Genomic DNA, 115886 nt, shown 5'->3' with positions numbered 1-115886 from the left:
AAAGCGATCTGATGCCTCGTATTAAACTTACTCAAAAAAATAAAAATAAATAAATAAATAAACGGCCAATGCCATGGTACAGCAGAAAGTCATGAGTCAAAGCTGTAAATTTGTCACAAGCATTGCTCCCGACTGGCTTCTCCTGCAGTCTGAGTATGGTACAACTGGCCCATATTACTCTCTCTTGAGACGAAACAATTCACTATGAGGCAGAAATAACAAGGACTAGCTTCTTCTCCAGGAGGGGGATTGTGTAGCTGCAGGTTTTAACGGCTTCTCTACACCACCTGTGGACTGGCTTTTGGGTGTAAACTCTTATCTATCTGTAGTCACTGCGCACTCTGGACAGAAAACACAGCCTTGATTATATTAAATGGGATACAGATCTGGTGTCGGTGCCTCTGGGTCAATACCACTGACAAAGGAGAAGGCTAAAAAAGGGTGATTTCAGCTTGCTTCAGCATTCTTGTCCGTCCTGAGAGGCTGCATACACCTAATTTACAGCTGATATGTAGTCCCAGCATCTCTCTCATCACTGTGCTTTTCACTGCCACGCTGTCTTCCTTCCACCTTATTATCCTTTTATTTATCCATTCATTGCCAGATATGTCTTCTGCCCAAAATACAACCACTAATTCTTTTGTTTTTTTTCTGTCAGCAGGGTCAACTCGTATTCATCAGCATAGCCAATTGAAAATGTCTCCTGTCAAGTTTCGTGCTTAAGCATTAATTTCCTTACATTGACATGGATAGAGTGAGGGACTACATTTCTTATTTCACATTAGCCAAGGATGCGATACATAACTAAGATTTTATGTGAAATATTCTTATTTGCTTTCCTGCTGGGAGATGAACAAATGTGAACAAAAACATTGCTTTCACATTTTCTATGTTATGTATGTCAGGGAGCAAGAGAATACTACAGGCAAGCCAACTACAGCCCAACTTCAGCTACAAGCTTCTCAGTGCGATAAGGCAAATAGTGAAGTTATATTTATGGTATTGTAATTTCCATTTTTAGATAATGACATGTTGCTATCAGAAATATAGTGGCTTACTGGGTGTCATGCGACAACTACGTACAGTTTTCCTCTCCTTGGGCATTATTATGAAAAGATTTGTGTCAATGATAAAGCCCAGTTTTCTGAATTATTTCCTGCTGCTAGAAGATGAACTTGCTGGAAGTGCTATAATATTTGATAAATTCTGAAAACATGGAAAACCAACATCATCTTTGAAGAAATGGTTGGAACACGCAGGGAGAAAGACGAGACCAATCAGTCCACGTTCCCATGCTGTTAACAACGATCTCATCAATCTAAACTCAAAAGCAGTTTCATTTTTTTCCCCTTTTTAACAAATATGATGATGATGTGAAAAGAAGTCTGAATAATTTCTCAGTGCATGCTGTGGGAATTAAGTTCATGTCAGCACTAGTGGCATACTGCATTTCCACTTTTCCCCCTGCACTGTGCCTGAAGCTGAGGCAGCAATGGTTTTGAAAAATGTTTCCACCCAACGACTGATTTCCTTTTCAAACCTCTCTTCTCATTGGCATCACATTATATTTATGATGAAAAGTTTGCCCTGTTTAATCCGTGAAATAGTTTAAAAGAGGAAGTGCCTGTTGTTTTTTAGCCATGGTTTCTATGAGGTTGAAGAAAATCTATTTATATTTATTTGCTTATTTCCAATCTCCCAATATACATATATAAAGCTACACACTATTAAATAATTAGAAATTTCAAATGAGGAGATGTTCTCATCATAAACTGGGCAATTACATGTTGAAGTTACAAACAGGCCGTCAATAAACACAGAAGAGAATAATTAAAAAATAATTAAGAGCTTTGTTGGCTTATTAGCTTTCAGTGTCTACGCAGTAACTCTTGGAGTGGTGGGGGTTCGTAAATAAACCTGCTTTTTGATGAATGTAAAGCTTCATTCCAACAATTTATCAGAGCTCACAGTTTTTCTATGGAGGAGGAAACTGCTGCAGTGGATCTACTTCTTGTCTTTACAGTGCGCCATTTCATTTGTGCGATTATAAACACCAATGCATACAAAGATCTTCATATTTGCAGACTGACAGCTGATCCAGCTGTGCTGTCATCAATAGAAAGCAAAATGCTTTAGATGGGGATTGGGAACCCCCCCAAAAAAAGATGCGTCTCTTCTTTTGTGAGAGAGACTGATGAGGACCGGAAAGTTGAGGGCAGCAGAAAGAATTCCACCGACATGATGTTTGGTTCTGCGACTATAAAAGACAAAGTCAAAATAATCCAACCAGCTGCTCAACTGTGACTGAAGCCCTTCTTTGGCCTAATATAAGCAACCCATAGTCTGTTCATAGCTGCCTACCCCAAAACAACCCAGAATCCAGCCTTATCAGCCCAACAAATGTGTTTACAGAAACCGCTGGTTGCGCAACAACTATCCTCTCGAATGCTTCACCCCCTAACCAAAAATAAGGATCAAAGCTGGAACAAAGCTCTGCTAAATTTACCAAAACAGAGCATGGGAGATTTTAACAGCTTAGGGCAATTTATAATTCACAACGTAATATGTAAATTTGATTTCCTAGTTCTTGTACCAGATATATTTGGTGCACAACCAAAACATTTCCGGGAATACATGTTTACTATATTATTCTCTTTTAAAGAGGGTATTTATGTGTACTGTTTAATAACAGCAGTAGTTCATAAGTTCATCACTGTCTTAAGATGAAACCGAAATTTTGCAAAACCCCCCCAAAAAAAAAGTGTTAAAAAAAAAAAGGAGCAGTTAACAGGGAGGGGATTTGTATTTTCCCTGTCGTATTCAATCACCACAAAGTAAGTTTTTTATTTGTCTAACTTTGAATTATTCATGATGGTCGTTATTGTTCAAAGTTTTGAATGAACACTATTATCGCATTATTTAGGAAGTTTTACATTTGAAAACACAGAGTGTTAAGGATGAGACAAGCTGTTTAAAATTATTTGTGAGACAGTACTTTGTGGAAACATTATGTATTTGCAGAGGAGGAAGTGGTGGAGAAGGGTAATTACTGGAGGGAGATGGGAGTTTTGTGAATTATGGCGGTTTGCTCCAGTCTGGGAAATTTAGCTTTTCATGAGCAGAATAAATGTGTGAAGTTGTGAGGGGACAAATGCTCTCTTGGCAAAGAAAGCAATGCTGATGCACCGTGTTTACAAATAGTTTCCGTACAAGTAAGATAATTGCACAGTCCAGCAGTCTTTTTCAGCCTCCCCTTTAACACTATTGCCTTCAAGCTATATCTTCACCAACTCTGACAGAAGGGCCAGAATAAATGTGGATAACCGGTACCCTTTAAGGGGAAGGGTGATGATCGTACACAAACACAAATTAATCTGCATGACCATCATTTCTTCTGAAGTGTCCACAACCCAGGAAGACTTACAAACATGGATCATAGAAGATAAAATTACTTAGATTTAAACTCTTAATGAACCTTCACCACACAGGCATATCGATGTATGAGAATATAATTCAGTGCACTTCTTTTTTAAATGTGAAGCTACATATCTCTGACCAAGTAGAGCATCTTCCATTGGAATGACTTGAGTAAGAAACGTTAGCTGTACACTGTCAATTATAATAAAATTCATTTGGAATAAAATAAAAATGAACTCTGATCCAGGACTGGATTTTATATGTAATGTTATTGAGGACAAAGAACAACGCAGTTGTGCTTTAAAAACTGTCACAAAAATGGGACGTTTTTGTTGAAATAGATCATTTCTGGTTAATTTAGGATTAGCCGGTATTTCTGGCTTCACATCAAGCAGATATGGAGCTACAGTGATAAGTGATTATTTAGAGTCATGTCTTGCCTAACCTGATGAGTATCCATCTAGTTGGTAACGTTATCTGCCTACTGTTTGGTTCTGCTTTGGACTAACCCTGTTCAGGGTTTATTATTTTAAAGGCAGAACACTGTAAGAATGATGAGAGTGAGACAAAACAGGAAAAGGTTAGATTAATGCGATAATTGACTTTTATCGCTCCTGCAGGTTCAGGTTTGCAATGAGTGCGCCCACATTTGTCTACGCAAACCATTTGAATCATTTCTGTAGTGTGTGGTAGCATGTTTGTCTGTATGTACGCGGCTCAAGGTGAAGACCGGCAGGCTGTCCCACAAGGGACCAACACAGACGGCGTGAGGCTCCACAGCAAACACACCACTTTGTCTTCCCTGATCTCTCTTTCTTTCCGTATCTCATTTCCCCAAACTCTGTAAAACAAGACACACAGTGATAAAAAAAACAACGGGGAGAGAAAGATAAATGGTTGGACAAGTGAGAGATATGGATTGGGGAGATAAAATAACTCCTTCATTTGTGTTCGGTCTCAGAGGAATGAATGTAGTGTGCGGGCATCCATTGCAGACGGTTTCCAATCAGCCTATAGTTGCTGCTTTATTTACTTTATTGAACATTTCCCTTTGTAGCTGTGGCTTTATTCCCACCTGAAATTAAGTCCAGCTGAGCTGTTAACTGACAACAAGAGCTGAACTGCATTGTGAGCTCTGTTGGTTGGTTTTGGGTTTGTTTATTTGTTTGTTTGTTTGTTTGTTTGACCGCCCAGTCTTTTCACCCATTTGAGAAAAATGTTGTTTTCATTTTCCCCACAAAGTATCTCATTGTGTTTCTGTGGTTTCTGGAATTTCCCATTAAATAATGTATCTGAAATTGCAGTTTCACAAGACACCAAGGATGCACATATGGAACTGCATTAAAAAAACATTTATTTAAAAGAAATCAAAGAAATAAGCAGATTGAAGGTGATTGTAGGAACGGAAAGCAGCAACTGGAACTGAAGTGTAACTGAAGAATATGGAGTCTGTAATGAGGGCACAGTGAAATGAAGGAAAATGCAACTACAAATTTGCTGTGGTTAACAACACAGTGGTCGATAGGCCTCATCATGTTCCCCTTCCAAAGCAAAAAGAGGAGATGGAAGACAGGCTGCTTGACGTGGAGTGCTGGACTCCGTGCACGCATGTGTGTATGTGTGGTGGACGACTGCTGCAAATGAAGGCAGAATGAAAAGGGAAAGCATAAAAGGGAGTGTAGGGAGTGGACCTTTCAACTAAAAAGGTCATCCAAATAGCTCCAATTTTCAGGCTAATCAGAGCGGGATGGGACAGACACTAATCGTCTGGTCAGAAGGTTGTGAAAGGTCACTAAAAGGTTGTCGAGGTCATGGCAGCCTGGTACAGATCACCTGTCCATCATCTCTCTGAATGACCTATCCTTGCAGAGTGAGCAAGAGAGCAACACAGTGAGGAGTTATTAATGTCTCTCTGTCTCTGGATTGTGTTTAGGAGATACTAACACAGCATTTACTCAAAATAGATACAGCTCTCCTGCTCAAAACAGAAATTAGCCTCGAAATGGCAGATTATAAAAAGGGAGGCAAGTAATTTATAGTAGAGATTCAAGGATGCTGGAAAGAGGAATGGAAGGGCACGAAACAAAAAGGCTGGACTCAGATAAGCTGGGAAAAAAGAAACTGAGCTGGGCACATAATCTCATATTTATATATTTATTTAATTATATTTAGTAGTATACTAAATATAATTCTCTGGAAAAGGTGAATATGAGCTGCCTATTAGGCATTGTAGGAAAGATGAAGGACCAAATGTGAGACAGACAAACGGCTGACATTGATTGAAATGTGACTGAAAGAGGATCTCTGATGACCTGTTTCACCTCGATAACACAGGAAGTGCTTCATGGCTTTGTGAGCAAAAAGTCAAATTTCTTTCTCAGAACACAGAAGAACTTTAGTGTGATCAGGACGTCTCACTGACTTTCATATTTACTGGTATTTACAAAAGATTTTGATTATACTCGCCATCAACCAGTTTTAATCACAGAATCCAATCCCCAAACAATGGTTGGTTACTTGCCAGAGTTACCAGCGAGTAGATAAAAAGCAACATTTGGCGGATGAGTGACTGAAGCGGCAGATGGCGTGTGACCTGTGCCGACATCAGAATCAGGAAAAAGACCACAATTGGCCAGATGATTTCACACCCAGGAGTCAAACCTGGTTTGGAGACAATTTATTCACTTTCCATGTTGCATAACTGCACATTTCATCTCGATAAAAAACAGGAGTCGACAGGAGGTGCCGTAGTTATGAATAAATGGATGAGATGATCTGTTTGTTTTTATATGAGAGGCACTTGTTTGACTGGCTGATGCTCAGCTGTCAGGTACCAAGAAAAGGATGTTTAAGAACCCCTCCAGGTATCTTTTAAAACACTGAAAAATACTCCTTTTTGAAGAACAATTAGTGTTGGTTTTACAACAGAAAGAACTGACTTTGTTCCATCTCCCTCATTGAAATGTAGTATCTACCAATATGTAAAAATTCATCATTTAAAAAAGTGTAACCGCTGATGTTTCACTGAAAGCACAGCAGCACACAGGGCAGCTGTATGGAGGCATACACGTTGGGAGACAAGGTTGTTTTCAAAAATCGGATTTTAAGATGAGCAGAGAGCAATCTTCCCGCTTCAGATGATGAATGTGAAAACAGCTTTCTAACGTAAACATCATTCTGCAGTCAAACTCAAACAACCAAGTTAACTAACAATAAACAGAGCGTCCTTTTGAGGGGGAGAAGAATTAAAAGTACTCTCACTTTGATGCATTGCCACAGACTACGAAGACAGGTAGCTTTTATTTCCCTGTCATGCCACACATTTGGCCCATTTCACAAGCGAACTCATCAACTGCATTTTATAAAAAAAAACAAAAGAGACAGATGATTCATCATCATTCATGAAACCCAAACAGAGAATGCATATCTAAATCTTGCTTGATCTTTTTTTTTTTCTTTCTCTGGCAAGTAAATGACTAACTTTGGTTATTTATAAGCAAGTAAATATAACCAATCGGAAATTAGACAAAATTGATGCAGCAGCAACACTGATTTTTATTCCACTCATTTTTCTTTCTGTTCGACATGCCAGCATTGACCAACAATGCAGGCTGAACACCACCAGCCGGTGCGAGGATTTGGCGTGGCAAAGACGAGGAATGAGTTCCAAAGGTCTGGTGAGCTCACTTCTTCCTTTCTATCGCCACACCTCCATATATTGTTTTCCATCCTCAAACTTCAAACCCAACCTACACTGAATCTAATGACATCAGAACATTTATCAGATTTTATGCAGCTCAATCAACGGGGAAGTACTGTGGTCATGCAACAATCACAGTCACCTGGTTTTTGGAATGAGTTTATCGTCTGTATTTGTAGCTTCAACTGTTCTTCAACCCTACAAGTCCAACTCAGAGGAAAACAGACCAAACAGAAGGGACGCCACTTTTGTATGATTGACAAGCTGCACTCCTTCTCGACAAATATGGCTTTTTTGGTGGCATAATAATAATAATAATAATAATAATGGCGACGGGCAAATTGCAAACTAAAACTTTCAAAATGTTCACAAACTGATGGGTGATGTCACGTTGGGCTTGTATTTCACCTCATAGCTGAATTATACAACACAGTTACAGTATCTCCACACTAATATAATATTGAACCAACTAACGATCTTCAAAAAACACTCTGCTCCACGATCTCACAACTAAAGACAGCTTTCCAGACACCTAATAAAATTAGCTTGACAGTGATCATACATAATACTGAGAATCAATACTGGACTTTCTGAATAAAGTCTGACCTCCAAGACTGATTATGAGACATTAGATATTTCATTACTTAAGTAAATTTTCGGGTCTGTCATCATCTTAATTTCATACAGATATGCAGATTCATTCTAAAAGGACCCAAGTGCCCATTACTTTCAAGTATAAAATTGATGTATTAAGCCACGTATCCGAAGCCCATTCAAATCATGTTCCCCTCTCCCTTTGCTGATGATGCTGCTGAACTTGTCTAACATTATAACCTGCACACATGAGAGTTGGAATTCATACAGTCAGTCTTTTTTATGGCCTTATAATGCTGAAAATTATTCTCAAGATGTATTACCATTATTATTATTATTATTATTATTATTATTATGGAGCAACACATTTTATGAGGCCACTCTCATAATTGACAAACGTTTTTGTCTGACTGTAACATGGTCAAAAGAAACAAATCCTGGATCTCTGCTTTGTTTTATACAAGCTTAGCTTAAAACCCTCCTCACACATGAATCAGATGTTTCAACCTGCCATTTGCAATAGTTTTAAATTTAAAATGTTCAAAAAAAACAAAACAAAACAAAAAAAAAAAACTACATATTATCAGCGCAACAGAACAAACAGAGCCTGAGGCTTAATGAGACAAGAGAATTGACTGAAGCACAGGAGAATTGAATGCAACACAACACAGAAAAATTATACACAGTAATCCCCTTGTACACTTATAAATACTTGCTTATGCGATATTGCAAGCTTAAAATCTGAAAAGCAGTGCACCTCCTGACCTACACTACAGATTAATTTTCCACCAAATTTGAGAGTTTTTTCATTAAGTGCAATCAATTCATTCTGCCTTCCCAAATAAAAACTAAACTCCGTCATGCTCCACAACAGCAAATGCTATTCTTTGTTGATTAGAGGGTTGTTTTACCTCTCATTGATATGGCTCGAGGGCAGCAATTTAAACCTACACAAAAGTCAAATTAAGTCTGATGGCACAGACTGACAGAAGCACTGCTGAAGTGTTAAGTGTGGAAATAAAAGTCATAATTTGCATTTGGGTGCATTACGGTTGTGCCAGTTCAAGTTAGTAAAGATTGTGCTTTTAAAACCTGTAACAGTGTCTCTGAACTGTAATGTTTGTAAATCACACTTCAGTATGTGAAAATTTTTATTAATTATGGCTTAAGTGCTCTTCAAGTAGTTTATTTTATTGATGGAAAATGAAGCACAACAAACATTGCCTGACGCTTTCATAGTGATTTCTGAGGTCAGTGAAAGAGCAAAAATGGAACTGGGCTGGAAAGATGCAGGTAAACAGATGAGTGAGGTTGTATTAAGGTGAGCGCGCTGAGGTTAAGTATTTACATATTAGTCATATTTATCCTGTTAACTGCCTTCATTTTGCATATTTATGTGCTAATCATAGCTAATTAACAATAAAATAAACTCCCCGTAAAAGGACTTACATTCTGTGAAAAAGCTGGCAGTGTCATGTTAGTAGTAGATGGAACTTTTTACTCAATGCAACAACCCTTCCCTCGAGAGAGGAAACGTCAGAGGATCAGTAAAGTCAGTTTGATATAGTCACACTTTCAGTGTGTCAATAAAGTGATGGATTCTCACATCCACTCCAATTCAGTGACAGTGGTAGCTTAAGTTATGTTAGGCTTCTGTAGTGACATCGGCTGAAGGAATTTTCTTCTGCCATGTTTGAAAGTAAATTAGCCTGAAGCATGGCACTTTCTCATATTCACTTTGTTGTTACTTCTGCTGCTCTCTGAGCTGCCGTGTCTTGCTTCAAGAAAATCACAAGTCCTGGTGACCTGAGGTGACCATGAAAATTGATGTTCATGGATAATTGACTCGCTTGCCATTTTTTATTTTCCCATCGGATGAATGTTCTGTAAGAAACAGAGAAGCGATCATGTGTGCTTATGTTTTCATGCCAGTACACTATAAATGGTTAAATCTACTTCAGAGAGGCTTATGCTTCCTGTAAAATATTGGTTCCATTTTGTCTTACATATGTTTTAATCTTCAACAAAGCAGTGTTTGTGTTGTTATATGAGACAGACTCAGTACAGTGGAGACATCACCCACTGTAATTGTATAAATGGATTGGTTTTACCTCGGCCCTAAAATGAAAAGGTGCTTCATCATGGATCAAAGTCCTGTCTGCAGTGTCAAAGGAGGCGCTTTACTTTAACAGACAGTAAGTGACCTGCTGCTGAACACCGTGCAGACTCAAGCCAGATCTCACCGGAGTTCTCAGACCAACACGCTCCACAGAAATGGGTGAAGGTAGCCAGGATCACAAGTCAAAAGTAATTCTTCTTCTTATGTTGCTTCACATCGGCCTGGTGTCTAAGACGGCAACACTTTGAAAATAATTTCAGCAGATGACAACATGCTAGTAATGTGTGTTCAGTCTGTTCCACTGCCAACAAAATGTTCCCTGCCTAAATGATTTAAATAAACTTAACTTAGAGGCAGCCACCTCTTTTTCCTGGTGCTGTCAACTAAGACAAAGCTGCATTGCATTTCAGTTAAATCACTTACTTTATAGTCTTGTTTTTCTTTGTGTTTGTATGCGTCTTGCTGAATCTGAGAGACATGGGGTATACTGGGGAATACTTTCTGCTACTGAAACTTCAGATGCTCTCTGTCACAGGGACCGCATTTAATGGTCACGTCAGATCAGATACTAAATTCATGACTGGGTGAGCAAGAGCATTAAAGGCACACTTTCATGCACCAATACAGTTTGTTTTTTCCCAATATTTCAGCCATCTTTGCTTCCAAATTTTCTGTCAACAAGACAGAATGGATGGTCTGAAAAAGGAGTTAGGACATAACACTCATGGTATCTTTTACAAATAAGGCTACTTGATATGAGAAATTATCTCATTGGCATTATTTTGGCCAGCTGTTCTGGCCAATCAACAATCCACAATATTGAGTAATGTTGGGAGTCCCTCTGTGCTGTGCAGGATATGATTTGTTGTCGGAGATGTCTGTGTCGCCACACATTGAACATGTCCTGGACAGAAAGTTCAGGATGCACAACAATGACAGCACGTCTTCCATTACGACTGATAAAAATAAATATAACACAACCTACCTCAAAACACACCCACTCCATAAAGCAGCCAAGTTCACAAAAATAGCCCAACACAAATGAACAAACACAAAAGCCTGCAGCCAAAAATCCCATCGCACATCCGTGTGTCTTATTCACGGTTACAGAGAAATGGGAAAAACTGCGTAGGTGAGGTATAAAAAGGTTTAAGGGAGAGAAAGCGTACTGAGGCTTTAAAAACTTTTACCTATTGCAACGTAGCACAGTAAAAACCTCTACACAAAGAGAGACTGGACAACACGAAAGGCCTGACAAAAACTAAATAGAAAATTAAAGAGAACGGTGCCTCTTCTGACCAAATCAAAACAATGCCTCTAGGGAGAGAAAACCTCCCCAGAGACAGCTAAATATATCAGCAGACGATAGAAGCAAGGCAAAAAAAAACCATTTGTGAAACACTTGAAAGCTGTTATTGTTTCTCTCATCAGCATTCGCCTGTTTGTTTCCATTTTCAAGACTCCCCATTTGACTGTAATGATTCTGTTTGACTGTTCAGTTACACATTAAAAACACACACACACAAACGCACAACCGGTAACATGTTCTCAAGCAAGGTACCAATACAATTCAAAGTGAGCTGTGGGTAATAGGCTTAGTTCATTTCCTTGCAAGTTCAATTGAATTTAAAGTCACAAATGAAAGCTGGAGAAAAAGAAGAGATGATTGAGAGACAGCACACCACGCACTGGAAAAAAATGAAATTATAACCAATTTTAAAGATAAAGGAGAACTGTATCATTGGACTTTTATTGAAAATTCAATAAACCTTCGTTCTGAACAAACAACAGAGAAAAACAGAGCAGCACTTCCACCTGTGTAAAGATACTATGACCAAGTTCTTTATCAACAAAAACAAAAAAATGACCCTGAATAAAATATGTCAGCGCTGACGGTTGAAGAGCAGAGCCACTACTCATACACAAGTTCACCAGAAAAAGGAGAGAACTTTTATCAAAACTTCCTATGAGATGCTCCCAAGTTCTGCATGAAGGTCTTTAAATAGATGGTCTGCAGTGTTTGGCTCTGGACGTGGACAGTCAGACTCTTGTCCACCCACATCTGTTTGCTGCGGGCCAGTGTTGCTGAGAGGAGAGCTGTCATCTCAGTCTCAGGTCATGTGGACTCAGGCCCCAGGTTTTCTTTCATGACCTTTGCTGCATTCATCCTTCGCTCAGTTCTGAGTGGTCAGTTTGACTTTGCTGCTGCTGGCAAACACAAACACACAACGCAGCAGGGCTCACCGAGGAGCAGTACCCGGTGTCCACAACACAACACAACACCTCCACACAGCCGACCTCCATCTATTTCAGTTCCACATCAGAAGCAATCCACGCCTTTACAAATATTCCTGACACGACCATTCACAGACAGTGGGCACGTGCTAGGTGGTGTAAACGAGAAACAGATTATGTAGTCCGTAACTGTCAGATGATTAATTGCCAAAAATACTCTGAAAAGGCAACTAAAGGGAGTCGAAGCTGTACCATGAAGAAATTTAAAGCAAAGCAGCTGCTCGCATTCTTATTTCAGCACTAATAGTTGAGACTGGTAGTGCTAAGTGTGTACGTCCCTTTCAGAGGACTACAATGGTTTTCAAACTAAAACCAGCCGAAAGCTCTCATTTTTGGAGCTTGGAAATTGCGATTTAGTGTGAACAGGGAGCAAAACATCACCGAACAGATGAACTTTAAAAGAAAAAAAAAAAAATTTAAATAAAATTGAAGTTACTGATGATAATTTAAAAAACATTTCGAAAAACATCTTTTCACTTAGTCATTATGCTTATCAAGTGGGAATCCAGAAAAAAATGCCAATTTTATCAATTTTAAAATAGGATATTTTAATGTTGCAGATGGAGGACGTGGGTGGTAACTACGTACATTTCCTATGCATGGATTTGCAAAATAACTATTAGGTGAAGGCTCCTTACTGAAATGAGGTGAGGCATAAATAGAAAATGGAATAAAATGGAGAGTAAAGTGTGAATATCTACAAATTGTGCTTCACTACAAATTTGAATAAATTATGTAGCACAAGCCTACGCTACTTTCTCAAAAATGTTTGCTTTTTTTTTTTTTCTTAGATGAAGGCAATATCTCCAAGGCTTTCACCTTAGCCATTAGATTCTTTAATAGTATTTAATACCACAATACATATTGATAAAACTTTTCCTTACAAGATGAATTTTTCTTTCTACGTTGTTATTGTGTAATGTGCTGATCATTTGCTGTTTTTTAAAGCTTGCACTGTCAAACTTGCAGCTCCCCAACACGTTTTTGGCAACGACATGCTTTATTCAATTATAACCACGGGAATAAAGCAATTCTGAACTGAAGAATGAGACAGAGAGAAGAAATATGGGAAACGAGTCAACACAAGGCTTTGGTGATACTGTTCATGCAACACTGGGGTCCATAAAGCACAGGGAATTATTGCAATGAAATTGAATTTAGGGCGATAAAAAGAAGCGATAGAGAGACTTCTTGAGCATAAGTGGGAAAATTAGAGAGTGCAAGAATTGATTCGAGGAGGATTTTAATTTAGGAACCTATAACTGATTCATCACCATGTAGGCTTCTTCCCTGTCATGCCAATAAAGCACATCCTGTTTGACAGAGAAAGAGAGAGAGAGAGAGAGAGAGAGATGTTCAGGCTTTCATCAGTCACATCTCACCACGGGAGGGGGATTGAAGCGGCTGCCTCGGAGCTCTCCGGTAACAGAGACAGTGGACGACACCGACTCACAGCACATTTCGACAGGAGGAGGATGATGGAGACATGAAGGAACTTTCCTCCGACAGCAGATTTCTCTCAGATCTGGACATCAGATAAAGTCAGAATGGGTGTTACTGAACCATGAGCAGCATCACAGGAACATCCGTCTGAATGCCGTTTGCTGCGGGACAAGCTGTTTAATCCGCCTCTCTGCCAAACAGCTGCGGACCAGACAACTTCTCCTGCCGCCCGCCGGTGGCGGAGCTTCCGTTTTCCTCAAATTTATCAAACACCACCCGACCCCTTCCTCCTCCTCCTCCTCCTCCTCCACCTCCAGCCGTCTTTACCCGACAAAACAACAGCCACAGAGGAGACAAGACTCCAACCTGCCTGCCGGCGGCCAAAGGGGATCAGATTAGGAGTTCAGTGAGCGGCAGCATCAGGACCGGACTCTCAGCAGGATGCTACTCCAGCACAGACGCTCCTAGACGGTCCGATCAGCCGCTGCCAACATGTTCAGGCGAGGTAAGAGAGGAGCGTCACAGTTTGGTGCTGATGGTGGGGAGCGCCTGTCTGGGCTGGTTATTGCTGCGTGTGTGTGAGTTGGTACAAATTCTTGGAGAGCTTTTTTTTTTTTTTTTTTTTTTTATTAGTCTATTAAAGGATTTGGGCTAAATGGAGTCACAGAGGAGCCCGTCGGAGCTGCCTCAACAACTTCCCAGCCCGCCCTGATCCGCCCCGTCGGCTGGGACCGAGGAGGGAATTAAATATTTATCCACTTCATGTAAAAATCATTCTTAAAATAGCGAAGCGCTGCCGCACTGCAGTTTGGAGGACTTGGCTGCTCGCGGACGGAACCGGTGCCGTTTCCTGCCGCGCGCGCGAGGGAGAGAGGGAGACAGGAGCGAGAAGAAAGCGCGTGACAGTGAGGCTGTTTTGAAGGGAAAAGTTGAAATTACCGCCTTTTTTGTTTTAAAACTTTAATCCGGACTCTGTCGGCGCTGAATAATAATAACAATAATAAAAGGTTAGCGGAGGCGCGCCCTGTTTTGCGGTGAGGAACACGGTGACCTTTTCTGACAGGACAGCTCCCGTCCGTCACCCCTCATCCTGATGGAGAACCTGGAAGTGCACGCAGATTTTAAAGCCAAGTATTTGTGGAGCTGTGACTCACCCCCTCACCACCCCCCCCCCCCCCCCCCCCCCCCGCTTTAAAACAGAAAACATTCAAACTGGAAGTCCGTCATTTGTCATTTTAATGCAGCCAAACGACACTCACACGTCCACGCATATCAGGATCCATTAGCTGACTGGGCACCCATTAAGGGCGGCCTCCTCATTAAGGGGGGTCCTCATTAACGGGGGGCCTCATTAAGGGGGGGCCTCATTAAGGGGAGGCCTGACGGAGGGCTGATCAGTGCTGTCAGTGTGTATGACAGCAAAAAGTGAGACTGAGACAGAGAGCTGGCTAGAGGCAGAGACAAGGTGTAATTTTAATCTGCCTTTATTTCAGAAGGAGAGCACTCACCCACAAAGACACACAAAGACACACACACACACACACACATACACACACTCTGGCAATGGCTGCTGCACTGCTTTGTGTCTCCTCCTGCAAATATGTGACTGTCAGTAACACGAGTAACATTTGGAGTAAGTGTGCAGTCGGCCTGAGATACAGCTATCTGCGTCTGTCACCTTCAGCAGCAGATTCTCTCCGCTGCGGTGGGATGAAAACAAAGGAGGGGAAGTGTTTTAGTGTAATGAAAACTCCTCTCTTTTTTCTCCTTGTCCACCTCTTGTTCTTTTTCTATCGCTCTGCTTGGCCAGCTCCTGCTGCCAGCCTCAGTCTGAGAGGAGAGAGGCCTGGCAGGCTGATTGGCTGCTAGCTGCCTGGTTTGGGAGCCAGCCGAAGCTTTGTTTCCAAGCTTGTTTGAAGCTGGATTTGTTTCCCCTACTTGCCTTTGTCTCCTGCTTTTTGGTCGTCTCTCTATTTATCTACAGCTTTCTTCTTCTTTTTTTTTTTTTTTAACTGCCACATAAAACACACAACACACAGACACCGTGTGAACAAAAACATGCCTGGCCTTGAAATTACTTATTTCAATATAAGTTAATTTCTGAAGAACAACACAAGTAAAAATAATTTCTATTATTCAGTTAAATTCGGATTTTCACATGCCTGTAACTGATAATGTATTGATTAATTTGCTTAGTATATTGTTCTTTTTTTTTTTTTGCACAATGTAAGAAAATTGTAACATATCCATTAGAAATGGCAGCTATAATACTTACAGCCCCAAAATTCAAATCTCACTATTATACTTATCGATCCAACAATTCAAAAACCAAAGCTATTCAGTTCCCTATAAGCAGCAATGGGTTAGGGTTAGGTTGGGTTTGGGTTAACCCAAATATTTCAAATTTTAGCGAGAAAAAAATTTGCAAAATTGTAAATTCAAATATCTGTGATTAATCATTTCAGATCCATCCATCCATCCATCTTCTCTCGCTTTTTCCATTTCTGGGTTGTGGGGCTGCTGGAACCAATCCCAGCCAATGTTCTGGGCGAGGGGCAGAGTACACCCTGGACAGGCCGCCAACACAAAAAGACGAACAATCACTCACACTCAGACAATTTAGAGTCACCAATTAACCCAAGCACGATGTCTTCGGTTGGCGGGGGGAAGCCCACACAGATGTGGGGAGAACATGAAAACTAACCATACAGAAAGGCCCCAGGCCTTATTTTGGGGGGCGACAGCGCTAACCGCTAACCGCTACACCGCCATGCTGCCCGTTTCAGATCCTTTTTCTGCATTTTCTGACACGTTCCAATTCAAATATGCTTCTCTGGATTTTGCCAAAGATAAGAGCTACTCATCTACGTCTCAAATTACAAATTTAATATAGCCTTTTCCTTCATTCATCTTCGACTGCTTATCTATTTCCAGGTTGCTGGAGCCCATCCCAGCTAACACTGGGTGAGGGCGGGGTCACCCTGGACATGGTCACCAGTCCATCACAGGGACAGCACACAGAGACAGACAGAGACCAACAACCACTCAGACCCACGGACAGTTTAGAGCCACTAATTAACTCAAACATGATGTCTTTGCACAGTAGGAGGAACTACACACAGAAAGGACCCAAGCCAGGGAACCAAACCAACAACCTTGTTGTTGTGAGGCAACAGCGCTAACCACTATGCTGTTGTGCTGCCCCATATAGCCTTTTCTCCACGTCGAATACACAATTAAACTCATGAATTGCAATTAAGTCCACCAAAGGAGCTGATCAGCAGTCAGGATGTGTAGGGGACTTTAAAGGTAAATATCTTAACAAGGTTTTAGGGCGGATCAGGCAAGCAAGTGAAATGCAATTGATCGCTACTAACAACTTTCTTATCATCATTTTACTTCCAGTCCAGGCAGCACAATCTGACGCCAATGTGGCATACAATTTCAGAATGAAAATTTCAGCGAAATTGATGCCATCATTTTGAGGCACTCTGGGGAGAATGCTGGGAGTATTTGTGAATCAACAAACCACTATCTTTTAGAATTGCATGTGTTGGTAGTTTTAAGAAATATCTGTGATTCAAAACCTTAAATATGAGTCAAACATTTGAAGAATTTGCTGCACTTGGACATTTGTGGTGGTGCTTGAACAGGGTTGTGAAATAAATACAGTGGTTTTGTGAACATTGGTTGGGGCATTTTGAGCCACAGTGATGACAACATAATACATAGTTCGGACCAGAAAAAAGCTGTGGTGTGTCAAGAATATCATGTCATTTCAAATTGTGGAAAAGAAAAACCTGCTTTTAAACATTGGCAGTATCTATTATATGCACTTGATAGATATTGTAGTGATATTCCACTACATTCCGCTATTCTGCTTTTTTATGTATGTGCACCTTCCTCCACTAATCAACACCGTCTTTAATCTTATATTTATTTACCTTTTGGCAAATTGGCCATTAGGAGCCCCTGATTGCATTGAAACACATGGGTATAAAGAAAATTATCACTTGATTACGTTTACACAGATTCACACACACGTTTTATCAAATTCAAATGAGGTTTTTTTTTCTCCCTATGATTTTTAATCAGATTTATCCACAGTGGGTGAGACATAATGATATCCTCTGGAAGTGTAAGTCACACTGAATCCAAGAATATGATATGTCATCTCTGTGCTGAGATTTGACTGAGTTATGTCTCAGAGAGGCAGTACAAAGGAGCACAAAGCGTGCTTTTGATGAGATCGTGTGACATTTTAGGAGAATAATGCCACTCTTGAAAAATTACGGCTTCTTCTTCTTGAGTGGTGAACTTGAACTTCTGAAGGCACAACACAGTCTCTTCTCCTCTTATCTTTATGACCTAATATGATTTCATCCTCCTGCTTTCGCTCTTGGTTCCTCTAAAGAATGAACAGTAATCCACAAAAATATGCAATATCTGAACTGGTGGAATGTTCTGTTATATTACTTTCAGCCGTCATAATCTATAACTAACTTCAACTTTGTACTGCAAAACCACTGATCAAAATAAATATACGATGATAAATCTGCCCTGTTCACTCAGACAGTTGCCCCGGCCTTGCTCGGGTGCCAATGACTTTCATTGTTCTGACCTGATTGTGAAACTTTCCAGCAGTTGCATGGAGGTCCCGCTCAACTTAAGCTGGAACAAATGAGAAGTCCCCGTTCGACCCCAACATTTTTGGTACATACGTTGACCTGTATGCAATTCAAAGTCATTCATGCTAATTAGGTTGAAATAATTCATCACATCCAACCTGCCTTTTCAAAGGACGCACTTCATTTCATCTATTTTTTAAAATGCGCACAGTCATCAAATACAGTGTATGCTAATACACTGTATTTGTTGGCTTTGTGACAGAGACTAATGTCACATCCTTTCTCCGTCTGATGTGACAGTTGCATTGGCACACATCCATTCTGCCTGTCGGCCATTCTCAAGTCTGCAGTCAAACAATTAGAGGTTTCAGCCACTCTTTTGCATTGCTGTGTATGTGTGTGTGTGTTTGTGTTTACAAGCATCTATGATAGCTTTGGTGGATGATAATACCATATGGATTTGTGACAAAATGTTTATTCGGGTCGTGAAGCACCAAATGGTGGGGTAATTGAGTGCTGAGATTGATCCAAATTTGCTCTTGCAGTACTGACATCCTGAGGCAGTGGCCAGATTTTACCGATTATGGAGAGGGACACAATGCACGGAATGTGAAGCTTCTTGCAGAGTCTGTAGATATTTCATATTAGAGAACTAAATCATCTCGAGATGTGATGACTGGAATCAAATTCATATGATAATCAATTACGTTTTCAATGCAGGTCCCAGTGGAGAACAGGATGAAACGCTTCACTACACACACTCACACTGCCACACACAGTGAGCGTCCATCCAATGGCTGTGCATATCAATGACCTTTGCAACTGCTTCCCCTGCCTGATCTCAAGGTCACTCACAGGCTCCTTTCTTCAGCCGCTTCTGAGCAAGCTGAGGGCTGGCAGCTGACTTTCTGCTAAGTTGCCCAACAATTTTCTGGAATGTGCATAGCATTTACTATCAACTGTGTATAAACGTGTTAAGATAATTACAAGGGCAATAGCTCTACAAGCGTCGAGCTTCTAAACTGGTGAACTCTCACAAACACAATTCAAAAGACAGAAAAAAGAAAGAAGGACTTAATGAGCAATGATTGTTTTGATGCTAAATAAACAAACACAGAGTGCTACAATTTATGCTGCACAGAGCATGAAATGGCCCTGCAGTGGTTTATTCCGACTCTCTTGCCAAACAAAGCCCTATAACACATTTATCTTTATGTACAAACATACTGTTTTGCACATTCAATTTTTTTCCCAGGTTATGGGGCAAGTTAATGGAGTTGGCCATATCAAAGGAAAAATGACTCTGCAGCATTTTCACATTGTTCATTTTGCTGTGCTAGTCTTGTGGCTTTTAACACTCTTTTTCAGTTTGAACAAAGTGGAAATGGTTTATACTTCAGTTCCTTCTAATTAGACTCCCAACACTTGTTTAATTGCGGCTGCAGTAAAGTTAACTTGTTGCTGAGGTGTACGTAAATACGGCGCACTAATTTGCTTATGGATCTCTGCAGTTCACCTTGAGAGCCTGCTGCACACACAGCAAGAAGGCCCCGTGTGAATAAAGTGCCCAATCAAATCAGACATTACTTCCCATCAGGAGTCCCGTGGAGGCCCATGATTGGAGGTTCACTTAGCAACAAGAGGGCTAGTTGTGCACGTTCTGTGCATGTGAGAAACAGAAGAGAAAGTACGATGGATGAGTATGTGTGAATACATGTGAGATAAAGAAAAGTGTGCGTGTGCATGTCAGGAAATGTTGTAGCTGCCAGTGCTGGAGGAGAAGAAGAGTTGTACCAAACAGACGCTGATGCAGACATGCAGGAAGACAAGGACGCTACGGAGAAATTATAAGATAGAGACAGGAAGATGACGCAGGAAGAAAATAAGTGATTATTTGGAAACAGACTTCACCTGGAAGATAAGAGAAAGAGGCGGTGGGAGCAGACTGCAGCTCTGTTTTGTGCGTGTGTGTGTCTGTGTGTGTTAGATTTTCACTCTCACTCTCGTCCAGGAACTTCTGTGTTTTCTGTCACAGTTTGACAAACCAGTCATTTGCAGTAGCTTCCAAGCAAATGAGCCACAATTATTTATGCTAATGCTGCCATGTTTTATCTGATGACCTATAAATTCAGAATCTACACAACAGAGAGAGAGAGAGAGCGAGATGAGAAGATGGATATTATTCTCGCAGCACTGAGGCCAGAGCAGCGTTAACGCTTGAGGCAGGGGGAAGCATCTATTTCTGTTCAGTCCTAGATGTCAACAATACACCTACCAAAATATATAACAGGTGGCTTCTTGTTTGTTTCACACACAGACACACACACATATATGTATACATAAATGGGAATGTAAAAAATAACATTTTGTGACGATATGTTGAGTCATATGTTTGAGCTAGTTCTTAACAAACAGCCGTATCTCCATCGGGCTGTGAGGCTGGTTTGCCAGATTGGTGAGCACAATCTTTGCACTGATACGACGACACCAAAACCCTCTATGGTGACAAGAATCAGAATCAGGGAGTCTCTCCTCCCAGCTTTTGTTTACCAAGAAATATCTCCAACATATAACTCCCCAGATACTGTAGCACATATTTTTACATTAGTTGTTCTGTCATGAATTTGTTAAACAGCCTCGGTGTGATATGTCCGTTACTGAGCTTTAGAGTTGATGTAAACATGCTGTGCATTTAGACATGCCGATTTACGTACCGTGTCCTCAGGAACAAAGCTGTTTTCGAAAATGAGTAATTATTTCACCTAACACCATTAACATCAACCTCAACCAGATGACCCTAACATTAAAGTCATACATTTATTTATCTTCGCTGAGGCATTAGAGGCAAACTGAAGGGCGCGTTATCGATGAACGCACAACACACAACACATTTCTGAACACATCAAGAAGGAAAAAATGAATAAATTCAAATCCTTTGTGTCTAACTCCCATGCAGGCTATATCTCCTCTATCCACCCCTCTTCCCTCAAATCTCCTCTCCTCCCATGTCTTCTACTCTGTACTGGTTCGCTCTGTACCTGTTGAATAATTGATAGCTGTTTTGGTTTCCGATAAGGCGTTTTGGGTTCCAGCACTCTCAGCAGTAAAGACTTGCTGCTTTCCCCATGGCAGATCACACGGCTCAGTCCATCCTTTCACCTTCCTCTCTCTTGCTGTTCTTCACTCCACCTCCTGCCTTTATTCAAATCTTCTCTTCTCCTAATCCACACACCAATTATTCTTATACGTGCCATCCACATTCTCTCAAATATATTTACACACATGTAGTCTGTTGTAGCCAACAGCTCCTATCCAGGCTTCTCCTCTAGATAAGCTCTGCATATCCATCTTCTTCTGATTACAAACAGCCCTGCAAACATAAATAAATGGATTATGCTAGCTATTACTATGGCAACAGAACTTGCAGAGACAGAAAAACAAGTAATAAATAAGTAGGATAAGGTATTTAAGATGCCTACACTTCGTGTGACACTGCAGCAGTCCTGCCATCCTGTTACGCAGGATCAGAGTTTCTCAATGGGTTTATGGAGAGGAAGGGAAAACAGAAAAGCTCCATTAGGAAGGATTTCTTGTTGTAAGTGGCAGAGTCATCATTGTAAACACATCTAGAGAGGATGGTTGACAGGAGGCAGTTAACCTCTTGCACCCCCTCTTTTATATTTCTGTTTGTTAGTTTCAACTTGAGGCTGTCTTTCTGTGGAGACAAGAAGGTATCAGTATCTGTAGACTGTCCTCATGAGGAATGAGGGATGAGATCAGGGCACCACGAAGGGCTCTGGGGAAAAAAACCTGACAACATTTGCTGTGCTGGCAGATTTTGCGTTGGCAGGTGCAAGGACACATTGCAGAAGATTCATTTTTGAACATGAAACCTATTTGCAACATCTGTCTCACATTTGTGAGACAGCAAATATACTTTGGAAAAAAAAAACATAATTGCACTTAAATTATGTTTTGCAGACAAAGTTTTTATTTTGTCTTAAACAGTTTGTGTTTCAGTGACTGACTGCCCTGTCCAGGACGGTCAGATCACAAGGGGCTTTGTGTGTTTTGTCATTCAGTTCAGACGACTCATCGGTGTCTAGCTGTTTTATTTTTCACACATTGACTCACACTCACGCCTGCAACTCATTATTTCCTCCACTCAGTGTGCACTGTAAATGTCTTGTATCGAAATTCAGGTCCCCACACCCCTTTCACAGTGAACAAATGCTCAGCCTCGTGATCCATTCATATTGATGCAGAGTTTGTACTTTAGTTACTTCACAGTTAAGTCATTTTTCATTCATTATTAATGTTGTTTTGTGTACCCCCTGGAACAAATCTCAAATGGAGCACTTGACTATCCAAAATTGTATTGTTGTGTTAATATGCATGTCCAGAAACCACCTTACAACCTTTTTTTTGTTGTTTGTGTAAATTTGTTCCCTTGGCTTCTGAGGGTCCTGCTGCTCTATCTCACCTTTTCTGGTAATTCTGTGTAGTAAAGTGTTTAGAGCCGGCGTTGGCTGTTATCCACCATGTGGTAAATTGAAGGAGATGGGTTAAAGAGGGAGAAGAGTTCATCAAACCCTGGACAACAAGTCAATTCGTCCTGATTTACCACATCAATCCCCATCTGTCCCCGCAGTCTTCCTATACACACACGCGCACCAAAACATTGTGTGTCTGCACATATATAATCACTCAAACAGACACACTCGCAGACTCTCACTGCCTCTCTCTCTGTGCTGCAGCACAGACAGACAGGAGTAGCAGATCTTACATAACTGCATCACTGCATTAACGAGCCCATCTGCCTCTAACAGGTGATTACGCTTACAGTTGCAGCTCTGCTATAACGATACACTCTTAACACAAGAAAGATACAAACACCTGAACCGTCCCCATAAAGAGACTGACCAGTGACAACAGACTAAATCTGTTTGGCCACGTCATTGTTTTTCTCGATTAGACACACTAATTTTCAAGCCTCCATGAGTCTGTAGCCAAACAAGATTTGTTGGAAACTTTAGCTTAAAAGTGAAACTCAAGGTGAAATGCCAATGGACGTCACGGTAGATAGCCTTTTGTTTCGTCCTTGTCCTTTCATTGCTTCTATCTTGGGCCAGTCGGAAACAATGAATTCCATTAATTGATTGTCTTCTGACAGAAAATCTGCCAAGATGTTCTATAATTTAATCATTTTAATTTTAGTTGAAAGTCATATTGACTCTAGTACGTCAAATATGTTTTAGTGTTCATAATTGTTAAATAGCTCTAACAAAGATTTTCATTATCGATTAAATAATTACTTTTTTGATCAAGGAAATTATGAGTCTTCTTGTATCAGAACAACAGACAAAAAAAAAAAAACACAAAAAAACCCAAAGATGTTGACTTGATTCTCATGGAGGTCAATAAATAAATAAATAAAGATCAGATAATCTCATTTTGAGATGCTAGACCGATTAAAATATTTAGTGTTTCTGCTTAAAATCTGATTATCTGATGATTAAATTAGTTGCTGATTCATTTATTTGACCAATCACTGCTGCATGAGGTTTTTGGGTTTTTTTAGGGGGCGGTGCTCTGGCAGCTTTCTGCAACACTGTGATAACACCCATGTCTGTTACTCTTATTATACCAATAATAACAGTAACATTAGCATGGAAGATGTTGTGTGTCCAGACTTCTGTAAGCAGAAGTCCATAATAGTGGCTGTCCAGCTTCTCTGCAGTTTACGGCTTCCTTTCAGTTGGTAAATATAAAGTTGTTTTGGGGCAAATGGCCCGTAATGTTCCAGACTATTGTCTGTAGGAGGCATATCACAGGAAATTTAGACGCATCCTGATGACTTGGCACGATGTATTTTCGTAATCCACAACCTATCAGTGCTGTTTGTTTGTGTCGTCTAATAGAGCAATTGTCCGTGACACATCTCACCACAGAAAAATACTGATGCACGAAATGGCTGAAATTAGAAGAAGTTTCTACTTTGTTTGAGTCTGTTCGATGTATGACAAGAGGAAGTAAAGTTGGGGCGATGAGCGAGAACGGGTGACGAGGGAAGGGTTACAAAGTGTTGTTTGTCCGCTGCCACAGCTTGTTTGTGTCTTCAGTCTGAGTCTCATAACACAGAGGCACTTGTGTGTGGGAATAAGCGCGGTGTGCGTGCATGTGTGTGTGCACTGTGTGTGTGTGTGTGTGGGCGTCACACTCAGTGTTACATAACAAGTAGATGCTCAGCTGGGGACACTGTACAGATGAATCCCAGGACGCACTTTTATTTGATTTAGCATGGAGGTTTTCTCAAATGCAACTAAAAAAGCAATCAAAGGCCAACTTTTACAGAGCCAGAAAAGTTATGAAGGTGTAGTCTCTGTAATATTCAAATAAATTAATGCATACATCAGTGCACAACCCTGCTACAATTTTCATGACATTACATTTATATTTTATGCTTCACTGATGCTCTTTTCCAGAATGAGTGGGTCAGAATACATCAGATGGGCTTTTACATATTTACTATTAAGCTTTGTTTGTCCTGGTCTTATTGTCCTTATCCTTACATATTATAAACAATGACATTTTGTTACTCTTGCTAATCATTGCTTGAAATACTAGTTGGTTAAATCATTTATAAATATTTTATTGACTGGCAGCAACATCAGACAGCAGCACCCTTCCCTCCCAGTAAACATGTTGTTAAACCAGCCAGGATGTTGTGGCAGCATTTGAAACTGGATTGTGGAAATCATGTTCTGTGTAAAAGGACAAACCAGCCACTCAGCCAGAACAATACAGAACCACAGGTATATTCCTAGTGTTTATACTAAAGCAAAAAGAATTTTTACTCTTCTCATATAACACAATACATCACTATTGTAATGTTTCGCACTGCTGCTTCATTGCAGAACTTAGCTCCTCTCTGCTTACCTCTCTCTCACAAACACATTAACAACCCCCCCCTTACTTACACATACACACACACACACACACACATCATCTTTGTCAGAATTTAAATTTCCATTTAATCAAGAGGGAAAGTATTAATTCATTCATTCATATTCTACTGCTTAGGGGTGCTGGAGCAAATCCTAGCTCACACAGGATGAGGGCGGAGTACACCCTTGTCAGTCCATTGCAGGGCCAACACAAAGACACAGACAGAGATAAATAGCCACTCACACTCGGACCTACGAACAATTTAGAGTCACCAATTAACCCAAACATGATGTCTTTGGACGGTGGGAGGAAACCGGAGTACCTAGAGGAAAGCCCACGCAGGCGTGGGGAGAACATGCAAACTGCACACAGAAAGGCCGCAGGGCTGGGAAACAAACCCACAACCTTCTCGTTTGGAGACAGTGCTAACCACTATACTGCCGTGCTGCCCAAAAGGGAAATTAAACATTAGGAAAATCATTTGTTTGTGATCAACAGAATGAATAAAGCTGGAGATACGCATTAAGAACTAACATATGAAGGGGATGCATTCAAAAATGCCAGCCCAGCCCCCACGCTCACTGCTCCATGTTCAGCAAATGAGGAATGATTTGTAAGCGGTAGTGCCTGTAATAACACATAGGTAATTTGCCTTTTATGTAGCAAGCTTTCATTTTATATCAGTAATCTTTCAAATGTTGGATCGTGGCTGGAAATGAACCATCTCACTTATGGCACATTCACAGTTGTCCAGCATATTTGCTTTTGAATTATGGAGAGATTATTACAGGTTGATATCAAAAGAATGGACTAAACTCTTCACCCAGAGCTACAAGGTGTGCTGAGAGAAATAAATATATTTAGTGAGTTTTAAATAAGCATCAATATGGTATAATCGTTGATGGAGCAGGTTCATGGGTGTGCTGCTGTCCCATGTAAGTGATGTTTATAGGGGACTTGTCCCTGCAGTATCTGTGTTGGATGGTGTCAACACAGCTAATTCTCGGGGTTAGACTCTGTTAGAGGATGATTACTGCAACACGGAGGCCAGTGCATGCTCAGTTCACAGCTGAACAGAGCACTTTGGCGGTGAGAGGGCGAAGACATCTTCAGTGCAACCGGCGAACTCCCCCTCCCTCTTTAACCAATACTGCATTAATCTTCTTAAGCTGTCAACATGGCCTAAAACTGACAATGCACAAGTGTGCGGAGGAAAAAAAACTCCCACCAAGTAGACAACAGCCTGTGACTAATAGTCACTTTAACACAGCTCGCCATGCGCAGGATGGTCTTGTAGCATCATCATCATCAGTTCAGTTACTGCTTTGAGAAAAGGTGCTTAACTCAGATAGATCTACTCAGTCATCAGCTGGCCCTTCCCTCTGCCTCACATGTGTGACCTCCACATGAACCAGATAGCATGGACGGGGAGAGCAAAAACTTTCCAGAGATGCAGGTCTCAGCTAATGATTGGTGTGCATGAAGATGCCATTTGAAGTAAACGCTCTAACGCTGCGAGGATGTGTGAAGCATCATGGCGAGACAGAATATTGAGCTTCAAAGGAGAATTTTTACACCTTTTCCTGCACCTGTTATTTAGTGATATAATGACTTAACAGATAATCATAACACAACAGATGCACACCGAATAATACAGCGACTACCAAAAAGCCTGTGACCTGTGTTGTTGTTATGATTACTACAGTGCTACTGCCCCACTAAGGATCTGGCAGCTACACTGCAGCACAGCTGTCATGAAGATGGGCTGCCTGCCCAACTACACCAGCTGTGCCAGCCCAACCATCACTTAATCACCCTGGGAGGGAAGGAGGGAAGAAGGGACGATAAGACGTGAGGTTAAAAAAAGAAAGAGCAAGTGGTAAGGTTGAGGATGTTGGTGTCAGAAGAGGAGGAAAACAGCAGAAAGAACAGGAAGGAAAAAAAAAAGAATTTGGGGGACGACAAGCAATGAAGTGGTGAAGGAGAGAGGGGACGCTGCTGATGTTCCAACAGGAAGGGCAAGGTGATGGATTTGAGAAGCAAAGAATGTAAAGCAGAGGGGAATGGATTTGTGAGAGAAAAAACACAAAGGTGTGAGGTGGGAGAAAATGTGGAGCAAAATGTGAACACCGGGAAAAATCTAGGCAGATTTGGGGCAGGCTGGGGTGTTGGAGAAGAGATTTGTGGAAACGTAATGGCAGCCTGAGTGATAACAGGAGGAGAAGAAAGGTGAGAGAGTGATTTGTACCTGGAGGTAGAGAGCTGAGGTGAAGGAAAATAGCCCACACTGAAGAATGATGAAAAGGATGGAGGGCACGGTGTGAAAGAGATGGAGCGGGAAGAAGGAGGAGATGATGTCAAACATGTTTTAGGTCCGTTTCTCAGCCGGCAAGATCAATACCCCTGCAATGAGTCTTGTAATAGCAACAGCCATATGCAACCACACAAAATGCAGGATAGTACATTTAGCAGGCAGGAAGCAGACTCTCAGTACCTGCTCTCGTACAGCCACAGAGCCTTGAGGTTACACTGCAACATTTATTAATGAACTGGAGCAAATGCCACAATAAACCTTAAACTGAGGATGAATCAGTTGACCTTTTAAACAAAACAAACCTCATTACTGTGCAACTCTCTCTTTCCGTCTGCTACCTATTGACCTAACTATTCATCATATTCCTCTCGTTCTTTTCTCTCCCTCCCTTCTCTCAGAATATGTGACGAACACCATTTCACCCAACGACTCTTAAAGCAAGTCATCTGTCCCCAGGGCAGATTTGTGTTGCACTGCTCAAGATTTAGGTCGACTGAGAGGAGTGTGTTTGTCTTTATTGTCAGGACAGGTTATGCCTCATCATTACACTGACTGAGGATGAAGCCACCCTAAAGGCACAATCACTGATACATGATCATTAAACAGATATTAAACCATAATCATTCATTAAAACAGATTTTATTGTGTCCCTTAGGTTAAAGTGAGTCTTTAGCTGAAGCTAATCAGTCAGCTGCAATTGATCTGAACACATTCAATCCTGGAGAGCTTCCGGTTTGGACTGAACAGTATCAATGACACTCACATTCAACGACTCAGAACCTGCAGAAACTAACTGATATAGTGTAGCCTCCAAGGGCCAGCTGTGTCTGGGGCTAAAAAAGACAATCAAATATAGACAGAGCTCCTCTTTGTGTCAAAAAATTGAAAAATATTCTGTTTTTACTCACTATTACAAAACGCAGGAATGAAGAATCTAATTTATTTGAAGAGCAAAACAATTAAATATCATAAAGAATGTAATTGCACTGAATAATAGATTTCCATATTTAATCATGAATGCTAAAAGATGTGTAACATTATTAAATGTGATGCCAATTCAGAAAGCCAGAGCTCCTCCCCACCTCTCGGTGATGAAGTGTTTTGGTCTGCCCGCACATACCTGCCCCGTCTCTTCCAATCTGTCTCCCCTGCTAGTCTGAGGGACCTCACATACTTCGCTTGGCAACAGATCAAGACAGCTACATCTTCTCCAAATGTCATTTCGCAAGCATTTCCCCAGACATGCTCATGGAAGAGGCTTTTCATGTTAGTCACACGTGCAAGCGTGCTGTTGGTTTACACAACGTGTGGGAGTTAAGTCTGCCTCCGAAGGTGCTATATTTTTGTCTAGATGAGCCCAAGCAATAACCAGCTACATCTCATGTGTATATCATCAGTGTGCTAAACACATTTCATATGTTTCCATGGTCAAGAGAGAGGCAGGGTGTTGGGTAGATAATGCACTGCGTTGTGAAAACGGTGGAGGCAGAGTTAGCAGTTGTTAATTCCCCCTTAATCATCCTGAGATGTGAGCAGAGAAGATGATAATAATGTCTAACACACCTCATAAGTCTGCTCCTGCTGCAGCCAGTTTTTTTCCTTTGGATGCTTGTTTGGGAGTTAGTAATGATAAAATACATTATTCCCCACCTTTAGTCTGGCCTTGTTTATACCTTAACACTCCCCCTGACATCCCAATTTCTCCTTCCACCTACAATCCCTCCACATTAACCCAGGAGCCTCCTGTAGTTCCACAAGCTTACCTTAAAGAGTTAGCATGGTAATACTTTTGGAGTCTGAGTCACTCAGGCAGGCCAGAGCAGAGTTAAGCCCTTGCTCTGCTCACATCAAAAGGGACAGGTCATCTACAGGAGGCAGTGGGGGGGGGGGGGGGGGGGGGGCAGAAAGCGGGGAGGCTGTCATATATTCCCTTTATCATGGGGAATTTTACGGTTCAGTCCTGTGATTCTGAGAGGAATTTTATGGGCTGACCAAAGATGGGCAGCTCCAATTCAAAAGTCGAGCTGTCTCATCACTTCCCAAGGCGTGTGTGCAGGATATGTGATTGTGTGTGTGTGTGTGTGTGTGTGCACGCACATGTAGATGGGTTTGTCAGTTTGGCCACAATTGTGCCAACCTTACCTTTCTTTAACTTTAAAGGCATATTTCATCATCCTGACAGCTTATTGTTTATCAATCCTGCTCTGAACAAGCTGATGCATGTGCTGCTGCTGCCTTTCTGTCAGACTTGCATTTTTAATTTGATACTTCTCCACTGGGGCAGAGAAAAAAGAAAAAAGAAAAAAAAAATCAATTAATCGGTATATTCTGGGGAACAAAGTTTGTGTTGGAGACTGTTTGTCATTTCGTGAATGTCAGCTTTATCATTAGCATCCTTGGCGAAGACATCAGCACAATTACATTTGATGAACTGATGTTGTACGGACAGATTATCAGACCATTTAAACAAGGCAGATGTTTTTATAGCCTGACAGAGATATTATCACAAGATGACGCAAGCATCGTTATGTGTCATTCATACAGACTGGAGTAAACACACCAATTACATTTCATTAATGAAACATGTTCTCTGGAGATTATTCATTTTCTGTTTTAATTATGAGATGGTCTCACTACACGATAAGCTTCTTATCTGACTGTGAGTATCAGTTTGTTGCTAAATGAGCCACTGATATCCAAACCACAAGTACACATGTGCGTGCCTATACAAATGTGTGTGAACTCACAGAAGCACAGACTGATGTCGCACATGCACAACATTTTCAGTAGAAATTATGTTTTTATGCTAATACTTAACCTTGGTTTAAAGGCCTCAAAAACCTACTTTCTCACTGAGCTTCTTACTACGAGTGAGTCTCACATCAACACATTATTTTCTAGTTCTGTTTCTCACTCTTTTTGTCCTGCGTTTTCTCTGCTGGGGAAAATTGGGTCAGGCCCAGCGGAAAAAATGCACATATTCCACATTTACACCCAATAAATGTATGCCACATTTGATTCAAACTCTAATTAGTGCTGTATGTCACCAGCCAGTTACAATCAAACCTCATCAAATCACATCCTGCCCAGCTGGAGATTGACTGATAGTTCCCTTTTACGTGTCGAAAATAACCAAGTAGTATTTTATTCCGAGCTTCAACTGTGACAACTTCTCATTTAGTGATATACATTCAATGTCACGGAGAACTACACAAACTTTGGGTGAGCTTTTCAGGAGCTTTTATGCATTGCGGGGGTAACGTATAATCAGGCTGGTCAGGATTATTTTCTTCATGGCATCATCTGCTGGTTATTGTTTAGAGTATTCTTGCCTTTATTGGGACAATGAAGTGAAAAAAATGGGGAAATTAAATGGCCAGTGTGGTTTCCCATCGTAAATTTTGATGACGTCTGGTGTATTTGCATGGAACTGATTCACTTTATCAATTATTAAAATAGCTACAAAGCTAATCTGTTAGTTTTGATCTACTCATCCAATGAGGTTGACCTGAGAGAATTCACATTTTTGTTGTTGTGTTATTTTGTAGAAACCATGACAATCTTGCTGATATGCTTATAACAGTAAGCACAGTTTATGTTTCTTGTGTGACCAGTGATGCATTAAAATAAGCTTAGTCTACTGTGGTGCTAATTGCTCAAAGTACTTAGAGTAAGAGTAAGAGCATCATCATACTAAATATTAAAAGTGAAAAGCATTTTCAGGAAACAGCAGTAGATTTTGGTGGTTTTCTTTTATAGAACACACTGGACTAAAACAAACAAACAAACAAACAAAAAAAAAAGTATGATATTATTTTTAGTCTTCAGGCTCCGCTGCAGATACGCTACTGGTGTCAGTCCCTCTCTCACGTTCACACAGACACACAACATGAGCATTGGCCACATTGAGTGTAGTTTTTTCCAATGAGTATGTTTATTGACTGTGCCACTGTGGTATCTGAGAACCAATCAATTCTCCTTCATCTGCGAGGAAGCTAGAAAGGCACTGAGCCAGTCTAAGAAGAGATATGCATTATGGACAGACCAATTAATACAAGGAGAGACAACTCAAGATGAGGATGAGACACTGAGGCAAAAGACTGAAATGTGGGCAGATGACTTCCCAGAGAGACTAAACAACTCAGTCTGATGGGGTTGAACAAATAAGAGATGGAAAAAGCAAATGTGAATTGAATGATTGATGCAAATGAGCAATGTTAAAGTCAAGAGAGTGCTGGAGCAGAGAGTGGATTGTAGTGATCTAAATTTGGTCCAATAACCATCACTCCTCCAGTGCTACGATGAAGGGGATGCTGCTGTTTTAGAATATATAAGCACAGCTGTCGCCTACAGCTAAAGCAGACCGATTACAGCTTAACTCTGTAACATCTGCTGCTCCTGGGCTGGGTAGAGCAGGCCTCGGGACAATACCGTAGAGACAGGAATTAAAAAAAAAAAAGAGGGTAGGTGCAGGGCAGGAGTCCTCGCCGCTGTGTCACGGTGTCCATCCTATCTGTGTCATTTCTTCTTGTGATCTATGTTGGTGTCCTGCTTTCCAGAAGCTTTAAACCCACAGGCACTTTCATGCTCGTCTCCCCAGAGAGGGAAGGGTGGAATGAAGGGAGCAGGAGACAGAGAAGGACACACAGGGAGAGACCGAGATGTGTAAAACACTGACAGATGGGAAAGCGATTTTACACGAGGGTCTGAAACATCACCCTGAGAACTGGTTGGGCATGAGTGTGCATTCATGAATACGTCTGCACATGGATGTGCATATGTGCGTCTTTGTGTGAAAACGAATTTGGCCTCATTAGGAGCTTGTTTGGGCAGGACAGGCCAACGCTACCGTGAGAAGGAGGATCAAGGGGAGCAAAGAGGAAGCTTGAAGTGCAGCTGGGATTGAAGTCAGATTGAAGGATAGTTTTTGCAAAGACTGCAAGAGAAAGACATCAAAGAAATGTAAGAAATACAAAGTTAATGGGCTCATTCATATGTGCTGTGACATTCGTGTAGCGTTGGCTAAACAAAACCTTTTCAGTAAATGAAAAAGCCATCGGCTTCCAGAGTAAATTATTTCATGTTCTTATCATGATTGTGCACCCACATTACATACAAAAATAATTTTGCTATATTGTAAATGGAGGGCAGCACAGCAGCATAGAGGGTTGCTGTGCCTGGGTTCTGTGCAGAGTTTGCATGTTCTCCCCATGCTCGTGTGGGTTTCCTCCCACGGTCCAAAAAATAACGTCATTAAAATCCCTCATTTAAATATATTAATATAAAAAATCCCATATATATAAAAGAAATACATAAAACAGTGAGTCTTGATGTCTGATGAAAAGAGAGATGACATTATGTCATATATAAGTTATCATTTCACTGAGCAGCGTCCAGGTCCTGTCAAAATCTACAACAGCGTAACCCCTCAATATTATGAATGTTTCCAAACGTCTTCCTAGAAATCCTCCAATCAGACTGACAGGAACTTAGTTAATACTGCAGTAGAGCAAAGAATTCATCCTGCGAGGACCTTGGATGTCCTCAGCAAATTTCATGCAACTCTGAAGATTTGGTTCTCATATCTTGTGTAAATGAGGAAGTTGGCAATTTGACCTGAGTGCAATACAAGAGGAAAAGTTGGTGGAAGCAGCAGTTCATGCAGTTAATGGAATAAAGTTTAGATATGTAAAAAACTGTGAATTACAGCAGGGGGTAACACAGCAGGAACGAGCATAGTTGAAAATGGAAAAATCCAAATCACAGCGGACTATAAATAACATCAAGGTCGGTCTTTTGGGGAAATGTCCTGTTTTTGAGCAGCGTTAGGTGGACAGATGATCTGACTTATGCACACCTTCATCCTCTGATGAAAGAAGGAAAATAAGTTGCTGATGATTCGTCAGTAACAAAATATGAATTGAATACAAGTCACACTGCCCACAAGGGATTTTTATAGAACTTAAGAGATCTGAGAGTTATTTTTACTGCCTTTTGCTTTTTTCTGCTTCAAAATAATTGGATGCAAAACAAAAAAAAACATGCTAATGTGAGAGTTTCATTTGTGCCACGCTTTATTTGCGATATAAGCCTCTGAAAAATGATGCTGTTGGGTTGTCTTCACACACCTGCTGTAGCACGCACGGCCGAAGTGAACAAGGTCATGTGTCCATAAAACACAGATGAACTGATCCCTCCAACAGCAGTTCATTGTGATGTGTAATCTGGGCCACGGATCGTGACCTACTGCACATAATGACAAGACTTGTATGAAACAGCAGAAGCCCCCTCAGGTCGGCCATGTCTATTGCTCACCCACTCACTATGTAGCTTAATGGGGTGAATGAAATTAGCATGTTTATGAAGGTCAATGGCAAAATTCTGCAGCAAGTCAGCTAAAGAACAGTCAAACCTTTGCTGTCACTTGACCAATGTAGTACAAATGGAAATGGGAGAGCTCAGCAATAATTGTATGGCCATTATTACTTTTATCTATATCAGAGGTGACTGAACTACGCTTTGGTTTTGCTGTTTACACTACATTAATAAGCAAGCACTTGAAAATTGCCCCTTAAAGGGACAACTCAAGTCTAAAACAAGTCTAAAAATACTGATTGCATTGTGTTTGCTACAACTTATCTTCTGTCCATTGTGCACATTATCATACTTCATACACACATACTGAGTGCAGTAAAAATAAAATTTCAGGTCTACTAATCTGTCACAGAGTGTAAGTAGACAGCGAATTAAAAACCACAGCAAGAGAAGAGAGAAAAGAGGAATTTGGAGCAGAATTGATGAGGTGTAAAAAGGAAATGGGGCTGCGGTGGCTTTGATGTTTTTGCACAGCATCCCTGACAGCCATGCTGCAGTGGGACAGAGAAATGTTGCCATTATTTAAGCTATGAATGTGTATGTCTGCAGAGAGTCTTATGCTGCTAATGTGTAGGAACACAGGAAGCAACCATGTAAGAGACTTCAGTGCGGAGCTTCGGTCTATCTAGAGGTTTCTGTTGAGAGACTGTGATCGAGGCTCACAAATATCAAAAGATATGTGAGAGTATTCTGCATGTTCTTTGTTTACACGATTTTACCAGACAGTCGTTTCCTCATACTTACTGTAACTCACCACTAAACTTCTCTTGTGTGGATTTTCTTGTTTTATGATTTTATTTTTCTCTGCCTCGTCTTCTCAGTCCCCCTGCAACCCTCTTCTGTTTTTTTCCAAGTAAAGAGTGCAGTATGAAAATGCTCCCTAAAAATAAGAAGCGACACAAAGTGCTGCATTGGAAACTGTAAGTCAAAGGGGAAAGTGTTTTAGCAGCAAAACTAACAAGATTCACAGCTCTATATATAGAGCTTAACTACTGATTGCCAAAGGGGAGCTTTTTCTCACTACTTCATAGGCTTTGGCTGTTGGGTAGCTCAAGATACAGCAAATTTAAACCTTTAAGTGTCTTTTGTTATGTTCTCCGGACATTTTGAGGGATTTTCGTTCCATTATCAGCATTGCCTGACATCTTTGACTCCGGCCGAGCTCCACCACAGGTTATTTGTACATCAAGGAAACAGTTCAATGTGGGGTCATGGTCCTGTCTTAAAGAGAGAGGCGCCGTTTATCAGAAGTAGAGGGGATCAAATGAATGCAAAGATGCAAATATACCAGATCTCTCTCTCACACACACACACACACTACATACATACAGACCAACCTAGGGAGGTCAAAGCGGACGTGCTGCTGATTACAGGGAAAAGATTTCATAACACTGTCCAGGGCCAGAGTATACAGAATTAGACACAGTCTGTTGGGTTTCTGTTCTGTGATAAGGTCTGAGGAGACGGAGGAGCGGGAAACAGAATCCTCCATTTTCTTTTCGATGTTTGGGAAGATGGTCTGACAAAGACGTGACTTCATTGTGTTGCTTATGTCAGTAAAAAGTTTGGGATTGCCAGGTTTTATGGTTTTATGGAAGCAGAGGCTGCTCTTGAATCGCAGCTGCATATATCACGAGATGACAGAAGCGTGTGACCCGTCACTTATTTTTCTGCACCATTGCATTTGGGGCCAATGTTGAAAATCAAAGAGCTTGTTTTCGTCAATTCGATTCGAAACACTTTCCACAGGGCAATTCAGTGTTGGTTCATTTCAAGGTAATGTGTCAATGTCGCAGTTGAGCTCACAGATGCTTCACAGAGAAGACGACTCAAAGATGTCATAGCTGACAAAAGGGCTCGTAGAACAGCAATGAATTAAGATACATGTAAAAGAGACATTTCAGCATTTTTATTTCAAAAGATTTGCAAGTATTTTGATGCATGCAATTTGTTATTAGAGGCCATGAGCTGTAAGTTGATGGGCAAAAACAGCAATTTTATCCACTCACAACTGAGTCTACAACACAGTAAAGTGGTCTGATCTGGTCTCAGTACTTTATATATTTCTTGACAACATTTCCTGGAAATGCCAGTTTCAGCCTACAAGGTTGTGACAACTATTCATTTGCCTCAGCATATTTCTGCAATGCCTCTGTCCATCCACCTCCTATTCTGAGAAGATGATTTGGTCATCATCATCATCATCCATCATAATTTCAACAATTTGTCTTTTTGTAAAAATGTATTTAGGTTTATTTACAACATTAAAGACAGAGCTGCTGGTCATTGTTCTGCGAGTGGAGGAAGGTTGCAGAATTTTAACAGCTGCCAGCATTGTTGGTGTCTGCTGTTGTGTAGAGAGCACGAGTGTGTGTGTGTGTGTGTGTGCACGTGCACATTTTATTTCATACTCTTCTATTTCAGCCCCTCCATCTGACATGAGAGGCTTTGTAGATAGAAGACGAAGAAATGTCTGCAATGTGACAGACATGTTGAGAAAAATACAGAGAGAGCGGGGGTGACAGAGGCAGACAGCAGACAGGGCTGAAGTGAGTAAATGATGTACACTCAGACCTGGTCAAACAGCATTTACAAGAAACTTTTTATACTTTGCCACGACTTTCTGAGAAGCCAAATTGTGAGGTGTTGCCACTCAGCGGAAAAAGCTTTTCTGAGGCATTTCAGCAGACTCTTCCATGACTGACTGCTTACCTGATTTGAACCAACAGTTTAAAATCCTGCACATCTGGCGAGGTTAAACCCAATACTAATATTTACATGCAAAAGTGATTTGTGCCACATCGTTCAGCATTTTAAGTAAAAAAAGCTCTCTGTGAGAAGTGACATCATGCCTATAATCCTATAAAGACACTAGCAGGAAGAGGCGTAACATGAAAACCCTCAGCAAATATTGTTCTGCTGTCATATTCATTAGAGGCTAATCCCATTTGTGAGGATCGACACCCCAGGATCATAATCTCACAATTATTTCTCTGTTTGTAAAACACAAGTATTCCAGTGTTTAATTCAAATGTTTTTGTTTTGTAATAGAACAGAATGGACATTTTACTTTAGATGTTAGTGCCCTGCCTTAATGAACAACAGCACTTCTCCAATACAGAAAGAGTGGCCATTTAATGCCTTTATGCAAGATGCTTTCTCATCATCTTTTAGCCCCCGTCGCCTGGAGGTTCACATTAAATCATTTTCCTTTATGCCTCAGACAAAAGCCAACACACACACACACACACACACACAACCTCAGACACCATCTAATCCTCCTTTATTGTCCCAATCCACATCTCCCTTCACCAGGCCACAGGAGGAAGCCATTTATGCAAAGCAGGAGATACACAAACAAACGCATTTGTACATACAGGATGTTCCTATCTACACACATGTGCACGCACGCACGCACGCACACACACACACACACACACACACACGCACACAATGGGCACATGCGCTCTTTCTCTCCGATTGTGTCCCAGATGAAGAGGTGCCAATTATTACAGCAGTTTTACAGCAGTTTCACAGAAACACAGTTTTTGGTGCCGCCGCCGTATGCAGATTTAAAACTTGTCTAAAATAAATGCCTTCCCATCAAAAAATGATTTTTCCTTTTCTACTTCCCCCTATTGTTGCCATTCACACGCACACCACAATCAGACACACTCCGGCATGCCAGTACAACAGCACTGACAGACTCTAAGAGGTGGCAACAATAAAAATCTGTGCAAACTGAAAATGATAAGGCAGTTGTGGCAGGACATCACAGCACAGCAGCACGTTAATTTCTTAGCAGCCTGCAGAGACACGTGGAAACGTTTGGAGACTGTATGTAAATAGAATAAGCATGTACACAGGTGTGTCATGTGACTTGAAAGGAAAGCTATTCATAGTCTCTAATTTATTAAAACAGGATGAAAGAGTCTGTGGTGACACAAGATCTTTCAAAGTTGAAAACGCAGCAGTTAAATGAGAGGTGACAATGTGCAGTGAAGTACAATGAGAATTAATGTTAGTGTCAGAAATTTCAATTTTAAATGCTTCTTATGATTGCAATCTTAAAATGAACTTTTTATTCCCCCAAAGACGATGAATAGCTACACCGAACTAAACATCAGGGACATCTTCCTGACTTTGAGCTGCAGACACATTTTAATTATCACAGGCTTTTCACTGTAACACATCTGTTGCTTTTTATCACCATGTGTGCAGGTTCTGCTTAACACTTTGATTGATATTTAATAAGGGAACTCCATAAGAGATAATGGTGTTTGCTTGGATTCACCTCATCAGTGTACTTGATGAAAACACTTAACATCCTTAATGTGCAGCACATTCAGTGCACAGCCACATACCGCCACCACTTTGAGATGTACACCAGAACCCTGTCAGCTGTGACAGCCTTGTATGCCCCCCCCCCACCATCACCGAATCACACTCTGGAAATCCTCTCCATTACTGCTGACAAATGGAATTCGTGTCAAGATTTCCTCAACACCAAAACAGACAGTCTTCCAACCAAGCACTTTTTTCCTTCATCTTCTCCGGCCACTGTCAGACTCCTCTCTGACAAAAAACTTCTCCTGTTCTCAAATCTAGGATATCTCAGCCACTGAGACTGCTTGCAGTGGACGTGAGAGGATGCCCAATAGAGTCGTGATCTGAACCACCTGAGTCACCGTCCTGTTCCCAGAACTGTGCGGAAGAAAGTGCAGAAGCAGAAGTGGCAAGAAACGGCAAATTCAGCCTTGATACTGCATCCAAAACTTTAGCATTCCTACATAGCCCCAAGCAGTCACAATCACGAAAATACTGATCCTTTTCCAAAAGCTGTTGAACACGTTGTTCACTCAAAGCTATAAAACACACCTTGACTACATCCACCTCTACACACTTTTACAAATTCAGTTAATCCACTTTCAGAATTAAATACAGCACAGAAATTGATCTCGTATAGTAAATAACAACAGTTTGCTGTTTTCAACACGTTTAGAAACAGTTTTTGTGTGTGTGTGTTTGATGGGAATCACATGGGCACTGAGCCAGATGTAAGCTACTTGAAATTGAAGGATTTTCGTGGTAAACACTTAATTTTGGGCTAAATAAATCCTTTGTCTGCTAAGGGAGAAAAACAAGTTTCAGACTGGAACAATATGCCTGCAGCCGTGTTTGGCAGTGGCTGGTTGAAGCGTGGGAGGTGTTAAATCTCTGGCTAAACTTTTCCATGGTGAGGACTGCTGAAAAACACTAAAACATTTAGAGCTCATAAATATCTTAATTTCTCCACTGCCTCTTCAAAGCTTTAACTGAGGCAATGGCACATGTAAGAGATGGCTTACTAGCTGATGGTGGCACATTAATAAAAGTCAGCTGTCCGTTAAGACCTTCTGCAGGAGCAATATTCTGCATCGAAATCATGCCACAAAGGATCACCTGGCGGAAAAAGGATGGGCGAACTTTCTACAAGCTAAACAGATGTAATGCAAATAAATTCTCCGAATTTGGTAATGATAATGATAGATCTAGCACCTTATGCAAAAGCTCAAAGTGGAAAACACAAATGAGGAAACATTGATCAAGGAAGCTCAGTATTTAGTGCAGCCATGATGGAAAAATAGCAAAACAAGTTTGCAGCACAGATGGAGGACACTCAACTCTGTTTGTCTGTGCCTCTCTGGGTCATCAGCACAGATATATCTGACTTTTTTTGGTCACCTCACACTTCATGCTCACACTTCTTTCACACCCATGACCAAATGTTTCCAGACACTTAAGTTATAGTGATGTTGTGTAACAAAATATACCCTTTCATGTTGTGGTCCGTCACAGTAGCCACTTAGGTACACAAAATTGTCAAAAAGCATGTTGTGTCTTCCGAAGAGGGCTTAAACAAAGTGACACCGTCTGAAAAGATGGTTTTACAATAGTAGGTGTTTAAAAAAGGAAGGTTGTCGTGCCTTATTCAGAGCTTCTACATGTAAAAAAAGCCCCTTAAAATACTGCGACCTGACCCAGAGTTTATGATTTTAAAAACTGAGAAGTTCTGAAGACCCAGACATGTCAGAGCTCATCACTCTTGCAGTTGTGGTTCACAGTGCATGGCAGTTTTTTATCAACACAGCAGAGAGACCAAGAATGGAAGCTAGAAGACACAATGCCCAAATGTATTCAATCTGTCACTGTCATTTTCTGCACTAACTTGAAACTGGAGTTCCGACCAGACCGAAGAAAGCTGTCTCAGAATTCCTAAAGACTTGTGTAGAAATCAGCCCTCAACTATTAAAATTAGATTTCAATGAACTATAGTCATTTCTTTGTGTTTGTGTTTGATTTTATTGTTAGTAATAGATCCTGCTGGTCCCGTGCTGGAAACTAATAACTTGAGCACGTCACCCCACTAATGTCAGCTTCAGTCTCTCCTGATGGCTCTTGAAATGTTTTTCAATAAGTTACTGCTAATATGATATTTAATGGAACGTCTCCTGCTGCTGCTGCCATTAAGACTAAAACAAGCATTTACGTCCGCAAAGGAAGCTTTCAAATTTTCATTTAAAATATGGCACGTGATGGAGCAGCCCAGTGAACTGGAGGCAAAAACCTGCAAACCTCCAACTTTTCTAGCTGGTGACCAACTTTACTGGGAGGAAACGTTTACGCTCTGGGCTCCACCAAATCGCACTGCAGTTCTCATTATTTTTGGCTGACAATTTCAATGAAACAACATTAAAAGGACACATCGGTTGCTCCACAGCTTTATTACTGACAAAGTGGCTGCTCAACTGGTTTTTCTTGCAGGATTGAAACATATTTGCTGTCATGTAAACCACGGGTGCCTCCCACTCACCCAGGACTGACATGTTAAAGATTACAATTTTAAAATGCATCATTGGGTCACTCTACCAGATGGTATTTCTGCTGTGATGGTTGTTTCTTGCGGTTTTGCCTGAGCACAGTGGGGTGCGTTAGGACTCAAGATGTGAGTCACTTCAGATGAATGCAAGAAAGACTTTGAGATCTCAAACAACCAGAGACTGAGTCCTAAGAGCCACTTAGCAACTTCTCCTTCATTCACCACAAGATGTTTCTGCACATCAAACTCTCCTTTCAAATTCCCTTCAAAGGGTTGTGTCAATGGAGGGCTGAAAGATTTAACAGTTGCACATACAGCACATACAGGAATACATTCACAGTCAGAGAAAAATAAAATTTGCAAAACATAAGATGTCAAAGTGCCTTCATCAGCATCCTACAGTTGTCTGGAAATGGCCACTGCTGCTTGTGGTGTATCAAGTTTATCATCATGGCCATGAATGCCATATTGACTTTGTGCTTTTAATGATTTATCTGAACTGTTCTTTTTCCAAGGTGGAATGATTATGCAACGTACATCAATGATTTTTAAAACAAGAATTGGGTGCTAAAAAAGGGAAATCACTATTAAAGAAGTGAACTAAAGTGTATTCAAGCCTCAAAAATGATAATGCATAGACTATAGATACAATTTTAACTCAATACTAAATTCATGAGAAGTACATAAAAACAGACAGTTTCTCTCTCACTGCCACATCAGTGAAAAGTTTGATTGCAGGAGATGCTGACAGACTCTACTTTACCCCAAAATGTTGATCTCCTTCCCAGAATACTAAGAATAAGAAATCCTTGCTGAATACAAACCCACTTCTGCGAATAAAAAGTGCTGTTACATTTTGTTTTCGTGCCCTCCTGCAGAGCTGGATGACCGAACAAATGGAAAGCAGAAGTGTGTACCTGTTGACAAGATTTTGAAATCATGCATTGTGCATAATGTTCAAAATAAAGGTTTCCTGACACCTGCGGGCACAACATTTGTCATGCAGTCATGACTTGTGATATAATTCTAAAAAAGAGAGAGATAGAGAGAGAGGAAAAGGTAGCTCTTCTTCTCTTCTGTATTTCCATGTATTTGTTCTCCTACATTCTCATCTCTAATAACAGGTGATTTATCAGCAGTTAGCTCAGTCGGCTCGGTGTGATAATGATTTAAGCGAGAATCACAGACGGAGACCACTGAGCACGCTCCCTCAAATCTGAGGCTTAAAACTTCCAGGCAGTATTTCAGTACAGGGGTATATGATTATTCAACGCTGCCTTTTGACACAACACCAACCGCGTGCACCAAAATAATCCCGAATTCATTATGCATATTCTACTTATGACAGCGGAGCCATAATTACTCATCAATATGGCAGCAGAATGTTCTGTATGAATCATGTGTGTTTTGTAACTAGCTCTCCTTGTCAAGTCTTTCATGAACATACATTGTGATATATACTTTTTTTTTGTCAGTGCGAGGGAGTACAGTTGACACCTGCTCTTTTTACTTTATACATATACATATACGGGTCCACGCAGCGTGCTGTACGAGCCGCGGCACTCTGCTGCTCTCCTGTTGTTGCTCACCGAGGGGGGATTTTCAGAGCCTGTCCTTCCTTTCAAAACACCCACATAAGTAGCCAACATGTACTGCATTTGTAAATGGTACACACAGTAATTTATTGTTTAATCTATTTCTAAAGTCCTCCTCCACTCTAAAATCTCTTTTGCTTGTTGTTACATCACTTCAGCGTTGGGTTTAGAAAGCGCTTCGTATTCATCTGCTCATGGTGGGGACGTTCCTTTGTGTTTGCCTTGCATTTAAACAGACAAATAATCCATATAACATCTTACAGTTACAAATTTTCATCTTACATGCGTGAAATATGGAAATGTGAGTTTTTCAATGCAAATAGAGCCTGTCAGACAAACCTTGTGTCCAGGAATCATCAAAGAATTAGAAGCAAGAGTGAATTTAATTTTTCCCACAAATTATTTTTTAGAGTTTGGTTTGGTTGATTTCTATAAACTTTAGTGCCTTAAAACCAAGTCTGCAGGGACCCAATAACTGTGTGTCCTGAGATATAGAAATGCTTTAAAGTGATTAAAAGGTATGATGCTGCATAATGAGAGTTAGAATAAGAGACCTCAGATTGACTGCAAATCTCCATCAATGTGATGCCGAACTAAAAACTCAGTTTTATTTAACCTTTTAGTTTTGGCACAAACACAACGCAACACTTTCAGCTACTTAAGTTCTACGATTTACTGCACAGTAGAAGAAGAAACTTGTCCCTCCAAGTATTTGCATAAAAAGTGAAACAACTGTCCTGTATTTGGGACATTTTGAGTAAATGTGTGTGTTATCTATGAGGGAAACCTTCACACAGGATTTGATAGTGGCTCAGCTGGATCAGCAGTTACCATGAATCAGTGACCTTCTGGTTTCTTATCTGGTCTGGGGTCGTTGTCTCGTGTTTGTGTTTGTTCGCTTGCTTGCTTGCTTGTTTGTTTGTTTGTCTGTTTAACTCTAAAGCGCAGAAGAAAACAGGCCGAAAATAACCTGTAAAAACAATCGTATGCAATGAAAATTATTTATCCCCGACCAAAATATTCCTCCAGTGCTGCAGTCAACATGTTTTTGTTGCTTAACTAGCAGTTTGTAGCCGTGTGCTTCCAACAAGGTGCTGCAGTCTTTTCTCTTCCCTGTGTCAATGTCGAGCTCCACAAGGACGCTGCCTTTACTACTCCTGGTGCTGCTGTACTGACCTTTTGAAGTCTATTTTCATCCAACAGTTATCTCATGCTTGTGTTTATTGCACCCTTTATGACCGCCGGTCACAAATAGTTGGACATTTCGGATGATTTATGTTCATTTTTTGCCAGCTTTGGATTTATGAACTAAATACCTGACAGATCTTCAAGCTTGTGCTGAGAAATTCTCTAGAACAACTGCGATAAGTGATTAATAGCTTAATTATCTTAATACCTGATTGAAGCCAAATTAATGCGAAACTGGCATCACCATTTGAGCTGCTTTATCTTTTCCCCTAATATTAGCATGCTAAAGAAGATGATTCAATATTTTCCCTCTGCGGATAAATAAAGTATGTATCTAGTGACATGCGGTGAATATTGCACCACGTTTGCATTTTCATTGTGAGCATGTTAGCAAAGAGACACCACTGTACCTCAGGACAGGCTCTCATATCTGCCATTTTATGGGCTAAACTGTTCATTTAAGACTCAAAGTAATAATCAGAAGACTCATCAATCATGAAACTTATCATTATCTTCAACCTTTGATGACACATTTGACACAAATGTGTGTCTGTCTATCATAAATTTACAATTGCACACTCCTGCCTCATTTTGGTGGCAATGCTTCTATTTACATGAATGTGGCACCTTGCTGACCGCAGCTTTTCATGCCCATCTTTTTTTATCACATCACCCCATCTTCCCCCCCCCCCCCCCCCCCCCCCCCCCCCGCCTGCTATTATATACTGTATGTGTCACTGTTGCCCCTCAGCTCTCAGGTAGACTCATTATATTGCAAGGGCAGCTGGTAATTAGTGATATTTTAACAAGCTACTGAATTGCTTCCAGCTCACCCCTCCTTACAGCTCTCTTCTTCTAACACCCTCTCCCTCCCCCGCCCTCCCCTCCTCCCCCAGGTACCGACTTTGTCTTGTCCCAGCCTCTCTTTCGTGTCCCAATTTCACACTGGCGCTGAAATAAGATATCAGATAAACATGGCAGATGGACGAGCTGTAGTGGCTGATCCTCGGTACTCCGCTTCCTCTTGTGATTGTTCCATTATCATGCTACCTTTTGTGCATAAGCAATTAAAAGCAGAGGAGGGAATTTTCATCACATCTGCCTTATCATATCATATCACAGTTTCCTTTGTCTGGTCTCGGTCATCTACACTGTTTGTTTGCTGTCCTGCCACCTTTCTTTTTCCATCTGATCTAATCTTATCACCCTGCACTGTTCCAGTATTTGGCTTCATCATGTCTCCCCTGACTAATTCCTTCCCCCCTTCTTCCCTGTTACTCGTCTATCTCTCTGCTTGCCATGCTGCTCACACAGACCCGTCTAATTACAGTGGGGGAAAAAAGAAAAAAAAAAAAAAACAGAAAGGGAGAGAGAACGACAAAGACAACGCATCCCTCTTTCCACTCATTTAAGCCTCCCCTTGCTTGCTCACCCAGTGCTTTCCATTCTTATATTCTGTTTTCCTCTCTCTACCTCTCATGTTCACACACAGAGCCAAATACGAATACATTTGGAGTTGTGCACATGCATAGATGGCTCGATGGATAGATACTTTATTAATCACAGATGTGAGCTGTTGTCATCAGCAGATTTGATTGAGAGTGCGTTTTGTTTAAACAAAAAAGGAAAGAGAAAGAACTGATGGGCGCATCGCCTGTTTGTGTGTTTGTGGGTTTGTGGTGTCCTCTGAAAATCTCAGAAATGTCACCTAGCCTTTGCAAAGTTCAGGAAAATTGACAGCTTACAAAATACAACAAAATCCCTTAAAAAGATAGATACAAATGCACTCTCACTCCTCCTAACACTCACGCGGGGAGACACACACACCTACACAACCACTGAGGTGTTCTTGAGAAACACACAATGCACCTGTAACAGCTCTGAGGATCCAGATCTGTTCTGACTCTCTTCTCTGACCTTCCTGTTTAGAGAAGGCATTGAAAAGTGAACAGAATCTCCCAACAGAACGAATAAACTCTCACTTTTAAAACTCCACAACAGCAGGGGTTACTAAAACTCAAGTGCACAGCTAATTCACGTTTGATGACAGATCTAGATGTGTGTCCAACCTGTTGTTATTGCCTTTCCAGCTTAACAAACTGAGCCCGCTTAGCTCGATTAGCTTGGCCTTTGTCTCACTTGGGAGACCTCGATTAATTTGGGCTGCTTTGCCAGGGGCTGGTTGCTGTGCCATTTGGTGATCAAATCACACCGGTGCTTTTATAACCCCTGTTCTTCTCATTGCTGCTGTTACGCTTCATTTAGCCCAATGGGCAGCCATTTTTGTGTTTCTTGGCCTGCATTTGCTGTGAACAGACAACTCATAACAACGCCGCTCATTGGCTTTCACCTGGGAGGACGGGCGGTGTAAGTGAAACCAGCAACCTGCTGGGGGACGGGGACGGGGTGGCAGCAAGGGAGAAAAACTAGTTGTTTTTTATTTTTTTCCTCCTCTCTTCCTCACTTTGAACATTGATGAGCTAATTGTGGGCTTGTTATAAGAAAATACAAGTTATTTTGTGGCAGTCTGGCACAAAATCAGCAGGTTATGTATTTACTTTTTCATAATTTTTTGTCTCTTTTCATTTGATTGTGTGAAACATGCACTGAGTGGAGGACCGTGTTTACTTGCAGCCCAAAACACCATCTTTTGACAAACCAGTGTACCCCAGTTTAATAAGAAAGTTTTATATTTTTGGAGGAATATTTTATTTTCTTTCTTTTATTATTATAAGTAGATGTGATGACAGTTTGTGAAGGATCGTTTCCTGTTGACAGATTTTCGCTCCAGCTGTAGTGAGAAAGAGTCTTTGGACTGTACAAAAACAGTGTTATACAAACCCTGTGCTGAGTATGTTCATGCCAGACAACGCAAGGATCACATTAGGCTGCCTTTTCTTACGCTAAGTTAAGATGCATCTCTCCTTCATCCAGCTCCGCAATTGATGTGTGAAATTAATATTGATCTTCATGTCTTATTATAAGAAAAAAGAAATAGTACTGAGGATACCAATGGGCAAAAATGATTAGCTGCATCTTCAAGCAAAGATCATAAAATGCTACCTTCCCAATAGTGGTCATTGGAAAGAAAAAAAATCTGTAGGAAAAAAAAATGTTTCCTTCAAACGTCATAAAGATGTGTAAAAAGAAAAAAAAAAATCAAGTTATTTTCCTGGTTGGACATCTGGATTAGCCACATGTGTAAGAGGAGGAGGCATTTCATCGTGTGTGTTTCATCTTGAGAAATGATATAAGAAAATGTTTTATTTATGGTTTTGGCTGTCTCTGGCATTACTGTCATTACTGGTGGCACGTAGCTTTGGGGAGAGTATGTGTGGAAGAGTGTTGTGTGTGTGTGTTTTTTAGGATTACTTTGGGCTGGCAGAAGTGCTGAAGATGAAGGTTAGAGTTGAGCTAATGGTCGTTAAAGGCCTCAATGTTTATCTTGTCCTTGTCAACGTGAAATATAACCTCTCTCTGTCTCTCTTCCTCTCTCTCTGTGGCAGTCGTTGTGTGTTATTGCTGTGAGTCTCGGTCTTCTGCTCACCTCTGAAAGTTGGATTCAAGTGTAGCCACCGCAGCGGATCATTGGGAAATTTAATTACCCGTCTGAAAGCTCTTTCAATCAGACAGATTACCCGCTCAGTGTGCGTGTCTGCGTGTTTATGTGGGTGTGCAACGGTGTGTGTGTGTGTGTATGTATGTGTTTTCATGTGTATACAACCGGTGTGTATGCGTGTGTTAGTACAGGCTGCCCACTGAGCACCACTTCTGGGAACCCAGGCATCAAGTAGAGAGAAACAAGTTGGGTGTTTTTGTCTATGTTGAAAAAAGTGCTTTTTTTCTCTCACGCAAGTGGGGCTAACATTAATGGAGGGTGTATTTGATCGATTTCCGTCATGCAGAGACAGATTTCTCACAAACAAAATCAAAAGAAAACTAAACCTTTGATATTCCAACCCCAAGACTCCCTTCTGTTGAATAATAATGCTCACAAAAGCAGTCGAATCGGTACCTTAGGAAAATAACAGCCTGAATGCTTTTTAAAGTACAGCTGGATGGCAAGTCAAACAAAAACCAACTTATCATGGAGGTCTAAGTGACAGATCATTTGTATGGTATAGCTGCTTAATAGGCTCCTCCTCCCTGGCTTTCTTTCTGCTGAGGTCTCATCCCTTCGTCATACGGACTGAATTCATCATGTTCTCCTTTCTGCTTTTTAGACTGAAGCAGATAAATCCTTCGTATTACTCTCAAGCACGCAGACTGTTCAGCAGGTGCTGGTATGATGATCGTACAGTGTTACAGACAGCTCGGGGCCTAGGGAAAGGATTAGTGTTATATTTTCCTTCCATGCCTCAAATCTGCAGCCAGACGTATGACCAGCGTGTTGAAATGAATAACATGCACCTATGTTATTTCACTAAAGTAAGAAGGTGCACCCCTCACACGTTTCAGAGCCTGTGTACACATACAGTGTATATAAACTAAATGTGAGACAGACTAAAACTGTGCAAGATGTAATTTTACAATGTTAAGGTTGTTTGCCAATGTCACTTATTCTAACATCAGCAAATCCCCTTTTTTCCCCACACAGGCATCTGCAAAACCAGAACCAAAAGGATATTTATATACATTTGTTTATTTATGCTGCTTTTTTTTGTTCTGTTGTGAGCACTACAAATGAATTGTTATTAATACTGTCACTATAAATAGCCATGTGTAATGACAGCTGCTCTGGCATTGTTGTTGAACTTCCCTGATGCAACCCAGTCAGTACATAAACAGGGTCTTTGCTGTTCTTTTCTTTCAGCCAACAGCAACGACACCAAGCTTTGATTCAGGACTCGTTGAGATCGATTCATGGATAACGATAGGATGGAAATCTGAGCTTGTATTTGGTACAGTGCCTAAAGTGAAAGCTAAAAGTACAAATCAAAAATCGAAACTACCAAAACTAAATGATGTAACAACAACTACAACGATTATAATACATTAACTGAATTAGTATAATTTAGTTTAGGTTTTGGTGGTTGTCCTTCCTAGAAGACAGCTTAGTTTCCACAAATGTCCCAAATGAGACACAAAGCCATCCAGTTACAGGACAGGAGGAAACTACCTGTGATATTATTACAGTGCGGGGGAGGTCAAGGTGGAAGGGAGGGCCCAAAGTGACTATACGAAGAAATGTCTCCATGCAATCAAACACTCCTCTAAATTAAATGAATAAAAAGCACACCAATCAATACCAAATAAGTTAACCTATCTTACTTAACCACATTATAAAAGTTATTCTTCTTCTACAGTCATTTGTAGCAGTGTCAGGAGGCACAGCCAAATCTTCTCTCAGGGACGCAGACAAGTTAATTTCATCAGTCAATTTGAAGGACTTATTGGGTCAACACAACCCACCACAGCCGCCTTGGCATCGAATCTGTCAAACATGGGGCCATTAAACTGGGCTGAGATTCTTAGATTTGGCATCTGAAATCCTGCACATAATTCATTTTCATGTTAATTCAGTCATTCAGCGGATTGTTCTGGCCTGTATGGACTCTTCTTTGTCACCTTTCTGTGCACTATGAATTCTCTTTGTAATTCTGCACGAAGAGAAGCAAAACCTCTATAGCCACGCTGTCGCCAAGGTTTTACCTCAGTAATGGAAGCAGCATTATCCCCCACACATCAGTTCCTGGTGAGTTTAGAGACCGTTTTTGTGACTATACTGATAACATTTAGCTACATGATTTAACCTTCTCCTTCCTATCAGACCTCTTAATCCTGCCGGCGCCAGTTTGCAGCCACAAATCCACAGGAACGATGGTCCTGGGCTTAAGTCAAAGACAAAAGGTGACCAGGTTTTTAGATGATCAGACGGAGCACAGGCCTTTGGGAAGCACATCTGCTGAATTTGGGGAAGTTAGAAAAAAGTTTAATCCTTTTCAAAAGAAAACTTCTGTCATGAACAATTTTTTCAGAGCTGCTAATTCTTGAATTTCCTATATTATTATTATTATTATTATTATTATTATTATTATTATTATTATACTAACTATTATGAGCGTGGGGAGGAGAACTAGCGGAAGGAACTTAATTTTTCTCCACATCTCTTACTGAGAGGGTTTTCTTCTCATTAAACTGATAAACCGTAACGTGAGAGAAGTTGATTAAATTTTATGATCCAGAAATAATGTACTGCTGAATAGAGTTCATCTCAATCCAAACATCTTACAAGAACACTTAAACTAACTGAATGTTCTACATGGTTCCTGTTCTCCATTAAATGTTTTTAAATTCATTTCTTTTCTTCTTTTTTTTTTGTATCAGTTTTTTTCTTTTTTGGGGGGGTGGATATATCCTGTTAAGTTAAAGCTTCAAATGCCTGATTTTGGTGCATTATGTTTGAACTTATAAACCCTCTTTGACAAAAAAAAATAACAGGACAGAGTACAGGGTGATATTACCCATTTGTTAGCGGCACACTTACAGCTTTTTTTCCCATAATGACACATCAGAGAATCAATTTTAAAGGACAGCAACATCAAATGTAATTGACGGGTGAGGCGTTCTCGGGTGTGACATCCATTTGAGGATTGATCAGTGTGTCAAAATGTACTCTGAGTACATTTTAGGTTACTGACCGATTGATATTTAACGATTTTCAGTAATGCAACGGAGGATCAATATCTTCTGAGCTTTGGTTTCCAGATTAAAGGATTTATATCAAGTCAAATGGATTGACAACGTTGAGACATTAGCTGGTGCTTTTATGTCTCCGTCCTGTCTTATGTCTATGTCTGAAGTCACCGAATGTCCAACTATAGTAGCTTGTAATGAGTGGGGTCCAGGGTAGGGGTCCAATTTGACACAAGGGTACTTTAACAAAACACATTTTGATGTAGATTGTTGGAATTATTGCTGTGAATCTGTGACGTCTGGAAACAAACAAACAGAAATAAAAAAAAAAAAAAACGTATTCTTGTGAAGGGATTCAGAACAAACATGTTGTGGGACAGTAACAGATTACAGCTCCATGCATCACTGGGTGGACCTCAAACAGATGAAATTCAGGAATATCAAATCTCTTTGCTGTGCTTGACTAATCTACTGTTTGCCAGATGCTTTGCATCCTTCTGTTGCCAGGGGCACACTCAGAAACAGTGCAGATCAAAGAGTACGCTAATGTACAATGTTGCAACAAGGTTTCAAACAAGATTGCTCAAGACTTCACATTTGGACTCATTTAATAAAATACCATCAGCTGGTGTCAGAGTCAGAGTGAGAGTCGGAGAGACATTCATCCTCAAAGTGCAATATCCACTCGAGATGTCTGAGCTGGTTAGATATACAGAAAGATGGCTGCAGAAAACAGTGGGTGCAGGATAAAAATAGAGCAGACGTGACATCTAAAAGTAAAGTGCGAATGGGTTGGACATATTTTTAAGTTAAGAGCTGGAAGTCCTTCAGATTGAAACAGTTTTATGCGCCACATTATGAAGACAAAACACTAATTTGTACTTTGAATTTTTCTACTTTTTTATTAACGAAATACATTTTAAAGACTAGTAAAAAGTGTTCATATTTAAGGGAGGAAATGATAAGCAGAAGGCTCTCAAAGTTAACGAGGTTCATCGTTAATAATTTGATGCCAAATTTAGACTCTCCTCATGTACCCTTTCTGGAGAGCTCCAAAACTCCTGGAGGTACACTTACCCCAGTTTGGGAATAGTGCTACTACAGTCACTGTGCTTTTCAGTGTGCAGGGGGGAAAACCCTTAAAAGATTCAGGGACCTCATTTCAGATCTTTACTCCCAAACAATTCATGTCAAAACTATGATTTGTGCTGCTTATTTTGTAATTGGGTAAAAAAAAAAATAGCCATTTTCTTTTTACTTAATCTTTTCTCAAAGCCCCTGCTGACTGAGCTGCTGTTTCATTTTGATTAATTCACAATGGTTATAAGTTGAAAAACTCACTTTGACAAAGAATGATCTAGTGGGTGTAGGTTAATACTTCATGTTCATTTGGTGTCATGGTGAGGCAAAAAAATGTTTTTTCTGTAAGTTGAGCACATGGAAATGGAGAAAAGAACATTACTCATTCATTCAAATTACCAATTCACTTTCTCAGCCCAGCTATTCTCACTGAGTGGATTCAAACCAAAAGGGCATGACACAAAACAAAATCAGGGTCTGAAAATACTTTTTTGGAGCGATCATCCAGTGCCCTCACAGATAACATCAAAAATATTTTTTAAAGAATAAAACAAGTCCATTATTGGAGCCGTTCGACAGTGAAGTGAGACGAAGATGCCGAGGCATGTAAACACATTTCAAGTGAGAGCTGTGGGTTAGACAGAGGAGGGAGGGATATTGTGCAGTTTCTGTTGTTCAGAACATGCATTGTTGCATAATGCACGAGTGGACACCAACTGCCTCTATGGCTCAACTACCAGCAGTGCAGATCTGGTCTTTCAGCTTGAACTAGTATTCAAATGAATGTTAAGTGTGTTTTTTTTTGTTGTTGTTGTTTTTTTTTTTTTAATGCTCACTCCATGTCAAAGATGCTGTCATGCATTTCAACCAATTTCCATTAAACATGTCACGAGCCTGAGTGCAGCAATTCTTCAGCTTACGCTTATACAATAGCATATTTGAATAGTTTCCCATGATAACGTCCATATTCATATCCCCACTCGAATTTTCATGTTTCCATAATTAAGACTTTACAGTACCGCGCTCCCTTGTCAATATTCATGCCGTAGGCCGCTGCCTGCAGCACTGCAGTACCATAGTAAGTACTGTTAGTCTAGTGAGAGGAAAGTTGTACAGAAGCAATGGCACACTGTAATAAGATGCATATATTTGTGTTTGTATGCACAACTTCTTTATGAGCGTGTTGTAATTATGCGTATGTTCCACCACTCTTGTCAGCATTCATCTCCCATCATGTTTGACCCACAAGCATCAGTCTGCATTTATCTGCGTTTGTTCCTGTTGTTCATTTTTATGAAGTACAGTCAGGATCAGTCATAGTTCAGTGATGGAGTTAGATGCTCAGCACAGATGAGTCACATCACTGCTGGTTTCTGTCTGTCACTGTTTGCTTCTTCAGCTCAGCTGCACACTTACATAGTTAGCTGCTTCTCTGCTCTTTCATATCACAGCAGGTAACATTTTTCACATCCTTATTTTTGGCTCAAATATAAATGTAAAAAACGTCTGGAGTTAGTTAGTTTTAAATTAAATACTTGACACATGACATGACACATCAGCCTCGGCTCTCGTTTATGTGCAAATTACGATTTTAGCAACACAGCTAATATTTGCTAATGGAGAAAAGTTTTTGGTAAATAAGGGCATAAATCAAAGAAAATTCAGTTTCTGTTACCTAGGAAAGAAAATCTAATTCAAAACCACTTGTGCAACTGTAACGTCACTAATAACAACAGATACAAACTTGTCAACATTACGAAGTGCTCAATATGTCCAAAGATCAACTTTTCACAATATTGTTTTAATCAATAGTGATGTTGTTAGCTGCTTTCAAAGATCTCCACTTACTCTTAGACATTACAGATTAAGAAGAGTGGTGTCAATGTTAGAGGGCCAAAAAGAAAACAATAGAAGGTTAGTGATGAGACTGTATAGATACGCACAATTGTTTTTACTACGACTGTGTTGGTGAATTATAATGAAAGCTATGCTTCTTGTTCTATAAGTGTCAGAAACATTATTTTTTTTCCCAGAGAGAAATGCTCATTGAGCTACAGATGCCAGTGGAGCAAACATTTTTTTTACAGTGCACAAGTCTTGTCGGAGAAAGTAGCGCATCTGGCACAAAGACACAGTTCATCTAGTGTAACCTGGACATTGTCTCTGAACTGTTGTGATAGGCTGAGAGTTCAGCATCACCATTATAGAGCACATGTTTCTTAAATCCCCACAGCGATGGACAATTATCATGTTCTCTTTCCATATCACTGGATGTAGGTCAGAACTTTTGATTTTGCTGGTAGTGTATGTGCTTCATCACGTGTAATGACTTCAATGCTCATTCAAGCATTTTTCTCTCAAGGCAACATGCCACCAACTTCCACATCCAGAAAGAGTCATAATCTAATCCTGTGTTTATTTGACTCCTGCATGCTGGCCTGACACTCTGAGGCTGACCTACTTGACATCATGTTTAATATATGTTTCGCCACATTTTTTTCTATCCTTTTTATTTTCTCCTCACTGGGTCAACACTCAGACTCCATCTCCTCGCTGCTTTGCTTATAACTCGTCTGCTTCATGCTATCAGCCTTATCCTGTTTGTCTTCACTTCTTGCCTCCACACTGCATGACCATTCAATAACCAATGACATGCTTCATTAGGTGTTCATGGCTGTGTGGAGGAACATCTCCTGTATTTCCAGGCGTCGTTAGTTCTGACCTCTACTATTGTGACCATTCACCCCTGTGAGAAACTGATTGTATGACAAAATGATTTGCTGCATTATATATTATGCTTTCAAATATGTTCTAATGCTCCCAAAGTCCCTGCAGAAATAAGTCATTGTATTAAAACAGCACAAATATGGAAAAAAATGCAGTAGACTTCACATGCTGTTCAGAAAGTTGTCAAGGAAAAACTCTGACATTTGTTCTTCAACATATACAGTAGAAGGACAGAGTGTCTCCATAAGTCTTCATCAGGACAGAGTGTGCCTTAGCAACACCATTCTGCTTCACCATAATGGAGATTTTCTATTGCCAGGCAAGTTGACTTATTTATTAAGTCGTATCTAATATTTCATCACGTCAGTTAATCTTACTTCACTAATACCCACATGCGTCAAACTATTATATCCAAATGTATTTTAAGCTTAAGGCTTTATTAATGCTTTTTATTTATTTATTTATCTATCTGTATTCTCTCTCTCTCTCCCTCTGCTAAACGGACACCACAATAAAAACAAAAGTGCACATATCCCTGAGCTTGCAGTCATTTCCATATTCTTATGTAGCAGACCTGCAGCTAGTGCAGGTCAAAGCTCAAGGAACATGATGTGGTCAACCTTTGACTGCACTGAGACCAAATTCTCCTCCCGGCAGGTAAATTAAAGAGCTATTACAAATTTGAAGCAGAAAAACATGTGTACTGATGTGCGTCTGTGTGTAAAAGTGATGAATATCTTGTGTGTTTGTGTGAAAATAGCAAGGGAAGCGACTGGAGATTATTTGCCTTGGCATTTTAAAGTATTCAAAAAATTTCTCTGCTGTGATGACGGCTTCATTTAGTGTCATATTTGTTCCTGTGTGTATGTGTGTGTGTTACATCCTGCACTTCTGAGAGGTCCTCTCTCCACCTTCTTCATTTTAATCTGGCTCTAATTTCTGTCTCTACCTCACTCAAGGTAGAAAACATCCCACACTAAATCCTATTTTTCTCTATCCTTGATAACCTCTGACCTTGGCTAAGCCGGAGAAAAGCCTTCTGGGAAATGAAACATGAAGTTAGTTATTTGATGCCTTTTTTACAGATCCCTGCGCACTAACATTAATAAGGACCTAGAAACAGACACACACACGGACAAGAACTAAGCACTAACGCCGGATTGACTATAAGACTGACTGTTTAACACAAAGCTGATCCTGTGACACACCGCTCTTTAACACCACCGGTCAATCGTACGTATTGATGTCAGTCTTCAGCTGATGACTTTGATAATGGAAGGCCTGAGTGAAGAAGAGTTTGGGGAGGCGGGGCCTTCATCCCAGTGGGAACAGTTATTCTGAGAGGGGATAGATGGTGTGTCACATTGTGCTGTGTTGGGCAGAAATACAACAGCTTTAGTAATGGCAACTGACCTTTCCAGTAATGCTTCACCCATTGCCGCCACGCTCTGTTTTCTGCACAACATCCAAAACCTCTAAAGTCTGGAAAAATGTAATGAAATGCAGAAATGATACTCCCAGATGCAAATTTGGAACTGCAGACAGAATTTGTACAAATGCAACTTCCATTCTAGTTCACCTGAGCTCCACACGGAAAAAAACAATAGTGTGCATCTTGACAAACTGATGAATTATCAAACATTTCATGCAGTGCTCCTCTTCACTGGTGGCTGACCTTATTTTTGTCAACAGCTCATAATGGGATTGGTCCAGACTGCACGGGGTGTTTATATCCATCATGAGTGTGGCCTGCTCTCATGTGGCGAGTTATATTTTTCATGACATCTGGTCAGGACAGCAGGAACGTCTCTCCCTCTCCTCCTCAGGCTGTCCATGCTTTGAACATCTTTTATCAAAGTGCTGACTGTGAAGGCAATATTTAAACAAAAAAAAAAAAAAGGACAATCTCCAGAGTGTGTGTTCAATGTTACGATGGAGGTAAGGAGGGAGTTTACATTAGACCGGTCCTGGACAATATATCATATCTGACAATTCAACTAGTGGTGCAACTGCACCACAGGAAAACACTACATGTGAGGTAATGATCAAGTAGAAGCTCTTTGTCTAGCTGCCAACCTAAAGCCTTGAAATGGTCGTATGCTGTTATGCCATTATGCCATTTAAAAGTCATATAACTGACTGTTTCTACAGATGTCTCTTCTTAATGTTCAATGTTCATGGTCAAAAGTTTCTCCAGCTAATGTAAGGATTTACATAATACGGTGTCTCAGTGCTGAGGATGGCCCTGTTTCAGAAATCTTTATTGCGATCTGAAATTATTTGAATGTGACATTCAAACAATCATGAACACTCAAATTTAGTCCGTGATTAACTGTGAACTGTGCAGCATCAGAATGTAAATCAGCGTAGCATCAAGACCGAAGTCTTGATTTTCTGGTTTCCAGCTGTGGTGGAAAGATATTCACTATCTGCCCCCCCCTCCCTCTCCCTGTCTCTCTCCCTCTCTCACACACACACACACACACACACACACACACACACACACACACACACACACACACACACACACACACACACACACACACACACACACACACATCCAGTGGTGATGTCCTGCTTAAAAAGGAAATCACACCATGAGCGCTGTCAGCCTTGAAATGACACATCAGTGTGATCACTGTTGTTGTTATGTAGACTTGGTATTGACACCCTTTTTACTTGTTCTTCCATCCAGGCTGTAATTGGCTTTGATCATTAACATTTCATCAATTCCCTTGATTTCCATCAACAGTCAGCAAACCGAACACCGCTGCATTAATAGTCATGTCCGTCAGTCTCCTCTCAAGGTAACAATATTGGCAGGAGCTTGAAGACCAAAATGCTTAGGTATCGTATTATTTTACTGTGGCCCAAATTTACTCTCTGGATATTTTCATTCAATGTCAGTCAACATTAAGTGGCAGATGAATGTTAGAAAAATTCACACTCATGACCAACAAGGCACAAATCCACTGTTGTACATTTTGTCCCAGAGAAGCTTGATTTGACATTTTTTTGAATCCTATAAACAAGAGCTAAAATTACTGGTTTATTTAAATGAACATAAAATCATTCACAAGCCATTTTTATAATTGATTAATATGATATATTTCATATAATATAACTGATTCATTATCAAACAGGTCACAATATGAGTGAATATCTCAGTAATCCAGTTTTTGGTCATGAAAATCACACTTTTTTGTAGGAATTCCTGGACGACACGGGCACTGGAGTAATTGGCAGTTTCATATATTGTGAGAGAAGCTATGTGAATAAAAGTACTCAGTGCATATTACTAATTCTCTTGAACCGTCAAACTTAATTTTTTAGCTCATCAAGCTCTCTCTTTATTAGCAGAGATCAATGCTAGTGTTCAGTCTGTTGTCTCTATTGCATCTGTTCTTCTGCTGAAGTTTACATTTAACTACTGTGAAATATTTTTGTTCCAGTTTCAATTAATCGGTCACTTTTTAAAATATTATAATTAAAATAATACATATAATTTATTCCTTTAATTTACATTGAATCCCAGCTTTCCCTGTGAGCCATCTTTTAATTTAACTCTCAGTTGTTGAGAGGCGGACTTTGTGACTGTGTCTGTTTCATCGCTGACTATCCTCCTGCGATGAGAGATGTCACAGCAGTGTATACAGAGACACACCGATAGTTGTGGCTGTATGAACCTCCACGGCCACACAAAACCGTTACAAGTAATGACAACTGCTTTGGTGCTGTTAGACAACCATTCACATAATAAATAAGACTGCACCTCTTTGCTGTTGTTGCCACGAACAGGTCTGTTGAGGCGTGGAGCAGACATGAGCATCAATATGAAAAGAGATTATTTTGGTGATCACCACCAAATATCCAAGTAATAGAGTGATATTGGAATTACTCACGTTACATAGTTAAGCATAAGACACACACGACTTGAACAGGGTTAAGACATCCAGTTGTATTTGTGCCTGCACCTGTCATGCTCTGGCAGCATATATGAGATGGGCGGTGTAACTGTAACATCCCCAGTTGGGATGGAGAACATATGGTTTCAATACCATGATGTTTTGTAACACTTCACTGCTAAAATGCAAAAGAAAAACAGCAGACAAGCATTAGTAAAACCATATGGACAAAATAAAACATATGCACATTTAGAATCCATCGACTCATTCCTCAAGTCAGTGTTTACAGAGCTGGAGACGATGGCCAGCCGGCTGCATTTTCCTAAACCGCTCATCACAGAACACGATGCGTTTTAATTATATCTTGATCTTATAACCGTCAAGGAACTGCAAATCATGTCACAGTAAAAGTAAACCCCGCTTCATAACAATCTTTACAAGACACAGAAATTATAGCCATCCTGGAAGAGGGTCCATTTATCAGGAATTGCTTGTGTCGGATTTCCTGTGTAAACTGCTAATTGTATCAAAGCTAATGCTGTCTGTTTGCTCCTCTGTCCATCTCTCCATTTTCCTCATGTTAATGCCATGCTTTTTTTTTTTTTCTCTCAATTTTTTTGTGTTGTGCTTGTCTCATTTCTTTCCTCCCCTCCTGGCTTCAGTGGCACGCCAAATAGATAATCAATGCCCTCCTGTGACTTTCTTCCCCTGCATGCGAGATAATGGTTGGAGTTGCCCGTGTGCTCAACACACCTCATTAAACAGTGCAGCCCAAGCCCCTCGTCAACAGTATGACTAACGCACCTGACAGTCATGGCAATGACACACATATTTCAGCCCAACTGTCACTGAAGGGTGCTGATATTTCCGCCACCCTTGGACTCACTCAACTCAAGCCATGAAATACAGATGACCGTGTTTTCCAGGCTTATTTTGTATTTTTATAAATCTTTTATTTTCAAACATGCATAAATAAAAACATATGTGGTGCTTGGTGGGTTCGATCAGAAGGTGTTGATGTGATGGTGATGAGCATTTCAAAAGTAGATGGTGACTGGACATGAATGCGGGAACTTGAAGTAAGCAGGGAATATAAAGAGAATGGAGAAACAAAGAGATAGAAAATCGAAGATGGTTGTATGAATAGGAAAGAAGGATGGAGAAGCTCAGAGATAGAGATAATCCACAGACTGTTGTCAGTAATTCTGTCTCGGTGTGCACTTGTGTGTGTGTGTGTGTGTGTGTGTGTGTGTGTGTGTGTGTGTGTGTGTGTGTGTGCGCGTGCGTGCATGCATTCACGTGTGATCATGTGTGAGAGACCTCAAACTGTATGAACATTATCCGCTCTGCTTGGAGACTGAAAAACTTGACTTCCAATTGACAAATCAATACATTTATTTATCAGGGAGAGAACGGCAAGTCGAATTTCATCAGCTGTAAATTGGGACTGAGGAAACTTTGTAACCGTCTGTGGTCCTAACGGTTTAATTACAAATTATATTGCACAGTTACACATCAAAACTCCTGACAGCTCAGTACAAACAATGCAGTCAAACACAAACCGACAAAGGTAGACCATGGAAGGACTAATATATATATATAAAATTACAATCCCCCATTATCAGGAATAAAATGTGGTGTAGTTCTTTTGTATTAAAATTCTGTCAGTGCTTCCGCGAGGGAAGAGAACTTTAAAACAGGATGTGTGGGCTTTAAGCCTCATGGCTTCAGAACCTCTCCCTTTCTTGCCCCCCCCCCCCCCCAAAACCTCATATTCCAGCTTCTCACTGATTGGACGAGCTCCTTCACTGGAGATTTTCATTGGCACAGAAGCTCACAGTGCAGTGTCATGCAGTTTGTCTGTGGTGTCAGACAAGGTGCACATCTGTGCCTTTTAATATACAAACTGGTTTGTATACATGCAGACTCACACATGGAGACACACACTGTCTCTCTTCACCCAGTTTTCAACCAAGCACTCCAATGTTATGATATTTCATCTAAATGACTGAAATAGAGTCCTACCTGTGCTCTATTCCCCAACCTAATTATGTGAAGCGGAGATAGAGGCGGCATGCATCAGCTCCATCATCTCGTCAAGTTTGTCATCTTCTTTATCTCGTGTCATTTCTTGCAAGCAATAAAATTTCCTATTCACTGCTATCCCTAAGCACAACAAATGTCCGAGTCAAGACATTGTTTAGGTGCCCAGATCGTTTCACAATAATGTTATGATTCTTTCAGCGGAGCAGAAATTGCTAGAAAAACGTCAAAGGAGACCTCAAGCACACAGAGGTGTGAAATTTCTTTTTGAAGAAATGATCTGATGATCCTACCAGAGCAGAGTCAATCTCTAATTCCGAGCCAGTATTATTGTTCATTATTAAACAGTGTCTGCAGTCGTGTTCGGCATAGACTTGAAGATATCACTACAGCTTTGTATGGTGACACCTTAACAGGGAACATTTCTGGTTGTGATTTCTTCCACCGGGAGAATTAATTGGTCATCACTTTCATCTGCTGAAGAGGAGTAGTGAATATTATTATGTCTGCAAAGAAGTTTATACTTCCTATCCTTGTTCTGAAGTTTTAATGGCTTTTCAAAGCCCCCCCCAAATTAAAATACACTTTGTGTTAATTACTGGACCCCTTCAGACAACCAGACTACCGGCCACAACACCCTCCTCCTCAATCAGCTATGTTTCACTATAATGCATGAGAATGGAAAGAGCTGATTGACCGTGTAAAACAAAACCTTCAGTTGCTCATTTTGTTTAAATTATAATTTGCTTGGCATCATCAATTTGAATCACACTTTACAGAAACAATAACACAATGTCCTCGAACATCACGATATGAAACCACAAAGGTTGGATTTTTTATTTTAATTATTTTTTTTTTATTTATCATTGCAAAGCGGAGCAGCTGTTTCCCCATCTGAACCAAATACCGCATCTCAACATTATGCAATAGGGCATTTTTATTGTTTTCTCATAAACTACTATTTTTAAAACATTTTTAGAGGATTATTCAGCCTTGGCAGAGACACACAGTCTCAGCCAAGCACTTTAGAATTTAAAATAACATTTGGTGTTGGCTTATGTTATGAAGTTATGAAGACATAGCAAAAACGAACTGCAAAATGAACAAGACGCAAACAAGTCATCTGATCAGGATCATGAGCATCCCAAAGCATAATTAAAGTTTGACCTTGATATGTCAAATACAGTGATAAAATGCATGTGCCTCATTTCAGGGGAATCGTGACTTACTCACTGAAAGCAACAAGATTGCGTACAGTAGAGCAACAACTTGGAAAGAGAAATATATGGAAAAAGAAATTATAAATTATTTATGCTCCCAGTTAAGTTGCTCTATTGAATTTTTTCTACTTATTATCTATCACCGGAGTCCTGTGAGGCTTAGAGGAACATGTTTCACTCTGCTGTACATCAGATAGCCAACTAACAGTGCTCCTGTGAGCTACTCTGTTTCTGTACATCACATTAACTTATATAATCTTGTGCTCTGTGATCCTTCACATTAAACACTTACAGTACAAAGGCTGCACAGACTAAACCGGCAGATTCCGGATTATTTTAGCATAGCTGGATAAAAAGATGACAGGCAAACGACAAGAGTCGTAAGAGATGAAGGGCACGATTGAAAGAGTGACGGAAAGCGAGGGGACGCACATACAGATTCATGAAGAGAACGGAAAGAGTCTGATTTAGATTTTTATAGCAGACGAGGCCGAGAGGGGGGAGGGAAAGAGAGCAAGGCTACGTCAGGAAAGATGAATATTTCATCAAACTCTTGAAGACCTGGAACAGAGCGTGAGAGGTGAGGTGGGGAGGGTGAGGGAATAAAAATAGAGAAAAAGAGATGGCTGCTCAAAAGTTCAGGCACAAGCTGAACTTATGTCGTTAGACTTTGTATTTATCATCCAGGAACTACCAGCATTGCTGCATCAAACAAGTTTAGAAAATCGCAAAGTAAGTCCTCAAAACTAAACGTCGTCGTCCTGAGTGTTGTCTTGATGTGAGACTCCCTTCATCTGGACAACAAACAGCCACATCAGTCATGTGGGATTTTCCACAGTTTAACTGTGATACTATATAACACTAACTTTAATATATTGATAGTGACAGTTTTGTGGCTTCCTGTTACACTGTTGATAGCGTTTCATGGGGCTGTGCCACAGATATTAATGTTGGGAATTCTAGCTCTTTGTAGAGAGCCGGCACTTTTGGCTCAACTCAGTAAAGCAACTTGGCTCCTTAGATTTTTATTGAATAGCATACATCATATTACATGTTTATTATTTATATAGCTTTATTTATAGGCCCTGTGATGGACTGGCGACCTGTCCAGGGTGTACCCCGCCTTCACACAATGTGAGCTGGGATTGGCTACAGCACCCCCCACGACAGGCAAACGGATAAACGGTAGAATATGAACGGACGAATGAAATGCTTTATTATATATTTAACACACTAAACTCGGCGCATGATGCTACAAATATTTAATGATTAATTTATTAATTCATTTTAATTAATCAATAAAAGTACGAAAATTCACACCCAACTCTGTGTGTGTGCTGTGTGGTGACAGGTAAGCGGCGTATAAGAGCTCTATGAGGGCTCTTTTTCCTGCAGACAGCTGCCTGCTGCAGCTGGAAACTAGCTGAGCAGTTCATCGGAGGGAAAGACAAGTCGATCAATACAAACAACCCTTCTCACCTTACATATTTCATCCAGTATTTATACTTAAACGCTAATTTCAGAGTAGCCCTTGATTTTAATTGTATAGCTTGATTTAAACCAGTAGTATAAAACTAGTAAGTATCTCAGAAGTTGGAAAGAGTCTAGTGTACAAACTTAAAAATACATTTACAAATAGCTGGTGCCACACCGTAGTGCTCTCTCCTGTCTCTGTGTTATATCGCCTTCATTGCTTGTTTCCTATCGCACTGACTTTCCCCCTGCTCATTCAATCACTTCCTATTTTTCCTTCCCCTCAGCCTTGCACTCTTTTCCTCCTTGCTTGCCATTAAAAATGGTTGCTCTTCTCATCCTATTCAGTCTTACAGGTTTATTTTTGGTCTTGTGCCTGCTAGCACAGCAGCACACAGTAGTTGTCACCCTTATCCACCGCTCACTCTCTCCTTCCTTCCTTTTTCTACTGGCCTAAATAATTCCCTTCCTGGCAATCTTCATCTGCTCTTTCCTCTTTTGATCACTTCTTTTTGGCCTCCTGGTTGGTCAGTTCAATCTTTTTCCACCGTGCTTCTCTCCTGACTCCTCCGTTCGTCTCAGAGTTTTATTTTTGGCAGAGAAAGCGAACGTTTTGACATTAGCCTCTGCGTTGGGGTTCATCAGTAGTGGGGTGCAACGACTCACCCTGAGAGGTTGTGCGAGGGTTACTGTGGCTGTGGAACAATAATTACCTCAGCTGTCACTCACTCAGACGTACGTGCGCACAGATACACACACACACACACACACACACACACACACACACACACACACCTCTGAAAACGGTAGGACATAAATTGAATCTTATACTCTATATGGGAATATAGTAATAATGCAGCATACGCCTGGGAGCCTGTGTGTTTACATTCTAGTGGCAACAAATAGAGGTGTAGAAACACAACTTAAAGGGGAATTATCTTGTGTTTAGTGTACATGTGCTCCTGTTTGTGTTTGCGCATGTATCTGCTTGATTTTTTTCTTTTTATAGCAATGCTATAAAAAATGCAGTTTTGTCTGTGCTGACTCACGTGTATAATTCTTGGGGTCACTAAGGTGATCTATTTAGATTCCCATTCTGTACATAATCACGTTGCTTGAGGAAACATCAGACATCAGAAAAATACTGAGCTAATTAGAGCATCTAGATGGTATATATGAAGAATCTTCCTATAAAGCTGCACAAGGATAGCAGTGGGCGTATTACAGTATGAAACAAAATATCTGTAGGCCAGGGATTTTGTATTAACTTAATGGCGCTGAGGATTTTACACAGAGAAACGTCTTTGGGGTATGGCAAGAGTAAATGGAGAAATACACAATGATAATAGAAATCCTACAGTCACATTTAGAAACAGATTGGGGAAATATCCTGTCAGTTTACAGAAAGCTTTACAATGCAAAGAATTCAATTGTTGTTATTCCATTTCCATGTTGAAATTAAATAGAATTTCACTTGTCACCATATGCAAGCTCAAAACAAATCAATAACTCATTTTCATTCAGCCACAATCTCCAGCCGTGACAAGTCACTCCATTTTTTTCCTTCTTGTTCGCATTTTGCTGAGGAATGTACATGTTTTCAATGGAATATGTGCAGCTGGAAAGTGCTTTGTGTGTCAAACAGGGGTCACTGTATATAGCTGTGCTGTCCTGGTTTCATCTTATAAATCTTGTGTTGACCTCATAAACCAAAGGATGCCAATTAGTTACGGGTGCCGAGTGCAGTGTAGCGGAGATAAAATCAGTATGGTTTGGAGTGCAGTTCATGCTGCATGGGCTGAGTAGTGTGGATTCAGGGACAGCAGTGTTTCAGCTGATGTCCTCACAAGCAGTTGCTGTACTTGAGAGGTGGGGGAGAAAGAGAGAGAAAGGCACTGGTAAAGTGGTTAACTGCTGAAAGGATGATGAGATCAGATCAAACTAAACTAAAGTGATCATCATATTAAAGCAACAACAGTTTGTGATCTTTGTTACTACCGTAAATTTACCGAGTAGGATCTTAGCTAAAAGTGAACACAAGCAATGTTTTGGACTCAGACGGAGTGATGAAAAAAAAACTTTCCGTGTTGGCTGCTGGGAAAAACTCCCATCGTTCAGGGCGTTAGACACAGAGTGCTGTGTGATTTGGATCCTACCTGACTCCTGCACAACAGTTACACTAACATGGAAGAGCTCGATGTAGAAAAAAAAAAACTTCTTTCACACATGTTTGTCTCATCATCATCTCTGTCACTGAACTGAATCCACCCCAAACAAGTTTGTTTGTTCAACCCTGAAATTTAAGGAACAAGTCTAAATCTGAGCAATGGAAAAGGAGTGTTTCCACCTCTGACTGCCTCTTTCCTGTCTGTTTCCACAACATGGTCGATTCAGTTTCAAATATCAACACACAAAGCAAAGAGGGGCTGTAGGTGTTTGTTCGGCTATTATTCCCTCCTCTCTCCATGTCTGAACATGCTCAGCGCCATGCTTTGAAGTGTACAATGAATTTACCAGAGGAACACCACAGGAGGTCTGTGAATCACTGCAAGTGGCTTGATGGGGAAGGCAGCTTAGGAGCTTATGGATAGGCAACACAGCTGTTGCAGACAAAACAACATGGACCTGCACCAGTGTACACTCTGCTTACTGCCAAGCACAGGAAAGGACACAGCACCGGTTTCACATAACAAGCGCAAATAATGATGACTGACAATGAATGCACAAAGAAATAAACAAACTGGAGAAAAATAGGCTGAAAACATGACTGTCTTAATGTTTGTTAAGTCTGTTCCTGCTTTTTTTTTATTGTCGTCATTTCACCACTGAAGAGAAAGGAGACAATAAGAACAGATTTATTTTTTTTTTCTCCATAATTGTGTTGATGCTCTCGGTGAGTGAATGATTCACTGTGTTTCCAATGCATTAATTTACCCATTGTTTAGCTAGGTGCCGACACTGTGCTCTGCTGTTTACAGAACAAAATGCCAAAGAGCATAAACAGGTGCTGAACGCTGCACCCCATAATGTTTCTTCCCATTTCCACAGTTTTGTGTTCCTGTGAAAATCTATGGGTGTTTACTTCATTACTCCAGTCTTTTCCCTCCTCCTTCCTTCCCTTTCCTCTCTCCCTGTTTTACATCCCTCTTCCTCTGATCGGACTGTTTTCTGAGGTAGAGAGAGGAGAGAGCGTCTCCAGGAGATTTGAGAAGCCCATGAAGTAAAGCGGCTCTCTTCCAAAGGCAGTTAAGAGGCTCAGGGGAGGATGGCAGTCGCCGTCTTCTTCCAGAACATGTGCCTCAAAGCAGTGACATGGTGTCACAGTGAGAGAGGAGCATGTCACAAAAGAAGAGAGCAAAAAAGCTGAGCGAGGGAGAACAAAAAAGAGACAGAGAAAGAGAAAGACAGAGAGAGAAAGAACTTGGTCAACTTGTCTTCCATTATAGATTAGCTATTATTCATTCAGGCCCAGCCCGCCTCATGTGCTGTATTTTAGGATCCTGAGGAGTGGCTCTGCTGCTCACAGCAAAGTGTAGAGCTGTGCACTTCTCTCTTTAGTCACAACATGATGATGAAGTGCTGCCATGTTAAGTTTAAAAAAGGGCTTTCAGCAACAGAGCAATTTTGCTGTGATGACTGTTTCACTATGGAATGTCTTGACAACGATGCATAAATACTATCATGTAAATAAACATTTTTCTTTTTATTTAATTCTCATTAATTCTTGGTTTTCCTCATATATTTTAATGAATATTATATATTTTGTATCTGGTTGCAGTTATATTGCACACTGAGTTTTTAGTGATGTTATGACAGAAATGTTCTGAACATTTGAAACATTTCACATAGAAACTCCAAAAACTGCAGCCTGACTGAATATTCAGGAAATTTTAAGATCTCGCTACAAAATAACAGCTTTATAAGATGAGAGGAGAGAGTCGGTGAAGTTGCTTTTCATACCATAGTGCAAAAGATTTTTAACTTAAAACTTCAATTCGTCTCATGCTTAGACTTCTATGATGCCCATCCTTCTACTCTTTTCTTTTCTCATCTCCTCTGTGTTTGTCAACAACCTCCTTTACATATAAACACATCCATACAAAGAAATGTAGTGAGTCCTCTGAAAAGTATTCACAAACTGTATGAACTAGTTATTATACAGGCACATTCACGGATGTATTTCTTGCTGTTCTTTCCTCAACTTTGTTACAGTGTGTTCTTCAAATAATCCAATGGGTTTTTAAATTATTGATTTGCCTTCACAAATGCAGTATTATCCTGGTCCAAAGGGAAATACTTAACAGATCAGTTTATCTAGCAAAAAATGGGTACATGGTTTTCAGGAGACAATAACAGAGATTTAATTCCCTACCATAAGTTCTCATGGCTCTCTATGATCTGATCACACCTCTCACATTACAAGATGACCTCTCACTGGAGAACAGGCATTCAGATGACAGAGTGGGGGTCAAATGAAGGACATTATGTTTATCTACAATAACTCTGGCATACCAGAGGATGTAAAATATGTCTGCATCTCTCCCAGATTCATCTAAATTCCTTTTTAGGTTTCAGAAGATGATGCAACATCGAAAGCCTCCTTTTGCCAACAAAATTAGTGTTATGAACAGCCAGCATCACATGTTAAAATGAGGTGGAACACAGTTTGTAATACAACAAACTACAAAAACATACTCAGCTGAAAAGAGTTGGCTTGTATTCTGTTTTCTATTTAGACTTTACCTGGTGGTGTCTCAGTGTCATTGCAAAGATATACTCAAAAAGGAAATGGTCAAGATGTAAACCTGAATATTTAGCTAAAATGTAGGATGTGAATCAGATTTGGGGAAAAAAACCACTGTGTCAGCAGTGCAGTAGGCAGGTAGGGAAGGAATCTGATTACTGACCAAATAATTACATGTAAATGTGCAGAAGAGAGACTGAGTGGAACTGACGTCTCACAGTAACCTGGAAGCAGTCTGTCCTCTCAGCAGGAGGGTGTGATTCAGTGCTCTCTGTCAGTTTGAATATTTATATACAAGTTCCCAAAATCCTCTCATTCTGGATTTCTACTTTATTTCTACTTTTCATTCAAACTGTCTAATGAGGGTCTGATTTACACCTGAGACAGGTGACTGCAGTTAATTACACTGAAGGTAAGAAAACAGGACTAGATTCGAGGACACACACACACACACACAGAGACGTAGGCAGTCGTACTCGTAACACGTAACACGTGAGCATCTACGTGTGCACTAAGCTTGTTCCAAAGCTTCGTTCCCAACCTATTGCTTGTTCCATAACGACAGCCAGACAAAATGCCACTAGAACCCAACAAACAAATAGTTTAACCTCAGGAGACCAAAGGAGAAACAAGAGAAAACACCCTCTCTGCTCCTGAACTCATGTCAGACTTGGTCTCATCACAGGAGTTGTTGCAGAAGAGCCGCTCTTGAATTTGAAGCTGTGGGGGTGTCTTCTGGTCACTTTTTACAAAAGCAAAAGGTTTCTGCTTTCTGGCAGTTCAGGCCAACATGTTCAGCTCTCCTCTTTGTCATCTTTTTTGTTTCCCAGAGGACGTTAAGTTTCCTGGTTTGTTGTTTGTTTTTGTTTTTTTATTTTGCCTATCATGTCTGTTTGTTATTATGATATGATGTGCATTCCAAAAAGTGTGCTCAGTAAATGACTGATTACAGAGCAAAATGGAGGGTGCACAACTACACTAAGCACCACAGGTCATAGCTGACCGAGAAACAGAGTTCAACAAACACTGTAGAGTTTAACAAACCTGAGGCTGTCAGACAAACTTGCTTGTTTACATCTCCAGAAGTTACAAGCTTTATTTCTAATTACTGATCTAATTTCTAACAACGGTGGCTCTGAATTTTCTTACATTCCAACTATTGGTCTGACATATAGAACCCAGCTTTAATATTACAGGTGTAGCTTCCAGTTATCGGTCATTTTTACCAACCAGAGTTTAGGAGTTAGCAGTAGCTAAGCCCAGATAGCTAGTGCTGATAAAATCTGCTCTGCCAACAAAAGTGAGTAAAAACTAATGGCTTATAATAGGAGGCTTAGTTCATTTCTTCAACCAAAGACAAACACTTACTGCTGATTTTTTTGTGGTAGGTCTTCACCATTACTGTAAAGAATTTTTATGTATTGTGAGGACAGTGGCAACAAGGATTAAAAAGTATCAATAAACTGGAATTATCATTTGAGCTGAGCTGATATTGACTTTATGTTTTCAGTTTTTGAATCATTTTGTCAATTTTTATTTTCTATTTTTTTGTTTGGCAATATCTGCTTGTGCATACTTATGTTGGCTTTTGTGAGTGTGTACTTGTGAGTCTGTGTGGTTTGTCTCCCCCTCCCAGCTGAGAGGGTTTGCTGTTAATTACTTAGTTGTTCAGCGTTGTGAGGGCAAACCCAAGGCCTTATGGGATGGGATGTAAATACCAGCTCAACGCAGCAGGATGTTAATGCATGTGCTGCAGTGTGTGTGTGCACACATTTCTCTGTGTGTGTGTGTGTGTGTGTGTCCATGGTTTTATACGCATTTTGCAAAGTCAGAATGTAATCGCTGTGTACGCTTTGTAAAGGCCAACCAGAGGGAGGCAGATAATGCAGTGCACTACAGGTAAGAAATCCCTGTGCAGAGAATGCATTGAGCAGAGAAATCTATGGAGTTAAAGAAGTGGACAAAATGGCTTCAAAATCCAATTTCCCAAACCTGCTCTACATTCAGGAGGGAATGCTTTCACCTGAATGCAGCATAACTTAGATTTTTTTTTTTTTTTTTTGCCGAGGACATTCGACTGGCCTACACTTATAGTATTTATTCCCATTTCTACCTGCTCCTCAGCACATGCATATACTGTACATTCATGAAACAGATGGAGATCAGACGGACGAAAGAATCAAATATGAATATGCTGACTACGAGTTTGTGCGTATGTACGAGTTTTGATGCACAATGAAGAATGTATTAATGTCTGTGTTTCAGTACGTGACAGTTTCTGTGTATGCAAGTGTTAGCAATTGTGTGCTTTGTGTGTGCGTGTGCCTGCATGTGTGTGTTCCCCTAGTGTCAGCTTTGCAAGTGCTCATTTATGGTTTTCCAAACATTTGTTTTTTTAAATCTACTTCACTTCAAAGGGGCACATGGAGAGCTGGGGGCCTTCTTCCATATGGCCTCTAATTGAAGGAGGACAGATAAACAGATAAAGTGACAGAGAGAGAGATGTAGAGTGTGTGTCCATGTGTTGTTTGTGTGTGGATATGAAGGGCGAGGAGAGGTACTGGTGTACAGTTTACCTCAGTGCAGTGAGACACTTTACCATTATGCAAAACCCTGCAGCAGAGAATAATTGTAAGTGTGTTCCGTGTGTATGTGTGTGTCTTAAGGGCTGTCATAAGCTGGCAGTAGAAAGTGGCATTTGTAAAATGTACACACATAAAGACACACAAACTCTTGCTGCTGGCATTGCCCACCAGCTCCCTGCTAGTTGGAGGGAAAATGTCAAGCAGCTCTCTCTCTTTTTCCATCTCCGTCTCACTGGCTCTCACAGACACTTTCATTCAAACAAACATCTACATTAACATTTGTTCTCAATTTTTTTTTTCTGTAGAATTGGATACTGTTTTCAAATGTTCCAGTACAACATCTCCTGTTTCAACATCAAACCTTTTTCAGATATCCTACTTGAGAAGAAATGTAAGAATGTTTTTTTTATTGATCAAAACACCAGGCTACTCAAATAAACTTCTCTTTTGTATTAACACGAAGCAACAGTGCAAGAACTTAATACAATCTACAATCCTCCTTTGTTCATGATTTAATTGAAATTGTCATGCATTGTCATTCTATGTATTATTTAATCGATTAATTGATTTTCTCTATAAATTGTCAATTTTAATTTCCCTGAGCCTGAGGCGACATGGGAAAAAAAAAAAAAAAAAAAATCGCTCGTTTTGTCCAACCAGCTGTATAAAAACCCAGAAATAATCATTTTACCGTCACATGTGATGAGACAAAACCAAAACCAAATAATGTTTGCTATGTTTGTATAGAAAATAGCTCAAATACTAAACCAACTGTCAAAACAGTTGGCAATTAAGTTTCAGTGAAGCAACTAATTGATTAGTCAACTAATCAATCACTAAGCCCCTCCAGAGTGGTTAAATAGACTTTTTTCCATTTGATAAAGAAAACAGTGAGCTTTAAAATGGGATGGTTGTGTCTCATCCATAGCTGTGTGATAGTTAAGTTAAAAAAGATTGTCTAACATAGTCATAGTCATAGTCATAGTCAGTGATTGTCAATAATAAAAAAGAAACTTGATAAGCAGTTGTGAAGGGAAAATATTTACTAATACCAACTACGCCTTGAGAGTTACAGTGTATTGAGGCAGAAAGGTGATTGTGGAGAGCAGGAAAGGGCAGAGGAGGTTAAACCAACTCAAGCTGTGATGCAGGGTTTTGTTGTTTGCCAACTCAAAACAGGTGCCAAACAAGAATGGATTCAGGGATTCAGCAGTGAACACACACACACACACGCCACATTCCCTAGGTTTAGAAAAAAAATGCAACAGTTCACAAATGAGGCATCAGTATGCAGAGTAATACCGTCAGACACAGGTCAACCCCAATTCAGACATGGGGGGAGATGGGGAAGAGGAGGAGGAGCAGAAGGAGAGTGAAGGCAGGGGTCAGAGGAAGGTGGTACAAAATGGATGAAAAATTTAGAGGACTATATAGTCAAGGTGAAGGCAGATTGAGTGGATGGACATATTGAGTTGGGGAGGAAGGAGTTAGAGATATGCATTCATAATTAATTTCCAGGTGATAGATTTGTGCATATGCGGGTGAGTGGCAGAGTTCTGGCGTGCTGTATAATACGTGTGTCCGCCTGCAGTCCATCCAGCCAATAAATTCTTATCGCAGTCATGCTTTTTGGCTAATAAACATGGGTGTAATGTGTTCATTTGTGTGTTGCAGTGATGTGTGTATTTTAATGCGGTGTGTTCATTCATTCGTGCCTGTAAATGCACTTTTTTTTTTTTATTTTGTGTGTGTGGGGGGGGGGGGTCTGTTCTATTTTGTTTTGTTTTTTGCTGTTTTATTTTAGAGGGTGCTCAACTTGAGTGTGTGTACAATGTGTGTGGCCTTGAAGGAGAGTATCAAAACGCTCCTGGAGTTTGTAATGAGTGTTGCTGCCCTGTGCTGAAAAAAGATCAGGGACTCACAGCACTGTGGGAACGATTCTCACTTAGTGACTCGCCTCAGGTGAGGCAGAGAGTGGAGACACACGGTCCCCAGCAAAATGTTTCACTTTAATTCAAAACCCCAAATCATGAAGTTTTTTGTCGAAGAAACCCAGTCCTCGTGTGTGCATGTGTGAGCGTGTGTGAAAAAAGAGATGTCATTTTGTAATTTTTGGAATAAAGAAAAGCAGAAAATAAGGTTACTCTGCATATAGCCTCTTCCTGCAGCACTCCCTGTCAAATTGTTGACAAGTAAGGTTCGGCTGACTCAAACCAGCCATGACCCAACATCAGCCTTCACTTTAAAGAGTCGTTTCACTTTTATCACACAAAATATTTTTGTGTTGAGCCGGGCGGATGGTTTCTTAGTTTTATTCACTGCGGCTTTGATTCATCCATCTCTAAGACCTCAGCCGCTACAGCAGTTGAATCAAACTCAAATCATGTTTCCTTCTCTGATGTATAAAGCACAGAAAAATGACAACAAATGACAGATAGTGTTCCAGTGACCCTGAATAATCCACAGACCTCCCTCTGAACTCTTCATTAGAACTACTTTGGTGGCCATGAACCAAGAGCCACTCCAGTCAACAGCAGTCAACTCAGTTCTGGGCTACCATAGAAACTCAATTGCGCAAAATGGCAAAAATCTGTTAGAAGAGGTTCCCTGTGAAGAATTTTCTTTGGAATTTAAAATAAAAAGTTTTGTTTTATCTTATATCTCATCTCATTATTTTAGAATAAAAGGCTCATTCAGCTCAGCTGATGAAGACATAGTGATTCTAAACTTTAGGTATTTACACACCAAATAAATCTACCATGAATAGTGTCTTTTATTGCTGTCAAGGTCCAAAATCCAACACCCTGGTCCTTTAAGAGCAACTAAAAAAACAGCACGTGGAAGTGGAAACTAAACAGAGGACAGAGTGAGAATATTAACCGTCAAGAAATCTCCAGTAAAGCCTGAATTATGCAAGCTGATGCCGCGCCAGATAATTTCTCGTGTGTACTCATTCAGACGCTCCATCAGTCCGTAGCTAAGCTTTCAGCTCCACTGTGTCCTGATCGTTTCGAATCACTTAAACAAATCAAAACATGCCAAGAGGACTCTTATCCTTGGAGGGGAATCTGCGTTGACATTTGACTTGACATTGCGGAGACTATACAAACATAGAACATAATCATTTCATTTATTAAAATTAGATCATTCAAACTGTTTCTTGCTGCTCTGAGAACAACTTCCTACTGAATTACAACCCTCTAGTACTGCTCTATCTTGTCTATTCTTGTACCCCAGAAAAAACAATGTGCTCGTTTTCAGTCCTGAGAACAGAAGAATCATTTACAAAGAGAACCTAGTTATTTTTAGATATATTACATTTCCAAACTCATCCAAGCCAGTGTGGCTATTTCTATCTGTCCTCTTCTGGGTGATTCAATCTCAGTTGAGAGCAGCATAAAAAAATTGAAAGAACTAAAAATTGTAAATGTTTTCACAGTTTTGCAGTTAAGATCAAAATCAATCAGAGGTGAGCCATAGATAGAGCTGGGACCAAAGAAGTTGGGGAGCAAATATTCTCAATAATGTTTTGGGTTTTTTTTTTCTTTTTGACTTTATTTATCTGCCTTATCTGAACATTTTCAATAAAATTACCCACCAAGCTAAGAAAAGAAAGAAAAAACTGCACACATGGTTAGTTGCTGTGTGAAATCTGTTTACTTGTGTGATTTTGTCATTTTGAGAAAGTTGTCAAAAAGCTCATAAGTCCAACATTTGCACTGCCACCTCATAGCTGTGAATTTAAGCTGAATATTTTGTGATTCAGTGTCAAAGTAAGCATCGTCTGGAACACAAGAAGTATCAAGCTCGACAGCAGAGAAGCCAGTTGTATAACAGGAGCAGTGTTTCAAGTTTATGCTGCCACTGAGTCATCGTTGGAATCCATTGTAAGGGCTGTGAATCCAAACTGCACAGCTGAGGGTCCTCTGCGGAGGAGCAGGCAGAAAATGGATCTGAGTATTTCATAGTGAAGAGTATAACGAGGTATTTCATACTCACGTTACAGTTTCGGTGGAGTATCTCATAAAATATTTAGCTGGACTTTCATGATGGGAAATGACTGATAATTGAAATCAAGAGAAAGTTCAGAAATAAAAAGGGCGCAGAGGAGACAGAAGGATCCGTAAAGCAGGACAAAACATTTTCAGATGATTCTAACCTTCACAGAAGCCAAACAATATGACTAATGGTGGAGTGTAACCAACAACCTTCAGATTAGTTAAATCTGATGACTGATTGAGGGAGTTTAAGTGACATCCGATTTGCGCCTCATCCATCTCTCTTTCGTTGATGGAGGAAAGTTGTGACACCTCCTCCTATTCTCTGCTCATACATCTATCCCCTCCCTTCCACTGCCCTTCTCTTCCTGATTGATGTCTCCTTGATGCCATTTCTCTGTCATTCCACGTGAATGTATTTTCCTCCAGTGGCATGGTGTGAAAAATGTCAATGAGTAAAAAAAGGGGGCTGTAGGGTGAAAGTGTTGCACTTTGCTATGCTAATATCATGCCAATGGTGTTGTGTCAGTTGAAACCTATTGGAGACAGTTCAGCTTGACAGTCTTGATGTAGATGGTGGGGGCTGATCCTGCAATTTCATTCCAGCACACTATACTCTATGTAGTCATTAATCACTTTGTTGCTGTAGGTCTCACATTTGTCAGCTGCAGGATAACTCATTTGGGAATGAAACAGATCTCATCAAGGACTGACACTTCTATAGCGCTTAAAATCATTCTCCATGGGGAGCTTGTTTAATCGAAGAATTGATGCCGATCTCCCCCTCCTGTTTTGGCCAATCAGGCAAAAAAAAAAAAAAAAATGCCTGTTGCCTCACTGTGATTGGCATAGTCAAAGGTGGGTGTGAAGCAACAGTGTTATCGGATAAAACAGCCAGCGACAGATGATCCCTCGGACATTTTGCTCCACTGCAAACACTCACTTCACTTGTCATTCTGGATGTTTGGATTTGCCAACCTTTGTCTCATTCGTCTCCTGCTTCCATCCTCTTTTTCCCTTTTTTCTTTTGAATCCATGCATGCCCAATTTACAAGTGTTATTCTCACGCATGACTGAAAATTTTCACCCCGAGAGCCTTAAAAACAAATACTGTGGAAACAATGTGCAAGAGCACAGTCACTGCTATTAAATATTTTTTAAATAATTACTCCTGGTGTACTTTTTAACAGTCTATGTTAAATTTGATGGCATGATACTTTGGTAGGAATGTAAAGCAACACTAGGGAGGACAGTTGAGGAGGGTTACAAAGAGTGATTCATACCTGCAGTGAAGAAAGCAGGGAATGATTTTGTCCCTGGAAGAGGAAGAGAGGTTTTCCTTGTTGTTGCAGAATTGGACTTACAGCTATTAACGTACAAACCGGCTCGGCCCTTTTCTGCTCTTCCTATTTGTCTTCCCACTGGCTTATTGGACGGGCAAATTTCTGCCGCGAATTGTGTTGATGTATACACATGCATAGATGTTGAAACTTCCCACTCGCACATCACACACCATTTCAGCAAAACACACGTCTTCTGCCAGATCAAGGTCACTCGTCTGAGAAATTCCTCTGATTGTTGTGTATTTGTTCTACTGGGGGTATTTGCCTCTGTGGGGATTCGTGTCACTTTGAATCTACACTTATGTCTGCAAACTTTTGTGTTGCTCCTTGGAATTGAGTACTTTCACTTTTAGTACACTAATTTTAATCACTTTTGGTGCTGATTTTCAACAGAATATTTGCAGAGTTTTCATCCAGATGTTGTTCCCACTCACCTAAATCCAATTTTTGCTTTGTTGATCATCACAATTTACAGTGGAATTTCGTTCAATACTAGAAGTTCAGGTACTCAGAAAAATAGAAAGAAAAATGAAAAGAGAAAATACAAATTGGAAAATCGTTGTGCACCACGGTACCTCTTAATACTTTGAATTCTCTTTGCATTGCAAATGGTATTCTTAAATCCAATATTTTCTCCTGGGACCAGATGCACAGGAATTATTCTGTTTTATGAATGCGTCATTGAGAAATTGGGTGCATGTTCACAAGCCTCATTTGAACTCCCTTGATTAGTCATAAATGTATAAAGAGATTCCTTTAAACTATCATTTTGTGTACAAACAGTGTCGAAGGTTATTAGGCACAGCTGTGGTAAGAACAACAAAGGACAATAAGGCTACAAGCAGCCATCTGAAATTGTGATTGTAAATTTCAAAATAATAAACAGTTTATGCATTGTGTCACAGTTTATAACGAAAATACAACACCATTATTTCCATTCATTAATTGTCATAAGGATTTTGCCGTGTAAACAGTAAATTTTATAGCATAAAGTTTTGGGTTTGTTATATTCCATTTCTGCCCCTTTATTTTGTATTTTCACTACATCTAATTTGACTGGCTCCAAAAAGAAAAACCAAGGTCACATAATACAGGAGGTACACACAGTCACTAAACATTCGATGTTCATAAATACAGAAGTGGCAAAAGAATGCCGTGTATATATTTAGCCCACGTGCTACATTCTCATACTTTTTTGATTTTGAGTATTGACCTACATTACAAATGGATGTTAAAATAATGCGTCCAAGCATACTGGACATTGTGTCTCTGTGTCAAATAAAGAGTGCGTGGTCCTTGGCGTCCTGTTTCCTCGTTAGTCTTTGATGCTTTGGGAGGTGGTGTCAAACCACCTCATCAGAGTCTCAACATGGCCTTTGTTTCCCACTGACATGTGTCACCCTGTTGGTCTGTGTTATCTTTGTGGTTTCAGTCAAGCGGAGAGCAGAAGCAGTAGCTCTGGATGCCTGTCTGCATCTCTTCTCCACTAATGGGCCGGAGTTAAATAGGGAAAGCTGTGACCTGCATCATCTGATTATGCATGTGGAGACTGTGTGTGTGTTATGAGAGGGAGGGCTGGGCAAAGTTTTTTTCTGAGTATAATTAGAGCTTGATTAGTGTTGCGATAAGCTTAGCCTTTCAAATGACCCAATTACTGCATGCAAAGGCAGTAGAGGTTATTTTTGTGTTCCCCCTCTCAGTTTTTCCACCTCTCTGTCCCTTGCATACACACACACACAGGTTCACTCTTATCAGAGTCAATTGTGAGTACTTTTTAATGGGGCAGTATGTTGTGTGCTGAACAGATGTCACAACACCAACCTAGACACTAAGAGGCCGCGGCAGAGAATCAGACCCCTGAGAGTGTAAGACAGTGGAAAAAGACCAAATAGGACTGGCGCCATTTATAAAATAACCAGATACCCTTAAAAATAGCTTTCAAACAGGCTGTCGTAGATTTGTTAAACAGCTGAGGTACCACTTAAAGTGCCTCATGATAATGAGCATTGATTTTTCTTTCAACTCTAAGCACCTTCCTTCCCTGCTGGGCAAAGGTATACAACACTGCTGTGCTGGATCCTTAAGGGCAGTTTAAACAGTCTGCCGTTTATTATGATAGAGAATTAAATGGACTAAAAATTGTGAATTTTGACAGTTTTGCACATTAATAATATTAAGATTTTACACTCGACTCAATGACGTACATGCTTCTGGCTTACTTTGCTCTGCATGGGTAATCCATCAGAATTAGCAATTTCTTGCTATTTGTTTGACACTGCCTGTTTGAAGATGGTTATAAGAACTGTTCTCAAGGATCATCAATATCAGAAATCAGCTGTTGCAAAACTGTTTGAATTGACTCATATTGTGTTCACAAATCCATAGATTAGAAGATGCCAAACTGCCGGTGATTTAGGAAAGCAAAACACTGTTTAATAATGCAAAGACATTAAATCTCTGAACAGTCATATTCATGTTTGAGAAAGACAGGATGGTTCCATATGGTTCAGCCTTTTTTATTAATTGTTTAACTAAATAAGTGGCATCAGGCTGCAAGTATCCCTTATGGCCCTTCTCTAAATTGCTTTTTCAGAGCAATCTTCCAAAATCTCAAAGCTGGAAAGAGTTTCTGTCAGTTATGCTTCAAACATTTTTAACATCATCAATCAGCTGTCAAAGCTGGGGATTAATTTCTGTCAATTTATCAATTAATAGTTTCAAACTTTGAATGAGAACTTTGAAACAGAATTTGCAGTAATTCCATTTCTTACTGCCCACTATGTTACAAGGCCAAGGATCAAGACAGGGATACAGTTTCTTTAACGTCTGCCAGGACTGTCACACTGACTCGACTGCCTGATCTGCCTCTTCATTTACATGTAGGCTTTGTTTGATTTCTCTTGTGTGGGAGTCACAGCAGAGAGCTTTTAAATAAAAGAAACTTTCAAGACTACAAAATAGTAATGCCTGGGCCACAGTGAATCAGCAGTGAGTAGCCGGCAGTATTGACCTGATTTGTCTGCAATATGAAGATGGATGTAATGGTTATGTACTATATTACATGAGAGGGGAGGATTATATAGTGCAGAGATATTTCAGCTGTGTCTTTGAGGCAATGACGCCATTTAAATCTCTCATTAACTCTGCCAGAGATTTATCATCATTTGAATGAGCAACAACTAAATGATCTTTGGGATTATGCTAAGCTAAATCAACCACCAACAAGAGAGGAGCAGCATCTATATTAAGTATCGGAGCTATCCAACCATTCCTCCTGCACCCCTCAGTCTCTGCCCTCTTCTCGCTTTTACACATTCAACTCATTTTTCTGTCTCTCTTCACCCTCTGCTTTGCTCTGGATTTTTAGATTTTTCTGGTTAAATTCGGACACTGTTGCTTAATTTGGGTTAATTGACTGTGTCTGTGTGTGCTCATGCGATGTGCAATTGTGTGTGTGTTTCAGTATTTTGGTGTGACTAAAATTTTTCTCACTGCCAGTGAGTATGTAAGTGTGGTATGTGTAATCAATTTGCAAGTGTTTATCTGAGTCACCTCACAGGTCACAGACTTTGTTGGCAATTCATCAGGAGTCATGGTTGTGTGGCGTGCAGAGCAGACAAACATTCAAACACCTACCTATGTAATGGTCTGCGCATCACAGTAGATCCTTGTCATCCCCGCTATCCTTTTTTAGCAACAGTCTAACTCACTCGCTCGCTCGCTCCCTTTGCCTCACACACTGCCATGCTGAGCTTCTGCTTTTATGTTTTAAGAGCCCCTCTTTCTTTTTGGGTATGATATTGCCTCTTCCTTCCCATCATTGACTCCTCTCCCCTCCTCTATTTCCTTCCCTGATCTGTTACTTTCTCCTTGTGTTTGCAGTTTGAGTGGCAGGTGTCTCCCATAAATGCCAAGTTATATTTGGGTGGCAGTTGTGACAATGGCCTGACAAGTAATGTGCAGTTTCCTTTTCCTGTGTCTGCTGTTGTGACCACATTTTGTCTGTTTGAGGGACGGCACAGAGACTAGGGTGGGAGACGGCTCTTGTAATTGAACCCTGGCTGCGAATGATGAAGCTTTCAGGAAATATCTAACCCAAGAAGCTAAGATGAGAATTTAGACAGACAACCAGCAGGAAACAGATGGAGACACACTGAGAGGAGGGAAGAGAGAGAGAGAGAAAGAGACAGAGGGTTTGATTGAAACAGCATCACTTGCTGAAAAGGACAATTACAGGAAAATGAAAGCCAGGCGTGCATACTAACCCAGAGGACCAAAGGACTCTCTTAAAATATCTGTAGTTGTTTCTTACAACCAATTGAAATCCTCGTACTCCCAATACATAATTTTTCATAGAAAGGAATGACGGTGGTTCAACACCTGCTGAGAGATCGACACCACAAACACACTCTGTCCAGCATTAGAGAGACTAACATTAGCAGTCTCTATATCAGAGGGCCAGTTGGGATGATGGCACGCAGCCAGACTGAGAGCTCAACACTCCATATGTTAGTCCATGATTCAAATGACAACAAAAAGTCACTAATAGGCAGAGTCCGGGCCCAGGCCCGGAGTAACACACAGCAATCACAAGCGAGCGCAAGGACAACAGCAGCTGGTTAACTGCTGTGGCCATTGGAAGTCTTGTGACATGAACTATTTGGAGCATCGCCCTCACAGATATTCAACCAGTCAAATTACATTAACATCATCATACACTGAACATTAACAGAGTGATGTGGCATTACAGAAACAAAGGAAAACCACATTGCAATCATCGGAAAATTAGGGGGGAAAAGAATGATGGCAGTGCCTCATTGCACAACGGAGGTCCACAAAGAAAGGGTTTTCCCAGTTTGTAGTAAAGGAACTTGACAGGTGTCTACAGAGACTTGGCATCTGTCCCATCCAACATCATCAGAATGAACTGGGACTGGAACTGAAAGCTCGGCCAAAACACACATCAGAGTCCGTCCTTACTGATGCACAATTCCTGCGGCCAGGGCCCAAAATCTTGTGAAAAGCTTTCCCAGAAGAGAGGAGGCTGTGACAGCAGCAGATTATCTTTTTAAGTTGTTTTTTCTTTCTTTCTTTTTGGGGGGTGGGGGGGTTAAGCCTATTTTACATACAGGGGAAAAACAACAGTTATTGAGACAGAGAGGGCTACAACAATAGAGCCCTGGCTGCACTAAATCCATATACATACGTACTGTAATATGTTTTACAGACATGTATATGTACACGATAAATTATGTTAATGTATACTGTATATACAGTACATTGTGTTGCTTTTTCCCCTCTTCCCATGGTCAAGTAATTCAGTTAGCAAAGGATATAGCACAAGCAAAAAGCAAACACAACACAATAAAGTGGTCCATGTATAACTCCCCATTGTTGCTCAGTAGAGTGCCTAGATGGGGGGGAAAAAAAAAAAAAAAAATCACTAAAAATATTTAAATTTTAATGTGTTACTTACCAAATGAGCTGTAAAACATCACAGTATTTCACCAGAAATGCTCAAAGCGCGAGACTGGAAACTAACCCTGATTTGTTTTCGAATGTAGCTCCACTACATGGAAAAATCATGAAAAATCACCAGTGAAACAGATTTTTATGTACCTTGATGCTTCTAACTAGGAGTTGCTACAAGTTTGAGGCTTGGCTCAATGCCAGTTTGATGCTTTGGCTAATTGCTGATTTGCAATTAGTTATCTATTTATGTATTCCAGGCTGTGCTGGAGCTGTGGAGTTGAAGGCAGTTACAAATTAGGAGAAGTAAATCTGAGGATGTGCCGAATTGGAGTTAAGACGTTTGAAGACATGTTTTTAACATTTGAAAACAAAGTTGTTTTTTGTTAGTTAAAATCAGAGATCTTTCCTCACAGTTGCTGAAAACAATAAATACAAAACAGTTCAAGCATATCTAGATTTGACTCATACGATTGAACCATTGAATCCCCATCCTCTTTTTCTCCTTTGCAGCCTTATTATTAAAAGCAGACTAATACCGTCAGTCAGCAGAGACATTTCCATATTCTACAAGGCCAATGATAAACAAGTAAAGCATCGAACAATTGAATGCTGGTGGAAGATTTACTGCCCCAGCGTCGGAGCCATATGGCAGTCAGCGGCGTTTCTATCTTGTATCATCACTTTCATCTCTCAGTCTGTAAACTTTAAACACCCATAGTTTGTCGGCAAGTAGAGGTGTGTATAAATCTGCAAGCAGTTCTCTCTGATAGGCTCAAACGTGCACACCCATTCGTTTTCAAACACATATGTACATAATATATTGTACAATGAACAGCAGAAAGACGGAGGACATAATTGGAAGTAATGAAAGGTGAAAAGGGGATGAAGAAGGAAGTCATAAAGTGATGATGAGGAAAGTACAAAAAGGAACAAAAATTTAAAGACTGCAGGGGTAAACAGAAGGGAACAAGGAAGCAGAAGCAATTGGAAATGCAAACGAACACCAGAAGCAATACCACGAGTACGTGTCAAGTAGACTTGTGCTCAAGACTGTTTGAAGGTAAAATAAATTAATGGGACCAGTGGGAACATCCTGCTATTGAATTTAGCATTGTTAACTTACACCAACAACTGAGAACACACACACACTAATTTGGGATTCATTTGAGGTTTGAACAACAAAAAACTCTGATGATGATATTTCTCTTTCATTCTTTGGGGAATCCTTTCTTCTCACAGTGAGGGCGTACTTTACCAAGATTCAGAGGCTTAAAGATACACAACAAAGAACTAAATGTCAGTCAATTTTTTACAATAAAAACAGAGGTTTAAAAAAAAGTTACATTTGAGGAAGAAGATGAAGACACACCTATATACAAATAATCATATGCATGTCAGAGATACACACACACATCCAGCTATACTGCATATATTTACACGCTCAGGCAACATGGCAAATAGCAGCTTTATACCCAATTAACAGACATAGCAGGCAGGGCAGAGTACATAAAGATAAAGCTGTGGAGCTGTGGAAAATATAAACGTGGAGAAAAGAGGCTGAGGGGCGTGAAGCAAAGGGCAACACAGATGGACAGATATAGCAGAGAAGAAAAAAAAAGAGGAGAACAGATACAGAGATAAAATAATTTGTTACCTCAAGGGACGGAAAAGGCAGAAGTGAGAAATGGGTAGTTAATGGATGGAGGAGGAAAGAGAAAAAAGGGGTTACTAAGGTGAGAGCATTTCCAGCATATTCATCAATTATGAATGTGGCTTGATCAGCGATTAATATTAATTATTCAATCCTCTACAATGCAAAGAGTTAGTCTATCAGTACGAACACATGCTGCAGGGTCATATATGGACACAGCAGAGTAAAGTATCACGTCGAGCTGAAGAAAATGTAGAATGTAGAAAATGATGCTCCATTTAATTTCCATTTGATGTGACAGTTTAAATATTTCACTAAGGATGCGACAGCTGCAGTGATTTGACAGCAGTGGCAGATAAAGGATATATTCATCAGCGATGGTATATTTGTTATTGCAAATGATTTTACTCCATCAGCTGGATGAAAATTTTAAATTCACAGAATTTCACACTACATTGATCAAATTAATATATTTTTAATTTATTGTTGTCTACACAATTAAGCAAGACAGGAAAAGCTAAATAAGTTATTCTAACAGTTGATGTTATGCAACTTTTAGTTTTTAATTTTCTTGCTAATTTGCAAATGTAAGCAAGTTGAAGGAAAGAGGACTGTAGATCATTTACTTGTTGGTGGTACCACAGGACTACAGAATAACATGACCGTAGGTGTATGTTTGGCTTGTGTTTATTTATTTATTTATTTATTTATTTTATTGTTTGTTAGGGGGTTTTTGTTGTTTTGTTTTTCACCCTTTCAAAAAATGTCAGCCTTGTCAAATACGACACTGCCCTCACAGTACATCTGGAATGAAATGTCACATACTTAGAGATATATACAGGATGTTACTTCTGTATAGATGGTTACACAAGTGTTAGGAGATATAAGGACACTTGTGTACAACACAGGATAATACTGCTCTGTCCTCTGATGACATTTCAGAACATGTTGTTCTTTACAGAGTGTGGCATCTGTCCATCACATCTGTCCATGTCACTGACTCACCTTAACGTTCACACACAAGATTATTACATTTCAGCACACAATGTCTATATTGTATAATAGGGCTCTCTCTCTCTGCTCTGAAATTACTCCTTGGATCAGCATGTCTCTTTACCCCTTTCTTCCCTTCCCCCACCCCCCAATCCCACAATACATCAAACACCAGAATGATCCAAGGCAAGAAAGAGACAAAGGAGATCTGAAAACAAAAAGTAATATCCACTTCACAGGCATGCTGCAGATGATTCCTGCTTCATTCTCCACCTTCTCCCTCCCTCTATCCTTCTTTCTCCGTTTCCCTTACTGTGGGAATGTATTACAGGTGTTGTGCGTGTTCACTTTTAAGCAGGAGAAACATCGATTTTCTGTCGCCTTTAGAGGATAAGCAGAGGATATAACACTGCGTGCTGTGTGATACAATGTGTGTGCATCTGTGTGTGTGCCCTATCATTGAGATGGGTCCAAGGAACACATGAATAAAAATGTGAATACCTCTGTGACAATCACTCTATCTTCAAAAAAAAAAAAAAAAAAACATGAAACCACAGCACTCTCTGTTCCAAAAAGCATTTGTGTACCTGACTTGTGGTTCAATGTGCCTTTGTGGTAGTGAGGGGTCCTCTTGGTATTTAGGATCTTCAAGGTTTTTGGAATTAAAAAAAAAAAAAAAAAAAAAAGAAGATCCTTTGAATTTGAATTTAGTTTTTTGAAACAACTTAGGTTGATGATAATAGTCAGGGGAGGGCAAGGTTAGGGGTAATCAGTCCATGATATAATATGTGAATTAATTTGAATTTGCAAATGGTGTACGTACGTGTGTGAATTTGTAAGAGATTTGTGTCAGCGTTGTAATTTGTCTGCACTGAACCATGCCTATTGTTGTCCTTGTAAACTGAGAGCTATGAGTGTTTCATTCAAGATGCATCTGATAACAGAAGCTGTGCTGTATGAATTCAATTAATTCTCCTCGTCTTTCCCTCTCCGTCTCTTTTGTTCGCCCCTCTTTTCCCTCCATCTCCTTTTCTCCTCTCCTCTCTCAGGTTACGGTGGGGTGGAGCTATTGTTGGTTCTGTGTGGCCTAGATCTCTCTCTGCCCTGCCCTCGCCACTGCATCTGCTACACTTCACCTAGCACCGTCTCCTGCCAGGCACACAACTTTCATGCCGTGCCCGAAGGCATCCCCGCCCAGAGTGAGCGCGTCTTCCTGCAGAACAACAAGATCCAGAGGCTGCTCCGAGGTCATTTCTCCCCAACCACTACCATGTTGTGGCTTTACTCCAATAATATCTCCTACATACAACCATCCACCTTCCACGGTTTTGACCGCTTGGAGGAGCTTGACCTCGGGGACAACCGGTACTTGAAGGCCATTGCTTCAGACACCTTCCTGGGCCTAGGCAGGCTGCATGCCCTGCACCTACATCACTGTGGCCTGATCAGCCTACCGCCAGGGATTTTTGCAGGCCTCCATAATCTCCAGTATCTCTACCTACAGGTACATGGATAACAGCTGCCTTTTATCTCCACTGTATAGTGCATCTGCAGCCACAATCGCATTATAGTGTAATCTGTACATCAGCTTGGCTCAGCAATTACTATCTATGAACTGGACACTGATCAAATGCTAGTTGTTATCCTGAGTGCAGGGAAAATACCACAAAGCCTCCCACATAGTGAGCAGCCAACAGTGTAGCAGCTGTGGCCAAGCACAGTAGGAAAATAGTACAGGAATTGAAATCTAGCATTCACTATATGATTTCATTAGGAGAATTGGTTTTACTATGTGGAGTGCATCTCATATGCAGAATGTGTCTGAGAACGTAAATAGGAATTGATGTAGTATGTGGATTAAAGGTTTCAGCTCATACGTAGTGATGATCTGCAACTGAATAAAAAAATGAATAAACAAACATTGGCCCCATTTTACAAGTTCTCAAATACACTTTTCAAAAAGAAAACTGAAATCGTTCCTGACACTTCTGGCTATTGTACTGCCCTCGAGAAACTGTGAATATCATCCTGCATCAAAAAAAATAATACCAGCTTTGAAGTTGGTCATCCAAAAAAAAAAAAATAATAATAAAATCTTGTAGTTAATGTTCTTTGTTTTGTATATTTTTTTCTGTGTAACAAGACACACCCTTTCTTAATGTATAATATAATTATATTTTTTCCTTTGGCAATAGCATAGCTGATTAGCTGAACCCTAAAAGACTACTGCTTGTGATCAATGTTGCTATAATATTTAAAAAAAAACCAACAACAATATATCACAACACAGCAAATTCATTTAAAATTATTCATAACATAATATTCAACACAACACTGAAGGCCGTCTTAAGTAGCTGATTTTATATTGCAGGACAACCAGTTGGAGTTCCTGGAGGACGACCTGTTCGTCGACCTTCTGAACCTTAGTCATCTCTTCTTACATGGAAATCGTCTATGGAGCCTTCGCCAGAACACTTTCCGTGGTCTGGGGGTTCTAGACCGCCTGCTTCTCCACCAGAACCGGATCCAGTGGGTTGACCGCCAGGCTTTCCATGACCTGAACCGCCTTACCACCCTGTACCTGTTTAATAATTCCCTGACTGAGCTGTCAGGTGCTAGCCTGACACTACTGCCAGCTCTGGAGTACCTCCGGCTTAATGACAACCCCTGGGAGTGTGACTGCAAGGCCCTGTCACTCTGGGACTGGCTGCGGAGGTTCAGAGGCTCCACTTCTACTCTGATGTGTGTTTCACCACCAGAGCTGTCGGGGAAGGATCTGAAAACACTGAAGAAGGAAGAACTTCCCAGTTGCTTGTCAAGCAAGGGATATACACATGGCACCACGGGTGTGGAGGTGGATCAGGGAGAGTCTTTGAACCACCTTAATCGTCACAGAAACCATCATAACCATGAGCAGAATTACTTGTACCATGGGGACCAATACAGCTTAACTTCACCATCTCCCTTTGCACGGCCACCCAAGGGAGGCCGCAGAAACTGTACCCGCCGGGGCCGCAAGGCGAAAGGGGGGCTCAATGAGGTCCAGATACTTCGGGAGGGGGGTGAAAAAGACTATTCACCAGATGAAGGTAAATATGATCTGTCTGCAAATGGAAGGAGGAAGAACAAGTGTACCCCCAGAACTTCTGTTGGCCCACCAAGTGGGGTCCAGAGAGCTAATAATAAAGCAGGGTCAGGCCTTGCAGATTATACTCTCTGTTTCTCGTCAGCTGTGCTGCTGTTGCTCATTTCTGTGATTCTACGCTGAGAATGAAAAGGGACACTTTTGTGCTGGTGATGCAACTCCATGATTCATTCTCCTGAAACACCCTGCCCTGGCTCTTTAAATAAGGCATGTGTGCATAACTGTGTGTGTACATGACTGTGTATAAAGAACATTGTCAAATATCTACTGTCGAAGCATCCCTGAGGTTTTAAGGCAGGGATCTTTACAAATCATAATCAAACCATGGAAGTCAGGGAAAACAATTTAGCCCATTGCTTTGATGATGTCACCAAGGGAAACAACAGGAAAACTTTGCGTTTGTCTGTGTGGCATCGATTATTTCACTGACTTTGTGTTCTTACAAAAACTGAAGAGCCACATGAAATAAAAAGCCAATGATTCATTCAAATAATAGCAAGAACACACAGTTAGGATCAAAACAGTTGAAGGCTTCGTCTGTGTTTAGCCCTCTTGACAGAATGGTGCTTTCTTTGTGCACCCTTTGTCACTCACTCTGTGACAAAGACAATAAAAAAAAAGTTATTCATATCTGTTGCACTTCAGGCTCAACAGCACTTTGACATTCAGACACAAAAACTGCAGGTTCAAATGGCAGTGAAGTGTGTCATAGCGAGGAGATTAGATGTTAAAAACAAAAATTACAATACTGTATGTCTACTAATGAAATGGTTTTACGGCAGGGTTAACCCACTTGAATGCACAGTTGTATTTTTGGTTCTTAGTGTAAACTCCACTGGAGTTGTGCCACATCTATAGAACAACTCTCCAAAATATTCATGTTAAAAGTTGTCTTTTGTCCTTGGTCTTGCATCCTGTCAACTTAAAAGCCATTCAAAACTGACCAATCGTTATATGAGCCAACTTGTCACAGTCAGTGTAAATGGATGAGTGGGTGAACAAGTGATGACTTAACGTTCTTATGAGTGTGTGTGTCCACTTCAGAAACCACTAAAGCCATGCGGGTAGAATGAAGCTAAATAGCAAGAGTGCCTAATGAGAGCCAGTGGGCAATGAGGACAAACTGTGGAGGTAAGAGACAGTTTCATTCACTTTTCGACCTCATTGGCTACAAAACAGAGGCCCCAATGAGCCTCAAGGGTCCTCATACAGGCCGTGGAAAAGCTGAGGCCTGGTCCTGGCTCACAAAACTTCTGATTCCCAGAAATTGTTATGCACTTTCCTCTCTAATGCTGTGGAGGTTAATGGGAAAAAAATTACCCTTCAAGCAAAGATGATTCAATCCAAATAGAAACAGGAGGGTTTCAAATGCTGGAAAATTAAAGGCCCTGCAATCAGGGAAGATTGCTGATGGCCACCACAACACTGCAATGTTTCTCCTGCAATGGTCTAATCAATTGCTGAAACTGGAAAATAAACGCAGTTCAGACTCTGTGATGATGATTATCACAGGACAAAGAGACTGAAAAACTGCTAAAGAATATCCGTCTTTGTCCTCCCTTGTGTGTTTATTAGTGCACTCCAAAACAGATGGACTTGACAATCTGTGAGCCCTTATTGGAGAGTTGGATTTTAATGCTGCTACAACCAAGGACAGCAACACATGGAGTGCTTTTTGTGTCTCTGGATTGAGAAAATAAAAGAGAAAGGACAAAGAGGGCTGTGGGAAATGGCACCCAGATCCACAAACTCAAGAGGTTCAAGCACACACACCCTTAACAAAGTCTGATCGCCTTCACAGCATTCCTGTCCCACTGAGAACTACGAACCCCAATCACTCGAGGGCTTTCAAACCCCAGATAAGAGCACCACAGATGCTGTCTAGGCTTTGACTTTACAACTGAACTATTTCAGTCCCGCACCCAAAGTTTGAATTGCTTGTGACATGTACAGTTACATACGGACAATTGGGTTCCTTAGCCAATAAAAGAATCACATTAAGAAGTTACACAATCTATTTTAAAAATTGTCTGACCCATGTTTGCAAAAGATGACCAAGATAAAAAGATAAAAAAAAAAAACATGCTGACAAAAAGCACAAAATACATATTTGTATTGTTTGCTGGCGACCTCAAAATATCTGATCTGGATGGAAACCTGAGAGCAGGAGCCACAGCGAAGTCCTGCCTGTGTGCGTTTCCCAACCTTTTGTGTCTGACTCCAAACGACGGCGACGAGCAGACGCCTGCCACCGGTGTGATTCTCCTGACATGTAGGATTAGAGACCCCTACTGGTGAACTTGTTTGTGCTGCTGTGAACCCAGAGGTGATGTAAATCGTGTCTGTTTATTCTTGTGAGAATGACTTTTTTGTAAAAAGAAAAAAACTATTGAGAAATTGACTCTCTGTTGTCAGTAGTTCCCTAAGTAAATAAACGGGGAGCTAGAGGCTGGAAGTTTATTTTTTATTTAATATGATTATTATCATTATTTTTTGTTCTGCTGACTCATTCAAGATAAATGGTACAGTGCATTGCCCGTCTCTTGCTCCTCCTTTCTTTTCCATCCTTCTATTCATTCCTCTGTACTTCCCTCCCTCCTCTCCTCACCTCCCCTCCTACCTCCCCCGCTCTACTACACTCTACTCTCCTCCTCACTCTCTATGTTGTTCACTCCCAGCCCCCCACCCCCGACTCGTTGTTGTTCACTCCTATCCTATCTCCTTATTCTTTTCCTCTCCTCTCTTCCTTTGTGCAAGACAAAATGTTTTGTATGTGGTTATCAAGCAACGCCAGACTCAAAAGCTGTTTATAAATAACATTAAATGGAAAGTGTCCTGGAATGACTGTGGTGGTTTGTGTTTGTCTTCCTGCCTTTAGTTGATGCATATGCGCATATATGTTATATGTGTAAACAGCTATGAGACAGGCCTCCAAATTGAGCTCTGAAGCGGAGAGAAGAAAAATGGTGAAAAAGTAAAACACAAAATTAAAAAAGTAAATGCGTTCATCTACCGAAGGGAGAGAAACCAGGTTATATTTTGGTCTCCTTCATGTCCTAGTTTCACTCGTACGCTCAGCAGCCTCATATAAAATATGTATCAGAATGAGTCTAAGCTCACTCACATACACACACCTGTCGAGCTGTGTTAGCTGTGACGGTGTGAGGGAGGTGTCTTATGTCAGGTCAAGGTGAGGTCAAAAATAGATCTAGCGCGTGCCGCATCTTCTTTGAGTGCTTGCCTGGCGCTCATATTCATGCATGTGTGTTTGTCTTTGGCTCTGAGCCGTTCCAGGGCTTTGTGTGTTTGTGTACTAAGTGTGCGTGTCCACCAGTGTTCAAAGTAGGCCCACTGTCATGGCAGATCCTGCCTGACAGCTGGCGAGGGCAGAGGGAAGAGGTTTGCCTCTGAAAGACAGTATCACTGCTCTGTTTGTAAAACAAAACTGACAATTGGGAGGGAGAGCGAGAGAAAGGAAATGAGTAAAGCACAAGAATTTAAAGGCAGAGGGATGGAGATATCGCCGAATGAAATCCAGGAAGGAGTTATCAGTAGCCAGCAGACCAGCAGCCAGCACACTGCAGCATCTGCTACAAGTTCAGTCAATCACATATGTCCTGAACAAAGCCTAGGCTGCAGTTTAAATGGGTTCATCCATCTATAGGGAGTGAAGATCAGGATTTAAATAACAGCACACAGCTTCTGCTTGGACCAGTTCGGTGAGATTTATGAGTGAATCAGAAACACAGGTCACATCTGTAAAGGCATATTAATTATGGATGGACTGACAATAAAGGAGCATACAACAGTAAAGAATGACTGGTGTGAGAAGAAGCAAAAAGAGGCACAAGGTAATAAGGAAAGGAAGAAGGAAGTAAGAATAAGGAGTGATAAAAATAAAGCAGGATTAGAGATGCAGCAATAAAGAGGAGACTAGAGCTGGGAAGAGGAATAAATTAATCTGTGTAGAAAAAGGTAGTAAAAGCAAAGAAAGAAAAGCTGATCAGGAATGTTGCAGATATGAAGAATTTAAAATATGCAAAGGGAAGAAGAAAGTATGTGGGACATTACAAAATAGAAAAGAAAAGAGAAGAAGAAGGAAGGGAAAATGAACAATAAATGACAGAAGGGTAGGGGGTGGATGAAGTGAAGAGAAATGTGAAGATATGAGTGAAATAAAAAAGGATGAAGACATATAGCTGAGAAGGAGATGTGACATAACACAAAAAAGAAACTCTCAATCACAGCAAAGCAATAAGTAAAAGAAGCAAGAAGAAATTTAAGGAGAAAATTAGATGGTGGGGAAGCGTTTTGGAGAGACGGATCATCCATACAGGCGCATGTATGAAGGCTTTATGATCAAACAGAAGCACAGCTCATCCACTCGTTCAGTCCCTAAGCTCAGGATCTGAAATGTCCGCATGTGAATATTTATATATGCCTGTGTTCCCTCCAAAGGCAAAGAGGCCAGGCAAAATTGATTTCTCTGTGTGAATCCCTGTAGAGTTGAGACTCAGCAAAAGACGAGCAAAGACCAAGGGAGAGTGAAAATAAAGCACCACTAGAATGAACAGTCAGAGATTTTGTGAAATGAGCGGAAAACTCCGAAACTTTCAGTGAAATGCAAATGCACAATTTTTCCACCATATTGATGCATACACCATTTGTCTTGCAGAATGCAAGCAGAATATTTCCTCTGTGTGATTTGATTTTTGTTTCCACCATCATCCAAGCGCATGGCATCTATCACACACCAGCTCACATGACTTACAGTACGTTCCTGTGAGCAACGCTTAACACCAGCCATCTTTTTACTGCTATGACTCTTTCAGGATTCATTACACTCACTATAGACAGATATCTGATTCTAATTAGGAAAAAGGTCAAAAGTATGGAGCCGTAACTGAGCCAACAGTCCGTTTTTCTCCATTTTAGCCATGAGGCCACCAGCCCATACTGGACTGGATCTGACTTAAAACATAATGCCCAACTGTCTCAAGTTAAAACGTTCATGTTTCCTGACAGCTGTTTTTGCTCCATCTGATTCTTAAACCACCACGTCGAGCACTTCATTTGTTCCATTGTCTATATTATTTTTATTGTTTTAAAGAGGGGAACAAAGGTTCACGCACACATAAACCCGAAGGGAAAGAGTCATCCACAGTCAGAGACACTTTCAATATTTCTCTTGCTGAAAATCAGACACTAGAAAATCCGAGAAGTGGCATCTGAATATGCAGCTGATGTCTTCATCATATTTTGTGTGTGCTGTTGTTAGAGTCTTGCTGCAGCTTTATTAAACGTTTCATCATCCTGGATTAAATAAGTGAAGTCTCTGATTCTGCACTGGAGCACAGAGGCCTGTGTTGTCTCAACAACAACAATTGTGTTTCAAACTACATTTTTAATGCACTGTGGCCTCAGCCAAACATTCTCGAAACAGATGTCTCAATTAATCCAAACACATCTAACAGTGACACTTGTGAGACATTACTGTCATAATGCTGGTTCCCATCTGAGAGTTCAATAACAAAACATGACTAAGGAGAGCTGATGGAGGGTTTTTTTTTTTTTTTTTGTTTGTTTGTTTTGTTTTGTTTTGTGGGTGTGTCTGTGAGTATATAATAAATAAGTGAAACAAATGAAGAGTTGTATTTTGGATTTAACATAATTTCGGAAAGTTTACAGCCACACCAATGGCTAGGGGAGACAACAGAATACGAAAACGAGAAACGAGAAACAGTTTAGTGGCAATAAAATGGTCAGTAAGAATTAATGAAAGGCTTTCAAGAAAAAAAAAATAATTATATGAGGAAGATTAAAAGTAAGACTGAATAATGTCAGTTATTCTGCCAGCTTCAAACCCTCAGGCATAGAGTGTCAGAGCTGATGGGCCTTAGCCGCAAATGCTTTGTCACCTATATCTTCGGTGTGCAGCCCAGATAGCCTGAGAGTGGCTGATAGTGGACAAACGATTTAGCGATTTAGCTGGTAGCCAAACCACATTGTGCTTTAAAAGATGATCAGTTAAAACTTAAAATCCATTCTAAAAACACCCAATGAAGAGAGCCTTAATCAGTACGGGTAACACTGTGTCCTCCGGTGCGGTTTCAAAGTCAAGCAACTGTTTTTTGTAGTAACTGTAATTTATCTCCTGCCACAAACACAAAATGACAAGGATGAAAAAGTAAATTAGTTTCAAATCACTTCTTTTTCCCCAAAGCTACTGAGCTACATAGCAACAGCAAAAAATACAAAAACATACAAATAACTAAAATAGTCTTCAAAAGACAATAGTAGAGTAAGATGCTTATGTTTGCCCAGTGATGCTTATCACTAACCATCAGATGCGCCGGAGGCTGATGAGAACAGCTGTGCAAGTAACTGATCATGAACTCAAGCATTACTGAGATTAAATCTTTCAGAAGCGTCTTAACAAAATTCACTGTCACTCTGTCACAAAACTGTCAAAACCCAAGATTGTCAAGCTCACATTGGTAGTGGGAGCAAGGGAATTATTGTTGAGGTACTTGAATCTTAGCCAAACTTATTGACCAACCTGATCAATTCATTCAATATGATGTTAAGTACTCTAAGCTCCTCCCCCTAAAAGTCATTCACCGGGAAGTAAAAGGATTTTCAGTATCTTTCCTACAGTTTTTTAAGAAGAAAAAATGAAGTTGGAAACATCATCCTGAGTTCCCTCACTAATGGGGTCCTATCTATTATTTCTGAGCGCTCTGCAGTGCTGGTGGTTTGAAACTATTCCTAAAGGAACCACCATTTCACCTGTCATCTAGATGCTGTCCCAGCTTGTTTTTTTTTACACCACAAGTCTTTCTTTATTATTAATTATTTGCTATATTTTGGTTGTGGATGATTTCATTTTTATTTTCTAAGAGGCATAAGTTCACTCCTTGCATTGAAAAATCTTCTGTGTTGTCTTGTGTTTTGATGTTGTCACAATGTCTCAACTTCTGAACTCACATCCCCAAAAACCAACTGCACTTGCCACGTGCAATGAATACAGAAGCAACTGAGAAGGGGAATACTTTCCTTACAATATGAGAGCGACGAGTTCCACTACTTGAATTCATCTAGATCACAAAGCATATTGTTAGAAGGAGGAAATATGAATGAAATTTATCCATCTATGAGCAGTAAAATCTTTACCTCAGTGAGTTGGAGGACTGCCAGATGAGAGATTTTTTTTTTATATGAAATAATAAAATGTAACTTGGAATTCAAGTTGAATGAAAACATATATTGCTTTGACTTGCCTCTAAGATTAGCACTGATACCATTATAAAACAAATACGTACACATACGAGTATCACACATTCAACGCAAATACACACTATGTCACCTAACACAAAATATGTGCAGAGCAGATATTTGACATCTTTGATTTGATCTTTCTGATCAATATTACACTGAGCTCAGTTCAGCAAAGATGATAACCTTCCTCTAAAAATCACATTACAGTCAATACAGAGAGGTGCCATGTGGATGTCATGTGGCTAATCCCCAGAAGAGAATCTCCAAACATTACAAGGAAGATAATATTTAGTGTACTGACATGGTCAAATCTAAATCCAGAAATGGTGCGTGATATGTAGCAGCAGGATAAAACACAGTGTGTGTATTTATAGTAATTATTGATATACCATAAGTGCATTAGTAAAATCAAAAATTCATTTCTTGGCTCAGACAATGATAAGCAGTTGATGTTCATCAGCAGATGGAAACAAGCTTAGAAGTGGCAATCAGTCCAGCCATAACAGCAGCATACATCAATGAAAACAGTTAGGACACAATAACGGAGTGAAGAATGCAAAAGCAAGATGTCACGTGACTCCACTGAATGGATGTAATGTCTGTGGAGAAACTGTTAACATGACTAATTATTCTGTGTTGCAGACAACACCTTGAGTTTATCATAAAGCAGCATAAATCATATGGAAGTGTCATGGCGCGTTTACTTTTCCAGAAGCTGCAGTGAGACTCCAGACTGCCACGAGGCAATAACAAATCCCTTCAGCAAAAACTACCTGCAGTGTTATTAAGGTTTACATCACTCAAGCATCTTATTTACTTATTGGCTACTGCTAAAACACCAGTATTAAAAGCACTAAATAAAAAATAGCCAAACAACACCCAAATGATAAAATCTGTCACAACAACAGAGCAGTTGAGACAGAATATCAATGCAAATCAAGCACACTGATTAAAAAACACAAAAGCCCAAACAACCAAACAGACCAAACAGGCAGATTCAGAGGTAGAAGTAGTAAATATCAGCAAATTTAAGTAGCACAGCAGCCAGCAGCATTCAGACACCCAGACTAATTTACCTTCGTGAAGTGCAGGAGGGAGCCTCGGTATCTCAGCGGGGACTCAAACTGATGACAGCACCGGAAACCGTTGATCACGATGCTGATGGCAGGTATGAGCAGGGCCTGATGGGGTGAGTCGAGGCAGCAGGGACTGGTCCCAAACAAAAACACCCAGGAACAACTTCATTACACCGTTGGTGGGTGATCCTCTTTGTAGCATGTTGCATCAGCAGCAGGAGCTGTGGGTGGATTACTGAAAGGGCCTCCAGTTCAGAGAGACCACGAGGCCCCGTCGGGTCCGGGGCCCTGGGCCTGAACCTCAGTGTGAGAGGGTTGATAATCTTTCTTGTCACTCAGTTAAAGACGAAAAGGTGGAAAAACAATCCCAGAGAAACAAAAATAAACCACCAAAACAACCACAACAGGTACACAACCAATGAAGGGTTTTGTGCCTCTCTCAGTCTGGGGTTGTCTTCAGTCCATATCGGGGATTTCACATTTTATAATCCACCCACACTTAGCAGGAAGTGTTTATATCAGCGCTTACATGACGGAGGCAGCAGGGCAGGCCAGCAGGAACAGTTTAAATACGCCACCTTGGAGGTGGAGGTGGAGCGAGGTGCCGCGACTCGGCCGACTTCCGCTTTACTTCCGGGTTCAAGACTCATTGAGGCTGCGCAGTACGAGCGTCCTCAGTCTGATGACGCACACTCAAACTTTAAAATAAAATTGAACTTTAAATGATCTGAAGAGTAAGATGGTGTCGTCTCATTAAAACATTATTTTTGTTGTTTTTTACTACGATTATTTTCAATCTACCGAGACTTTCCAATTTCTCTCGTATTCAACTGTTAATTAATTTAAGTCACTTTTAGACAGTAATTGTGTTTAACTGGGTTCATCATGAATATTTTCCACTTGAAAGGCAATTAAAACCACGTAATACATTTTTATAAATGTATTCAAATTGAACATTTTAAAGGTGATAAATCAACAGCAGGCACTCCTGCGCCTTCCTCTTCTTCCCCCTCCTCCTCTTCTTCTTCGCTGTGATTGAACCCCCCTCTAAAGAAACGATTTACGTGCTATTTTATGGAACAAAATATAGAATAAAATATGCTCATATTCAAACATCACATTGTTTTAAAATTAGAACCTAAAATGAATGAATGTATGTCACATGAATATTAATTTCTTTTTTTTTTTCATAATCTCAAAGGAGGCTGTAAAATACCTTATTGCTGTTATTCTACAGCGATAAACTAATACTTGTGTGTCTACACAAAAGTGTTAATTCTGAAAGTTCCAGAGATCCTCTTCATTATTTACCACGAATTATGTTTGAAAAATTTGGCGCATAGTATTGTTTTGATTATGAACATTATCCAGTGAAATATAACTCTGGTGCAAAGTGTGTCTTGTAGACGATGGGGCGTGGTTCGGCATTGTTGAGGGGGAGAAAATGGAGCAGTCCTCAGGAGTCACAGCTGATATTCTCAAAAACACTTTCAGTCTGTTTCCCTTAGTAATTAAATCCTTAGCAATTGGAAAATTAAAACCACATTGGGGTGGGGCAGCAGTGGTTTAGGTGCACTTGGCTTGGTCTTTACGCTTTGTATAAGTTCATGTGCACAATTTTTGATGTTCACATAATGGCAGGAAAAATAGTAAAGGTGGGGAAAGAGAGAGTCGGATGGGGGCGAGAGAAACAAAAGAGCCTCTTATCATTCCTGTCTCCATCTTCTCCTCTTCATAACCTCACTCTGTTTATCTGCCTTCTTTTGCAGATTCCCTGATCCATTTTGGTTGAATCTGTTTTTATGAGCTTGCATGAGTCTTCTGTGTTCTGGACATCTTTCAGTTGATAGACTGTATGTGTGTGTTGCATGTTTGTTTAGTTATCGCCACCGTCACAAGACCATTCTGTGTGTTCTTAGAGACTAATGCAGATGTGGCATTCCTGAAAATCCTCAAGGCAGCAATACTACTGACAACGTGTTGCCATGGTATTTATTGACAAATTGTGTGCAGAGATGGTTGCTGCAGAATTTATCATCATTACAGATAAGATTATTGTCGGTGGGCAGCTTATCTGTATGCAAGAAGAGGCTAATTTAGGAGCTGGTGGATATAAGCGAGCATTATTAAAATCAGTCAATACAAACATGAACATATATTCAGTATGTATATTTGTCTTTGCAGGACAAACGCATTGTTCCTGTTGATAGGACATCTGAATTCATTTGTGTATTCTGTCCTTACTTCTTTTTTTTTTTTTAATCAAGTTAAATCTGCACTGAGATGGAAATGTTTAAAAAGAGATCTGGCCAAGGGTCTCACCATAAAACTATTACAACAGCTTATAGAGCCTAGAAAATACTGTATCAATTTACATATATGTAGAAGTACTTAACACATCAGCTTTTATTAAGTGTTGTAGGCGAAGCGAATTCTCTTAAAACTGATGAATCCAGGAACGTGCTTGGATGACTTCAGGTCCCTTGATGGTTGAAAAAGTATATTTTACCTCCCTAACGTCTCAGACCTGTTCCACGTCAGTCATTATAAAACCAAAGCAATCATGTTACAGTCTAGTCAAACAACGGGATATAATAGGTAGGAATTTCCTCTTTGCCAAGGCAGTCTCCTGAATTTGTGGTTTATTGTGTGGCCAAGCAATAAATAGGAATTAGAAGGTTCTTCTGCTTCTTCTGGTGAAAGAGCCGTAATATCATGGAGAGATTTTCAGACTGAATGCCTGTCCTGGGCTCTGTTTATGGTCTGAATCTATGGTTTTGTCTGACAATACTTATATAAAAAGAAACAAAACAATTGTTCAAACAGCCCGGTGTGGAGAGTGGTTTCCTATCTACTGCATAGTTAACTCAGTAATGGGCTGTACTCTGTCAGAAACTAGGTCGGTGTTGGTTTTGACTTGGTGATGGTTTTATTTGCTTGTGCACGAAACAAAATGAAAACAGGTCATGCTGAGTTGGAAATAAATAACTCTAGGGTATACGTTCATAGAATATCTAACTTTTTTGGAGGGTAAATCATTCAAGTTCTTATAATGAAGCTAAACTTGAATTCAACTTGAGTTCAAACAGGCAGAGACAGAACCTGCAGAAGGCTCCTTGGAGTTTAAACTTCTTGTGTTCTGGCTCCTAAAGCACAGAAAACAATGTTTATATGAGGTTGAATTTGCCTCATACACAGCTGTCAAAACACACCCTGACTTCTTCTATTGTTTTCCAAAGACTGACTAAATTCCAATGAATGAATTCACCAAAAATGGAGGGAAACTATCCATATGTTGCTGCGTCGTGATACACACAAGAAAGCTATGAATTGATTATGCTAAAAACGCCCTGAAAAAGTGATTCAGCACTCATTGTCACTCACAGTTTCTCTGCAAAGCTTTTCTGAGTAACCCGTCAAGAACTCATGAATATCTAAAGAATAGCGATGGAAGTGAAATCTATTTTCCTTTTTCTCTTTTTACTGGACAGAGAAGCTGTCAGCAGATTATGTGGGAGGACAGACAGTTGACAAGATTTGTCAGTTTTCAATCTCATCCTCTCTCCCTCCCTCAAAAGCACACACATACACACACATCCAGGCAGGGAAAGCCCATCAAGCCTTACAAGCTCTAACCAAATTAATAAGCAAGCGGCAGAACATAAGGATGAAACACGTTTTCCACTCATTTTGCCTCTGTCCCTCGGCTCATTATTCCTTCCCACCATGTAACTTTCCACTTCTCATTTTCTCTATCACTCTGTCTAGTTTTGTCTCACTCACCCACTCTCTATCTCTGCCGCCTTTCCTTATGTCTCTCACCCCCCCTCTCCACACACACACACCCGACAGATGCTTATGATTCACATCCTAAGTGTTTATACCGCCTGCTGTTCGTCTCCTTCCTCCCACCCTCATGCTCTTACCTCATCTGTACGGTTTTTCTCTTACACCACCCCCCCCCACCATCTTCCCTTTCCTCTCCCCATTCATTCCTCTTCTCCCACAGTTTTCTCCCTCCTCCTGTGCCTCTTTAGATAACTGTCTTCGCTGCTGACACTTTCATCCTTGTAAGACCAATAGAGACGGAGGAGGGCGCAACACCCATCCGTGTCACCCTGTCACTCCCCCTTCATCCCTCTATGCGGATCCCTCCCATCTTTTCTTCTGCAGCAGCTTTCTGAGATCCATCATTTCCTCTGTCCTTGTCATTCGACTCGTCTCTTTTTCTGTTGCTTTGTGAGACTTTTTTTTTTTTTTTTTTTACTTCTTTCTTTTTCCCTGTTCTGCTGTGACAAAGTTGCTCCAGTGGTGGCCTCAGTTGTTGCTATATATTCTATACGTCTCAGTGGTACAGCAAAACAAATAGCTCAGTGCCCACGTAGAGCTATATAATACAGAGTGTTCAGCAGGAATGATGCAGTTGTGTGTTCAGCTATGGTCTTACAGCATTTGTAATTTAATGTCTTTAAACACAGGAGGACAGGAGGGCTAGAAAAGTGGTTTAAGTTATAGTTATCTTGATAAAACACAATATACAGGCTTTGGGGGGAAACAGATTTCTACCTGACCTGAGTTAACGCTGAGAACAAAATGGAAACGAAGTTCAAGGTAAAAAGTTTAAAGTTTGTATAATTTGCATGATGAGTAAGGGGAGCTACTAACACTTTCACCGCAGTGAGACATGTAATAGTATCTGCCTTGTAAACTGTAGTCTGCATGTTTGAATTAAAAACACGGCTCATGCACTGTCATGGCAAGTCCATAATAAGCATTGTGCTGTAATTATTTTTGTCTTAATGCACTCTGTTTCAATATTAACAGTGGATCAAAAGGCAGTGTGTTGGAAAGGTGTCACTCAAAGTGACAAACCCATGGGCCTTTATCATTCAATTCCGCATTGCTCCTCAGTTCTTCATGGCAGTTCAGCACTTTTTCCCCAACGCTTCATTTCGGTTTCGCAGCCTGCAGCTCTCACCGGTGCTGCTTTTGTCTGCTGCAGGCAACTGTTTTCAGCAAAAAGCTCTAAAAACCCATTTTTCACAACAGACACAGTTAGTGACCAGCCGGTGAACTTGAAGAAGCCAAAGGAGCTTTAAGGATACTGTTATATAAATACAGGAGTATAGAAGTGAATTCATTCTGAATGTTATTTGACACATACAATACACCCACTGAAATCTATCAAAGTATAAAATCACAATGAGCTCAGACTGATGATTAAACAGGTTCTGTGATTTGTGATCTCTTTTTGTATTCTAACTTGTCCTTGATAGATTGAAAAAACCCATCGTGACTTCTGCTGAGAATCGCTGCAGGTACAGGGAGAACATGAAAACTCCCCACAGGAATCCAGGAACTGAACACAGAACCCTCCTGTTGTGAGGTGACAGTGCTGAAATATTGATAATATTTGAATATTAAAATGTTGTTTGACTCTTCTTGATAGTATAATTGTCATGACTCGTCCTGATTAAGGTCATGTTTTTGTTTCAGGTTGTTTCTTGACTTCCTGCCTTCATGTTCTCCTCTGTGCTGATTACAGCAGTACAGCATTCTTGTGTTTAATATGCATCTTCGTCCTGTTTGTCTAGTGAACTGTTCAGGCCTTTTCCTGGTGAATTTTTTGTTAAGTGCTTGTGCTTTCTTAAATGCCTGCCTGCTTTTGTTTGGTGTTATGACCCTGACCTTCCTGAGTGTGATTTTGGACTGTGTAATAAACTCGTTAATTTGGATCTTACTACCTTGTTGAGTTGTCCTTTTGAGGCCAGAGTCGTGTCACTATTTCTAGCTTATCTACCAACAGTTCCAGGTGTAATGAGTCAGTTTTAGTTCTCCACTCTGATGAAGAAACACGTTTGTTTGTTTTTTCATACGTCTGACAAAAAAAGAACTTTTCTCCTTCCTCTGCTGAGAATTGACTGAGAAATTATTCTTTTCTGTGTAAAAATAGTTGTTCTCCCTAACAGTCATTGTTGTTTAAGCCCTTCAGCCTGATGAAATATCTGCCCTCACTGCAGGCAACGTATTACAGCATCCAATAACCACGTTCAACTTCTCCCCGATCATTTCATGGTATGTGACTGCTGCGTGGCTGTTTCAAATTTTAAAAGAGAGCTCTCAGAAACACTGCACATTTGCTTTTCATACAATTTCCTCCAATTCACAGAGAGTTTGGGCTTAAGTCACACACAGACACACACACACACACACACACACACAGGCAAACACACACTTGGGTGACTCAGACAATGTGCTCTGGTGATACCAGATTGGGGGGAGCTTACTGCAGACAAATACAGCTGGCCATGCTTGTACACTCCACTAAACCATTCTGCAAACACACGTCAATGCTCCACAAAACACAAAAACATCCACAAATGCTCACGTGTGTGAAGATGCTCTCTTGGCACCAAGTTTTGTCAAAATATCCTGTCAAGTCATGATCAGTTACGCAACATTTCACCAGAATTACGATAATTTCCAAAAATGTGATTTTTTGGTTCAAAGGGCTGAGGTATGTTATAATCGGCAGCCCATTTAGCCTTTTCACTTTTGTTTCTAAGACTTTGCTTATAATTTCTATTTAATTACAAACTATAGAATCATTTAAATGATCCTGATTTGCTGAACCAGATGCATCGTTTCTCTTAAAGTTTGGACACACTTTCTCACTCAAATGAAGGGGAAAGTGTGTCCAAACTGAATGGTAGTGTGTATTTGTCCGTATTTTTCCACATCAGCATTTTCAATACCAATAAAAATCCCTCTATATTTTGGCATTAGACATAAATGACAGAAAACTGACCCAAGCCCTCACTTTTTCTCTCACATAACAAAATGCCGTCCATTAGAAAATCCAGGCGAAGCATGCTGCGTGAAGCGGAGCTCCATCTGGCTCCGTCCACAGTCCTCATTATTTCTGGCTGCCCAGTGGCCCAGCACCACACAGACAGCTATTTACTGATGACAGCTAACTTACTCCACAGGCTGAGGAACTTTAGCTCACGTTCTCCCTTTGGACTTCTGGGTGGGAGAGACACACACAAAGACATATACAACATAGCTCTTAGGTATTGCCCTTTATGGTACACACATACCTACACACATGCATGCACACACATTGTCTCTGGTGAATTATCGCAGACAGATAGTCCAGCTCCCTCATAAATGCTAACCTACATTGTATATGCCCTAGTTCTGCACAGTGAGCTGCATGTGAACACACACACACACACACACACACAGCATCACTTAAGTGCTGCTCTTTTGGCTGTATCACAGAATGGTGGAAAACCTAATGAGTCCTCTAAACCAGTTTTACCCTAATTTGCTGCTGTTAGAAAGAGAGCCCCTATAAGGGAAAAGCCCGGGAGTGTTTATGGTGTATGCAGTCTGTGTGTGTTACACCACGTACAGTGGCCAGAAACATCACGTGAATCCTGAAGAATGACTTGGTTTTCTTCACGAATCAGTCATACTATCATACTCCACTCTGCTTCAGCATGATGTTTTCATGTCGGTATGCAGTGACCTTTTTAAACCACATGTAGTCCTGCATGTTCTTGCTGGACAATTCAACTTTTGTTTCATCAGTCCACAAAATGTTTTTTGTCCATTGTCAGTTTGCTCTCTTCAGAAACGCAGCAATATTTTTCTGGCAGAGCAGCCGCTTCCTCTGTAATCTCCTGCCACGGGCGCCCTGTCTGTTCAGCGTTTTGTGTACAGTAAAGTCGTGAACAGGGATGTTGGTAACTCCCAGTGACACTCTTCGTCTTCGATTCCTCGTCTCCTCACTGAAGATTCTGCCTTTGGATTCCTTTGGATTCATCTTGCCTCGGCCGCCCACGTCCATGGACACTGGCCACAGAAATAAATCATCTACATATGTAGACTGATGAATATCTAAACTCTTTGAGATGACTTTGTAACACCGTTCTAGCTTTATGCAAATCAATATTTATTGATTGATGGTCTTCCTGTGAAAAACTAACACAAAACCTTTGAGTGTAGTTTATGAGAGAAACAGTTTCAACCTTCACACTCACATCACTGATTTGACTCCAGGTGGGAGCTCACGGCCTTTTTCAGCCTGACTGTTTCACTGGTGTTTTCAGTATGAAAAAAAAACAAAAAACAGTAATTTGTATTTATACATTATCCAAAGGCAGCTGCTTGTAGCCAGTTCGCTTACTTCTTCCTGCTGTACATAAAACAGAAGGAGACACAAAGCAGCTCTGCTGTGGCTCTGCTGGACTGTGCACAAAGTCCTGAAGAGACCACTCCCATCAGGACAGAACTGCTTCGTCACACATGATTGCTCAGAGCAACTTTGTGTTGATTTGCAGTGACCTGTCCCTCAAAATTATGCCAGCCCGATGACTCATCTGACCATTTCACTTCCCTGGCTGCTTTTTTGCACCACTGAACTCTCACATGCACTCATCTTTGCAATGAAAGGTTCAGGCGCTGCAACTCTACAATTATAGTCGTCTCGGTTTAACTGTTTGATGGACAGTTCCTGCTGACAGTCTGATCACATCCTGCACTGACAGGCTCCTGAGGAAGGTTTGCGCCTCTGCTTTTCCTCACATATCGTACTAACGCACAAACGTCATGGCCATCAAATGTACGCCGTCAGCCATGATGTGCATTCCTCTTTGCTTCTCCATGGATGTAAATGCAGATATCATTCAAATCGGTGTTCCTGTTGGAACACTAATAAGTGGAGGAGACTTCCAAAATCTGAATCATCTGGGCCTCATTGTTTCAATACAGATAGTAGAGCATGATGAGCTCCTTGAACATACCATCCATCTGGAGGCAAGCATCTGGATTCATCTAAATCAGGGAATCAAGTTTTTCTTTTAATTAACCTCTTTGTCTGGGTAGGATTTTAAAAACCTGTCAATGCTTTATCCTTTTTAGACTTCATAACAATTACAGACAGAAGTCAATGAGAAAGTAGATCCAAGTACAGCTTCAGTCGTCACCGAGACTTATCAAATTTGAGATGATTTGTGATTGGTTGCAAATTCATGACAGCTCCAATCATAGTTATTTTAAATCAACACCTAAAACTTCATTTGCCTGCATGTTATGAACATACAGATGGGACGACTCAATTGTGCACCAAATGTCTTATTTGTCCCTCCTGTTGTTCGGATTAGATTACTTTGATCTATCTCTCATTTTACTTTTAAATCCTATTTGTATCTTGTATTTCAAAATTAGTTTGCAAATATAAAAGCATAAATAAATATTTATACAAAGTTTCCACAGAATAACCATCGGGGGAGGGATCAGAGGCACCGGGGATGACAACATGTGAGCTGTGTGCTGTGGAGGTGTGAAGAAAGTGCAGAAGGAAAAGGAGATGATGCAGAGTGGATGTCAGCCGAGGCATCCACAAGTCTACTCGATGAACTGACAATCCTCCGCTGTCAGTCGCTTGTCTGCTGCCGGCTTTGACAAGGACGGCCCTCTGGACAAAGGGAGGGACATCACACTGCTCCCTCTTAACACCCAGACTCCAGTTTGACATGTGACTAAAACAAAGTTAAAAGTTCTCTTGGAAAGCAGAGGAGTGGTTTAAGGACAGGTCGAGGATGCTGGAAAAAGAAGGGCAAGTGAATTTTCCTCTGTTATAAACATTCTCCTTTGGAAAACTAGTTCGTGAGCGGCGCAGGATGATCAGTACGACGGCACAAAACCATTTCAAATGAGAACCTGAACTGGACTGAGCATTTGCTTTTCAAAATGAATGAAAAATCAAAACCTTTGGTTCTGTCCGAATACTTAAAGGTCGGTGCATATTTTCATATTTGCAGAAGTAAGAGATGTTTGTAATGTGACGCTGAATACAAATAGACGGTTTTTACCTCTTTGTTCCAGACTCTGAAAGTGCAACGATGCACGACTTTATCGACCTTACGCTTAATATAACAGCACTCTCAACCATAAGATCAATTGTAACCCTGACAGGAAATAACCCGACTGCTTTGTGTATCACCTGTAACTCAGTTGCCTCTTTATAATCACTTCATGCTGAGAGGATTAGTAATGGACTATTCAAAAACATCCAAATGCTTTAAGCTTCCAACTCCACAGAGGACTACTGCTGACTGCTAACAGGCAGGAAACAGGCATCCCCGCCCAGAAGCTGCCAACAACACCCGGACATAAACCTGCTAAATCTGAGAGAAGAAAGAAGCATCTTCCCTGAAAATGTGAAGTCACGTTGTTATAATTTCATCTCAGCTTGGCTACCAAACTACGAACCAGAACCTCTGTGTTACGATCAAGGCAGAGCGAGGAGGTCGGTGGGACGACAGATGCACGTCCTTAAATCGAGGCTTCATTTTCCCTGCAGATTTCGTACCTCGTGGTAATGACATAGTTACACAGTGGGAGCAAGGAATATAGAAAAACAATCTGAGTCGCTGCGGAGCCATTAAATTATCCGAGCAGCATTTATGTCCTAATGATACACTGCCACTTGAAGATCTGTTTATTTTACATTTGAAGCATTTTTTCCAGTCCTGTGCAGACAGTTCCAGACTACTGTACGGCCTCACATCAGTAAAACTCAGAGTTAACATGTTTAAGTAATGAAGTTATGAACCATTTTCGGAGCCGGAGCTTATTCCACCTTCTAATATGTTGTTTCTCACTTTATATTTTTCTTCTCTCGCTCTTTCCATCTAACAAACATGCACTTAGCAGAAGGAGGTGTGTCACTGATTAAATCAGCCTACTCACAACATGTTGCTTTCTGAGTCAGTGCATTTGGAAAAATAAGAGGAGCACACATTTTTACCAGCCACGTTGAGCAGTCATTACCTTCCACTAAGCCTGCTCCTGAACACAGCACACCATCTTACAACATCTCCTGTCCTCTGGATCTCAGGTTGTCACATCTGCGGTGGAAGAAATAGGCAGAAGGAACAATAAAATTTGTGAACAATGTCCAACTGCAGTCTTACGACAACACAATAAGTCACTATTCCCCTGATTACCCTCACTACAAGACTATCTGTAATGAAATATGTTATTATTCCTCTGTGAAACACTTCTTTCAGTTTTCCTTCCACAGTACAATAACTTTTTCTCCAATTATGTCCACGCTTCAGAAACACACTGTGAGAAGGGGCTACTTTGTGTTAAAGTAATCTACTGTGACTTATGGAAGAGCGCAGAAGAGCTCAGAAAAGAGAAATCTTTTTTTTTTTTTATGAAAACTCCTCATGAATGATCTCAACATTTCATTAGTTTCTAAGTGAAATGGGATGCCTGATTAAGCCTAACTCATTAGCAGAAGGTGCAGGATAAATGGAAAGGCAAGGAACTAAGGAGAGAGCGACTCTAATTAGACTGAAGACAAAACGACTGAAGAGGATCTGTGTTATATTATAACAAAGAGGGTGCCATTTAAAAAAAAAAAAAAAAGCTGATGCTGACTCACAGGAGATTAAGAGCGAGGGCAGAGGGGAGTCTAACGTTCCTATTTGACCACATAGACATCTACACATTTAATAAATTTTGATACGTAAATTTAGGAAACAGATAATAATTTGCTTTTATGTGTTATTTTGTCACATCGGGAGCTTTAATGCAGTGAAATGTCAAAGAAACTATGGAATAACATTCAAATGCTGTTGGTGAATGAATGAGGCCAACATGTTTATCCTGACCGCCCACTGAGGCAGATAGGCCAAGGACACACCTAATCAGAGGACGTATGGAACATGTCAAACAGCACACATTTGTCCTGAAGCAAATAGATCCTCCAGCATGTTTAAATAAACAATGCTGAAAAACACAAACTGATCGACTTCACGGCATATTGACATTTCGGTCTATGCTGTCACTTCCCATTGAAGCTCATTTCCGTTTGCGTGCCTCACAGCTAATGCAGACTTCAATATGTCTCTAAATGTGCCGCTCATGAGCCCCAGAGGATTCAGAAGTTGTTGCATTTGGTTACAAGATGTCAAAGCCTAATAGATTAAACGCTACAACAGTGTTTGATACGAGACACTGGAGTTTAGGGATGAATTAACTAACTGTCATTTTTCACATTGTGCTCTTCATTAATGCTGTTAGCATATTAATGACAACCAAGGGAAGTCTCACATGACAGCCGTTTTGTAACACATCAAGACGGAGTCACAGTCGACTAACGGAAATATGATTTATATTAAAGTTAGATGCAAACGTTACATGTTTTCAGTAAGCACACTCGTGTCCACACTCACTGGCCAAAAGGCGTTCAGCACACATCGCCCCCACTATGTCCCACTTTCCTGCTTCTTTCTCTCTTTAGATCGCAACTATCAAATTAATGCCTTAATTAAATAATCTTATTAATGAGAGATTAAAGTGTGAAATGCTCTGAAAAACAATCCGCATGTTGTGATTAAACATGCTCTAACTGAGGATTAGGTAGGTGTAATCTACTCTAAAGGCATTTCATAGAATTTAGGATTAAGTTTAGAATATACTAGACAATTGTTTTACATCACATCCCCATAATTAACTGTCTGACGTGATCAGTGACATCTATTTATAGCTGCGAAAGCAAAATAAGCCCACTGATGTTTATTGATGTTTATTGCTTTTTGCTGCCTGTGTGGACAGAAAATGTCGCAACTTCATCATTTCACACCATCATGCAATTGTGTTGACTTGTGTCATAATTAGGAAATGTGAGTTATAGCTATTGTGATCTCAGCAACCGGATGTAACTGGAGGTCAAGTTTGTGCACTTCCTGCTTGATTTTCCTGAGATAGCACATTCACAGCACTGAGGTCTCTGTGACCTTTGACCTGTGGAAAATTAAATCAGTTTATCCAAGAGAATCTGAAGAAATGCCCTGAACGCATTACTGACTTATTGTGCTCAGAAAACCAGCATGATGCCCTGGCTGTCATTGGAAGAGGCAAAAAACAAACAAACAGAAAGACAAAAGAAAAGCAGCCGACGAGGAATCTGCTAGCTTGAGCTTTGAAGTCTCCCTGTTAATTATATTTAAAAGCCACAAAGAGTTGCTGAAGTTAACTGGCCTGTAAAAAAATGTTGAAAAGCTGTGGACTTTGATATGAGTAAACATAATTTTCACAATTTTTATTCAAAGCATTGGTACCTAAATTTCCCTGTAAGTATGAAAAGCCCTGTTTGCATTGTTTAAAATGGGGGGGGGCAGTTCATTAAAACCCTGGTGAACAGTGAAAAGCGCCCCGTGTAATTTAGCCTTTGCTCGGTGCTTCCTAAAAGGATTCCCAGTGTGTCCTCCAGCTAAGCTGCTTTTTCACTTTTCTGACAATACTGGGACAGTCGGGATTTGGGGGGCAAGTCGGTCTCATCAGTTTTATAAAGGACAAAGGAAAGAAGCAGGAAGCGCTGAAGGAAGGAAGGAATCCCATCTCTCTCTCTCTCTGTCTTTTCCTTCGTCTCGCTGCTGTGCTGGCCGGCGGGAACTGTTTCTTAATAACATGTCAGTTACATCCGTTGCATGAGTGCTGTATCTGAACACTACAACACGCTGTGGAAGGTAAATTAACCGACAGGGACAATTAAACATTATTCTCTCATCTTCTCTCTCTCTCCTGGCTGATGACGCCGCTGCAGTCGAGCTCCCTCATACACAGATTTTCCACCTCGTGTGAGAAGCTGATAAGTTTTTGATTGGCGCCATTTTTGATATTTCTTTCTAGCTTTGCGTTTTTCATCATTCAGGTTTTTGTCCAAAAAGGAGGCTCGAGGCTACGACAATAAAGAAGACGGTAAATGAGGCAAAACAACCAAAGCATGCTACGGCGATTGATCAGAGGACGGATTTTGTGTGTTCGCTCACATGCAAACAATTCCTTTGAAACTGTTTATGTAACAGCACACACAAAGAGAGATCATTTTTTACACATGAACCCTCCTCTGTTTAAAGCTCGGACGTTCATTCGATCAATCCTGCTTGAACATATAACACATAATATTTAATCAAAGTAAGATCATAACAAATCACAACCTCTGTGTTGTGACTCCACACGCGCTGAAGAAAGAGCCTCCACTCCACTTCCTCATACTCAGTACATACTGTGCACTCAGTGTGTTACATCTCATAGGGGTGTAATTATGTTTGCAGTGTAAACTGGGTAATTAGCCTCCACTTAGCCCTCAGCTGGAGTTGTGCAGAGGAGCGAGCACTGCGGCAGTCAGAAACATCACTACGTCTGCTTCCAGAGCGACAGAAGGAAATTCCGACACAAGTCATTACAAAACACACGCTAGCTCGATGGGAATTATCCATGTTGAGCATACATCATCCTGCCCCCCCCCCCCAAGAATCCTTTATGTGAAAACAATTGCTCTTCCGCCATGTGTCTACGCCCACATGACTCCGAAGATAGACAGTCTCCTGGTATCCTCTTCTCTTCTCTCTTTTTAGACAGTCTTCTATCTGACTCGTCTGATTCCACCATCAGAATCCCTGGCAGCTGTTGCACTAAACATCATACATCAGATTTTCAATCACATCTCCGTCCCTAATGAAGAGCTGAGAGCATGATATGTGGTTAAACGTGGCAGGAAAAAACTATTCAGTAGAGCTTTAGCACTCAGCCTCTTTGCTCCATGATTGATGGCTTTAGGCTGCTCTCTGAATGAGGCGGGAATGATTGATAACTGTTTCTTCACCCGGCTGGTGGAGGCAGAGTCCAGTTCTGCTGAGTGCTCTTTGTGGGAACTGATCTTGACCTCACCCCGTAAAGTCAAGAGAGATAATCTATTTTATGTTCTGGGACAATACAACGCAAAATTTAATTCCAAACTGAGCATAAGCAGGACCAGCTGATTGAGAGAAAGAAAAAGCTTTCATGCTGTCACACATAATATTTTACATCAGTTTAGGGTCAATTTAACACCAAAGTAATTTCCAATGTAGCTAAATTGCAGTGACAGTCATTAACAGAACCTCAGAAGTTGTGGCCCTTAAAACCAAAACCAACTCTGTAAAGCTTCAGACATCCGCGGCAATTATGAGATTCTTCTATCATGGTTGATAAAAAGTTATAGCAAGTGCAGACAGACTAAATCTGTCAAACTTTTTTCACAGCTGGTAGAGGCAGCATTTCTGTGTGACTGTAACGTCGTATTCAGGTCCAATCAGTTAAAAAGGTCACCTGGAAGGCCGCGTGACGGCTTCATTTGTTAAATCACAGTCAACAGTTTGCAGTCAACACCTCGCTTCCTCCCTCCAACTGTTAATGGAAAAGTAGAATAAGTGGAGCCGCCCCGGTGGGCGTATCTAATCCTGCAGATAAGCAAAACAAACAAAGGGGAGTTATCCCAGCCATCGCTTCCTGCCGTCAGATAAGGACAGAGGCTTAGGACTGCTACCTGCTGCCTCATCCTGAAGATGCGACAGGTGCAGAGAGATCGCCCTGACCGACACAATGATACTGAGCTCAACAAAGGAATTTCATAAAAACTAGGGCTGTCGAACGATTCAAATTTTTTATCTGGTTATTGAAAAGCTATCTGTGGATTAATCAGCATCATATTTCATCATATTTTCTCTGTATAGTGTTGGAACATGGTGGTAAATAACAGCAGGGGATATATATGTTTAAAATTAGATTTTATTCATGACAAAGCCAAAAGAAGTAATTAATTTGGATGGATGGTTCGATGAAAGTTCACAATAGTCCTGCCTTTACCGCTGTGATTGAAATGACACTTAGGTAGAGTTTAGAAATATATGGTAGCAGGACACGAATCTAAAACCAGAGTCCAGCAAGGGGATCGAAACAGGATGGATGGAGGGGAGGCCACAAAATAAGAAAGAAGGCAGCCACACAAGTCAGCTGTGAACATCCAGAGACACTAATGATGAAATGAGGTGAGGAAGACAGCCGTCACAGGTGAAGACGTGGGAAACAGCGACGGGTGTGCAGAGGTGGGCAAAGCACTGAGGGAGCCTGGTGGACAGGTGAAGAATCACACACACACACACACACACACACACACACACACACACACACTGTGTGACTGTCTCCATGGAGCTCTGATGTTTTCATCATCCGTTTTGAATCTCTGAATCAGATAGATAGATTCTGCCCCAAAGGGCAGCAGAAGTCTGTCTTTGACAGGCCTCATCACTTTCACACACACACTCATACACAAACACAAACAAGGCGTTAAACACATTTACAAAATTAGCAGCTACAGTTAATTGTTATGACCAAAATGTTCATGGAACCTGTTTTTACAGTAATTTGAAGCTGAGCAAAACCGAACCTGATAATTATGAATGTGTCTAACCCTAACCCTAAAGTTTTGTGTTCTCTGCAACCGAAAACATTCGAGCAGTGTATTTCTGAACATCTGTGTTACCCGATCATCCCCATTAACAGTAGAATCACTCTCGAAAACACAGGAAGTGTTTTTAAAGTCATCCACCAAAGAAAAGACTGAGCCAGGAAAGGGAGATTTACGTCCACCATTCACGTAATTTAAACAAAAATAAAAATAATAAACAGAGATATCATTTTTTTTCTCGTATCGCAGATGCACATGCACATACTGATAGATGACAAGCGGAAAAAATCAAACAACACATTATCTTAAAAGCTTAACGGAATAAATCTGAGTTAAACTGGAGGGATGGAGTTTCAGAATAGATGTTTTGCTGAAGGTGGAGAACACAATCGAACACGCCAGGCCAACACCTGCAGCTCACACTCTTCAGAGGACGGGTCCCCTTGCACCTGGAAGTCCAATTTTTAAAAACCATATTTGCATATTCATGGTTTTCGTGGGAAAAGAATTAGATTATAATTTAACAGCATGAAAAAGTTCCTGCAGATTGCTGCTTGAACCAAACCTAAAAAACAGAAGAAAGAAGAGAAAAAAGGCAGATTTGATTCATGATGACTGATGCAGGCTCCAACCTCATCTTCATTATATATTTTATATAATGACACCCTGTTTCAAACTGTCACATGCCCCCAGCTATAAAATATCTGAAATTCACCAACCACAGTGTGAGTGGAACACTTTGCACCGCTGATTCCTTCCAGCAGAGCCCAGAGACGCCAATTTGTCAGTTGACAGCAGCACAATAGACAAAAATATAATCCAGTGTTTTGAGTAATTACTGCTATTCACATATTTTGCTCTTAGATTTGTGTCTCCTGTTCGGTTTGATGTTGCTGCTGCACTTTTCACAGACATCATAAATGCAGCAACTGCTCTTGTGGTGAGAAGAGTCGTCGTGGGAAATGAACCAAACAGAAAGAATCGTTTGATGAAAGTATCACACAGTTCTGGATGTACCAAAGAGATGAAGGGCGGCGTGGTGAAGGAGTGATTAGCAGGGTCGCCTCAGAGCAACAAGGTTCTGGGTCCAAACCCTGGACCTGAGTTTGTGTGTGTGTGGGGCTTCATCCCACAGGCCAAAGAAAGTTGGGTCACTGGTGACTCTAAATTGTTAGCCCTGAGTATTGAGCGTTAATGGTAGTTTGTCTCTTTGTCTCGGTTGGCTCCAGCCCCTCTGAAACACTCTCAGATAATCCACTGAGGGATTTATGGAGCTGCCTGCTGATCTGACGCCATCTTTCTCCACTTTAGTGAAGGTCTGACTTGCTACTGTCAAAAAAACTATTTGGTCTGTTTGACAGAAACCTTTGTTTTTGAGCAGAGGTGGACAGAGAACACAACTTCACTACTTGAGTAAAAGTACAAAAGTGTTTGCTTTTATTTTATTACTTAAGTAAAAGTATAAAAAATAGCTCAGGGAGTACAGGAAAGTAGCTTCATTGTCATTATACAATACACTGATGTGATTTATGCTTATAGAGCAAAAATAGCTTCAACACACCTGATTCAAATGATCAGCTGGTCATCAAGCTCTGCTGAAGTCTGATCAGGAGTCACTCATCTTAATCAGGAAACATCCAGGGGGAGTCTCTCGTCTCTCTGGGGGGGGCGGGGGGGGTTTATTTAAGTTGTTGGCATTTTTTCCATGCACAAAGGTGTGCGTGTTACAAAAACAATTCCAATTAAAAACAATGAACTAGTAATGTTAGACTGGCACAAAACTAGCGAGATATGAGAGCATCAATAGAAATGTAGTGGAGTTTAAATTAGTGAAGTGAAAGTAAAAGTATCTCCCAAAAATAATAATAAAGTACAGATACTCAAAAACTGTACTTAAGTACAGTACTTTGTTACTGTCCACCCCTGCTTTTGAGGACAAACCTTTTGTCATTCCTTCAACAGAAAACAAACACTTTTCTTTCCTGTTGTTTATTTAGATGCTATTTCCCGGAGACTTGCAGGCTGTAAGGCTGAATTAAATCGCACAGTTTGTCTGGGAGACAGGAAATGAACAACGGTGTTAAAGTCCAGCATTTTGTTGACCCGTCTGTATAAGACAGCCTCCTCCCTCCGTTGGTTTTTCTATAAAGTTCCTGAACTGCCTGCTGACAGAAAAACATCACCCAAATCTACAGAGCTGTGCTACCGGGACGTAAACATATTGGATATTGTTTTGGACTGTTTGCTGATGCACTTCTTTCCGAGGGCAGACAGTCTCATAAAACACTGCCATCCACACCCCCATGTCGCTTTTCAATAACCCCTGAGAAGCTGTCTGAGCTGCATTTGGGAAATCAGTGAACAAACTCAGCACCACCAGTAAAATCAAAGCATTTTACTGTGAAAGTCTCCCTTCACAAATACATTTAGGTCGTGGGCTGTTTTGCCCTCAATGTGCAGAATAATAAATGCAGTGTTAAAGCTTAACACCGCTTATATGCTGTAAATAATACTGTGTGCAGTAAACCTGACCAGGACTCAAACCGAGGCCAGAGCCCAAAACAATGTGGCTGACAGCTTATTTTTATAAAATACAGATTTAACACAGGAACCATCAAATTGTGCTTTTAGCTCTCTCTGAAATAATATTTTCAAGTTTCCTCTCTCACCCAGCTGTTAATGATGGCTGGTTTATTTGCAGCGAATTAACTGCCCCTGTTAGATTTAATGGAGCTTCGTCTCCTTCTGGGGACACACGTAGCCTGCCTGGGAGATTTATGCAATTCAACTTTCAATCATCCACTTCTTAGGTATGCATGTTATATTACTGCGCCAATGTTGTTTGAATCTACTACTCATACCGGACCTACATCAGCAAAGTATGTATGGAAATACTAATAAGCCGAAAACATTATACATTTGCTGTATCCTATAAAATCAATACACATCATGTTCATGTTCACGGCTTTATAAACAGGTTCACGCAGGCAATTTCAAATCTTTGCATCTCTGAAGAGCTAACATACATAAGCGCAGGCACACAGTGTGCGCTGTGCACGCTGGCCTGGGTTTCGGCATGGCCTCTGGCTCTTCAAGTGGAGCAAGGAAAAACAAACAAAAAAAAATGTACATGAATGCCCTCAAGCCAAATCTGTTTATGATGGAGAGAGAGAGGGCAAAAGGGAAGGTTTATTTAACTGGTGGTGGGTAGGAGAGAAGCAGGAGAAGATGGGAGGCAACATGGGGCAAAAAAAAAAAAAACAAAAAAAAAGAGATTGATGAGGAGCTCGGAGAGAAATGATGATGATGCTGCTGTGGAAACCTTATGAAAAGAAACAGATCCAGTGGGTGGACGGGAAGGCAGAAGGAGAGAGACAGCTGAGGAGAATAATGGAGCAAGTGGAGTGTTGAAGGAGATTGGGTAATTTATGTAAAGAGCGACAGGAAACAAAGGATGACCTCCTACAAGAGAGAAAAGTTAAGAAAGTTAGACGGAGAAATCTGCACCTACGGCTTCCTGCTAAGAACATATATCATGAAAGAGCAGAATGCTGCTGCCTCTGGAGCCTTTTTCAACTCAGGTAGCTCATACATACATTCATGCACCAACACGCACAGTCACATCACACAAAACGGAGCCTATAAATACCCCTGTGAAAGCAAAGTGACCTTGATAACAGTGGGAAGTTCTTGTGCAGAAACAGGCAGCCAAAATATTGTGTGAGAACAGCAGAGATATGAAGTCCTCGCTGAGCTCTGGAGAGAAAAATATTTATTCTTCTCGCAAGTTTTTGCATCTTGTGGATTAACAAGAATTTTTGAGTTGTGCACCTCGAAGCACAACATGTATGAAGTTGATGGGAGGCTTTTCCCCCGTAAAGTCAGGGAAGCAGATTCGGATTGGACTGGGAGCACAAATCACACTGATGGAGCTGGTTAACGCTGAATATCATGCTGTGCCATCTTGCACGTGGGCGGCTATTATTTTCTTACAGTGTTTGGAGGGTGAAAAGGACGCCTTGTGAGATCAGATGTGTGGAGAGATATCACTGTACTATCGTTCTCCTTTGCCTAAGTTAGCTTTGAGTAGATGACGGCTGCAGATAGAAGAGGTGACTCCGTCGATTAGCTGACAAGGCTGACTAAACACTGTGGACATTTTCAGAGTTTACAAACAGAGAGATGATGGGAGTGCTGGTGAGCATTATGGACGAGGACGAAGCCCAGTTATGAGGCGCCGCCTTCGTTTTTTCACGGCAGCTGTTTTCTCTTCTCGCACACTAATAGTTGGGTAACTATAAACGGGCTATATGGAAGGTCACGTTCATGCGTTCATTAACAGCAGTTTACTCACCAGTTCAGAAGAAACGTGGCACCTCCATATCCAGTTGGGCCTGTAGAGGTAAGGCTGGATAAACACAACACATCAGCAGAAACTTATCAAAACCACAAGAGGAAAAATACCTGAAAGGTCCACTAACACTTGTGACAGCTCTGTGGGCCGTGTCACAATAGGCACCGCATGTACCAGGTCTGTCAGAAAGTTTCTGTCACAGCTTAACTGAACTAGTGTTTAAAGACAAGACTGCGGACAGATAGACTGATCAGGACTACGACCTCTGATAACCTCAGCTCATTTCCATATGCTGTCCTTGTGGCCTCTGACACATTCTGGAGATAGAGGCCAACCGCAGAAGGTCCCACAGTCACAGAGTGAAGATATGACA

The 115886-nt window shown here is 40.6% G+C and overlaps 1 protein-coding gene across 1 annotated transcript; it reads left to right on the top strand.

The window, feature by feature from the left end:
- The first annotated feature begins 13956 nt into the window (after positions 1–13956).
- Positions 13957–86613, top strand: rtn4rl1a (reticulon 4 receptor-like 1a). Its single transcript, XM_029519745.1, has 4 exons — positions 13957–14073; positions 84395–84849; positions 85717–86230; positions 86324–86613. Exons 1-4 carry the CDS (start codon positions 14061–14063, stop codon positions 86611–86613), a joined length of 1272 nt encoding a protein of 423 aa, XP_029375605.1. The 5' UTR covers positions 13957–14060.
- The last annotated feature ends 29273 nt before the right edge of the window (positions 86614–115886 follow it).

Source organism: Echeneis naucrates, chromosome 14 (assembly GCF_900963305.1).
Source record: "Echeneis naucrates chromosome 14, fEcheNa1.1, whole genome shotgun sequence".
Classification (NCBI taxonomy): Eukaryota; Metazoa; Chordata; class Actinopteri; order Carangiformes; family Echeneidae; genus Echeneis; species Echeneis naucrates.
This window is presented reverse-complemented; position numbering and strand designations above follow the sequence as displayed.

What these genes read in the sequence shown, in the direction of transcription:
- rtn4rl1a (XM_029519745.1), top strand. An exon ending in TCCAGTATCTCTACCTACAG is followed by an intron (nt 84,850 to 85,716) that starts GTACATGGATAA and finishes TTTATATTGCAG; the next exon opens with GACAACCAGTTGGAGTTCCT. An exon ending in AGAGTCTTTGAACCACCTTA is followed by an intron (nt 86,231 to 86,323) that starts ATCGTCACAGAA and finishes TTGCACGGCCAC; the next exon opens with CCAAGGGAGGCCGCAGAAAC.